Source organism: Callospermophilus lateralis, chromosome 8 (assembly GCF_048772815.1).
Source record: "Callospermophilus lateralis isolate mCalLat2 chromosome 8, mCalLat2.hap1, whole genome shotgun sequence".
Taxonomy (NCBI): domain Eukaryota; kingdom Metazoa; phylum Chordata; class Mammalia; order Rodentia; family Sciuridae; genus Callospermophilus; species Callospermophilus lateralis.
In genome coordinates this window covers 104,056,011-104,200,189 of record NC_135312.1, presented here as the reverse complement: position 1 = coordinate 104,200,189, position 144,179 = coordinate 104,056,011, and the positions used below count along the sequence as shown (strand labels likewise).

Here is a 144,179-nt window from a genome sequence, read left to right as displayed (position 1 = left end):
TTTCCTTTTTCTTTTCTTTTCTTTTGTACAAATTGAGAACAGAAAGTGGGTGTATGATTAAAATAGAGACAGCACAGAGTGTGTCTGTATTGGAATTGGGGTGAGGGTTAAGTGCCCAGATGCTAGGATAGGAACACCTTGGTTCATATACAGCAGATAGTGAACAATTAAGAAATAATTCATTTGAGCTTATTGGGGTGGTGAGGGCCAGTAATCCCAGCTACTGAGGAGGCCAAGGCGGGAGAAGCTCAAACTTAAGGCCATCTAGGTCAAGTTATGAGATCCTGTCTGAAAATTCAAAGTAAAATAAAGTGGGTCTGTTCCTCAGTAATCGAGCATTTTCCTAGGTCTGGCCCTGGGTTTAATCCCTAGAAATGCCAAATAAATAAAAATAATTCATCCAGCTGCAGTCAAGGGTTTCTTGACCTATCTCCAGAATAGGATGTACAGACACTTGCCAGAAATGGGTGGTTGTCTGCCCTCATACCCACCTGTCCGTACTTACTAGGAATCTAGTAACTGAACTCTGAAAACTCATTAAAAGTTGCCCTGGTTTCTAGTTCCAGTCAGATATTTTTCCTGTGCCCAGCAATCTGGGAGCCTTTTTCCTCTCTGATTCTTGACAATCTAGGTGATAGAAGGATCAACTCTCAGTTTTAATTACTCCCCAGTAGCTACTACCATTAGAGTCCTTTTCACTTTTATAGAGGCAACTAATTAAAAAACAAAACAAAACAAAACCAAGAACAGATAAACTCAGTGGAATACCTGTGGCAATTACAAACATAATCCATTCTTGTTAAGATAAAATACATAATAGATCATTCTTATCAAGATGAGAAACATGCTTTGCATCACATTTCATAACTATTTCCTTATCTAGTTCTCATCCGTTTTTAGTCCCCAGTTTAAACAAGCATCCCAAAACTAACTGAGGTCAATTTAATCCTAAGGCTTTTGATGGCAGAGCTGCCTGTCCACAGAGCCTGTGCCATCAGCCCAAGTTTCCTTGGCTATCTTTCCTGGTAACTGTCTGAACTCGGGGATTGCGTGATTTCAGAGCCACAGTGAAAATTGCAGCTAAAAGTGAACAAGTCCTCCGGGTGCCTCACTGTTTAGCTTCTTTCTTCCATATAAAAGGAGAACAATACCTATCTTAGAGGCGTTCTGTGAGGGAGAGATGAGAACTGAATAAGTAAATATCTCTTATTAATGACATCAGATGAAGTAAAACATTGAAAATGATAACCAAATGAAAGGCATGCTGATGCTGTGCAGGACCTAGAAAAAGCATCACAAGAAAGCATAATCACTCTCAATCTGCAACAAATACCATTCATGATTTTCAGTTCCTTTCCTCGCAATTTTCTGATTTTTACTAATTTTGTATCTTATATGGCCTCACATTAAATAAAGTGTACACTTGGGGCTGGGTTTGTTGCTCAGCAGTAGAGCGCTTGCCTAGCATATGCGAGGCCCTGGCTTCGATCCTCAGCACTACATATAAATAAATAAATAAATAAATAAATAAATAAATAAATAAATAAATAAATGTATTATGTCTAACTACAACTAAAAAATAAATAATAAGAAAAATAAAGTGTACACTAAAGATAGAAAAGAATTTGGTCACTGAAAAGCTATTTCCTCACTGTCTGAAAATTCAAAATAAAATGAAGTGGGATGTGGCTGGGTTGGTGGTTCAGTGGAAGAGTGCTTGCCTAGCATGCATGAAGCACTAGGTTTGATCCTCAGCACCACATAATAATAATTAAATTAAATAAAGGTATCATGTCCATCTACAACTAAAAAAAATATATTAAAAAAATGAAGTGGGACTGCAGCTCAGTAAGAGAACAGATCAGACAGGATCTCATTTCCTCCCTTGTACATTAACGAATGTGTGTTCTGAGTGACTGAGTTCTCCAGGAAAGGATCTAGATGACCTGACAGAAGGCGATCTGCCACAGTGACTTCCCAAAGGCAGCGGTCCCAACAGACCCATCCTGAGACAGCCTGAGAGGGTGGTCCATGTCTCTATGGTAATCACAATAATTCTAAAAGTATTTTTTCTAAATACACAAGTTATTGAAGGAATGGGTACCCATGTGCAGAAAAATCTGTAAATATACACATGTATTAATATAAACCTAAAAATCATAAACATGTCTTTGAGAAGGATGGGCTTTAAGCCAGTCAGAAATCTGCCTCTCCAGCTCATACTTACACTTTATCGGGAGGTTCTCTAAAATACTAAAAATAGAATACCTGGATGAACCAGTACTCATCTTACTACTAGGCATATATACAAAGAAAATGAAATCAGAATATTAAAGAGACCTCTTCTTCTTATGCCTATTGTAGCATTATTTACAGTAGCCAAGATATAGAACCAACCAGTGCCCATCAACTGATGCATGGATTAAGAAAACTATATATTATAGTTGACAAGTTCCATCTGTTAGGAACCAATCTTTTAACACATGAGTTTCTGAGGACATTTAAGATCCAAACCATAACAGTAGGTAAAAGGAAGTCAGGCTTTGACTCTTGGTCATGCTCCTTATTGCCTACATCATCTGGCAGGTGGCTTAAACATTCTGATCTTCAGTTTTCTCCCTGTAAGGTGGGATAATTAGCTGCACCATACAATTTGTTGGTGCATAAACAAAAAGAACTAAAATTCATATAGTACAAGGCACTACCAAACACTAATTAATGTCCACTAATGGTGCTTCTTCTTCTATAACTGGGCGACTACAACACATCTACTACAAATTTCAGCACTTTATCAAGTATAGTCTTATTTTGCTGGAATCTAATGATCACAGGTGTAATATGGTGTAATTCCTATAATTAGCTGAAAAAAGCTTCAAGGAGACGAAATATATTTTACACTTCTTTTGACCACAATTCTGAAAACTTAGCAGATTTTTAATATTTACCTGATTCTATAAAAATATTCAAGCATCATGTATTGAATTATTTTTGGTGTTCAACAACTCTAGCAATTAGAGAAGTGCAAATTGAAACAACACTCCAGTCGAACAACTAACTCCAATAAAAATGACAGTTATCAAGAATATAAGTAACAACAAATGTTGGCAAGGATGTGGGGAAAAGTGTACACCCAAACATCGTTGGTGGGATTGCAAATTGGTGCAATTACTCTGGAAAGCAGTATGAAGATTCCTCAAAAAACTAGGGAAGGTAAGGGAGATAGGAAAAGGAAAAACAATGAAATGAATCTGACATAATTTTTCTAGGTACATACATGAATATACCACAGTGAATCTCACTAGCATGTATGTCCACAAAAATAGGGTCATAATTAGAATAAGATATATTCCATGATTGCATAATTACATCAAAGTGGATTCTATAGTCACGTATAACTAAAATAAAACCAATAAAAATTATTTTGGGATTAAATACTAATTATTAAATCTTTCTTTAATATAGTCCTCTTCCCCTTTCAAATACATGGATAATTTTCAAAGCATATGAGCAGGTAACAGTCATCTCAACTTATGTGTTTAGCAGGTTCATCACAAGCAAATAATTAATCAATACATATATACAATATACTCAATATGTAAAATGTATCAGGAGAGGTAAGAACAATTTTCTTTTCCTCTAGTTAGCTTCCCTCACCTATCATCCTATGACCTAATGAAGTTAGGACAAGAACAGTCTTCTTCAACAGTTAATTGGCCTCTCAAACTATATAGTACTTGAGTTCAAGGTTTTGAATTCTAACTCATTCACATTCATTGACCTTGTACTGACCAGGAAGATGAACAAAGGGCCACCTCTTCCTTCAAGAGAGAAATTCATAGTGTCCTCAAGTGATACTGAAAGCTTGGTTCTGATTCAGTAATGAGAAAAGATTTAGAGAAAAAGGAAAAACAAATTTTATTGCTTTGCTGGCAAAGGACTCATGTGACACAGGCTGCCATTCCAGATGCTAAGGGGAACAGAGGGCTTTATAAGGGGGAATATAGGACTGTTTTACAGATATTATCAGTAGATGTACTTAATGTTCAGCTTTATCCTTCAGAGAACTGTTTTCCCAGTTTCGGGTCTGGATTTTTCTTTGCTGTTCAGGTGGGCAGTAAAAGGATGGGAAGCTTAGGATGGGAAGCTTAGGATGGGAAGAATGTAAATCTTGTTTTGCATGCAGTTTGGGAAGGAAAGAGAGAGAAGATGAAAGAAAAAAGGAGCCTGTTAACAAATAAGCTGTCAGTATCCCAGCAGGAAGGTTTACATTCAGAACATAAAGTGAAGTCCTAAGACATGAACGGGACCTCTGTTAAACGCAGGGAGTGTCCTGCCTGCCCTACATGCAGGAACAGCAGAGTGCTGTGTTTCCAGAGTCAATTGTTGAGGCACAGCTGACAGGAAAGGGTAGGGAGTAAAGGCTCCCAAACCCAACTGAGCGATTAAGTTGAATGCTTCTAATTATTGTGAACTAGAATGCACTTTGGAGGGCTGGGGATATAGCTCACTTGGTAGAGTGCTTGCCTTGCATGCTCAAGGCCCTTGGTTTAATCCCCAGCACCACAAACAAGCAAGCAAGCAAGCAAACAAACAACAAAGAATGCACTTTGGATTTAAAATTTTTGGACTTCTAAATATGGCGTAGCTATACATAAATACAAGAACTTTAGCCACTGATGTTTTAAAAAATGTAGTTTCCCATCGTGCTTAAGACCCAATATTGACTTTTGGTTTTGAAATTCTCAGGATCTGTGTTGGCTTCCCTGGCTTCACTCAAAGTGAAGCAACAGCTTCTTGGGGTATGCGTTACCAGCTGCTGCCCAATCAGAAACAATAGCAACTTTTCATCAGCAAACAAGAACTCCGTCATCTCCTTTGCCAGGGCCTGCACTGTCCCAGATGTCTTTAAGTGACAGTTCTGTCACAGAGAGGAGATGTCCCTGGAGAGGGATCTGAGGGGTTCCCATAAGAGAGATAGACCTCAGCTCAGGGCCAGCAGAGTTCTTGGCAAATGTGTCACAAAAGAATTTCAGCATGAACCACACAAAGGCACAGACAGAGGTTTACTTAGGAAGGTAGACACCCATGTAAAGGGGAATATGGGCTATTTCAAGAGTGATAAGCCCCAACTTGGGCTAGAGATCAAATATTTATAAAAGTGCTATATCGAGGGTCAGACTGGAGGAGGATCCAGGGTGGAACTCTACAATTTGCCAGTTTTCCCTGCCCTGGGGTATTTTCCTCATTTTACAAGGGCATGGGCCAAGGGAATGTTGCTCAAGATCTATACCTTTGTTTTGTGCATCTAAATGGCTTGTGGGCATTTCCTATAAGATTCAATATTTTCTTCTCTTTATCCTAAATCCCTAGCTCAGCTCTATATTTTTTCAAGTAGTTAGTCCATGAATCCGTGTAGGCGGCAGCTCAGGTCCCCTAGATTTGGAATCAGATGATTTGCATCAGTGTTCGCTGCATGCTGAATTATGGCCTCTGTGGTTCATGACTGTGGGTCTTGGTGTCTTGGGATCTTGGCTATTAACGTTCCTGAGCTTGAATTCTATTTTTTTTTTAAGAAAATGAGCATAATTTGTGGCTTTTATGAAGCCCAAGTAAAGAAATGAAAGTGAAGACATGTGCACTGTAAAATGTAATGGAAATGTGACTGTTAAATCAGTTTTACATGCTGTGCTGTTCCTCCCTGTTGCAATCATGTATCCACTTTTTTTTTTTTTTTTTTTTTTTCATTTTCCTCTGTAAAAACAGGGAGTTTTTGCGTTGTCCGTGTGTGCTCTGCGACATTCTTCTCCAAGACCCAGGCTCTCAGGCCCCCTTATTGCAACCTGGCAGGCGATGCAATCCCTTCTGATTCCCCTAGCTCGCTTATCAAAGGAAGCCAATCCTCTAGGGAGTGGCCTCCATCCCTCCCTCCGTGCCCTGGCCCCGCAGACTGTGGTGAAGCTGTCCAGCGCCACCTTACTCTCAGTTCGCAGCCCTGAGCCAGCAGCCAGGAGCTTGCCCCAGCGAGTGCCGGGCCCAAGGGCCGCGAATGGTGGGGTCTTCCCGGGAAGGGCTCTGCCACAGCTGCAGGAGTGTCTTGGGTGCGCACAGACCGGTCCCCAGAGCGCAGGAGGGAAGGGAGAAGGTAGGAATGATGCCGGAGACGTTTGTCAATAAAACCGAAAGCGAATCATGTGAGCACTGATGCACAGCAGGCTGTACTGGGGCCTCTGCTGGAGGCAGAAAGGAGAAACAGCTCTGACCCAGAGTGCTGGTCAGACTGGCTCTTGGAACAGGGAAAGAGGCCAGTTTTTAATCACCTGTAGGGGTTGCAGGAATGGGTTCTGTGGAGTCTAGGAATTTACACTGGCTTAGGGCACATTTTCAAAGGACGTTTTCTTGTCCTGTGCAAACAGGCCCTGAGTGAAGAGCATTTGCGGTTTTATTGACCCAGGTCCAGTATAACCAATCTTGCTTGTGGTTAAAATGAGCTGCTGCAGCTACTAAGCGCTTGCCTAGCATGGGTTCAATTCTCAGCACCACATACAAATAAATAAAATGAAGGTCCATCAACAACTTAACAAAAGAGAGAGAGAGAGAGAGAGAGAGAGAGAGAGAGAGAGAGAGAGAGAGAACATAGATGGGGTAGAGGAAAGCAAGTTAAATCAAGTTAAAGGATTTGCGAGTTTGCCTTTAGTCTTTTGCGGGAAGCGCCTGACAGTTTCATTCTTCATTCTTTTATGTAATTTATCCTGAGAGTTATTATGGAGAAGGCTTGAAGGCATCTGGCCTTAATGCTTTTTTTTTTCTTTTTCTTTTCCTTTTTTTTTTTTTTTTTTTTTGGTGATGGTGGTGTTATTGCAGTACTGGGGATTGAACCAAGGACCCCCTACATGCTAAGCAAGTGCTCTGTCTCTAAACTACACTCCCAGCCCTGCCTCTGGGTTTTGATGTCCACAGATGGTTTGAAAAAGTTAGGAGTAGCCAAGAACCTATGTGATATTTTTAGTAGCTGACAGGCTCTTTGAAGATTCTTGGAGTACATTTCCTTTATCTATCTATCTATCTATCTATCCATCTATCCATCTGGATGGGTGCTGAATATCTCATTGTCCCCTTCAGATCTTCCATTCCCATACTCTTAAGGGTGCTGTTTTTCATGGGGGTCCCTGATGGTGTCAGGGACACTCAGGAAGGAGGCAGCCTGGAAAAGAGTCAGGGGTGTTTGGGAAAAGCTCTTCAGGAATGACACAGCACAGATAACTGACATCATGGTCAGAAGAAAGCTGCTTGTTTGAGCTGTGTGGACGGTCCGAGTGACTCCTTTAAACACACTGGTTAAGGAGTGTATTGTTAATGATCTGCCTTTGAGCGCATGTGTCTTGAGACCACAGCCCTTGGTCACCTAAATTGCAATTAAGGCCAGTGAGTAAATTTGTGTGGCAGAAAAGGTGGGTGTGTATTATACGTACATTTTTGTTAGAAAAGAGCACACTACTAAATTCAATGACTTGATTTTGTATTTCTAAAGTCCTAGGCCAGAGGCCATACTCTGGGGGTCCCAACAAAGCATAATCTTGCTCCACCAACCAAGTGCAAAGAGTAAAGGTATAAAGCAGGAAAGGTAGAGTTATACTTGGAAGACACAGGGGACTAATATTTCCAACCCTTTCATTGGGGCTAATGCATGAGCTTGTGGATTATGTAGACATAGGGAAGCATAATCAAACTGTCTTGGTCAAACCGTGGTCAGATCAATCATTAACTCAGGATTGGTAAGATGGCCTTGTCTGAAATAAGAAAGTTGCTGTTGCCCAGGGGTAATTTCCACTTATCACAAGAATTTTATTGATCAGATTTGTTGTTACTGGAATCCAAGGTGACTGACTCAGAGCAAAGAACACAGATGCAAAATGGAGGCAGAGAAGCAAACTTTTTATCCTGCTTTTAGTTGCCCCATTGATCACTTGCAGGCACAAGTGAAGAGTCTAAGTTCTTATTACATTTGTAGCCACTGGCAGTTTCATTTGAAAATGAGTATGAAATACAAACTGACAATTTAGAATATTTTTAGAAAACAATTTGGTGGCGCAAATGATTCCAGTTCTTGTAGTGTGTTATGGGCAGGTTCCTTAAGGTAAACCTGGTGATTATCTCCAATGTGTGAAGATAAACAATAGATATGGTATGGATAAAAACATATTGTGCATGGAGTTACTAAAAGGAGAAGTTTGTTAACAATAGTATTTTAAAGTTATTGACTTTTAAAATAAGAAATATATTCTATTTCTTATTCCCAGGACATAGCATTTGTCTACAAGCCTGGGTGTTTTGTTAAAGAGATATTGAGCACCCTTTTGTAAATTTTCTGTAAGTAATTGAATTTTCATAATTAACTGTGTATTACAATGTATATTAAAAATAACATTGAAAAAGCTCAAATACAAAAAAAATATAAGACCAAAAAATTACATTATAAGTCTTATCAGTTCACACCTCTCTCACCACTGGATAGATCTTCCAAACAAAAGTTGAATAAAGAAACTATAGAACTCAATAATACAATCAATAACTTAGACTTAATTGACATATATAGAATATTTCAACCTGCATCAAGCAGATAAACTTTCTTCTCAGCAGCACATGAATTCTTTCCTAAAATAGACCATACAATATGCAACAAAGCAACTCTTAGCAAATACAAAATAGATAGATGATAGATAGATAGATAGATAGATAGATACTGCCATGCATTTTATCAGATTATAATGGAATGAAATTGGAAATCAATGACAAAATAAAAAGTAAAAATTACTCCAACACCTGGAGACTAAACAATACACTACTGAATGAATAATGGGTTGCAGAAGACATCAAGGAGGAGATTAAAAAAATTTTGAGGTAGATGAGAACATAGATACAACATATCAAAATCTCTGGGACACTATGAAAGCAGTACTAAGAGGAAAGTTCAATGCATGGAGTTCATTCCTTAAAAGAAGAAAAAGTCAATAAATAAATAACCTCACATTACATCTCAAAGCCCTAGAAAAAGAAGAACAAATTAACATCAAAAGCAGTAGAAGGCAAGAAATAATTAAAATTAGAGCTGAAATCAAAGAAATGGAAACAAAAGCAACAATTGAAAAAAATTGATGACACAAAAAGTTGGTTCTTTGAATAAATAAATAAAATTGACAGACTCTTAGCTACACTAATGAAGAGAAGGAGAGAGAGAATTCAAATTACCAGCATACATGATGAAAAAAGGAGACATTACAGAAATACAGAGGATAATTAGAAATTATTTTGAAAACTTATACTCCAATAAAATAGAAGACATTGAAGGCATCAACATATTTCTTAAGTCATACTATTTGCCCAGGTTGAACCAGTAAGATATACACAATTTAAACAGACTAGTATTAAGTGATGAAATAGAAGACATCATCAGAAGCCTACCAACAAAGAAAAGCTCAGGACTGGATGGATACACAGCCAAGTTCTACAAGACTTTTAAAGAAGAATTAATACCAATATTCTTCAATTTATTTCAGGAAATAGAAAAAGAGACAGTACTCCCAAACTCATTCTATGAGGCCAATATCACCCTGATTCCCAAACCAGGCAAAGACACATCAAAAAAAGAAAACGTCAGACCAATATCTCTAATGAACATATATGCAAAAATTCTGGCAAATCGAATGTAAAAACATATCAAAAAGATTGTGCACCATGATCAAGTGGGATTCATCCCAGGGATGCAAGTTTAGTTCAACATACAGAAATCAATACTTGTAATTTATCACATCAATAGACTCAAAGATAAGAATCATATGATCATCTCAGTATATGCATAAAAGCATTTCACAAAATTCAGCACCCCTTCATATTCAAAACACTAAAAAGCCTAGGGATAACAGGAACACATCTCAACATCGTAAAGGCTATCTACACTAAGCCTCAGGCCAACATCATTCTAAATGGAGAAAAATTGAAAGCACTTCCTCTAAAAATGGAAAAAGACAGGGACCCCTCTTTCACCACTTCTATTTAACATAGTTCTTGAAACACTAGCCAAAGCAATTAGATGGACAAAAGAAATTAAAGGGATATGTATAGGAAAAGAAGAGCTTAAATTAGCACTATTTGCTGATGATATGATTCTATACCTAAAAAAAATTTCCACCAGAAAACTTCTAGAACTAGTAAATAAATTTAGCAAAGTAGCTGAATATAAAGTTAACACCCATAAATCAAAAGCATTTCTGTATAACAGTGAAAAATCATCTGAGAGGGAAATGAGGAAAACTAACCCATTTACAATAGCCTCAAAAAAAAATACTGGGGAATCAACAAAAGAGGTGAAAGATCTGTATAATAAAAACTACAGAATCCTAAAGAAAAAAATCAAAGAAGACCTTAGAAGATGGAAAAATCTACCTTGCTCTTGGATAGGCAGAATTAATATTATCAAAATGACCATACTACCAAAAGCACTATACAGACTTAATGCAATTCAATTTAATTTAATCAAAATCCCATGGCAGAAATCAACAATAAAATAAGGAAGAAAAATTTCTGCATTACATGGAGAATGAACAATATGCTACTGAATGAACAATGGATCACAAAAGACATCAAGGAGGAGATTAAAAAATTCTTAGAGGTAAATGAAAACTCAGACACAACATATTGAAATCACTGGGACATTATGAAAGCAGTACTAAGAGAAAAATTCATGGCATGGAGTTCATTCCTTAAAAGAAGAAAAAGCCAACAAATAAATGACCTCACACTACATCTCAAAGCCCTAGAAAAAGAAGAACAAATCAGCTTCAAATGCAGTAGAAGGCAAGAAATAATTAAAATCAGAACTGAAATCAATGAAATTGAAACAAAATAATTAATTGAAAAAATTGACAAAACTAAAAATTGGTTCTTTGAAAAAATAAATAAGATTGACAGACCCTTAGTCATGCTAATGAAGAGAAGAAGAGAGAGAACCCAAATTACTAGGATATGGGATGAAAAAGGCAATATCACAACAGACAATACAGAAATACAGAAGATAATTAGAAATTATTTTGAAACTTTATACTCTAATAAAATAGAAGATAATGAAGGCATCAATAAATTCCTTAAGTCATATGATCTGCCCAGATTGAGTCAGGAAGATATACACAACTTAAACAGATCAATATCAAGCAAGGAAATAGAAGAAGCCATCAAAAGATTACCAACCAAGAAAAGCCCAGGACTGGACAGATATACAGCTAAGTTTTACAAGACCTTTAAAGAAGAACTAATTCCAATACTCTACAATTTATTTCAGGAAATAGAAAAAGAGGGAGTACTTCCAAATTCATTCTACGAGGCCAATATCACCCTGATTCCAAAACCAGACAAAGACACCTCAAAGAAAGAAAACTTCAGACCAATATCTCTAATGAATATAGTTGCAAAAATCCTCAATAAAATTCTGGCAAATCGAATACAAAAACATATCAAAAAGATTGTGCACCATGATCAAGTGGGATTTATCCCCGGGATGCAAGGTTGGTTCAACATATGGAAATCAATAAATGGAATTTATCACATCAATAAGCTTAAAGATAAGAATCATATGATCATTTCGATAGATGCAGAAAAAGCATTTGACAAAATACAGCACCCCTTTATGTTTAAAACTGTAGAAAAACTAGTGATAACAGGAACTTACCTCAACATTGTTATCTATCTATGCTAAGCCTCAGGCCAGCATCATTCTAAAGCTATCTATGCTAGGCCTCAGGCCAGCATCATTCTAAACAGAAAAAAGTGAAGGAATTCCCTCTAAAACCTGGAACAAAACAGGGATGCCCTCTCTCACCACTTCTATTCAACATAGTTCTTGAAACCCTGGCCAGAGCAATTAGACAGATGAAAAAAAATTAAAGGAATAACTATAGGAAAAGAACTTAAACTAGCACTATTTGATGATGATATGATTTTATACCCAGAAGACCCAAAAACTCTACCAAGAAACTTCTAGAACTAGTAAATGAATTCAGCAAAATGGCAGGATAGAAAATCAACACCCATAAATCAAAGGCATTTCTCTATAGCAGTGACAAATCCTCTGAAAAGGAAATGAGGAAAACTATCCCATTCACAATATCCCCCCCAAAAAATAAAATACTTGGGAATCAATCTAACAAAAGAGGTGAAAGATCTTTACAATAAAAACTATAGAACCCTAAGAGAGAAATAGAAGAATACCTTAGAAGATGGAAAGATCTACCTTGCTTATGGATAGGCAGAATTAATATTATTAAAATGACCATACTACCAAAAGCACTATACAGGTTCAATGCAATTCTGATCTAAATCCCAATGACATTCCTCATAGAAATAGAAAAAGAAATCATGAAATTCATCTGGAAAAATAAGAGACCCAGAATAGCTAAAGCAATTCTAAGCAGGAAGAGTGAAACAGGTGGTATCGCTATACGAGACCTTAAACTATACTACAGAGCAATAGTAACAAAAACAGCATGGTACTGGCACCAAAACAGGCGAGTAGACCAATGGTACAGAATAGAGGACATAGAGACTAACCCACAAGATTACAACTACCTTATATTAGACTAAGGTGCCAAAAACATGCACTGGAGAAAGGATAGCATCTTCAACAAATGGTGCTGGGAAAACTGGAAATCCATATGCAATAAAATGAAATTGAATCCCTATCTCTCACCATGCACAAAAGTTAACTCAAAATGGATCAAGGATCTAGGGATTAAACCAGAGATTCTGCATCTAATAGAAGAAAAAGTAGGCCCTTATCTCCATCACGTGGGGCTAGGCCCCAACTTCTTGTGCCTATAGCACAAGAATTAAAACCAAGAATCAACACATGGGACGGATTCAAAAAAATGTTTTTTCTCAGCAAAAGAAATAATATGTGAGGTGAATAGGGAGCCTACATCCTGGGAACAAATTTTTACCCCCCACACATCAGAGAGAACTCTAATCTCTAGGGTATATAAAGAGCTGAACAAGATATGCACCAAAAAAACAATAATCCAATCAATAAATGGGCCAAGGACCTGAACAGACGTTCTCAGAAGAGAATTTACAATCAATCAACAAATATACGAAAAAATGCTCATCATCTGTAGCAATCAGAGAAATGCAAATTGGAACTACTCTAAGATACCATCTCACTCCAGTAAGAGTGGCAGCCATTATGAAGACAAACAACAACAAGTGCTGGCGAGGGTGTAGGGAAAAGGTACACTCATACACTGCTGGTAGGACTGCAAATTGGTGCAGTCAATTTGGAAAGCAGTATGGAGATTCCTTGGAAAACTGAGTATGGAACCACCATTTGACCCAATTATTCCTCTTCTCGGACTATACCCAAAGAACCTAAAAACAGCATACTACAGGGACACAGCCACATCAATGCTTATAGTAGCACAGTTCACAATAGCTAAACTGTGGAACCAATCTAGATGCTCTTCAGCAGATGAATGGATAAAAATATGTGGCATATATACACAATGGAATATTACTCAGCAATAAAAGAGAATAAAATCATGACATTTACAGGTAAATGGATGGCATTGGAGAAGATAATCCTAAGTAAAGTTTAACCAATCCCCAAAAAACAAATGCCAAATGTTTTCTTTGATATAAGGAGGTTGATGCATAGTGAGGTAGAAAGGGGGAGCATTGGAGGAATAGATGAACTCTAGATAGGGCAGAGGGGTGGTAGAGGAAGGGAGTGGGCAGGAAGTTAGTGAGGATGGTGGAATGTGATGGACATCTTGATCCAAAGTACATGTATGAAGACATGGATTGGTGTGAACATACTTTATATATAACCAGAGATATGAAAAATTGTGCTGCATATATGTAATAAGAACTGTAATGCATTCCACTGTCATTTATTTTTAAAAAATAAATTAAAAATTAAAACAACAGTGTCTTATCAATTAAGAAAAAAATATATATACCTATATATCTATAATGTTGCCTCATTTCATTTGCTTTCTTAATAATAGAAATGTAACAGCTTACTCCTTTTTCAGAATAAAAATACAGATTCATAATAACAAATGTTTATTGGGCATCTTGTTCCAGTCCCTGAGCATTATGTATGTACAAGTTCCCTTAGGAAATATTCTTTTATGTAAGGTATATAGAAACACACACACATATATTATTTTTTCTATATCTATTGTCACTAAGCATCCATGAAGCCTTTGAAGTAAGCTGAAGTATGATAAGCAGAAAATGGATTACAACTTGGATTGTAAAGCTGCCATGAGGGAGCACATTGGAATGGACATAAGCAGAAACAAGGTCCCTTTGTACTTTATAAAATTGCATCTTGGTGGTCATAATAAAAAGAAATGATTAGTTGTATAGTTCAATGACCATAAAGGGATAAACACTGTGGCTCTTCAAAGAAGCTTTCCCTGGCATTTACTTGTGTTCTTTTTTATTAGTACATAATAATTGGGTTCATTTTGACAAAATCATACATGCATAAAGTTTGATTTACTCTACTTCTGTCCCTGGTGCCCTCCCCATTTCCTGAACTCCACCCTCCTCCTATCCCCTTTACTCCACTGGTCTTCCTTTCACCCATTTATTTAGTCATTTTTTGATTGGTACATCAGAGGTGGAAATATATAAAGGTAGAATTCACTATGCTATGTTTATACATGCCCATGGCAGAATTTTGTCAGATTCATTCTGCATTTCTTCCCCTTTCCTGTCTGTCCTCCCTTCCTCTCAATCTCCTTGCATGAATCTTCCGTATATTTTCATGGCATTCAATCCCTTCCTTTTTCCCCCTTATTTTGTTCTAGTTTCCCCAAGTGGAAGAAAACATTTGATCTTTGACTTTCTAAATTTGTCTTATTTAATAACTTAGCATGATGTTCTCCAGTTCCATCCATTTACCAGAAAATTCCATAATTTCATTCTCCTTTATGCCTGAGTAATCCGAGTAGTATTCCATTGTATATATACACCATATTTTCTTAATCTATTCATCTATTGATGGGCATCTGGGCTGTTTCCGTAACTTGAATATTGTGAATTGTGATACGATAAACATTGATGTGACTGTATTACTATAGTATTCTGATTTTAGTTCTTTTGAATAAATACCAATGAGTGGGATAGCTGGGTCATATGGTGACTTTATTCCTAGTTTTTTGAGGAATATTTATACTGCTTTCCAGAGTGGTTGTATTAATTTTCAGTCCACCAAAAATGTGTGACTGTATCTCCCCCCTGCAATCCTTGCCAGCATGTACTATTATTTGAATTTTTGCTAATTACTATTTGACTGGAGTAAATTAAATCTTAGTGTGGTTTTGATCTTCATTTTCCTGATTGCTAGATAACAATTGAACATTTTAAAAAAGTATTTGTTGGGTATTTGTGTTTCTTTTTGGAAAAAGTCTATTTAGTTCTTTTGCAGATTTATTGATTGGGTTACTTGGGGGTTTTGGTGTTAAGTGTTTTGAGTTTTTTATATATTTTAGATAGTAATTCCCTATCAGATGAATAGCTGACAAATATTTATCCCACTCTGTCGGCTTTCTCTTCATACTTATAAGCATTTCCTTTGTTGTGCAGACCTTTTTAGTTTAATAGCATTCCATTTATTGATTTTTGGTTTTATTTCTTGAGCTTAAGTGTATTGTTAAGAAAGTTGGTGGGCTGGCATTGTGGCTCAGCTGTAGATCACTCACCTAGCATGTGTGAGGTCCTGGGTTCGAGCCTCAGCGCCACATAAAAATAAATAAATAAAATATTGAAAAAAAAAAAAAAGAAAGTTGGTGCCTACACCTAAATGAAATGCCATGGTAGGTGCCTTCTATACCTAGGTTCCCTAATATTTTTAACATGAATGTCTGCTGAATTTTATCAGAAGCCTTTTCTGCATCTATTAAGATGACCATATAATTCTTGTTCTTAATTTTATGTAAGTGGTGAAATTACATTTATTAATTTGTATATGTTGAACCAGCCTTGTATCCCTGGTATGAAAGCTACTTGATCATAATATAGTATCTTCTGGTGTATTGTGAATTGTGATACTATTTCTGAATGTATTTTGTTAATATTTTATTAAGGATTTTTACATCTACTTCATTAGGGATATTGGTTTATAGTTTTGTTTTCTATTTTTAAATTTGTTCTTTTTAGTTGTACATGACAATAGAATGTATTTTGACATATTGTACATGCATGGAGTTTAATTTCCCATTCTTGTGGTTATACATGATGTGGAGTTACACTAGTCCTGTATTCATATATGAACATAGGAAAATTATGTCTGATTCATTCTACTGTCTTTCCTATTCTCACACCTCAGTCCCCTTCCCTGCCCTTCTTTCCCCTTTGTCTAATCCATTGCCCCTTATACTTAATAAGAAATTCTGAACTGCATTAGGTTGCTCTATCACTGAACATATTTTTAAACTATTACTTCTTGCCACAACTTCATGTGTGCAGGAAAACATGACTCTTACTAGAAGATGATTATCATCAGCAAAATTCTAATTAAATACCTTACTGCCCCATATATCATGTGACATGTCAAAGCCCAATAAGAATTACTGAGTTATTTTCATGATTAGTGTGGTTAATTGAGGGCTTACTGTAAATACCTCTTCAATCTATATCAGAAAACTTCCATCTTTCAAATTAGAAAAAAGTTGTAATACAAGTAGATGTCACAGAAACTGCTGGATTCTCTTTTTGGGAATATCAGGATCCACACTGATCAGAACAGCAGACTGTAATTAATATTCTTTTAGAATAGAGTAGGGAATTTGGTGATGTTCTTCAACCTATTGCAAAGATCAGACTGTGTCAGGAGGGAAACACTGCCTATTGCTGGAAATTCAGTCAATCACCTGAATTGCAATAAGAACCATTAAAACAACAACTACACATGGATGTAGCCAGGACAGGTATCTTTTAGATCCTTACAGTGTACATATAGTAAAACTGCTTTCACAGCTAACTGCTAGCAGTGGCTAATCATTTTTATCCTGGGCAATGACTTCACTATAGAATCTTGCACTGTAAAAGGATCCAGATTTCCCAAGGCCTTCATCCCCCAAAATTCCTTCCTCCTCAGCATTTCCTCCACTCTTCTATTATTTATACTACTCAAAATGCCATAGTGCTTTTACATATGGAATTTTAGTCAACATACAAGTTGAAGACCTCTATTAGATGTGAATTATTTTACTAGGCAACACAGAAAATATAAAACATTATACAGGTATCACATTGATAAATTTAAATGATTCACTTACAGTGTACCATCTTCCAATCAAACTAGAAATAGCATCACTAGCTTCATAATTAGAGTTTTAAATGCCTCAATCAGCTATTGTGTATCATTTCTCTTCTGGTACACAGCGGGAGGCCACACCTAGAACCTGAGCTTCCAGGACCCATGTGAGCTTCAGCAATGACCAAGTCAAGGTGGAATCAGGGCAATGAGGATTCCTTGTCAAATTTCCTGTTTTTTCCTTCCTATTTGATATGCTGGAGAGTAGCTGTGAGAAGTAAGATTTCAGGAGAGCAAAACTGATAGCAGAGTCTGGTATTGGCCTCACAGTGAACTCCCAAGGGAAGGAAGTGGCCTCTGTGTATGGGAACATGTAGCGTATAATTATATAATACAGTCAGACAATGATGATAAAATATAATTATACTATTTATTAATTTTATTTTTTTAAAGAGAGAGAGAGAGATGGAGAGAGAGAGAGAGAGAGAGAGAGAGAGAATTTTTTAATATTTATTTTTTAGTTATCGGCGGGCACAACATCTTTGTTTTTATGTGGTGCTGAGGACCACACGCATTCCAGGCGAGCGCGCTACCGCTTGAGCCACATCCCCAGCCCCTATTTATTAATTTTAGTTAACATAATTGTAAGCAAAAATAATGAACATGAACATGGACGGGCACCATTATGAAAACCCAAATAACCAGGATGGAAGCAGACCTCAAAGGGATCAGCAAGCCTTTCTTTGTTCCGCAGCAGAGTCAATCATTCAGGCACTGGAAGGGCTCATTTTCTGGGTATGACAGAAGGAGTTACAGAAGGAGCCTGCGAGTTTTATAGCTTACAATGAGGGCAAATTAATCACTGGAGACTGAGGCAAGATGTGTTGGTTTAGACAGTCAGGAAAGAAGTCCTAAAAAGCCCAGAACTCATTGTCTCTGGGAGAAGCTTAGAACTTGGTGTTCGCTGCTTCCTGGCTTTTTGTCCCTATAAATTGTAATGCTCCTGGAAGATGGGGGCGCAGATTAACTGTCTTCCCAGTTTGAAACTGAATCTCTCTAAGGAAGATAGGTAGAACCTGAGCAAGGAAATAAGTACCTGCTCAGCAACATGAGTCACAAACTTAATCCAGTCACCGGGAGGGAAACTCTTTACACATGCTTCTGACATTGTTACTGCACTCATATGTTTTAGCTACTGTCCTGTAGGGATGGGTGAACTTATTTGCGAACTTTAGTCTACTTGTTGCCTTTTATTAGTGGAAAATCTTTCCATTTAAGACCTATTCAAAGTCACGTATTGTGTTGTTACATGATTCTCCTAATACGTACGTCTTGGGATAAGGTGAGAAATGTCCTAGGTAGTTGAACATTACAGAGTGGTGACAGTAGAAGTGACTGCTGTTGTTGGAATTTGCATATTTTGGTTTCTGAAGACCTGGGGAGATGGCTTGCAGCGTTTTTAAAGTAAAGGTGTAAAGTTCGATGGTTACAGTTTCCTTATCTTTCACTGTTGGATTACAGTTTCCTTATCTTTCACTGTTTCAGAAGAATAGAATTTTGGCTAATCATTACCATTTGTTGTATTCTAATATAAAACCCAGCTATTCACCTGTAATATCTTAGACATTAATCCTTAAATGGTTTCTTTCTTTCCCAGTTTTCAAGATGAATAGGGTGTTGTAAGTATGAAGTTTGGGTTGTAAAAACAATTATTTTGTTTTTGTCAGTTTTGCCTGCATGTGGTTTTCTTTTCTTTTTTTTTTTTTCCTGCTTCATGGCTCTGCAGGTTGTTCAATCTGTGGCTTAATTCCTTCATCAGTTTTAGAAAATATTTCACTGGTATATATCTTTAAATATATATTCTAATCCATGTATCCTCCTCCCCCAGATTTCCACTTCCATCTATGCCAAAGCTTTTTCAGCATGATCCATTTTTTGTTTGTATATTGTTTTGATACCAGGGCAGGACCGCTTAACCACTGAGCCACATCCCAGCCCTTTATTATTTTTTGTTTTGAAACAAGGTCTTGCTTAGTTGTTTAGGTCCTCACTAAATTGCTGAGGCTAACCTTGAACTTGCAATCCTCCTGCTTCAGCCTTCTGAGCCGCTGGGATTACAGGTGTGGATCATCATGCCTGGCTTCATGTTCCATTTTTCTTTTGCTCTTCCATGTAATACTCTTTTCAAACAGAAGCTCCCCCTATTTTAAATAGTGACTGTTTTTATCATTTCTAATTTTCCTCCTGGATGTTTTCTTGAATTGTCTTTCTTAACCTAATGTGTTTAGCTGTTAAACTCACACTTGCTACCCCCATACTGGAGGTCAAACCCATGTTTTTGAGCATGCGTTTTACTACAGGTCTACACCTCCAGCCTCCTTATTTGTCTTATAAGAAATAGGGTCTTGCTATTTTTCCCAGGCTGGCCTCAAACTCATTACCATTGTGCTTCAGCATTTTGTGTATCTGGGACTATAGATGTACACCACCATATCCAGCTCTAATTCTTAAATTTGATTTTTAAAGATGTTATTCTTCAGAAATTGTCTATTTTTAAATTATTTTATTAAAAATATTCATCAGCTGTTTTAGAGTCAAGGTTTGATAACTCCAGCCTGGATTACCTATGGGTCTACTTCTATGTTCTCATTTTTGGAATTTTAGGTCTTGTTTTCTGGCATGCCTAATAATTTCTTTTATTGATAATATGGTTGATATCACCTTTGAGGGAATATTTAACATTCTTTTTGCAAAGTCTGGACAGATCACCTTCTTAGAGCAGAGGCTGGTCTGTTTCGGTTTCCCTATATTCCCAGGACATCTGGGATCTCAAAACCTAGTAGTTTTCAGGGCTCCTTATCTTTGCTGGCTCATAACTTTTACTTTTGATTCCCTATCTGAAAGTCTGATGAAACATCTGAACTAATAGTGGTTTCAGGAAGACCCCTCTAGCATTTTCCTTCTACCTGAGAGTCCTATGTTGCCCTACACACGTACAGTTTGTGTGTTCAAATACCTGGTGAGGAAAGAGTGGGTGCTGGGTTTGCTCCAGTGCTTTTCCCTTCTTTCCAGGATTTTGGTTCCTCAAGTTGTGGCGGAAGTGTAAGTATTCAAAGTTGTCTTTCCTCCCATTATAGGTTCTAAGGTTGTTCTCTTATCATGGTTATGTGGAATATTCATTGGAAAGGAATCTACTCACTGCAGTGAAGTTTAAAACAGACTTCTGTTATCTAACTGGGCTCAGTGATACATGTCTATAATTTCATCTCCTTGGGGTACGGTGCCATTACATGTTCAAGGTTGGCTTCAACAACTTAGCAAGATTTGCCTCAAAATAAAAAAAGAAAGAAATTTAAAGGTGCTGGGCATGTAGCCAAGTTGTAAAGCACCTCTGAGTTCAATCCTCAATAACAAAAACAAAACAAAACAACACAACTTACTGTTGCTTTTCCCTCTACAGAAAGGTAGAAACTCAGATGTCTTCCAGTCATTACCAGGATTTTATCCCAGAGTCACGAAGACCTAATATTTCCCTAAGATGGCATCCATTGACCTGAAGTCAATTACCCAAGGGACTGTGTTGAGTATTCATAACATCTGCTATCGAGTAAAAGAGAAGAGTGGCTTTCTACTTTGCCGGAGAACATTTGAGAGAGAAGTATTAACAAATATCAAGTATGTGCATGAACTTTTCAAAATCCTACTTTATTGACTGAACTTCACAGATTTTACCTATCACCAATGAGCTGCTGTGAACATTTGTGTTCAATTCCTTGTAAAGATGTATTAATCTATTCTTTCATTTCTTTCTGCTAAACTTAGACTGAAATGATTGGATCACTTAAGTTTATGTTTATCTTTGAAAGTGACTGGCAAATTGTACCATGGGATTGAGCAATTGTATCAATTAGTTTCTGAAGTACAAAATAAATGAGGAGAAAAGAATTCTTGTAGAAGCTACTTAATACCATTATCATTTAGAGAACTTTGTAACTTAGCAAAACAACTTACTTCAACAATATAAGACAACAATCATAATTAATAACATTATACTTTATAACAAATCAAGATTTGAATAAATATTAACTTCTTGTAGAACCTAATTTTAAGCAATTAAAAATGTAATAAAATCTGCAGAAAAGGTAAGACATTATTTTGATAAAATATAAAATCTTTGTTTTTTAAGTCAGTTCTTTTGTGAACTTTGTTAAGAGTGGTTAAATCATTACCAGACTGCTGGATTCATAGTTATTGACTTAAGTGTTGAACAAGGAAGAGTATAGGTTCCCTCATGAATTTCCAAACCTACAAAACAACTAATATTTTAGACAAACCATGAATATCATATATAGATATAAAGCAGTACACAATTATTAAAAGACAACAGAACATTTCTGAGATGTGAAAAGCCTAAGATTTTTAGCTCTGGATTTAAGTTTCCTTATAAAAAAACAAAATTATTTTAAAAGATACATTTTTAATAATTCAAAACAACTCTCATTTATTATATTCATTTTAACAGCTATGTTTAGATTACTCATGGATTGCAAGCATAGTTAATATTTTAATTTTTTTGCCAATCTCATAAGAGATTGTTGTATATAGAAAACAATGAACATGCTCCTCAGATACCAAGACAAATATCCTAATTGGTTAGCAGGCCATAAACACAAGTTACTAGATTTTAAAGATATTCTTATGAACAAGTTCAAATTATTTATTACAGATTTACTAAATTCATATGAAAGGCATTTGGTCCAATTATAAGTCAATTTAGTATTATGCAAACGGACTGTGTATAAGCATATTAACATATAGGAGCATACAAGAAAATTTAAAACTTAGAGTTAACATTTTTTAGTTTGAAAATCCATATTTTAGACCTGATATTGAAAGAAGTCTGTTAAGTCTTAAATTTGTATTTCCAAATTTGAGGCCAAGTAGAGAATTTATATCTAAAGACTAAGGCTAGCAAAACTTGAATTGTGAATTTCCTTTTAAGAGACAAGAAAAACAAACAAACAAAAATACAAACAAAAACAACTTTAGCTAGAAAACATATATATAATATATATTATATATTATATATTATGCATATAATTTAAGCACAAAGAATCAAAAAGAAAGTAAATTCAGTGGGGGAGGGGGAACATGAGCTCAAATTGATTATGGATAAATTTAGTCCATCTTTTCAAAAGAGACTTTTCTGATGACTGAAGCATGGACTATCCTTGGCAAATGTTTTAGATGATCAAACTATGCTGCTTTCAGGAATTCCTTCCCCCTTTTCAGCAGTGGGCCAGAGATTTTATCTTATGTGCTACCAAAAAAGCCCTACACCTCAAGGGGTGAATAAAGTTACTTTAAGGTATGTATTGAACAAACCCTTATAATTTACCTTCTGAAAAAGCTTCCCAAAGTTCTTGCAACCCAGGAACAGAGTATGTTCTTCTGAAATGGAATTACCTACACAAGTGGAATAAATCTGGTACAGAAGCCAGATAAGTACATGGTCTATTGAAGCCAATCGTGAAGTTTAAACACATGAAACAGTTGTACTAAACCAGCATGCACTTCCAGTTATATAGGCTCTGAGGAGCTGAGTCATTGGGAGTATGACTTTAGTATATATTTTGTCCCTGGAGAGTGGAGTCTCTCTTTTTGCTTCCTGGTGCCATATTCCCAACTGCTTTCCTGTGCTACATACTTCCACCATGATGTTCTGCCTCAACTCAGGTCCCAAGGAATAGAAGTCTCAGTCCTCTGAAATTGGCAGCCCCTAAATAAACTTTTCCTTCTCTAATCTAATTGCTCTTGTCAAGTCTTTTTGGTCATAGCAGTGAAAAAACTGTGGCTCACATGTCTTGTGTTTTGTTTTGTTTTGTTTTAGAGGAAAAATAATTACTCCTATACAAAGCAAATAACTTCCTGATTCTGGGAAGTGATTATAAAAGAGTTCTTAGACCCACTGGGGCTGAAGACCTATATAAAATCAGATGTTTGTCTAGTTTTTTTTTTTTTTTTTTGGTGTTTTGTATGTTATTAGGATCTTTTGTGTTGGGAGCAGCCAACTTCCTTCAGAGGATCAAGAAATGGTGAGATAGGATAAAATGCTGTGAGTGTGGGTGTGAAAGAAATGGTTAGTCTATGGATTACAACTCTATCCACACACTGGGTGTGTGGCACATGCCTGTAATCCCAGTTACTCAGGAAGCTGAGGAAGAGGGATCACAAGTTCAAGGCCAGCCTGGGCAACTTAGTGAGACCCCATCTCAAAATAAAATAAAAAGGTTGAGGATGTAGCTGAGTGGGAAAGCACCATGGGTTCAATCCCCAGTACTAAAAAAACAAACAGCAAGCAAGCAAACAAAATTGCTCATACACACAGGACTCTCTCCTGTGTAATCACTAGTTATCTGGCTGCAGCTGTGGGGAAAAGTAGCCTCAGAATGAAGGCAGAAGTCCTGAGGGCTGCCCATCACTGTGCTCCTCATATAGGTTTCTGACCACCACATCATATCTCTTCAGTCTTATCTAATCTGGTACTTTCTAATTCCATCCCATTCCATGTGATGTTAAAATTGATCACCTGGTCATGTTTCTGTCTGCCAAACTTCACCATAATGTCACCATTTTCCTCTTTGTGCTTTATTATTATTATGACAGGAGATTCTCTGACATTATTTCAGAATCTTTCCTCATTAAGTTGAAACTCACCAGCTTCAGATGCTATTTATGATTCTTGCCTGAATCAGCAACTACTATCATAGTGGCTAACTGGTGATTTTCGATTTACATCATCTCATAGTTTGCATTTTAGTAAGAGAAGATAGCTTCATCGATGGTCTTGTCATTCATTTACTGTATTAGCTCATGAATTCTTATTTCATTCAATAATATTCCATAGTAATGCATGATTATTGTTATTTATCTTGATAGTCCTGTTGTCTCTTATTTGCTTAGTGGGAGACCTTTCAAAGTAGTTCCCTTTGTCTCTTATTTTGACTTATCCCCTCATTCTCTAAGGACTTCCTTCCATTGCCAGAAGTTCCAAAGTTTATTGGGCACAGTGACACAGTAATTACATCTGCTAAGGAGGCTTATGCAGGACTCTCTCCTGTGTAATCACTAAGTAGTTGGCAACTTAGTTTGGCAACGTAGGGATATCCTGTCTCCAAATTTTTTTTTAAAGGACTGAGGATGTAGCTCCATGAAAGAATGATTTCTTACAAGGCCTTGGGTTGCATCCCCAGTTTCTCTCCTCCCCCAACCCTCACACACAGAAGAAAAAAAATTTCCAGCTCACTGTGCTTTTTTCCTGCCAGCTCTGAAATCAGTTGACATTCATTCTGGTGGAGGATGGTATTTACAAGCCAACATCTGGGAGTTTTGGATGCTAATTGCTATTGGTGCAACATTGATTCTATAACTTGTCAATGCACATACCTAAGGAATATATGTATGCATGTTCATGTATATGTGGGAATACTCATTCTTCTATATCTTTGTTGAAAAATTGTCTCGCAGGTGCACATGGATCTGGAAGGAGGAATAAGAGGAATGGTGGGTGGCAGGCAGTTACTCCCACAGCATCCTGAGCTTTCCATCTATACTTTTCTGTAGCTACTTGGATTGATTAAAATCTATGATTTCTCAGTGGAGCACAGTTACACACTCCTGTAATTCCAGCAGCTCAGGAAGCTGAGGCCGAAAGATCTCAATTTCAAAACCAGCCTCAGCAGCTTAGCAAGGCCCTAAACAACTAAGTGGACATTGTTTCAAAATTTAAAAAATAAAAAAGGCTGGGATGTGGTTCAGTGGTTAAGTGCCCTGGGTTAAATCCCTGGTACCAAACAAATAAACAAACAAACAAACAAAAACCCTTCTGATTAGTACACGAGTTTCAATCTTAAACCTTGCATTCTTTCCACATTTCCATGTTTGTAAATTCTTGTCAAAAAGTGAAAAACTTGGTCTAGTTATTCTTAATATACTTGTGGATTTGCCCAGTCAGTTTTCTTATTCCCTAATATGAGCATCCTCCCAACCTCCGCCTCCTCTCTTGCTCCCAACCCCATCCTAGCCTGTGTTTGAGGGTGCTGGTTGTTGCTGCCCTCTACTCAGAACTTCCAAGTTCTTTCTACTCAGAAAGGAAGGGGAAGGCAAGTGTAATAGAAATAACCAACACATTATTTAAACATAAAATCACAAGTAAGAATATAACTAAGTTTTCTCTCCAGTCAGAATATACATATATTCAGTAAGGTATATCCCACTTCTTTATTAATTGAATTATTATTATTATTATTATTATTATTATTATTGATACTGGGGGTCAAACCCAATGCCTTGAAGATGCCAAGTGCTCTGCAACTGGGCTACATCCATAGTCCATGTGTGTGTGTGTGTGTGTGTGTGTATTTTGTTTTGTTTTGTTTCTGGAACTTTCTTCCTATGTTGCCCAGGCTAGCCTCAAAATTTCGATCCTGCTGTTTCAGCCTTCAAGCAACTGGGATTATAGATTTGGGCCACCACACATGGTTTAAATTTATTTTATTTTTATTATTTTAATATTTTTTTAAAATTAGAGCTTTATAGTTGTACATGGTAGTTGGATTTTCCTTTCCCTCTCCTTGAATTTATTTTTAAACTATCATATAAAAATGGAAAAAAAAACGTATATCTCAATTGGTTTGTTTCCTACTCCTTGAGTTTTATTTTTTATCAAATAATTATTCTTGTTTAAAGTAATCCCTACATACAAAATGTAATGATTCATTTATTCAACAAATTGTGAATGCCTCCGAGGTGCCTAGCATTGTGCAAAATGGCTAGTTATACAGATTCATTCTCAGTTCTTTGTAATTTTATAGTTTAATGAATTTATGAAAGTAGAGCACTTTCCCTATATCTTTCTGGTTGTGATAGAAGTATTAAAAGATGCAAAGTCAGTGCCCAACCCTAAATTGAAGGTTCTGGGCTCATGGAATTTGAGAAAATGAGTGTGTTGTGTGTGCATGTGTGTAAGGAGGCATGCCTGCTCCAGGAATGGTATTGACATGACTTTCCCTTAAACAAGACCAAAAATTCACCTATACACTAACATGTAGGAGATGAGATGGAAATTCTCTGGGTAAGTTTCATTTCACACTTTAAGTATTCAGTATTCAGTGTGTTGCATAATGTGGGGAAGAGAAGAAGAGGGAAGTGGTACCAGTATGTCATACTTCTTGTTGGCAAGGTTCTACACTATAACAAGGAAAACTAGTGGACACAAATGTAGTAAAGCAATAAATAGGAGTGGGGAATTGTTGTTTGTTTTTCTAATTTGGTACTGAGGGTCAAACCCAGTGCCTTGCAGATGCTAGGCCATTGCTCTACCACCAAGCTACATCCCAACCATATTAATTTTTGTCATTGTTGTTTGGGACAGGGTCTTTCTAAGTTTCCCAGCTGCCCTCAAATTTTGGATCTGCTTACCTCAGCCTCCCTAGTACCTGGGATTACAAGACAGCACCACTGCATCTAGTTGGAAATGGCTTTTTGAGTGATGATAGGTGGGCAAAGAGTGGGGAGACCAGGAAATTGTTGAAAATAGATTAGAACAGAGGAGCAAACTCTTCCCTTGAAGGGTCAGATAGTAAATATTGTCAACACTTTGTGCCATATATCTCTGTTGGAACTAAAGTCTGTAGAATGAAAGCAGTTATAGGCACTATGTAGCCCAATGATCATGACTCTGTCCCAGTCACACAGTTTATGAAGACAGATCTGGTGGCCACTGTGGTGTGCTGACCCTGGACTACAATGCAAACTCCAGGAGGGCTAGGACTTCATTTTTCCATTTGTTTATCTGTTTCTTTGTTCCTACTTCTATCCAATATCCTAGAATAGCGTCTTATATGTACAAAGTAATTTCTTAATAATTGTGTTGAATGGATGGATGTTGAGTTAGCCACTGGCCCACATTGGAACTCTTGCACTTGTGATCATACATTACTTCTGTCTTCTGTAATGATAAAGTTTACTGTCAAAGGAAGCCAAACTTGGGGACCTGTAACATTCTTTGTCTTAACACATTCATGATCCAATTGTGGTTGAACAATTCAGAATTGATGGTCCTTATCTGAGTTGGTATTGAAAAACATGGAAAAGTTCTCTGGTAGTGAAGCCTTAGTAAATGATAAGATTTTTCATGGTCATTTCAGAAGAAGATAGTAGGTATCTATTAATAAAGAAGATACATCGAGCGCTATACAGAAATGCACCTTGAAAGTTTATCTAGTCATTAATATGTTTTACTTTGGGAGGGGAAATTTCACAAAAACAACAAGGGATTTTTGTATTACAGCTTGCTCCAGCTTTATGGAATTCTCATTTCTTTCCTTTGATGATTCGGGGAGACGTTCCTCACTTAAATGAGCAAAAGGAAAAGTGTCTTTCATCTCTGTCCCCAGCAACCCCACTATAATTGTGACAGATCAGGTGTCACAGGCAGTGAATGCCAGGTTCCTCGTGAATGAGGGCACTGTGGGGCAGTTGTGCTGAGACGTTCATCCCTCATGACAGCTGTGACAGAGGATGGACCTCTGTGGATTCATTATCTGAGAAATAATAGCTGTTTCTTTGAACTTGAACTTGGAATAGATACTGTTTGCTCTGTGAAATACATGTTGACCTGCTTCCAAATTCTTAAGAGGAACTGGGCATGCACCCCAGGGTTCTGAACAGGCTAAGTGAGGCCTCTGTTTTACCTGTCCGGGTACCTGTGGTGGTCCTGCTGTAATTTCTTTTCCTCCTTCCTACTTTATCTGAATATTCCGCACTCTCACACACCCACTTAACTCTTTAACTCTTTTGGAAAATATTGGTGTCTATTCTGATGGCTCCCTGTTTTAAACTGACCATTTTCCAGTCCTCTTACTGGGCACGAAGAAGGAAGGAAATGATCTATCTTGAAGGTGTGCATATTTTCTTTCTTTCTTTCTTTCCTTCTTCTGTTTTTTCTTTTCTAATTGGTAAGACTTGTCTTCAGGTTAAGAAATGGTAATGCTTTCTTTATCTGTGGAGTTCTTCATTGTAGCCTTTCATTTCTACTTAAAGAAGTTGATGTTTGCTCTGAGGAGATTTTAGCAGAGAGAACACTTCAACTGTACAACTGTACAAATTAGTGACTAATTGTGTAGAACTTGACTAGGTACCAAGTGAGATGACTTCAAGATATTGATATCACTGCTGTGACTAAAAGATCTGATCAGAACAATTGTAGAGAAGGAAAAGTTTATTTGAGGGCTCACGGTTTCAGAGGACTTAGTTCATAGAGGGCTGGCTCCATTCCTCAGGCTGAACATCATGCCAGGAGAGTGTGGAGGAGGGAAGAAGCTCACACCAGGCTCAGAAAGGAGAAGAAGAATCCACTCTCCAGATACCAAATATATACCCCATAGCCATGCCCCCAATGAATCACTTTCTGCAGCCACACCCACCTGTCTTCAGTTACCACTTAGTTAATCCCACCAGGGATTAATTCACTGATTATGCTAAGGCTATAACCCAATTATGTCTCCACCAAACCTCCTTACATTGTCTCACATATGAACTTTTGGGGGATAATCACATCTAAATGATAAAAATAATCAAACCTTTCTCAGAAACTGTTATGAACTTTCCACTGTGTTAAGAGAAAAAAGTGAAAAGGAGAAGTTTAATGAGAAATTTTTAATTATATCAAGGAACTTTTGTTATTGTTGCTGGTAATGGAACCCAGGGCCTCTAGCATGGTAAGTGCTGATTTTTCCACTAAGCTCTACCACAGGTTCTAGCAACTTTGAATCTTGGATGTGTCATTTTTCAAAAACAGTAAGCAGTTTAAAGAATAAATGAAGAGAATTTAGAGGAACATGAGCCTTCTTTCTTATAAATTCTGACTAATGATCACTTTTATATTAGGCTTGTATTAATGAACAGTTCATTTTTTATCTTTAAAAGTTGGTGTCTGTTTTCTGTCTGCAATTTCATCAGCCTTCCTTGAATGTATTCAGTGCAGACCCCATATTAATAGAATTTTATTTCAAATGGAACAATAAGTCATTATCCTTCTGTTTTTGCAGGGGGACCATGAAACCTGGCCTTAATGCTATCATGGAATGCACAGGTGGAGGCAAATCTTTGTGAGTATGATGGAAAGTATAAGTCAGACTTTGTCGTTTCAGTGTGCTTTTCTTAAAAAAAAATCACTTTGATGGAAGCAGGTGTTGATTGATTGAAACTTTTCTGTGTGTGTCCAATCTGTACCTAGGTGCTGGGGATAACATGCAGTTGGGCTAGCTTGTGGCTTTATTCTAAGGACCAAGAAGTCTTATTAGATCAGCCTTGCTAAGCATGATAGTGTGATTGACATGCATCTGTTACTATATGATGAGCTAATGAGGAGGAAGAAGAGGGGAATGATATTAAAAATGGGGATGAAGCAGAAGGAATAATTGAAGACATGAGTTTAGAGAAAGGAATGTGGGTTGGATCCATCAAGGTCAGATAGCCAGGAAGTTCATTTGGAAGGTCTTTGATGGATAAGCTGATGTTACCTTGCTTGTACATTTTGGAGCTTTCTTTTAGCATAAAATGTAAAAGAAGGTGAAAGTTTAAATATACATAAATGTATATACATATGTATATTTAATGTATGTAAATATACATATGTATACATATTCAGAGAGAGATATTGAGATTTCTACTCAGTCATATAGAATAATGAAATTATGTCATTTGCAAGTAAATGGATGGGTCTGGAGAACATCATGCTAAGTGAACTAAACCAAACTCCAACTAGCAAGGGTTGAATATATCCTCTCATATGCAGAAGCTAGAGAGGAAAAAAAGAAATTTAAAAAAGGATGTCACAAAAATAAAAGGGAGATCAGTAGAGATGGGGGTACAGAGGTAGAGAGGAAGGAAAAGAATGGGGAAGAACTGGGGAATGGAGCTGACCAAATGATGTTATGAGTATGTATGAACTATGATGCACCAACTAAAAATAAATAAATAGGGCCTTGGGATATAGCTCAGTTGGTGGAGTGCTTGCCTAGTATGCACAAGACCCTGGGCTCAATCCCTAGCACCACAAATAAATAAATAGGAAAATGAATACAGCAGAGGAAGGAGATCAGGGTAGGAGGTAGAAGGGAAGTACTCAGGATTGAAATGAAACAAACATACAGTTATGTCAAAATGAATCTCACTATTATATATACCTATAATGCACTAAAAATTTTTTAATATGACTTATGTATATGTACACATATAATTTGTACAATTTTAGTTAAACCATAGACTTTTTTAACTAGTTCACTTTCTACCTGGAGCAATATTTGGATTCAGAATAGCTGAGAGATATGGCCTATGTTAGGGGGAAAACAAAACATATATTTCTTTTTATAGATTGCTGGATATCTTAGCTGCAAGGAAAGATCCAAATGGATTATCTGGAGATGTTTTAATCAATGGAGCCCCTCGACCTGCCAATTTCAAATGTAATTCAGGTTTTGTGGTTCAAGTAAGTATTGGCGAGTCTGCCTTCTAGATTTCCCCTGTTTAGCTTATGGTTTTGTGTGCAACCAGTTGGATTTACATGTTCAAGGAACTGAATTTATTTACATTGGCTTTTCACATTATCTGCTTAGATTGAAGGTGGAATAAAATGGAAAGGTGGAGAGAACTTGTAGGCAGTGGTGTCAATTCTACTTTTGGTATCATTTCCATAAGGGTCTGCTGAGGCCCTATTTGCCTTTCTTTCATTTCTTTCCTTCCCCTTAAAGATACCTTTGTCAAATCTTCATATAAAGCAATCTGGATGTGTCTAGAAGTCATCATAATTACCTGTGCTCTGCCTGGGTTGCAGATGGGGGATAAAATGCCTCCCTCCAGCTCTGCAGCTGTCTGTGGATTACTGAAGTTTATAGAGTTGAAAGTTCAACATTAGCTGGAACTTTATCTTGCTGATATTGTTTTTATGGGTTAAGATAACTACACTAAAGAGATGCTTTTAGAAAAGACTCAGTGTGTCCCATTGAAATCCCATCTTCCCCTCAGGATGATCTCGTACTGGGCACCCTGACGGTGAGAGAAAACTTAGCGTTCTCAGCGGCTCTTCGGCTTCCAACAACTATGACAAAACATGAAAAAGATGAACGGATTAAAGTGGTCATTGAGGAGTTAGGTCTGGATGAAGTGGCTGATTCCAAGGTAACCTGAAAAAACCTGATAGAATCAGACAGGAACAAGGACCTCCCTGTGTGGACCATGTGACCTTAATCAGAAGTTTCCTGGAACATGTGAGGTCAAAAGGGTCTGCTTTCTGTAATGATGAGAAAAGTGACTGGTTACACACTATGAAGGTGGAAATGAAGCTGGAAAAGCAATCTTAACCATGGTGTGATCCTGGTGTGAATAGAGTGTGATCCCTGTGGAGAGTGCTCCTCAGGCCTTTCCCATGCTCCTCCACCCTCACTGTTCAAGTCACAGCTCTTTTGATGTCTTTGCACTGACTTTTCTTCTTTCTCTTCCTCCTTTTGGCTGCTCTTCTGCCTCTCCTCTTCTGGAGGATTTTGTTCAGTTGATTTTTTTTTATATTTCTGGAATTCATAAATGACTAGAATCCAAGGATTCTTGCTGTTTCATACTGATGTAAAATTTGTCTTAAAATCTATCTTTATTTTCATTAAGATTTACATTGAGGGGCTGGGGACATAGCTCAGTTGGTAGAGTGCTTGCCTTGCATGCACAAGGCCCTGGGTTCAATCCCCAGCCCCACCAAAAAAAAAAAAATGATTTACATTGAATTTTTGCAGTGACCAGGTTATTTTTTCATAGCATTTCTTTGGCACCTTTGCTGCTCATCCCCTCCCTCACTGTCTCCCTTCTTCCCTTTTCTCTGCCAATATTTATTTCCAGACTCTCATAGGCCAGGCTCTTTCAGGTTTGAGGAATGCAGTTGTCAGCAAGAGTAACAAAGTGTAAAGAAATGAACTCCTCCTTTTGCAGGTTGTGCAGGATAAGGCAAGAAAAATGAGGTGAAAGAGTCAGTCTTATAGTTGACCATTCCATATGGAAGTTTTGCTGATTAGACGTTTGTAGGTTGGGGTGATAATGAGCCATGTAAAAGTGATGACTCTGGATTAAGCCCCTGTGACTTGCCTCCTAGAGGCAATAAAGAATGGGGGTACCACTGGCTGCTGCTTCCTGTTATATTTGCTGATATTTTTTAAAATGTGAATTGTATTTTGTTTAGAATCTGGTGATGCCATTATTTTACATTTTTTTTTTTTTTACGAGTGATTGAGTTGTCATTACTTTGGCTGTTTATTTTTTTACTTGATTTTTTTTCTTTTTGGGTGGGTACTTTCTTTTTTACCCTCTTTTAAGCATTCATGGCCCTAAGGTGCTTCCTTGGATTTCTAGGAAAAATATACAGAGGCACTATTGGCTTATAATTTATGCAATCTGATTGAAATAGTTTTTAACTTATTAACATTATATTTCATTTTAAACATTAAAGAACTGTAAACAAGATAGTCTGATAACTCTAATGATGTAATTTTTGGATAATTACTATAATAATATAATAAAAAATACTGTTCACCTAGATTTCTCAGTAGTTAATATCTTCTTCCATAATTAGTACAGCTATTTTTTACTGAAACATTTTATATAACATCATGTGATACTTTATCCTTGAGTACTTACAAGGCATCTAGAAAAAAATAAGGATATTTGCCTACCTTACCACTATATAATTAATAACTAACAAAGTGAACAATATTTCATATCATCAGCTATGTTAAGCCCTTCATTCACATTTCCCAAATCCTCTCCAAAGGCATTTTAGAGTTTAGTTATCAATAGACTCAAGCAAGGTCTGTGAGTAGCTTTTGAATACTATCTCTTTGAAGACTCTTAATTTCAATATAATTTCCTACTTTCTGCCTCCCCAAACCTGCCTAGTCCCTTCACTAGACACATGAGCATTTAATGCTTGCAAAGATTGAGCCATTTATCCTGTGAAATATCCCATCTTCTGGATATGTCTGAAAGAGTGAATTTGGAATTCTGCCGTGAGTTAGGGTGTAGAATGTACCATTGTCAAAGCATTATGGTGAATGGAAAAATACTGATATGGTATGTTACAAAGTGAACTTTCCTGTCTGAGTGAATCCTGTTCTTGTAAGTCTACCTGGGGACTTTGGGTGGAAACAGGAGTGTTGATAGAAGACTAATGATTTACTACAAATCCATTTCCTATTCTCCTCCTATCTTTTCTCCTGTTTTAGACTATAATTTTACAGTTAGGGCCATGTCATTTTAGTATTCTAACTTACTATCTTAAAACTAAATATTTGACTTGGTGAGGAATATACAGAAATGTTAAAAGCATGGACTTTATATCGGGTCCAGCCAGTGGGCAGCTCTACCCTGAGCCTCAGTTTGCTTATCTGGTAAAAGAGAAAAATTCCTCCTTCTCCCAGGTTCATTTACTTCCTCTTTCATAATGAGGATAGTGAGAAAAAGTTCTCTAGCAAGACTAGCAGAGCTTAGATCACCAAATGATAATGATCATTGTCATTCTTATTGATAATGCAATAATTTGTGTTTTAGGTTGGATCTGGAGAAGAAAGGAAAAAGACCAGCATAGCAATGGGGCTGATCACTGATCCTTCCATCTTGTTCCTAGATGAGCCCACAACTGGCTTAGACTCGAGCACAGCAAATGCTATCTTTTTGCTTCTTAAAAAGTAAGTGCTATGGGAATATTGGTCTTTCCTTAGTTAATTTATTTATTCTGTGTACCATGTATTCTTGGTGAAGGGGATTAAAAATGAACAGTATAACTTTTTTCTTCTTTCTTGGAAACAATTAACAGTAAGTAGTTTTTTTAAAAAAAAAGTTAAAACAAGAATATATGGAAGGATGGCCATGGTGGCAGTGGGGAGCTGATTTAAATAGCAGGAGGGTCAGGGAAGACCATCATGTGACAGATGAGCTGGGAGCAAGTGAATGAGACCAGCTGTATCAGCACAAGAGAGATCTAATTGGAAGGAGCAGCCCCAATGGGCCTGAGGTGGAGTATGCCTGATGTGTGTGGAGCATCAGAGAAGCCAGAGGGACAGAACCCAGTGACTATGGGGAGTAGAGGTTGGTTTCTGCAGTGTCATACAATACTACAGCCTGGGGGATGAGCAACAGAAATTACTTTTCTTATAGCTCTGGAGGCCAAAAGGTCACAGGCCACTGTAAAAATTATGGCATTTCCTGTCACTAAGGGACATGAGAGCATTTTGAGAATGTCAGAGCAGAGCAATGGCTGTGCAGTCAGTCCACGGTGAGTGAAGGTCACCAGGGCAGAGCTGCTCATGGTGAGGAGAAAAGGGCCTGGACCAGGACAGGGATTGGACCAGGTTGCTCATGGGGAGGTGGAAAGAAGACCTTGGGTTCTGGATCTGTTTTCTAGGCAGATCAACAGGATCAACTCAGGAATTAGATATGGGTTATAAGGATTGAGATAATGACTTCTAAGACTTGAACAAGACTTGGACTTGAACAAATGGAAAAAAATGAAGTAAATGAAATTATATTTCCTTTTATCCAGAAAGCAGTTGTATTAAAAGACAATAAAATTATAGCATTTGCAGGTAAACGGATGGAGTACCATGCTAAGTGAAATAAGCCAATCCTCCAAACCCAAAGGCCAAATGTTTTCTCTGATATGTAGATGCTGATCCATAATGGATGGGTGGGGGGCACAGGGGAAGAATGGAGGAACTTTGGATTGGGCAAAGGGGATTGAAGGGAGGGTAGGGGGCATGCGGTAGGAAGGATGGTGGAATGAGAAGATTATCATTACCCTAGGTACATGTATGATTGCATGAATGGTGTGACCCTACGTTGTGTACAACCAGAGAAACGAAAAGTTGGGTTCCATTTGTATACAATGAATTCAAGTGCATTCTACTGTCATGTAGAACTAATTAGAAAAATATGAAAAAAGAAGAGCTATGTAAAACATTTATAGAAAATATTCAAAAGTTGAGCTTTGTACATTTTCTATAAGATGAACAAAAAATAGTTGAAAACCAACAGAAAAACTCCAAGTACAATGCAAATAAGTCCCACTCCCTGCACCTAGACTCCCTGTATTTTACTTCATTTCTGTCAGATCAGGAGAGGCAGGCAGCGACCAAAGGAGGCAGATTTAAAAAGGCCGCTGAAGGAGGCTTTATTGAGATATCGCTCCCCGGTGGAACTCCATCAGACCCACGGAGTGGACAGGAGAAGAGTCTGAGGAGAAACCCCGTGGAAGCTCGATGGACTGGGATTTTACGGGGCTCACAGCAGGAAGGGAAGGGCTTGGGACAGAAAAGGGAATTTTTAGGGTCCCTTGTCCTGCTGGAGTTGGTCAGGGGAGCTGGCTGAGCTCCAGGATGGCCAGGGGGTCCTGCTGATTGACAGGCATTAGTCAGGAGATCTCGGTGATTGACAGGCGTTTCTGCCTGCATCTAATTGATTGATGTTTCTTTCCTGGGTGCAAACTGCTTTGTTCTAAGTCACCTCCACCGACCTAACAATTTCCTACCCCCTTCTGTCTCTAATCTAATTACATAATTATTTTCTGACATGTATTCAATTCTTAAACACCCGTGTGAACTCCAAGAATCAGCACCTCCCAGTGAGGAACCCAACAATCACATTTTCATCACTGTCCAATCTGAGGACTCCTATCAAATGTCACCAGCTCTCCTGCTATCTCTGTTTTCATTCTGCCTCAGGATCCTTAGCAAAAACATGTACTTTCTAGCTGTTATATATATATATATATTTTTTTTTTTTTTCCTATTCTGGAAAAGTTCCTTAGTCATTCCCTGTCATGCCTGGACATTCTTAGTACATTTCATGGGGTGACCCTGGGCTGGGCCCATCCCTGTGTTTCGTGAGCAAACTCAGACCATGAAATGCTGCTGTGTATTTCTCTGCACTACACTTCTGGGACTGCATGCACCATAGGTGATACTGAGACCAATCATCTGATCCTATTTGTGTCTGCCAAGCTTCTTTGCTGGGAAATTACTATTATGCCTTTAATAGTTGATTAGTATTTTGTTGGTTAAGAAGTTTGACTGGGCTGGGGATGTGGCTCAAGCGGTAGCGTGCTCGCCTGGCATGCGTGTGGTCTGGGTTGGATCCTCAGCACCACATACAAACAAAGATGTTGTGTCTGCCGAAAACTAAAAAATAAATATGAAGAAGATTCTCTCTCTCTCTCTCTCTCTCTCTCTCTCTCTCTCTCTCTCTTTAAAAAAAAGAAGTTTGACTATTATGCTTATATCCTCTTCCTCATCAAATCTTCCCTCACCAGCATTAGCTTACACCAATAACTCCTGCTCTTTTGGTAGCTGCCTAACTTACACTAGTTGGTATCCATGGAAGGAGGAGATTTCTCTCCTTCCCTTTCTCTCCTTCCCTATTAACTTTTCATTTTGTGCAATTGGTTACAATCTGTTATTGACTGTTTTAATAATCAAATTAGCCCTGATTTGATCAGTGGAAGCCATGTCAATGCGAGTTTTGTTTTCTTTTCATATTCCCCTAGTCAAACTTCTAACAATTATTTACTTCATGGTTTCTATGATGTTCTAGGCCCTTATACTACAGTTCCTGTGTGAGCTATTTCTTTCAAGAACCCTGGTTCCTTGGGGTGTAGTTGATATTTAGAAATCAAGAGCTGGTTGCACAGTGTTCTCACTGTTATTGGCGTAGCATTGCTTCTAGACCCTTAGTAGACAGACCTAGGAAACATAAACATATAAATTTTATGTGTATATATAAATAAAATTTAGAAATACATTTATATGTTTTATTTGGAAATATATTGATCACAAATACATTTTACTAATATGGTATATATGTATATACATATACAGTTTATTTTTATGCTGGAGATCCATAGTTCTCAAACACTAATTATCTGTTCTCTCACTAAACTGCAGTCCCAGTCACAATATATACATATATTTTTTTCAATAAAAAGGCACATGTAAATATTGGTGTTTATATATTCAAAAGCTCATGAGTTCATAATAATATTTCTAATTCCAGTTTAACCTCTCTGTGATATTTTGAGTCTTTGCCATTTTCTTATATGTAAGTGACTTCAGAGAGTGAGAGGTTTGGTTCCCATCTTGTCAATACATTCACTTACTTGCTCAGACAAATCATTTGTTTAATGCCATCCGGTCCAGTCACTCCAGCCACTCTCTTTGTGCACCACCTCTGCAAACTGCTCTGCTTTGTATTTTAAGTAATCAGACACACCACTTTCATGGCCTATCCTCTCTATCACTATCTTGCTTCCTCTGAAGCTCATATCCAGGTAAGCAAATCTCTATTCTAGGAGAGAAGATGCAGGAAGATTGAAGGATGTTACAATTGTCCTTGCTTATGAATAAGGAACCCTTAGCTACTTCTTTTACACAGTGTATTGAAATCATTAATCTTATGGTCTGATTCTCTTGGAGGCAGAATACCTTAGGGCATTCTGCCATATCCTGATAGCATACACTAGTTACTTAATCAAATATGTAAATTGAAGTGATTTTTGCCATAAAATATTTTTAATAACATGATTGCCATTTCCCCCCATACACTATCAACTAGACTTACAGACAGGATCCTTGGGAATCAGATTGGCTTAAGTAGAAATTTCTAAATTAAGGGTCTCCCCACAAACAACTTGCCCTTATCACCCTAAAGTTCAGAGTTGACAAAACCATTCATATACTCTGACCTTTCCAACTGGCTTTTCACTTAGTCATATCCCTGCCCCCATTAATCATTAAGTTCAAATTACCAAGCGTTTTCTTTTTTCTATTTTAAAAATTTAAAATTTTTTTATTTGTTCTGTTTAGATAAACTTGACAGTAGAGTGTATTTTGACATATTATACTTATATAGAGTTTAACTTAAAATCCCATCCCATTCTTGTGGTTGTACATGACGTGGAGTTATACTGGTTGTGTATTTATATGTGAACATGGGAAAGTTATGTCTCATTCTACTGTCTTTTCTATTCTCATCCCCCTCTCTTTACTTTATTCCCTTTTGTCTAACCAGATGAAATTCTATTCTTCCCTCCTCACCTCCCCTTATTGTGTGTTAGCATCCACAAATTAATTGGCCCTTTTTTTTCTTTCGGTGGTGCTGAGGATTGAACCCAGGGCCTTATGCATGCAAGGCCATCACTATGCCAACTGAGCTATAATCCCCATCCACATATTAGATAGAACATTTGGTCTTTGTTTTTTGGGAATTGGTTTAGTGTGATAGTCTCAGTTCCCTCCATTTACCAGCAAATGCTATATTTCATTCTTCTTTATGGGTGAGTGATATTTTATTTTGTATATATGCACATGTTCTTTATCCATTCATCTGTTGAAGGGCACCTAAGTTGGTTCCGTAGCTTACTATTGTGAATTGAGCTGCTATAAACATTGATGTGATTGTGTCACTTTAGATGTCTGATTTTATTTCCTTTAGGTATAAAAGGTTCTTAACAAGGAAAATAGATGTAAAACCAAATAAAAGGTGACAAAAACAACATGTATGTACACATATACATATATTTTTAATAACAATATTGAACAGTGATTTTGGCCATTTCTTTTAACCATAAATAATAACTCCTGTGAAACGGCAGTTTAGTACTATTTCTCCCATGGAATTAGAGAAGAGTTTAAATCTCAGCATTGTCCTTTAGTAACATTGTCTCCTTGGTCAGTTACTTGATCTTATTTAAATGATATCTGTAAATAGAAGGAGACAATAATATGGGAACTGTTTAACAACATTGTAAAAATTGAAATAAGGTAGGATGTACTTATTAATTTCAACTATATAACTAGGACATAAAGATCAAACAATCCTAAAGAGCCAGAAGATTTAAATGATCAATGAGAAGTAGGCAAATGACGATTGTTTTAACATGTAATAAATACTTATAGACATACCTGGAATGCTTGTTAAAAATATGGATGCCCTGAATTCACCCTAAGAGATTCTAATTCAACCTCTGGGAAGACTGTCTGAGAATCTGCATTGTCAATGAACATTTTAATGAATTCTAGACTGTTGTGCATCATTATTAAGAGGCTCTAGTGTTTTAGTTTTTTTTTGGGGGGGGGGGTTGTTTGTTTGTTTTTGTGGTGCTGGGGATTGAACCCAGGGCCTTGTGCATGTGAAGCAAGTACTCTGCCAACTGAGCTATATTCCCAGTCCCAGCCCTAATAATAACTCACACCTACTTTAATGAAAACATTTAGTTTAGGTTCCCCAAGTGTCATGTAGATAACAGGAGATGAGAAGTTCATACTTGAAAAATCAAATTAAACTCTGGATAAATGCTCTCACCATACAATAAAGTATTTTATTAAGAAGTGCAACGTTCAGATATCTAATGACTCATTATTTTCCTTCTTTCAACGTAGCATTTCTGAGCAAGGACGAACAATCATCTTCTCCTTTCATCAGCCTCAGAATTCCATCTTCAAGCTGTTTGACAGCCTCACCTTATTGGCCTCAGGAAAGCTAATGTACCATGGTCCTGCCCAGAAGGCTTTGGAGTACTTTGAATCAGCAGGTGTGGTTGACCTTTTCGGCACTAGATCCTTCCATCATAGACTCCTGGGGGAGGACAGTGGGATGGACAGGAGCACTGCTTGGTCTCTGCATAGACCAACTGGGGTGCACCACTCCAAAACATTTTTGGTCAGTTTAGTGTCAGGAGTCTTCTTCATTTTTCAGTGTTTGCTTGTTGTTTAGGTCTCTTTCCTTCTTCTCCCCTCTTTGAATGTGAGTGTGTGTGTGTGTGTGTGTGTGTGTGTGTGTGTGTGTGTTTCTCATGGGCTTACTACCTAGTTATGGTGACCTTTCCCTGAGAGTTCAATAATTAACTGGCTGGACTCACAGCCAGCTACTCAGCTGAACATTTCTAGAAAGACCTAGTGTCATTCATTTTCTTCTAGATCATATAACAGATAGTGATGTTGTTCTACTTTTATGAGGGCTCATGGAGATGCTCATTGTTTTCTAGTAATATTAAATTGGCTTGAGTGGGTGTGAGTTATTATTAGCCACTGGAATGGCTGGTCTTAAGTTTGACCTGGGTAGGCAAACATTTCTGGGCTCCCAGGTTCTCTTTCAGATTGAATTGTGTGATCTTTTTAATGGCTCATGCAATCTGCTTCATTTTAGAGACATTTAGAAATTATTATAGATATTTCTTCATGACCCCAAATACAGTTTTAAATATTCCCTAGCTATCTTAATATTTTAATTTATTCTCAGCCACTTAAAATTAAGCATGTATGGGTTTAGAGAGTTCAGAGGAGATGAACTTAAAGACTCAGGTCTCAGGCCAAGTTCAGATGATTGTGCCAGGAGAAGTTGAGGTGAGAGTTTAGGTGTGCTGTGCTGGTCATGTTCTCTCAAGAATTCAGTTCTGGGAATTTGTTGGCTATTTTGAATTATGGCAGCATGATATGATAATGATAATTTGTATCTCTGAATTTAATAGGTGGAGAAGCAATCTTGTTGACATGCATAGTGCCATTCCAGCATTTGCTTCATGAACTCAGAAAACACAATGAACCCGGGCATTTTTTTTCTTGTATCTAGATTTAAGAAGTCCTGATAAGCATCAGTTGATCTTGATAAAAAGGGATCAGTATATTATGTTCTAAAAAGTCCAAGATTGGTTAACACACACACACAAACACACAAAAACAATAAAATAAAACCACATACACACATATTTATATGTATTATATATGTGTGTGTTTACAAACAAACACACATAGGGTTGGGAGACAAAGCATTGTTGAAATATTTTGTGAATGATTAAGGAAAGTATAAACCAGTGAGGTGAGAAGAAAGCAAGAACATGGCAGAGAAAATGTTAGATTTGTCTTCCCTAGCCTCACTTCCCTCACTCCCTGGAAGTGAGTAGTTTTTACTTTTCAAGCCCATCAGGTTGAGTTCTTTGGTTGCTTTGTTTCATAGGTTACCATTGTGAGCTCCTCAATAACCCTTCAGACTTCTTCGTGGATGTCATCAATGGAGACTCCCCTGCTTCGGTGACAGCAATGCAAGAGGAAGGGGGTGAAGGTATGTGAATAGCTTAGGTTCACAGGTCTTTGCCTGCTTGATTTGGCTGAAATTTAGGATTGTGGTGGCTCATTAAAACTTGGCTTTCTGAATTCCTACTCATATGGTGTTGTGATACCAGTTAACAGATAGACTTTCTTATCCATAAGAGCTATGGATGTTCTTTATTGAGCTTATGAATGACCACTTCTGTTCTATTCTCAGTTGTAAAGGAGTTTTCATTAAAAAGTAAATATGATAATTTTTGTCATTTTTTTAGAAAAAGAAATTGGCACTTCATACTTTTGCACATAGTAGAAAACTAGGACAAAACTTTTAAATTAAGACTTATAATTCTGTATGGTAAGGAGTCTATTTTAACGTTTAAGGTCCACATATTTAGGAAAAGGTCTTTGAGTTTGCTCTAGCCATAAGATCCAGGCAGAAGTCATGTTAATTCCGTGTGTTTTTCTGATGTGTAGAGCAATGACAGTGCTAGTGATTTTTCTATGCTTAGCTTTAAAATTTAGGTGTTATCTATGAAAAGAATCACAGAAAAAATGCTTTAATTGTTTGTCACCTATTAATAATGTTTCTCTTCTATTTGTGCTTTTATTCCAAAGCCAATGAGACTGAACAGCTATTAATGGGAAAACTGCCAGTGATCGAAAGATTAGCTCAGTTTTATAGCAAATCCCCTTTCTATAGAGAAACAGAAACTGAATTAGAGAGACTTTCAGGTGGTCAACATAGCAGGAGCCCAGCCTTCAAGGAGATCACCTATGTCACCACCTTCTGCCATCAGTTCAGATGGATTTTGTGGCGTTCGTTCAGAAACTTGATGGGTCATCCCCAGCCCTGGATAGTTCAGGTAATCTTACAGACTCTTTTAAGTTTGCTGTAGAATATTCATGTGGATGCAATTTGGTTCTGGAAAGGTTTATTTTCAGTGATTCTTGGAATATATAACTCAGAATTGTTTGAACCAGACAAGTTGTAAGGGATCGTCTTAATAAGAAATTTATATTTTTCAATAAATGGAAGCTAACAACATAATCCATATTTGGGGTTTTTAGTATCTGTCCACTTTCATAAATTGATTCATTCCACAACTTGAATACAAGATCTTGAGTTGTATTTTGGGAACTCTAATATGGTAGTAGACAAAGTGAGTAAAAATAACCACCTCTGCTCTCATGGAACTTATTTTCATATGAAGGCAGAGTGATGATGAGTGAAGTAATACAACATATAGCATGTTAGATTGCAGGAGGCACTACACAAAAAGTTCAGGCAAAATAGGGATAGAGAAGAGAAAGAGAGAGGGCAAGAGATAGGGAAAAGAGGGTTGATTTGCTTTTGAAATTAGGTGGTGAGGGAAAGCTAATGGCTTTGAATACATCTGCAAGTACCTTGGACTTTCCCCTCTCTGAGGAAAGAGCCTGTATGCAGAATGTGTTCCTTGTAATTGACCCTCCTCCTTAAGAGATTCTAATGTTTGGAAAGCACTAGCTATCTTGAAAAGTTTTCAGTTTAAACACAGATAGTAACCACACTTAGCAATTAACAATTTTTTTATTAGTTGCTCAAAACATTACAATGATCTTGACATATCATATATCATACATTTGATTCAAATGGGGTATGAATTCTTATTTTTCCCACATGTACAAATTGCAGGATCACATTGATTATACAGCCACGTTTATACATACTGCCATACTAGTGTCTAGTGTCTGTTGTATTCTGCTGCCCTTCCTATCCCAGCAATTAATAATTAACACTGTCACATTAACTCTCTTTACTAAGATGTGATGATAACGTTCTTTTTCTCCTTTTGACTGGCCTTTGGTCATTGTTGATCATTACTCCTTAAAGTTTTTTTTTTCTTCTTTTTTGCTATTCCTAACTTCTGTGTCATAATAAAAAGTTCACATCAGTCCATCATTTATAAGGAAATCAATTTAGCTAGTTATTTGGGGGTTGTTACTTTTATTATTATTGAATTTAAATTGAGAACTGAAAAATGGCCTGTTGTAGGTTCTACTGAACTGACTTCTTAACATGAGAACCACAGTTTTTATTTTTAAGTATTGTCACCTTCCAGATGTATCTGAGAGCCTGTTCCTGTTTCAGTCTTGCTGTCATGTTTGTTATACCACATGTTTCTGAACTTTTCATTTATCATTCTGTAGAACATGGCCACTTTTGTGTTCTGTTAATCAAGGCTAACATTTTATTCTCCGAGAATAGATTTGATGTCTTGTAGAATCATGCCAGGTTCAGGCAAGATATTAACTTGGATCACCCATTGTTCAACAGTGGGGTGATATATAAGGAGTTGATTCTTTACTGTGTTTTCTGTGTTAAGTTTTTTTTTATTTTTTTGTACTGCCTCTAAACATGGTTTATGTCTCATCAAGGACCCATGTATGATAGTTATGGGCAGGGCATGAATAGACCATGGCTACTTGGTATACACCAGGATTGTGCCTATCTGGGGTCTTGGCTTCATTAAGGTGCAAACACCAGGCCCAGAGTCTCCAGGTCACCTGTTCAGCCTCATCAGCAAACTCAATCCCACAAAAGGAATTCCCACAATGTTCAGAGAAGTAGCCATCTCTAAAATAAGGGTAGAACCTTGAAGCTCCTGGAGTTTAGCAGAACAACTCATGTTAAAGTTTGTGAACTCTGAAGTGTCAGTGTAAGAGTAGGCAAACCCTTTTCTGTAAAGGGCCAGATGGTAAATGTCTTAGGCTTTGTAGGCCACATCTAGTCTTTGTCTCAGGTGGTCAACCCATTTTAGCATGAAAATAGCTGTAGCTCAAGCATAAGCAAATGAACATGGCTGAGTTCTCATGAAACGATATTCATGACACTGAAGTTTGAATTTCATATAAATTACATAGTACAAGATAATCTTACCTTTTCCCCTCCAACTATTAAAAAATGCAGTTAAAAAACATTCTTAGCTTATCAACTTAAAAAAAACAACAATCGGTATTTGGCCTCATTTGGCCTGGCGGCCATAGTTTACTTGGCATAGGGTTTGAAATCTTGACTGATTTTTATTTCTCTAAGTTTTGATCATAGAATTGTTAAAATACTTATGACTTCCTACTGATAAATCTTGTATCTCTTGACGTATAGCTGTACTTTGGTTTGAACTAGATATATACATACATGACTCAGACTTTATTTCTAACCAGAGGCTGTATTTGGGAGATATTGAAAAGAATGGATGATCTGAATAAGATTTATTGTTCAATTATTTCCTGATCAAACCAATTTAGAAGACCTGTGGTTAATCTCTTAGAAAGTCATTGTTTTCTATGAGCATATTAAACATTTGACTATGGATTTATTTTGTTAGTAACTACACAAACTTCTCTAAGAACATGTCTTGAGAAATACTCATTCAATACATTTGAACAAAAGCAGAATAAAATATTTGTACGATTTCTTTTTCTAATCCTTCTCTTCAAAACTGAGACTGGCGGCCACTTGCTCAAAGCTCAGTCATTTGATCCATTATGCAATTTCATTTTGCCTGGTGTCTTTTCTTTCTTCATATAAGAAAGAATAGCACAGATATACTTTGAAAACCATGACATGATCATAGGATTCACTGATTTGCCTGTATGGTAGAGAACCGACTGAAAATAAAGAACAGGTGTTGTGTTAGTATAAGATATCAATGTGAATGCTAAAGAAACAAAGAATGCAGAGCCTCTGGATAGCAAGACTGAATATAAGTTATCCTGAGTGAAGTATAGATTGTCATAGACCTGTGTGTCCTTCACATTGGCAGATCCATCTTTTTCTACTGACATGAAGTGAATGTATTCTGAGGGTAGTGAAGCCATGGAACAGAATGAATTTTACCCTAAATTTCTATCTTCTGTTGAATAACATCTTATGAATAAAACATTTAAATAATATTGTTTCCAGCCTGTGGTCTTTACAAACCAGTCTTTTCAGGTTATGATTTAGTTTTTCTATTTTGGCTTGTTGCCTGTCTAAACTGTTCTTCACAAATCACTTCATGTGTGGATACAATTATAATATTGAGTATTTCTTTTAAAGTTTGAAGATTTCAAGATAAATGGTAAGGTATTTTGTTTTCTCTAGACTTCCATTTCCTATACTTTTATATTTAACTCATGAATCATTATATGTGGAATCCCTCAAATAAAACATGATAATTGACCCTTAATCTTTTGTTGATTGAAGCATCCCTGTGAGAATTTTATCCTTAAAAGAAAAGTGGTAGACTGGGGCTGTGGCTCAGTGGTAGCATACTTGCATGGCATGTGGAAGGCACTGGGTTTGATTCTCAGTACCACATATAAATAAATAAAATAAAGGTCTATCAACAACCAGAAAATATATAAAAAATAATTTCAAAAACAAAAAGTGGTACTGGCCCAGTAACCTTGGGAGTTGTACACAGACTGAGTAGGTGAGGATGGTGAGGAACTGTTAGCTCAGGTGGGTACATTGACTGTAGGCTTCACTGGTTGAGGTTGAAGGAGAAGCAGACAAAGGAGACGGTAATGGATGCATTTGGGTATCCTCCGAGAAAACTAGTTAAGTGCTTTGGTGACAGTTACAATGTAATTTCCCATGCAGGCCAGGACTCAAAAGAGGTTGAATAGGTGGGAGCCAACTTACAATTAGTCTTTATCATGAAAAATACCGTTGTCAAAATTTGTGTGTATATGCTTTTTAAATGTTGTTTATTCATTTTGTGGTGCTGGGGTCAAACCCAGTGTCTTGCACATGCTAGGCTAGCATTCTCCTGCTAACCTACACACCCAGCCCTGAAATTTCATACACATTATTTATTTACTTATTCATATTTTTGCAGTGCTACAGCTTAAACCCAGGGCCTTGTGCATGTGAGATAAGCACTTTATCAACTGAGATATATCCCCAACCCATATATATTTTTAATAAGAGTGTAAAGTCATCCTGTTTTCATTTGAACCTCTTGAAGGATGAAACTATGCATGTGCACTGGTGCAAAGGTTGAGAGTTCCATGTAAGTCTGAACTCTTCCCCACTTGGATGTTAGTTTGTTACCCAAGTAATTTTCTGCATCACTCTGCCATACTGTGTATCATTTGCATGTCCAGTATCAGAGCTGGGGCTTGGACTGGCCATTCCTGGTGAACACTGGAAGGGATTTTAGCCTGTCCAGTAGACTGCTCAATTTTCTTGTCAGTTCCCCAAACACTTTTAAGTTGGTTTGGAAAGTTTTCTAATAACACACATGATTTTATATTCTCCCAGGGTCTGACCAAGTCATTTAAAGTGTTTATCTCCAGAGAGGTATCTGGTTATATAGTCATATATAATATCATAATAAATGATGTGAAAGCCAGATGTGGTAACACAAGCCTATAATCCCAAAGACTCTGGAGGACGAGGCAGGAAGATCACAAGTTCAAAGCCAGCCTGAGCAACAATAAGGCATTAAGCAACTCAGTGATTCCCTGTCTCTAAATAAAATACAAAATAGGCCTGGGGATTGGCTCAGTGGTCAAGTAACCTTGAGTTGAATCCCTGGTAAATAAATAAATAAATAAATAAAGTGGAAAAAATTTACCTAAAATTATAACTCTATTTTCATTTTTTTTTTTTTTTGGAAAAGATAACCATCATATTGATACTGGGGCTGATAGTAGGTGGCACTTTCCTTCTACTAAAAAATGATTGTACTGAAATCCAGAATAGGTAAGTAAATCTAAACACTGTTACTTTGTTCAAGCTTATAAAGACCCAGTAAGAATTTGAATTTATAATGAGTATGTGATAAATGTCACTGTTTTATTGGGGGTGGAATGAGCACATTGCAAACTGAATGGAAGAGTTAATTTTCTTTTTCTCAAATGTATGTCTGAGTGGTAAATAATATACAACATAAATTTTGTTCTTTTAACCATTTTTAAGTGTACAGTTCAGTGATATCAGTTGCATTCACATTGTGCAACTATCACCACCATCCAGCTCAAGAAGATGTTTTCATCTTCTCAAATGGAATCTTCATACCCATTAAAGAATAACCCTCCATATCCATCAATCCCAACCCCTTGCTACCACCTTATAATTCTACCTCTGAATCTAGCCACTCTAGATCCTCATACACATGGACTGATACAGTATTAGTCCTTTAGTGCCTTATTTTCTTTAGCATTATGTCCTTAATAATCATGCAAGCTGAAGCATATGTTGGAATTTCTGTCCATTTTAAGGCTGAATAATAGTCTATTGAATATACACTACATTTTATTTATCATTCCTCTGTTTCTGAAAATGTGGGTTGTTTCCACCTTTAAGTTGTTAATAATGTTGCTATGGGTACACAAATATTTGTCTGAATTCCTGATTGCAGCACTTCGATGTAGGTACCTACCCTTGTTGGAACAAATGATAATTTTAATTTTTTCAGGAACTCCTATACTATCTTTCACTGCAGCTACATCATTTTATATGTTTTTAAAAGTTTATTATTTATTCTAAATTTTTATACATGATAGCAGAATGCACTTCAATTCATAGTAAACATTATGGAGCACAATTTTTCATTTCTCTGCTTGTACACAAAGCAAGAGTCACAACATTTATGTCTTAATAATTGTACCTACAGTAATGATCTCATTCCACCATCTTTCCTATTCCCTACGCCACTCCTGTCTCCCCTTTGCCCTATCCAAATTTCCTCTATTCATCTCATGCCCCCCCCCACCACCACCATTATGGATCAGCATCCACTTATCAGAGAAAATATTTGGCCTCCTGATTGGGAGGATTGACTTATTTCACTTAACATGATATTCTACAACTCCATCCATTTACCTGCAAATGCCATGATTTTATTATCTTTTAATGCTGAGTAATATTTAATTGTGTATACATACCACAGTTTCTTTATTCATTCATCTACTGAAGGGCATCTAGGTTGGTTCCAAAATTTAGCTATTGTGAGTTATGCTGCTATAAACATTGATGTGGCTGCATCATTGTAATATGCCATTTTTCATTTCTTTGGCTATAGACCCAGGAGTGGGATAGCTGGTTTAAATGGTGGTTCCATTCCAAATTTTCCAAGGAATCTTCATATTGCTTTCCAGAGTGGTTGCACCAATTTGCAACCAGCAATGTATAAGTGTGCCTTTTCCCCACATCCTCACCAACATTTATTGTTGCTTGTGTTCTTAATAACTGCCATTCTGACTGGAGTGAGATGAAATTTTAAAGTAGTTTTGATTTTCATTTCTCTAATTGCTATAGATATTGAACATTTTTTCATGTATTTGTTGATCAATTGTATATCATCTTCTGAGAAGAACCAGTTCATTTATTGATTGTGTTACTTGCTTTTTTGATATTAAGTTTTTTATATATTTTGCAGATTAGCGCTCTATCTGAAATGTGTGCATTAAAAATTGTGCCCTTTCTGTAGGCTCTCTCCTCACTTCACTGATTGTTTCTTTTGTCAAGAAGAAGCTTTTCAGTTTGAATACATCCCATTTATTGATTCTTTATTTTATTTCTTGAGCTATGGGAGTCTTGTTAAGGGAGTTGGGGTCTGATCTGACATGATGAAGATTTTGGTTCTACTTTTTTTTTTCTATTAGGTGCAGGGACTCTGATCTAATTCCTAGGTCTTTAATCTAGTTTGAGTTGAGAATTATGCCGGGTGAGAGATAGAGGCTTAATTTCATTTTGCTGCATATGATTTTCAGTTTCCCAGCACCATTTACTGAAGAGGCTATCTTTTCTCCAATATATGTTTTTGGCACCTTTGTCTAATATGAGATAACTATATTTATGTGGGTTTGTCTCTGTGTCTTCTATGCTATATCAACCTACAAGTCCATTTTGGTGCCAATACCATGTTGTTTTTGTTATTATTTCTCTGCAGTAAAGTTTAAGGTCTGTTATAGTGAAGCCACCTGCTTTACTCTTCTTGCTAAGAATTTCTTTGGCTATTCTGGGTTTCTTAATTTTCCAGATGAATTTCATGGTTGCTTTCCTTTTCCATGAAGAATATCATTTGGATTTTGATTGGAATAGCATTAAATCTGTATAGTGCTTTTGCCATTTTGACAATATTAATTCTGCCTATCCAAGAACAAGGGAGAGCTTTCTTCCAAGGTCTGCTTTACTTTCTTTCTTTAGCATTCTGCAGTTTTCACTGTAAACATCTTTAACCTCTTTTGTTAGATGGATTCCCAAATAAAATTTATTTGAGGTTATTGTAAATGGGGTTGTTTTCCTAGTTTCACTTTCAGAGGATTCATCACTGATGGACAGAAATGCATTTGATTTATGGGTGTTGATTTTACATCCTACAATTTTGCTAAATTCATTTATTAGTTCTAGAAGTTTTTTGGTGGAATTTTTTGGATCCACTAAGTATAGAATCATGTTGTCAACATATAGTGATAGTTTTAGTTCTTCTTTTCTCATTCATATTCCTTTAATTTCTTTCGTCTCTCTAATTGCTCTGGCTAGAGTTTCAAGGACTATGTTAAATAGAAGTGGTGAAAGAGGGCATCCCTGTCTTGTTCCAGTTTTTTAGAAGAAATGCATTGTATTTTTCTCCATTTAGAATGAAGTTGGCATTGGGCATAGCATAAATATCTTTTACAATATTGAGATATGTTCCTATTATCCCTAGTTCTTCTAGTGTTATGAACACAAAGGGGTGCTGCATTTTGTTGAATGCTTTTTCTGGATCTATTGAGATGATCATGTGATTCCTATCTTTAAGTCCATTGATGTGGTGAATTGCATTTATTGATTTACAAATGTTGAACCAACGTTGTATCACTGGGTTGAACCCCTCTTGGTTGTGGTGCACTATCTTTCAAATATGTTTTTGTATTCAATTTGCCAGAATTTTATTGGGAATTTTTGCATCTATATTCATTAGAGCTACTGGTCTGAAGTTTTCTTTCCTTGATGTGTCTTCGTCTGGTTTTGATGTTAGGGGATATTGGCCCCATAGAATGAGTTTGGAAGGGCTTCCTCTTTTTTCTATTTTGTGGAATAATTTGAGGAGTATTGGTATTAATTCTTCTTTGAAAATTCTGTAGAACTCAGCTAGGAATCCTTCTGGTCCCGAGCTTTTCTTTGTTGACAGGTTTTTGATAACATCTTCTATTTCATTGCTTGGAATTCATCTGATTAACTTGTGTATATTGTCCTGATTCAGTTTGGGTAAATAATATGACTCTAGAAATTTGTTGATGTCTTCAATATTTTCTACTTTATTGGAGTACAAATTTTTAAAATAACTTCTAATTTTTTTCTGTATTTCTGTAGTGTTTGTCGTGATATTTCCTTTATCATCACAAATTTTAGTAATTTGAATTTTCTCCTTTTTTTCATTAGTATGGCTAAGGGTTTATCAATTTTATTTATTTTTTCAAAGAACCAGCTTTTTTTCATCAATTTTTTCAATTGATACTTTTGTTTCGATTTCATTATTTCAAATCTGATTTTAATTATTTTCTGGCTTCTAATACCTTTGGTGTTCATATGTTTTTCTTTTTATAGAGCTTTGTGATGTAATGTTAGGTCGTTTATTTGTTGACTTTTTCTTCGTTTAATGAATGAACTCCCTGCAATGGACTTTCCTCTTAGTATTGCCTTCTTAGTGTCCCAGAGATTTTGATATGTTGTATCTGTGTTTTCATTACCTCTAAGAATTTTCTAATCTCCTCTTTAATGTCTTCTGCTATCCATTCATCATTCAAAAGCATATTATTTAGTCTCCAGGTGTTGGAGTAGCTTCTATTTTTTATTTTATCATTGATTTCTAATTTTATTCCCTTATAATCCAATAGAATACAGATTAATATCTCTACTTTTTTTATTTGCTAAGAGATGCTTTGTGGCATAATATATGGTTTATTTTAGAGAAGGATCCATGTGCTGCTGAGAAGAAAGTGTATTCACTTGTTGATGAACTAAATAATCTATATATGCCTGTTAAGTCTAAGACATTGATTGTACTATTGAGTTCTATAGTTTTTTTGTTTATCTTTTGTTTAGAAGATCTATCCAGTGGTGAAAGAGGTGTGTTAAAGTCACCCAGTATTATTGTGATGTGGTCTATTTGACTCTCAAGGTTGAGAAGAGTTCATTTGATGAACATAGATGCTCCATTGTTTGGTGCATATATATTTATAATTGTTATGTCTTTTTGTTGTATGGTTCCCTTAAACAATATGTAACATCCTTCTTTATCCCTTTTGATTAACTTTGGCTTGAAGTCTACTTTATTTGGTATGAGGATAGAAACCCCCTCTTATTTCCGCAGTACATGTGAATGGTATATTTTTTCCCAACCTTTCACCTTCAGTCTGTGGATGTCTTTTTCTATGAGATGAATCTCTTAAAGGCCACAAATTATTGGGTCCTTTTTTTTGTAATCCAATCTGTCAGTCTGTGTCTTTTGATTAATGTGTTTAGGCCATTAACATTCAGGGTTATTATTGAGACATGATTTGTATTCCTGGTCATTTTTATTTATTTTTGGTATTTAATTTGACTTGATTTCACCTTTGATTGGTTTTTCTTTTAGTGCAATACCTACCTTTGCTGATTTTCATTGTTGTTTTCATTTCCTCCTCATGAGATATTTTGCCAAGGATGTTCTATAGTGCAGGTTTTCTAATTGTAAATTCTTTTAACTTTTATTTATTATGGAAGGTTTTTATATCATCATCAAATCTATGGCTTAATTTTTCTGGATATAAGATTCTTGATTGGCATCCATTTTCTTTCAGAGCTTGGTACATGTTATTCCAGGGTCGTCTAATTATGAAAGTCTGGGTTGAAAAATCTGAAGAGGCCCTAATTCCCCTATATATAATGTGATTCCTTTCTCTTGTGGCTTTTAGAACTCTCTCCTAATTTTGTATGCTAGGCATTTTCATTATAATATGCCTTGGTGTAGATTTGTTGTGATGTTTTATATTTTGTGTCCTGTAAGCCTCTTATATTTCATTTTCAAATTCACTCTTCAGGTTTGGAAATTTTTCTGCTATTATTTCATTGAATAGATTCTTCATTCATTTGGTTTGTAACTCTATGCCTTCCTCTATCTAATTCATTCTTAATTCTTAAATTTGGTCTTTCCATGTTATCCCATAATTCTTAGATGTGGAGCTCATGGATTCTTACCATCTTCACTGTGTGGTCAACTTTATTTTCAAGATTGTATATTTTGTCTTCATTGTCTTAGGTTCTGTCTGCCAAGTGTTCTAGTTTATTGGTAATGCTTTCTATTGAGTTTTTAATTTGGTTTATTGTTGCCTTCATTTCAAGGATTTCTGTTTGTTTATTGATTTTCAGAATCTTTATCTCCTTATTGAAGTAATCTTTTGCTTCCAGTATTTGCTTATGTAGCTCTTTATTGAAATGATCTTTTGCTGCCTGTATTTTCTCTCTTATATCATCCTTTAATCCACAGAGCATTTTAATTATTTACATCCTGAACTTCTTCTGTTATTTCTTCTGCTATTCTGGCCATGGATTCTAATAATGTAGTATCTTGGTCTGTTGGGGCACATTCTCCCCCCCCCTTTTTTTTTCATATTGTTCATGTGTCTTCCCTTCTAGCACTGAGAGTTCAAGGTGTTATAGTTTTACTCTATAGGCTTATAGTGTTCCTGCAAGGTGCCAATACCTCTCCTTGATATTGCTTCTAGGCCTCAGCCAATGTCTCCAGGTGGGAGTTGCCCCAAATAAGGATGGCGAATAATTGTCCCAAGATGGAAGCAGATGCTTTCAGAGATGGGGTGTCAGGTCGGGATGGGAGGTGGTGTTATGCTGTGAGTTCAGATATGGAGCTCTGTGGCATGCAGTGTTGTGGTGGGCAGCTATCTCTAGATCCTGTCTGATGTCCTCAGATGATAGCAGTTGCAGTGTCCCAAGATGAAGGCAATCAGGAAAGCCCCGTGCTGGTAGATAGGGGTCCACACAGGAGTGGTGGCCAGGTGTCCTGCACAGGAGTAGCACCTGGGAGACCTGTGTGGGCGCTGATGCCTGTTGTCCTGCCTGGGCCATCAGATGGGAGTCTTGCATGGGCCATCGGCCAGGATTCTTGCATGGGAGAAGCTGTCAAGAGTCCTCTAATAACTTGCAGAGAAATATTATTCCCACTGCTTAAATCCCAAGTCATGGAGTAACAAGGAATGCAGCCTCCCTCAAGCCTGCCATTTTGGATCCTCCCATCTACATTTTTACCAACAGTACATAGGGTTCCAATTTCTACACCTCCCCACCAGAACATGTAATTTTTTTTCTTTCTTTAAATAATATATTTCCACTGGATCTTTGGAGAAATGTCTATTTAAATTTTTTTGCTAATTAAATTGGATTATTTGGAGAGTTTATTGTTGCTATAGTTGAGTTGTAGTTTTTTTTTCATTCCTGGATTATGAATCCCTAATCAGATACATGATTTGCAAATATTTTCTTTCATTCTATAGGCTGTCTTCACTCTATTGTTAGTGCCTTTGATGTATACAATGTTTTCAATTGTGATGTAATCCAGTTAGCCTATCTTTTTTGTTTGTTTGTGGGCCAGTTTCATTGATATATTTTAATTAGTTTGACTTGAGAATTGTATTCATTTCTGCCCAGCTGTGCTAGGGAAAAGGGGTAGAATGTTTAGAGAGCAAAGAAGTTATAGAGTTTATCGAGAAATACTTGTGGGGGAGGTCCAGTGGCAGTGGGCTGGTGTTCCTCTGCTGCACTCAGTGCTGCTGGGACTTCACCAGAAAGTAATATCTTTTATCTGTCTCCACACTGTTCAGTGGTGGCTGCCTGATGAGCAGCTCACTCCCCCCTGTGCTCTGGTCTGCATCATTACTGCAGGGAGGCAAGTTTGATAGGTGAAGTTATAGAAGCAACGACAGTACCAGCATTAACTTACTTTTCTCCTTGTGTTACTATTGTTACTCGGGGTTATTTTGTATACTCAGCTCAGGTGTTCAACATGGGAATTAACCTCTTAGCTGCTTATCCCTACCACCCATGTCTGTCTACCATCTATCACTTGCAAGACCAGCATCCCAAGGAATCGCTGTCCAGGAACAAGTGTAAGAAAGTAACTTTCAACAGGTAACACTAACTTGCCCTAGTTCCCAGCATAAGTGAGAGAGAGCCAGGGCACCTCAAGATTTTATATATATATATGGAAATTTTGGCCCAGGCAGTTCTCATTGTTCCCCAACTTGTCTAGGATTTTAGAACAAAAAGAAGCATTAAGGATATAGCATTTTACTGCCCTCTTTTTTTCTTTAAGGATAATATAAGAGTGTAGGATAGGTGGGTAGGATTTGGGATTTCCTTTTACTTGAATAGCACTTAGGTTACTGCAATGATTGTTACCTATGAAGTGTTTTATAATGTGCCCTTAAAAATCTCATTTCTTGTTGAGACTTTTTAAGGGCTGTCTCCAAACATAATTGCTCAGCAAAATGTCACATACCTCAAAAACTGTACTACAATATATAGTCACAAAGTCACCCTATGGAGACACAGAAGTGGGCAGAGACTCCTGGGTCTCTATTTTAACATTTTTTTAATAGACATCCCTGTCTATTATAACCTTTATTTTTTTAAAAATCGATTTAATGTTATATCATTACAGATATGAAAAGTTCTATGAGTACAAAATTTCCTTAATCGTATTGAATTAACAGTAGGGCTTTTGTTCCTCCTCTGCAGAGCCTGGTCACTCTATGTGCTAACTGTCTTCCAGTGTGTCACAAGTGTCTCAGCCAGGGAGATCTTCCTGATGGAGAGGAATCTTTTTATGTGAGTAGGTTTCCACTCTGGGAAGTAGCATCAGACCCTCTGGTCAAACTGATAACATTCAGAATTGAGCCAAGGATATAATCTGGGAGATTATTAGTGTTGTTTTATTTCTTAGTTCATTTAATTGACAAATGCAAATTGCATGTACATGTAAAGTGCAACATGAGCTTTTGAAGTCTGTATAGAGATTGCTAATATTAACGGAGAAGAGGCACTCAGGGATGGACTGGAAAATCAAGAGGAAGTGGGGCCTGCTACTGAGGGAAAACAGAGTTTCAGTGTTTGATGTGGTCAGTGAATTCCAGTGTTACAGGGAAAATAAGCAATAAAGGGGCTGAAATTAACTTTTTTGTTTTTAGCAAATAACAGGTCATGGTAGCAGTCATGGGAAAAGTTTAAGAAGCTTGGTAGAGATTTAATGCAATTCAGAGGTGGGAAGTAAAAGTGACAAAGAGTTTAAGGAAGTGTAGTCCTTGGTGGATGAAGGAGTAGAAGTGGCCAGAGGGCAGCCTTCCAGTAAAGAGCTGGCTGGTTGTGTCTCTTCTGTTTTCAAAGATGGAAGAGATTTTCCCATACTTACATGCCAAGGGCAGGAATCATCGGAGGGAAGGAATGAAGACACTGGTGGAAGAGTTTGGAATTACAGGAGAATTTAGGAAGAAGATGAGGATTTGGTAGCTGACAGGGTTGCAGGTTGAGATGTGATCATTGAAGGAAGATGATTTTTTTTTCTTTTGTACCATGAGAAGAGCAGAAGTAAAAGGAGTTTAGGGATGTACACTTACATTGAGGCTTTGGAAAATATCAGTGTCAAATTCTTCACACTCAGGATTGAGGAGAAGAAAAGTCTGTGCTACCACTGGGATTAGCCCCTTGAGTGCTGCTCTTCAGGCAAAGTCATCCTCAGAGTAGAAGCAGGTCTTCTGAGGAGAGTGAGGAGATGAAGACTATGTCTCTGGAGGGGTGATGTAGGCCAGAATGGGTGGTAGCAGGAGGGGTGCTGTCATGAGAGGGTCACAGCAAGAGCCTTGTGGAGCTAATGCCCCAGAGAGGCTGCACCTGAGGTAGAGAGGGGTGTAGGGGTTCAGTCTGGAGCCTGTCGGCAGCTACAGTGTCAGACCTGGTGGCAGCAGGAGTCTGCACAGCAGCATCTCATCTGGGCTGTACCTTCTTGGACTAATCTGGGATGTGTGGTGTGTGTTTTTGTTCTGCAGACACGAGTACCTCAATGGATACTATAGGGTGTCATCTTATTTCCTTGGAAAACTGTTATTTGATTTACTATTTGGGAGGTTTTTTCCAAGTTTTATATTTACTCTTGTGCTATACTTGATGTTAGGTAAGTAACAAGACAAAAAGGATGTTTCTTTAGTCCTTAAATATGAGGTGATGCTAATTTCTAAATTCTCTGTAAACAAGTTCATGTTTCTCCAAATTACAAACCAAGCCAAAAGCTATTGAAACATTGTATCATCTCTAATATAGCTGCTAAATGTGGGCATTGTTCAGACTTTTTTAAAAAACCAAACTTTTGTGTGGTGGTCGGAGGTGGGCAGAGGTGTACTGAGGATTGAACCTAGGTATAAGCTCACTAGGCAAGTGCTGAATCATTCCATTTTATTTTTACTTTAATATGAGACATTTTAATCTTGATAAGTTGTCCAGGCTAGCCTTGAACTTGTGAGCCTACTGCCTCAGTCTTCCAAGTAGCCTCGTTTTCAGTCATGCATACCTGTAAGCAGTCCAACAAACTTTAAAACTCTTTTTTAAAACTACTCTTTTTTTTGAGAAATGCTGTGTGTCATACACAAATATCAAGGGAATTTGTAAAACGATTTGAAGCTATGCTAGAGGAACTGATATTTATTGCCTATATATCTACATTTCTTCTCTGTATCTCTACGTATATCTCTATATGGAGATAAAATATACATAGATAGGTAATATCTCGAGTATCTAAAAGATTAATTGTGAGCCATAAATAATCAACACACACATACATCCTCTCCCTGTCTCCTTCTATGGTGAAAGAAAGATGGCGATTTTTAAAATAGATTGATTTAATAAAACTACTTGTTTGGTGGATATAGAAAGATGCATTTGTGCATTATGCTCAGATTTCCTCCCAGTTTCATTGCATGAGTATTTCCATATCACGCACACACACACACACACACACACACACAAACACAAACACACCAGAAGTATCTATTATTGACAACACACCAAAGTAAGAACCACTGATAGAGCTTAAATCTCCCATTTTACAAAAAAAGAGTGATCATAGGACTAGGGTTGTGACTCAGCAGTAGAGCGCTTGCCTAGCACTTGTGAGGTCCTGGGCTCGATCTTCAGCACCACATAAAAATAAATAAAATAAAGGTATTGTGTCTAATTACAACTAAAAAATAAATATCTTTTTTTTAAAAAAAAGTTGTCATAATGAATTTGTCATGAAATCTAGACCCTCAGACTCTTGTTTGGTGTTCTTGAAGCTGTTTCAAAATCTGCACACTATATGACCCAGAGCATTAGCACATTATTGTTTATAAAGTAGTTACTTAATCTAACCCATTCTCCATCACAGAGCCATGTGATGTTTGTCTAGGGAAGTCTTCCATTATGGAGAAACTCTCCATTTCCCAAGGCACTAAATCCACTTGTGGAATCCCAACCCCAGTTTCTTCACTAATGCAGTTGTAGCAAACAGTGAACAATGTGGAGATGTCTGGGTACATGAATATGCTCCTGAGTCTCCTTAGACAATAGAATTTTAACCATTTGTGTTGCCTGTGTCTCTCCACCTCAGGAACTCAGATATTGATCATAATTACACGTAAAGAAGAGTAGGTGTTACATGGAAAGGTCCTTCATCAGTAAATGTATGAAAGAATACTGTGATAACTTTGTGCAGTTATAGCGAGGAAAAAAATGAAAGCATGAATCATGATAGTTGGGTCATGTGTATCTTTTTTTTCATTTTGATATTAGTTGATTGGGAAATTACACTGTTATTTGCATGTTGAACAGTCTGAAATATAAGGTGACCTAGACAGCTGCACTGACCCCTTCTTTTCTTTCTGAGGGCTGAAACCGGGGATAACAGCTTTCCTCATCACAATGATTACCACTTTGATGGTGGCTTATTCCACCACTGCCATGATCCTGGCTATAGGAATACATGAGAATGCAGCATCTGGAAAAACACTTCTGGTGATGGTCTATTTTGTGTTTATGCTGGTGAGTGGGAACTGTGCTTCTGTGAGGGGAATTTTCACCTTGTTTCTTCATGCACATTCACCTTGATAAATTGGAACTTCATAATCCAGAGGAACTATCATTGGCCCATTTCCTCATAAAAAAGACAGGTTACCTGCCTGCCTTTGACACTGATATTAGAGATTTGCCAGCTGTTTACCCACAGCAGAGATGGTTTGGTTGGACTCACTACTCTCCAAGGTCAGAGTGAATACTGTGATATTCACTGCTTCATGAGTGTGCAGCATAGGGAGTCTGAGTTTTGAAAATAGTGGAAAATGTCCAGACCTATATATTATGTTTGATTTCCCCCAAGTTTCATTGCATGAATATTTCCATCTCTAGCTCTCTCACATGCACACATAAAAACATGAGAAATATTTATTTTGACAACACACCAGAGTAGGAACCACTGATAGAGCTTAAATCTATAGGTCACTTCCTGATGATCATTTATGTCAATACTTCTCTGTTCTTATTTTGTTTCCAATGGTTACTTAGTTCTAATCTTACATGCCCCTAAAGTTTGCACTCACAGTGATGAATCAACAGGTGAATGGAACTACTTACCACTATGACATGAACCTAACAGGAGTGCCTAACCATTAATACATCCTTTCTGCTACAGTAGGAACAGATGCCTTTCAGTGATGCATAATTAGTATAAGTACTTGCCAAAGTTTAATTTTCCATTTCTAAATTTGGCAACTACCAATGTATATCATTGAAAAAGTAATGTCTTATTTATATTTCCTATACATTGAGAAACTAATGTCTTATTTATATTTCCTATACTGTCCTTCAGTAAATGAAGTGTTTGTCAATAAATTAAGGTGTTTTGTTTGCTTTATTTGGTGCTCGGACTGATTGACATATAAGCATTTCTGTGTGGAAGTTTAGAAGCCGATCACAAAACTACATTTTATTTAGGGTTATATACTAAACACATGGCGTCTTCAAGAGTAAATATGTGTAGGCACAGTACAGCACTGGTCATTGTTTTGCATATCACAAGGCACCTTGCACCAGTTGAGTCAAGTGTTATGTAGACCTCAGAGGTGTCTCTTTTTTCATCTTAAGCATTCCCTCGTGTTGTCTTTATTGTGATACTGCTTTCTGTTAGCTTTAGGCGAATGTATTGATCATATTTTCTGCTATACTTCACTATATTTTCTTCTTTATTAATTCTATGCTTTGGGTTACTGTAAGCCTGAATTATGTATCCCAGATTATTCCAAAAGTCACAGATACTCTGCACAGACCCTTGTAAATAACAAATCATATCATGTGGAAGTAGAGAGGGGTGTGTGATGCTCAGGATTGTCTGGCATATGTTCCTAGATGGTCAGGTTTATTAGGGGAAAAGATGTTGGTGGTGCAATTTGAATAGTCAATGTAGTCAGCCTTTCGTGTCTATGGGTGCAGCATCCAAAGATTCAGCCTACCACAGATTGAAACTATAACAGAACAAAAATTGTGTCTGGACTGCATATGTATAGTTATTCTTTTCTTATCTAAGCCATCTGTATAACCCACATAGCATTTACATTGTGTTAGGTGTCATAAGACATGGAAATGATTTAACATAGATAGGATAAGCATATTTACAGCATAAAGAATGTACATGGGTTACATAAAAAAACTATGACATTTTTAAAATAAGGGACTTAAGCATCTGCAAATTTGGGGAGCAATGGATAGGTGAGTTCTGGAAATAATTCCTCGGATACCAAGAGACAACTGTATTCCTTAATCTTCAATTGTGTGCAATTACAGAGAAAGATGATGACATAATCCTGATAATTAAGAATTTTCCAACTATGTGAAACATACTATACAAATTATAGGTATATTTCCCAAAATCTTTGAAATAATTGAAATGTGTAATATAGTTTATATTATCCTTCATTTAATACCATAAACTGCCTCAGTTATGCACAGGTAATAGACATGCAAAGAACAAAGATTATTGTTTAGAGTAAGTTGAAAGAATTTCAAGAAAGAGTAGATCCTAGCAGAAATGTTAAGAAGGTTGTGAAGTTCTTGTAGAGGGCCTTGCCCAGAGTTCCTCATGAAAACACTGAACCAGGTCTGATATTTGGTTTTGCTTTTCATAGGTTTTCTTGGGTATGTCATTGAATTTTGAAACCATGACACCTCAGCTCTCCTGGCTTCAGTACTTCAGTATTCCTCATTATGGCTATATGGTGAGTTGTCTTCATCTGCCATTGTAACTGGGTTCCCAAGCTGGGAACAAACAAAATCAAGCCCAACCCTCTAATTTCCCGTCCATGAACTGTGAGTCTCTCCCATCTAGGAACTGGCTTCCAGGAGAAATGCATGAGTATTTCCTGTTAGCCTTGGTAAGCACCAGGTCAGGGATTCATCTGGGGTTTTCCTTAGTCACATGAGGAAGTCATATCATTGTTTGAGGGAGATGAAGAGTGGGAAGAAATCTCTCAGTAAAGGGGAAAGGTTCACTAATGAACGAAAATCATATTCAGTTCAATAAGGCAATAAATGAAGGATGGGAGACTGGAATATATAGCATATACTAAAAAGGAAATTAGAAGAGAAACAAAGACATTGTAATACTCAGAGCCATACTGGCTTTAGCAAGTTAATTGGCTCCAAAGAAAACTGTGTCTTAGCACAGTACAATCAAATTTTAACTACCAGATTTATAATTGATTTTGGCTGAAGCAAACAAGAAAGTATTATTACCTTAAATCAACAATATTCATTAAGCACCAATGTATTATTTGGATTACATTGTTTGTGGGGTTAAGATATTGGGAAAAAAGAAAATAAATATGGGGCAATAACAACCAGAAGTCTTTCTTCTTGGCCAATTTAAAACATCACAACACTAGGCCTTTTGAGGATTAATCTGGAGGATGTAACTGAGATACTTCTTTGGCACTTTTGTTTTTCTCTTTGCGGTACTAGGGAGTGAACCCAGGCCCTTGCGCATGCTCAGCGTGTGCTCCTACACTTTGGTATATCTCCAGCCCTTTTTCTTTTATCTTGACACAGGATCTGACTAAGTTGAGTTGCCCAAGCTGACCTTGAACTTGCAATTCTTCTACCTCAGCCTTTGAAATTTGAAAGTGTTTACCTTGTCCTGTTCCCCCTTGTATTACAGGCTTTGCAGCATAATGAATTTTTGGAACAAAAGTTCTGTTCAGGACCCAATACAACAATGAGCAACTGCCGTCCTAGCTTTTTGATGTGAGTTTGTGTTCAGTGTCCTAAAGGATTTGCTTACTTTCTACTGTGGTGTGATATTGAAAGTCTCCTGGGCTTAGGAAAAAATCGGAGTCCTTCCAGGGTCAACAAGAGTTTCTGAATCTATGTTTCCTCACTCTTAAAGTAAGCCATTGTGCACTAGTAATGCATGGGAACATGCTGTGCATGTATTTGACTGCAGTCAAAATTGTATTTAATGCAGTGAATTATCTGTTTTGAGCTTTTGAAAGATTGATGTTTTAGTTGTGGTTTTGAATTAACAAGAGAAAAGAGAATGCCAGTTTGTTAAACTCATAGATTTTCCAAATAGTATTAGAATAATTATTAGTAATAACAAATCTATTATTAATTACTGAGAGGAAAAATTCTGTGAAATTTTTCTTTCTTTCCCCCTTAATCCTGGTTTGATCTGGGTGTGAAATCTTTGTTACAGAAAGTCAGTGGCACATTGCTGGTCAGGATGAAGTGTATGTGAAAAGAAGGAGCAGATAAGGAGCCACCATGGGTTTCACACTTATATAAGGCTCATCCTCACAAGGCAAAGGAGGAAGCTTCTCTTCCAGGAAAGAGAGGCCATGGATTTTTTTTTTTAATTTCTAAATTTGAAGAGATGCACAAGAATGGCAGCAGGCAATAATTGTGGCTCCATCGGGTTTCTTTTTAATAATAGCCACTTTTTAACCTGTAGCATAATACTGCATCGGTCTCTGCTCCAGCTGCTACTTAAGATTTGGCTGATTACCGGTCCTGTTGTATCTTTCTGTAGCTCAGTATCTGCAATGCTCATAACAGTCTTGGTGCAAGAGCCTCTAGAGTATAACTCTAACTGGAAGCCCTTGCTCCTCCGTGGTCCTTGTTTTATAATTCTTAGCCTGTTTTCTTTGAATGGCTGTCTTGTGGGTGAGTAGAACTATGGGAATCTTTGATCATCTTAGCAAAGTATACAGACGTCATCAGTTAAAGATGAGGGTTCTCTATCAGGAGTAAGTGAAAAGTTACCTGTACAATATTTTCTTTGAAGAGAGCAGCATTACACATTTGGAAATGAGTATATCTGTGGAAGCTGGAAACTTGGTTCATAGTGTGACTGCAAATTTGGCCAAGGTTGTGAATCCTAATTCTCCTCTTTAAAATATGTATAATATCAATACCCCTTTAGATTGTTTTAGGGTTTAACTAAGCATTTGGGTGCAAATTGCTTGGCATAAATTGTTAATATCCAACCATTTAATGATTGTTAATTATTAGATATGAAGGGATAACACCTGGTTAACTGTAGGCTTCTTGGAAAAAGAAACAGTAAATATATTGAGTAAAATTTGACAGATACTAGGAATGAAATTGTAACTTTATTTGTGTTGAATTTCAGATGTACTGGTGAAGAATTCTTGATAATCCAGGGCCTTGATCTGTCACCTTGGAGCATATGGAAGAACATTCTGAGTTTAGCTTGTATGATGATTATCTTCCTCACAATTGTCTATCTAAAATTGTTATTTCTTAAAAAACATTGTTAAATTCCTCTGTAATTTACTATGAATTACCCTTGATGAACCTAGCCTAATTCCATTTTATGATAGAGAGCCATCTCATCACAAAATTATGAAAAGTTAATTTCTCTTTTACTATAAATTACTGCAATTTCTAAACTTGTTTGCAATTCCTGCCCATGCCTTGAACTCACACAGGCCTGGCTCCCCCTGACCAGATAACAACCCTCTCTGAAATATCAGCAATGCCTCATAAATTCTGATATTGGGATCTAAATTTATTCCCTACCTTGAAATGTTAAGCCATGTAGATCATTAACCTACTAACTGCTTTTGTATTATGCTTGTCAAAATCCTGTTATCTGTAAGTTATCAATAGACCCCCCTTTGCAACTTTTTGTGCTATAAAACCTTGTTCCCAGAGAGCTGGGTTGCTGATCTCTAGCCTGTGTTAGGAGAGACAGCTGCTGATCAGCTCTCTTTACGTACACAAATACAAGCTTGCTTTAATTTGATTTAAAATTGGAGTTGATGGTCTTTTCTTTGTGTCAAGATTCAACACCCTCATATTAAAAAAGATCACCTTGATTTATGTTAAGTATCCAAAAAGATTTTATATTATTTTCTGTTCAGTTATCATCAACAATTATTTTCATTAGAAAAATTTCACAAAATCACAACAAACCATATTTTATGTGACAGAAACCAAGCAAAATACTGATGATATTATGCATTGTATAACAGTTTGTATCATTTGACAAGAATGCAGAAGAAATCCAGTCTAATTTATTGACCTGAAAAATGAGAATTGAATTCTAGAAATTCTTGACAAGTTGCCAACATCTTTGATATCAGTTTACTCACCTTTTAAATAAATAAGGAGTTTAGTATTACTCCAGTTTTAAAAGTCCATGAATTTGTGATTTTCTTAATTGATAACGTATATGTTAACATCTGGAGAGATTCTCATAATGGCATAGAGAATGACTGAATTTCCAGTTGCTTCTTGGCTTGGATACAAGCAGCAACACTGCCTCTCAGCAAGGTAGGTGAAAAGAGGAAATTCACTGAAATTCAGTATTGAAATTAGTGTCATGACTGGTTACTGAGAGTGATGACACCTGTTGCATAGGTAATAACTTATAGATTGAAGAGCTAGCAGTGGAATTTGTGTTTAATACACTATGGTAACTTAAATTTGAATTAGGTTTTCAAAGCTCTGGTGTTATATGATAAAACTGTGGTAATTGTACTTTATTTATTAACTTTGTGCACAGTGTGGCATGCTTATATACACAATGAAGATTTGCTAAAATATAGGCAACTAAGCCAGGCATGGTAGCACTCACTTATAATCCCACTGATTTGGAAGGTTGAAACAAGATGATCACAAGTTCAAGGCCAGCCTCAACAATTTATCTAGGCCCTAAGCAACTTAGAAAGACCCTATCTTGAAATAAAAAGTAAAAATGGCTGGGGATATAGCTCAGTGGTAAAGTATCCCTGGGTTCAATGCCCAGAACAAAAAATTCTTAAATATAGGCAACTATGAGACAGAATTCAGGAAAACAGGAATCTTGTGTTCCATGCAAGGGATTCTGATTTAAGAAGCTGAAGTTTTCACTTACATCATGATTCTCATGCAACATGGCTGGGGGCTTAAATCAATAAAAAGAGTTAAGGGTACATCTTGTGGGCCAACATGATGTTGGGGAAAATCTGAGTATGTTAAAATCTTTATTTGTTTTGTTAAATGTTTATTCTTTACTCAATTAAAAGAAGCCACACTGAGAAGACCACAGCTGCACCCTTTGAGGTCCTGTCTTCTTCATCAGCAATCAAGGACTTGCTGAGCTTTGGAAATGTTCTCAGGCTCCAGGCTGTGGCCTACATCCAGGGACTTTTTTCCATTTACAGCTACCTTGGAAGGTCAAAGATAAATGGCAAATAACTAATGTAAGGTCAGACATCGGAGATGAAAAGGAGGCCGATTTAAAAAGGCTGCTGAATGAGGCTTTATTGAGATCTCACTCCCAGGTGGAACTCATACCAGACGGGCAGAGCAAGAAGAGGGTCTGAGGAGAAACTGCACAGGGGCTCGTCCAGACTGAAATTTTTATGGGGGTTAGGTCAGAAAGGGAGGATTTGGGACAGGAAAAGGGGTTTTTAGAGTCCTTTTTCCCACTGGAGTTGGTCAGGGAAACTGGCTGAGAATCAGGATTGGCCTGGATACCACTCTGATTGACAGGCAGTTCCCTTGGTGCCTGATTGATGGTTGTTTCGCCGGGCGGGTTGCTTGGTCCTTTGTTCCTAAGTCACCTTCATCGACCTGACAATTAAATATTTTTCCACTTAAAGTGGTAATTGAAATAGAAAACCTGGAAACATCTTTATATTATCTTCCCTTTCAGTTGCTGTCTGACTCTGAAACTCAAAGTGAAACCCACTAGAGAAAATGCCTAAACAAATAAGAGCACCAACTTGATAAGAGTCAAAAGGATTATTTGAGAATTGAATTCAGGGCACAAAAGAATTCCCAGAAATTAATTTCAAATTAGCAGCATTTCTATTAAGCCTCCAAAGTAGCAATCATTTAAGTTATTCCTAAAATATGGCAAACTAAACTTCATTTTTAAACAATTTAGTAGACGCATATTAGTTTGGAGGTTTGACTGAAGTTAATTCTCATTTTGCAATGAGGAGGTAAACTCTTTGCTTTTGTCTGCAAATATCTCCTGGGTGGTAAAAAATAGGATGAGTAACTACCTCCAATTTGCATCTGTCTTCTTTACTATGACTTACCTTGGATTCCAAGAATGATAGATCTGATGGATAAACATTTTGTGATGAGACAAATGTACTCACTAGACAACAATGCTTTTTTTTTATTGCCCACAAGAACTTGTCTATTTCTTTTATTTTTAAGAGAGAGATAATTTTAATATTTATTTTTTTTTAGTTTTTGGCAGACACAACATCTTTGTTTGTATGTGGTGCTGAGGATCGAACCCAGGCCGCACACATGTCAGGCGAGCGCGCTACCGCTTGAGCCACATCCCCAGCCCAGAACTTGTCTATTTATGAGAGAAGGATTGCCCAGACTATGTCTGACCAAGATCACCTTTTTTTTGCAGCTACAAAAAACCTCCACCTATGCAAAATCCCAACACTTACCCTAATTTCCTTTCTATAAAACCTTAAAGTCATTATCATCTCCTTAAAGACAAGGTTAAGACAAGGCTACACTGTCTTGTTGGTGCAGCTGGTACCACTGGTTATGGGTGTCAATTCTGTCTTGATGTCCCCTAGGAGAAATTCAGCTGTTTGTTCTATTAATAGCTATAAATCTATGAACAAGATGAAGAAAACTCATATCTGAAAATATACTCTGCTCAATTGTAATTGTTCTACATATTTTGCTTGTTAGTCTGGTGGTTCCTAGTCTGTGTTGATGATGATGATAGATTTAGAAACCAAAATTTGAGATGAAACTGGATTTTCCACTTATGGTGGGGAGGGTCTGTGTAAGTCTCAGGCCTTTGCAGCAGAGAAACCCATTTCAATGTTAGCAGCTAATCATAGCAAGGGAATGCCTGCTGGCATCAGTTCCGATGGTCTAGCTGGCAAAGTCAGATTCTTCTCCACTATGACTGGGCGGCGTGTTGTGGCTTTCAGTGGCAGACCCTAGCAGCTCTCTCCTAATTTCTTTCCTGGTTCTTATAAATGTAAAGAATGAAATCCAAGGACAACAACAGAAGGCAAGTGTGAAGGGAGTCAGATTTATTTATGTGAGAAGAAAAGAGAGAGGATTTCTGTAAAGTGATAGATGATCTGATAGCAGGTTACAATTTAAATGTGCTTGTCTAGTTTTCTCGACCAATCCCCATGAAATGCAGTGTCTGCTCACCCATTCCTGAGTCACCCTGCCAATCAGCACCCATTCCTGAATCACCTTGCCAATCAGCACCCACCACATTGCCAAAGCAACCCTTCTTAAGCTGAAGCTTGCAGGCTCATGCTGCTGCTGCTCACTCTCTTCCTCTCCTTTCTTTCCCTCCGGGGAGCCCCCCTTCCCCAATAAAATCTCTTGGTTGAATTTCTGTCTTGGGCGAGTCACTTGCCTTTCATTGATCATGTCTTAAAGGGCCAGTAATAGATAGATGCAAAACCCACCACAGAGGTAGGCAACTAGAGGGGATACCCCAAAACTAGGGCTGACAAATGGGAACCTTTAAAATAGACAAAGTGAGGGGGGAAATCCGCTAGGTTCCTTATTCTCACTTAACTGTGATTCCTACTCCAATGGTACCACAGATATCCCCATGAAGAGAGACCAGATGTGTAGAATCAAGGATCTCAGCATGCACCCCAGGGAACTTACCAGATGGCCAAGTTGCCATGACTTTCTGCATTCAGTTTCCATTTTCTCAAAGTAGACCAATTGTTGTACCAACCCATACCATTCAAGGGGAGAAGGTGGAAGTTTCTTGAAGCAAAAGAATTCTCAGAAGGTACTGGGATGGTCCCTCAGTCCCTCCCTTTACTTACAGGAATAGTTCCTCTGGTTCAGCCTAAGGCCCTCACCCTGTCTCCTAATTCTCCTGTGTTTGACTCTGAACAAGTGCACTAGCCATCTTGCAACCTCCGTATCAAGGAAAGGAGAAGTTGTTCAAAGTGCCAGACCTCCTCAAGAAGACCAGAGAGTCCTCTCAAGTCCCTTCATGGTCACCAAATTTTATAATAAAATCTTGGTTCTTGTCCCTGATAGAAATCTGATAATGAGGACAAAGTTTTGAAAAGAGAGGGAGAGAAAAAAAAAAGAAGTTTTATTGCTGTATTAACAAAAGAGAAACACAGAGGGACTCCTGTCCCAGAAGCTGTGATTTTGTCAGGAGGAACAGAGGGATTTTAAAGAGGTGATTCAAAGGCTACACTCTAGCTTTTCCCTGTCAGAAGTAATAATTCACTTGTAACCTTGAGACATAGTCATTTCTTCAATCTTGCAGTGTCAGCTCTGAAGTCTGGCTTTCTTCATTTCTGTAGTGCATGAGATGAAGGAAAGATAAGTTGCCCTAAGACAGGAAGAGGTTAATCTTGATTCTTCCATGGCTAGGGAGGGATAGAGACAGAAAAGAAAAAAAAAATCAGTTTTAAAATAAGCCACAGTGAAGAATAGCAAGGGTTACATTCGCAGCATCTCGTGGACCCCTGTTACAGGCAGAGAGCAAACAACCACTGGAGGTGATAAGATAAGATTATGAACCAGTTGAAGAACTTGTTAAGGGCACAGAGCTGTCAAAGTTCAGGAACTTATTCTAGGCATAGGTCCAGAAAGACAACAGTTTCAGATTGTCAGTTTCAGATGTGAGCTTGGTGTGGACTGTTCACGATCATCACAGGCAGAAAAAACTGCACTCTGATGAAACTTGAGGACAAATATATGGAAGTTCATCACAGTGGTGATTTTCTTAGGCAAGGCTTGTAACCAGGTAACTGGGTCAGGGTGCCACAGTGTCTAATCTCAGGGTGCTCCTCCACCCTGAGTGAGAGGGTTGCTTCCTTTCTTTGTCTGGTGTATTCAATAAGCTCATGAGCCTGGATTTTCTGATGTGAATTTGATATGACCAATGCATCCATGTACTTCTGCTTAACGTAGGTGGTAATTTTTATTAGCATGATTAATTTATTTATCAGTTTCTATCTTATGGCTATGGTAAGCAGATGGTAGGGTCATTTACTTGTACAGACAAGGTAGAGACATTATACCTCAGCACTTGTATACAAAATGCAGTAGATCATGCCAACTCTTCTTTTACGAAGTGGAATAACTTGAGTTTAGAGATAATCTGAAAATTGCTGTACTATACATTATAGAGTAACTTTGAGCAGGGCACAGTCTTCTCTCCCCAAGTTATATTTGTTAATAAAAATCTAAGTCAGAAGTTAAAATACTGAAAAATCAATTGATAAATGTAAACACAAGTGTGCTTGAATTCATAAATTCTATAATAAAAATATATGTGCTTGCATTTATTAAATCTTTTTTTATAAATTTTGGTATATGGAGAAAGAAGTTTTAAGATTACTTTGTTTCTGGGTCTCCACTAAAAATCAAGGTTACTAAGACTTAAATTAACCTTCTAATTAACAGATGTTTTAAGTCCATATACAAAAATATGAAGAATTTCAGCTGTGTTCTGATTAGAATACTATAGAAAAGCATAAAGTATTTCATCTTATTGGGAAACAAGAAGTAATTTGTCTAAATTCAAAAATATGACATAATTGTTTCAAAGTTTAAACTTAAGGGGAAAATGAGCAAGGAGGAGAAAGAGACATAAATAGTTATAAGTACACAATTTCTGATCCCAAGTTTTTTCTCCCCATATCCCATACTCATGGAGCTTTGTAAGAGGAAAGAGAACACCCTACACATTTTATTTAGTTCATGTCTTTAGACTTTGACTCTCTTTTGAATTCTGGTTTATAATTTATGATGATACTTCTACTTTTAGGCTTTAACATATGACCCCTTTTGCTTACTTGCTTCAGCCATTATTTGAAGACTAATTATAACTGGGACAAGAAGCCTGCTAAATTAGATTGGCTGGCATCCAGTTACCTCAAGAATCTGAGGAATGAGCAAAAAATGGGGAAATTTTAACAAGGACATAGACTCTTCACTTTTGCCTGCAATTGTCTGTTTGGTGGGTGGTCAAAAGCAAGATTAAACACCTGGCACCCCTGCCTTCATTGGACATCTATCTCTTTCTCTCTGAGTAACCTTTGATTCCAGGGACAAGGTAATTCTGAGCATGTGATCAGTGGAAGCTAGGCCCCAGATAACAACAACTCTGTTATCTGATAAGGCAATACCTGACCAATATTGAGATAATGACAACCCATACTTGGTCAAGATCACTTTCGAGGGCAGTTGTAAAAAGTCTCCAGCCACGCACACCTCCAATCCTTGCCCTCTTTCCTATTCTATAAACCTCAAAGTCATTGTCAGTCCCTTGAAGAAAGGGCTAAAGACATGCCTCCTTTTTTTTCCCAGTGTAGCTATACCCATTAAAGTTTTTTTTTTAATGTTTTTCACACACACACACACACACACACACACACACACACACACACCAAACTCAGAAAAAAAAACAACAAAAAATCTCGATTAACTATAGTAGAATTGTCAATAAATTAATACTGGAATAATACTACATTCCAATTGATTAAATTAATTATAATACTCTTAATTATATAGCTCATTTCAATTTCTCTTGTCTTTCCCCTATTTTTTTCCTGTCCAGGATCCACATTGCAATTAACTCTAACACATTCAGTTTCCTTCAATCTATGATGATTCTCTAACCTTGATTCTTTAACCAAGATCTCATGATCTTGACATGAGCAAAGATACCAGTCAGTTAATTTGTAGAATGCATCTCATTTGTATTTGTTTGATGTTTTCCAATGATTATATTGAGTTTCTGACTTTAAGAAAAAATACCACAGAAGGACTCTGCTCAGTGCATTGTATCAGGGGTATGTGTGTCAATGTGTTTTATTACTGATGATGTTAACCTTAGTGAAAGTTAAGGTTTGAAGTTTGCCAGGATCTCAACATAGTATTACCTTTTTTTAACCTTTATAATTAAGAAACATCTTGGTAGAAAAATTTGGACTATGCAAATATTGTTTCTCTTTGAACTTCTATTCACTAATTTTGGCATCCTCTTGTAGGACATGTTGTAGTTATCAACCTAATGATGGGTTTTGAAAAAGGCTTTCATTTAATAGGGATAATATTGATACTTGAGCACAATAAATGTTTTAATTTTTTTCTGTAAGGAAAATCTATCCATTTTCTCTTGTTTATTCAAATATTTTGTATCAATACCAACTTAGGAATGTCTATTCTATTATGTGGGTTATATTCCAATATTATTTTTACTTAATTTGCTCCTCAAATTGTTCAAGCTTTTACCACCAGTGCCATTTTGACATACCATCTTGCTTTTTGTTGTTGTTAACTTTAAAAGCATTTCCTTATCTTCTCATGCCACAGAGTACTCCCAGTTCATTTTGTATTCCCCATGCCCTGACTCTGGAATGATCCATTTCTTCAAGGCATTCCGGTTACTTAGAATGGTATTAAAAACCAAGATAGATATGGGCACTATGAAACTTGAAGTTATTTTTGAGGTCTTTGTTTATTTTTTGGCATTGAGGATAGAAGGTAGGATCTCATGAATGCTAAACAAGCACTCTACCATAGAGATGCCTACTACCCAGCCCTAGAAGTTTTTATTCAATAGGGTTTGTGATCAAGGAAGCACATCTCTACAAAGACTGGTCTGGCCTTTAATTTCATGTACTAAAGAGAATGTGACTGAAGTGTAGCCGATTTGGATTCAATCTTTTATGAGAAAAAAGTTGAAATTGTCAGGGCTTATTAGTTTTTCAAGGTTCTCAGTTTTTCTCAAATGATGACCTATTCATTCTTATAAAACAGTGTATATAAGCAATTGTTTCCATACATGTACCAGGGTGGCATTAGGTTATATATCTATTTTTCTTTCATTCATTCCTGCTGCTATTATATCCACCCACATCTAATTATAGGAGACTTAGAGGTCCTTCCAGTTTGGGCTGGGTTTTATGAACTCCTATTTTCTACTGCAATTTTTCTGTTTCCCCTAGGTCTGCTACCAGTCATGCTGCCTTCTGGAGGAACTGCCCTACCAATAGGGATAATATTGATACTAGGGCACAATAAATGGTTGTGGGCACTGATAACATTGCAGTCCTTATCCTAGCAGAAAAAGTCACACTGTCTGGTCCTGGGAAAGGCTTCACATAAATAGCATGTTTTATTGCTAGTTCTTATAAAGAGTTCTATAGTGCTTCCATAGAGGCCCCTTTTTCGTTAGTCACCAATGCCCTAATATGGGCTTGGGCTCACAATGTTACCTCAATTTAGCATAATAGCAGTTTATGGCCTGTAGTCAGAAGTCAGTAAGTTTCACATGCCATGACAGCACGTTCTTACTGTCAATCTGTGTAAAATTGACCTCAGTAGTTTTAACTTTTTCTGTCCTCTGAAGAGCTAAGCCTGAATAGCTAAAAACATAATTAGTATCATGAGCCTTTCCTTATTAGAAAGCTTCAAGCTTTTAAATAAGAATAAATATCTTTCATAATAGGGTCTCTTCCCATATCTTATCATGCCATGTCCTACAAATCACTGCTGCAATTTTGGGGTCCTAGAGCACCCAAGTGGACTGACTTCAAAACTACTTTATTCAGGAACCTTGAATACAGAGCCAACTTGAGGCATTTTGAGATAGAAATTTGGGGTTGCAAAAAAAAAAAAAGATATACTCAGTCTTAAAACAGAAGCCCACTTGAGTTTTTGGAATGCAAGAAACATCCATGAACCTTTGCAATGCCATATAAGCAACTCTTGACAAGTCTAGCCAATGTCCTTAACCTATGTTCTTGCCTTCAAAAAGTAATGTGATATGAGGATAAAGAATAAGAGCTAGAAAATCTAGCTCCATTTTGTATAACTCTCCCACGATTCCATGTCTAGTTCAGCACCTAGTGACCGTCTTTCAATAAATATTATTAACATATGCTATAAGGCAAAACAACAACAAAAATGTCCATGAACATTTGAAATGCAAATTAAGCAATTTGTGCACAACCAACCAAGTCCTCAGCCTATACCCTTGGCCATCCTTGCCTTCGAAAAGCAATGATGCAAGAGAATTGTGCAAGCTCTAGAAAAAGAGCATTGTGCCAGCACTAGAAAAACTGGCATGAAATTGTGTAACTCCACCCTGACTCCATCTCTAGTATACCCCCCAGCTACTTTATCTCTATAAATGTTAACACCTCAGACCAAGGCAGTTAGTTTCTCTCATTCTGAAGGTGGCCTTTATTCTCCCTTGAATGGATATTTCTTACTTTACTCACAAAGATGTCTGTGTCTTGAGATAGTCTGCATTCTCCCTTGAACATGTATTTGCTTTCCTAAATCTAAATAAAGCTGTTTGTGTCTTTGGTATGTGCTGAAATTCTTTTTTTTTTTTTTTTTTTGGTAGCAGGGATTGCGCTCTGAGACACTTGACCACTAGCCACATACCCAGCCCTATTTTATTTAGAGACAAGGTCTCACTGAGTTGCTTAGTGCCTCTACGTTGCTGAGGTTGGCTTTGAACTCACACTCCTCCTGTCTCAGCCTCCAGCCACTGGGATTACAGGTGTATGCCACTGTGCCTGACCTGAAATTCTTTTCCATCACATATGACAAGGACCCTACTTGGCCTGGGTAGAGATCACCCTTTTTGGGAACTTCTCTGATGAAAATATTAGAGTGAACTTGCCAAATGAGGGATAGATGACAACCACTGATGAAAAAAACATTTTAAATGCAAGGGCTAATTTGTGGAAATTAAAATTTATGTTTTATGTTCTTGTTCAAATTTGAGCAACTACCAGAAAGTGATTTGAGGCTCCTAACTCCCTGTCAGGTGTCTGATCTCTTGGCAGTAATCTGAGGCAGCAGTTTAAGAAGGTATATGCTTAAGCAGCTGCCTGAATATAGCGATTAGGCTGAAAGCTGCTCTCCATTTATAAGTATTATTCCTAGAGAAAAAATGTAAGGAAAGGCCCTGAGCTCTTTTTTTTTCAATGCCTTCAATATCTTCTATTTTATTGGAGTACAAGTTTTCAAAATAATTTCTAATTATTCTTTGTATTTCAGTAGTGTCTGTTGTACTATTACTTTTTTAGTATTTATTTTATTTTATTTATTTTTAATTTTTATTGTTGGTTGTTCAAAATATTACATAGATCTTCATATATCATATTTCACACTTTGATTCAAGTGGGTTATGAACTCCCATTTTTACCCCTTATACAAACTGCAGAATCACATCAGTTACACATCCATTGATTTACCTATTGCCATACTAGTGTCTGTTGTATTCTGCTGCCTTTCCTATCCTCTACTATCCTCCCTCCCCTCCCTTCCCCTCCCCTCTTCTCTCTCTACCCCATCTTCTGTAATTCATTTCTCACCCTTCTTTTTTTTCCCTTTCCCCTCACTTCCTCTTGTATGTAATTTTGTAAAATCCTGAGGGTCTCCTTCCATTTCCATGCAATTTCCCTTCTCTCTCCCTTTCCCTCCCACCTCTCATCCCTGTTTAATGTTAATCTTCTTCTCATGCTCTTCATCCCTACTCTGTTCTTAGTTACTCTCCTTATATCAAAGAAGACATTTGGCATTTGTTTTTAAGGGATTGGCTAGCTTCACTTAGCATAATCTGCTCTAATGCCATCCATTTCCCTCCAAATTCTATGATTTTGTCATTTTTTAATGCAGAGTAATACTCCATTGTGTATAAATGCCACATTTTTTTAATCCATTCATCTATTGAAGGGCATCTAGGTTGGTTCCATAGTCTTGCTATTGTGAATTGTGCTGCTATGAACATCGATGTAGCAGTGTCCCTGTAGTGTGCTATTTTTAGGTCTTTAGGGAATAGACCAGGAAGGGGAATAGCTGGGTCAAATGGTGGTTCCATTCCAAGCTTTCCAAGAAATCTCCATACTGCTTTCCAAATTGGCCGCACCAATTTTCAGTCCCTCCAGCAATGTACAAGTGTACCCTTTTCCCCACATCTTCGCCAGCACTTGTTGTTTGACTTCGTAATGGCTGCCAATCTTACTGGAGTGAGATGGTATCTTAGGGTGATTTTGATTTGCATTTCTCTGACTGCTAGAGATGGTGAGCATTTTTTCATGTACTTATTGATTGATTGTATGTCCTCCTCTGAGAAGTGCCTGTTCAGGTCCTTGGCCCATTTTTTGATTGGGTTATTTGTTTTCTTATTGTTTAATTTTTTGAGTTCTTTGTATACTCTGGATATTAGGGCTCTGTCTGAAGTGTGAGGAGTAAAGATTTGTTCCCAGGACGTAGGCTCCCTATTTACCTCTCTTATTGTTTCTTTTGCTGAGAAAAAACATTTTAGTTTGAGTAAGTCCCATTTGTTGATTCTAGTTATTAACTCTTGTGTTATGGGTGTCCTATTGAGGAATTTGGAGCCCGACCCCACAGTATATAGATCGTAGCCAACTTTTTCTTCTATCAGACGCTGTGTCTCTGATTTGATATCAAACTCCTTGATCCATTTTGAGTTAACTTTTGTGCATGGTGAGAGAAAGGGATTCAGTTTCATTTTGTTGCATATGGATTTCCAGTTTTCCCAGCGCCATTTGTTGAAGATGCTATCCTTCCTCCATTGCATGCTTTTAGCTCCTTTATCAAATATAAGACAGTTGTAATATTGTGGATTGGTTTCTGTGTTCTCTATTCTGTACCATTGGTCCACCTGCCTGTTTTGGTACCAGTACCATGCTGTTTTTGTTACTATTGCTCTGTAGTATAGTTTGAAGTCTATACATTATGATCAGACAAGATGCATGGTATTATCTCTACTCCTTTATAATGCCTAAGAGTTGCCCTGTGACATAATATATGATCTATTTTTGAGAAGGATCCATGTGCTGCTGAGAAAAAAGTGTAACTGCTTGATGTTGGGTGGTATATTCTATATATGTCAATTAAGTCTAGGTTGTTAATTGTATTATTGAGTTCTATAGTTTCTTTATTCAACTTTTGTTTGGAAGATCTGTCCAGTGGTGAGAGAGGTGTGTTGAAGTCTCCCATGATTATTGTATGGTGGTCTGTTAGACTCTTGAACTTGAGAAGAGTTTGTTTGATGAACATAGCTGCACCATTGTTTGGAGCATATATGTTTATGATTGTTATATCTTATTGGTGTATGGTTCCCTTGAGCAGTATGTAGTGTCCCTCTTTATCCCTTTTGATTAACTTTGGCTTGAAATCTATTTTATTTGATATGAGTATGAACACTCCTGCTTGTTTTTGAAGTCCATATGAGTGATATGATCTTTCCCAACCTTTCACCTTCAGTCTATGTATGTCTTTTCCTATCAAATGCGTCTCCTGTAGGCAGCATATTGTTGGGTCTTTTTTTTTTTGATCCATTCAACTAGCCTGTGTCTCTTAATTGGTGAGTTTAAGCCATTAACACTTAGGGTTATTATTGAGATATGGATTGTTCTTCCAGCCATATTTGTTTATTTATGATACTTAACATGGTTTGTTTTCCTCTTTGATTATTTTTTCCCTTTACTGTACTACCTCCTGCTGTTGGTTTTAATTGTTATTTTCCATTTCCTCTTCCTGTAATGTTTTTCTGAGGATGTTTTGAAGAGATGATTTTCTAGCTGCAAATTCTTTTAGCTTTTGTTTATCGTGGAAGGTTTTAATTTCATCTTCCATCCTGAAGCTTAATTTCACTGGATACACAATTATTGGTTGGAACCCATTTTATTTCAGCGTTTGAAATATGTTGTTGCAGGATCTTCTAGCTTTCAGAGTCTGTGTTGAAAGTTTAGCTGTTATCCTGATTGGTTTACTCCTAAATGTAATCTGCTTCCTTTCTCTTGAAGCTTTTAAAATTCTCTCCTTATTCTGTATGTTGGGCATCTTCATTATAATGTGTCTAGGTGTGGGTCTCTTATGATTTTGCACATTCGGCGTCCTGTAGGCTTCTAGGATTTGGAATTCTGTCTCATTCTTCAAGTCTGGGAAGTTTTCTCATATTATTTCATTGAACAGATTGCTCATTCCTTTGGTTTGGACCTCTATACCTTCCTGTATCCCAATGACTCTTAATTTGGTCTCTTTATGTTATCCCATATTTCTTGAGTGTTCTGCTCATGGTTTCTTAAGAGTCTCGCTGAGCTGTCTCTTTTCTTTTCAAGTTGAAATACTTTGTCTTCATTGTCTGATGTTCTATCTTCTAAGTGTTCTACTCTGCTGGTAGTATTCTTATTTGTGTTTTTAAGTTGGTTTATTGCTTTCTGCATTTCTAGGATTTCTGTTTGTTTGTTTTTTATAACCTCTATCTCCCTGTTTACTTGATCTTTTGCTTCTTGGATTTGTTTATGTAATTCATTTTCGAAGTGATCTTTCATTGTCTGATTTTGCTGTCTAATGTCTTCCTTGAGACTCCAGATCATCTGAAGCATGTAAATCCTGAATTCTTTATCTGACATTCCATCTGCTGCAGCTATTACCTATTCTAAAGTTGATTTGACCTGCATTGCTTTTGGTCCTTTCTTTCCTTGTCTTTTCATACTGATCGCGTTTTTTTCTGCTTGGTGAAACTGTTGTGTTATTGAATTTTCCCCCTATATACTTACATTGCTCTTGTATAGTTGCAAAGTCTCCCTTGCAGGGGTGGGTGGCGGCTGTGCCCCTCCTCCTATTGGGGTGATCTTTCAACTAGGCTGGCGGGCCGCTGGGCCCCTTCTCTGGGACGCGCAGTCTGCCTACCTTGCGGGCGGCAGCTGGGCCCTTCCTCCAATTGGGCTGATGTGTCTACCACACCGGCGGGCCACTGGGTCTGTTCTCCATGTCGATTGCAAGTCTGCCTACCTTGCCGGCACATGCGGCGGCTCTTCCCCTCCTCCAATTGGGGTGGTGTGTCTACCATGCCAGTGGGCCTCTGGGCCTGTTCTGCCGGTCGGTCACAGGTCTGCCTACCTTGTGGGCACGTGCAGCGGCTCTGCTCTACTCCTACTCCAATTGGGGTGACGTGTCTACCACGCCGTCAGGCTGCTGGGTCTGTTCCGGGCGCCAGCGGAGGCTCTGCTTTGCCCCTCCTCCAATTGGGGTGACGTGTCTACCACGCCGGCAACCGCTGGGACTGTTCTGGGCGCGGGCTGTGGCTCTGCTCTGCCCCTCCTCCAATTTGGGTGAAGTGTCTACCATGCCAGTGGGCCGCTGGGCCTGTTCTGGTTGGTTGCAGGTCTGCCTACCTTACGGGCGCGGGCAGCGGCTCTGCTCTGCCCCTACTCCAATTGGGGTGACATGTCTACCCTGCCAGCAGGCCGCTGGGCCTGTTCTGGCCCTGAGCTCTTGGTCTGAGTCTGCCTTCCCTTCTACCAACATGTGCAGTAGTTATAACTGGGTGGATGTCTGGCAGAAGATGTAGACTCTACCTGCATCCTTTTCTCTCCTATGTGCAGTTTTAATTGTGTAAAAACTAATTTTACACTTTGGTTTTAGAGCATTGTAATACATAAAAATCAGAGAAAACTGTTTTGTTTTGCAGTACTGAGAATTGAGCCCCGGGCCTCATGCATGCTAAAGAAGACTCCACCACTGAGCTAGATTCCAAACATTTTTAATTTTATTTTGAGACAGTGTCTTGTTAAATTGTAAAGACTGGGCACAAAATTGTGATACTCCTGCCTCAGCCTCCCAAGTTGCTGGGATTACAGAAGTGTACCACTTACCCAGATATATTTCCTTTGTTTTCTAAATCCTTACTGCATTTTTCATTTCATCTTAGGAAAATGCACTGTTCCATATCAGTTTTAGAAATACATTTTGATTTCCTTCTCTTTATTTCCCTCTCCTTTTCTTTTTGCTACAATGTATTTCAGTTGAATGGCTTGGGTCAGACCTGTCTGACCACTGGGCTTGTTACCTATGAATTACTAGGGGGCTGCTTCTCTCTGAGTAGGATTGTTACAACCCTAGCGAGCAACTAAGAAGCTGCTCAGCAATATGAATAGTGGAACTAATTCATTCACAGGGATTGAAAGTCTATATACATGCCTAACATTAGTTATGAATTTTAGCCTATTGATTTTATGGGTATGGGTGATCTTTCTTGGGTACTTTAGTTCCAGTTGTTGCCTCATATTAGTGCAAAACTCACAAAAGTCTCATTTCCATCTTGAGTCAATGAGCTATTTAAAGTCAAGCAATATGTTATCTGGTTCTTTTAATACATCTTTGGAGGTTAGAAATGTCCTCAGTGGCTGAACATCACATGGGTTGGCAGTAGGGGAAGAGATCCCTGGTGTTAGAATTGGCATATGTTGGTTTCTGAAGACCTGGGGATATGGCTTATGCGTTTTGAAAGTAAAAGTGTAAAAGTTCCTACATTACTTGTTTCTTTTTTCTTAGTACTTCAGGAGAATAGAATTATGTCTGATTATTACCATTAACTGTGTTCACATACAAACCAGCTGTTTATTTTTAATATCTTGGGTGCCAGTCTTTAAATAGCTTTCTGCTTTTTAGTTTCCAGAATGAATGAGTGTTGTAAATGCTATGTTTTAGAGTGTAGAAACAATTATTTGAACACTGCTTCCTTTTTGGTCAGTTTTTCTATATCAGGATTGTGTGTGGTTTTCTTGTGTTTATCCTTTTGGTACAACTAGAGCTTCTTCAGTCTCTGACTTAAAACATTTGTGTTTTGGAAAATAGTTGGCCAGTATTCCTTTAAATATTGATTCTCCCAGGCTTCTAAGTTTATGAACTTAAAAGCCTGTGAACTTTATCATCATATTCTATTGTTCTTAGACTCTTTTATGTGGTTCTTTCTCTTTTTCCAATCAAAAGCTTTTTTTATGGTATTGAATTTCATTATTTACAATTTTCATCTTGAATATTTTCTAGATACCAGTGCTCTGGTTCACTAATTATTATTCCTGATCTGTGTTTAAAATGCTGTTGAATTTATGCATTGGATTCTTGCATTTCTTTCCCCTTCTGGTGCTGGTGATGTAAGCCATAGCTTTGTATGTGCTCTACAACTGAGCTACATTCCTAGTCCCCTTAATTTTCTTATAAGAGAAAGGGAAGGTCTCACTATGTTTCCTAGGCTGGAAACTTGCACTCATTCTGCCTCAGCCTCTGGAATAGCTGGGAGTACTATTATGTACCAGTACATTCACTTGAATTTTCAATTTTGACTTTTAAAAATAGATTCCTAGGCTGGGACAGTGGCTCAGTGGTAGAGTGCTTGCCTGTAACTTGTGAGGCACTGGGATTGAAACTCAGCACCACACAAAAATAAAGATAAGGTATTGTGTCCACCTATAACAAAAAAAATACACATTTTTTAAAAATTAAGTATTTAAAAAATAGATTCTTTTTCTTTAGTATTACTCTAACTTTTCAATTATTTTCTTGAACATATTAATCAGTGGCTTTAATGTCAATATTTGATAACTACAGCCTGGATTTCCTTTGGGTCTACTTCTGTGTTTTCATTTTTGGAACTTGAGCTCCTATTTTCTGGCATGGCTGGTAATTTTGGATTGAAAATTTTGCTGAAATGATTGTTTCTTTGAGAGTAGGTTGAACTTTCTCCTAGCAAAGTCTAAGAAGATCATCTTGATCAAGCTAAATCTGTTCTTGTTTTGGTTTATCTGTATTCCTAGTTTATAATGATTCTGAGATCTTGAAATCTTGGGGTTTCCAGGGTTTCTAATGTTTGCTGACCCAGAAGTAAAAATTTTGTCTCCCTTGCTGAGAGACTGCTAAAATATGTGCTTAGATCATTAGGGGCTTCACAACGATGCCTCTAACAGTTTATTTCTGCAAGGATTTCCTGAGTGTTACCCTGTGACTATGCAGTCTGTGTGTGCAAATACTCAAGAGGAAAATGCATAAGATGCTAGGTTTGCCCAGAGCTCTTTTCTCCTTGCTGGGATTTTGGTTCTTCTGGTCTCTGTGGCTTTCTTGCTCTCAACAAGGGACTCTCCACACATCCTTCTCATGTTCTGACTGCTTGTATGGCTGTTCTCAAGAGGATGATTAGTTTGAAGCAGCTGTCCTCTATAGGCAAAGAGAAAGTTCTTCATGGATGACTTTGGCTTTTAAAAGTGAAAATTAGGTTTATTGCAGTTGATATTGTCAAACTTCTTTCACAATTTCTGTTCACCTTAATTTCTTAGCCTAAATCTTTCTAAGGGGACTTTTGAAATTTATTCCATGAAATACTTAAATTTTATTTATACATTTAATATTCAGTTTTTCTTCTAAAGTCTTGAGCTTTTAACTGTTGTTGATTTATTTAATCAAACTTAATTTTAAATCATCCTAGAATTTAAATATGTTTGCTCCTTAAGTAAATGAGTATATCTTTGCAATGTGTGGTGGGGTGTACCTCTTTAGGTGATTGAAGGTGCACAACTACCAGAGATATAGAGTTTGGAGCTACAAAGTCTGAGGAAGCTCTTCTGTCTCTGACTGCTAGGCTATGTCCCTTTTGGTGATAACAATGCCATAAACTCAAAAATTACAAAGAAATATAGGTGATATGATGAAGATCACGTAGGCTATCCCTGAACTGAAGTTGTATCATAATATGCTTTTCAAGCTGGTCAACCATAACCCTCGTCAGCTTTGAGTAATTTTCATACTCTTACCCATTTACTTATGAGGAATTTATTTGACATCTATTTGGAGTGCAGGGATTTAAAGTTCTGTCTGCCTCCTGTAGTAGCACCCCCTTGCTCCACAGAAAATCTTAACTAAGCTTCTCCAGAAATCTTCACCATAATTGATTTTAGGACTCAGCAAAAGAGTCTCTACAAAACAGTTCATCTGTTGCTCTATTTTACTTGGCCGCTGGCCTGGAAGAAATCAGCACTCCACGTGCTGAAAGCCCCTTTACTTGTTCTTCACAAACACTTATCCAATATACTAGTTTGTAAAATGTGTTTAAAAATGCAAAATGTGACAATAAGAAGACAAATTGTTTAGCAAGTCCTCTGGCCTTGAGCTGGAGCTACACAGACATGGTAACATTTCTCTAAGGTAAGAGAAGTTACTAATTGAGTTCCATGATAACAGCTGGCAGAGGGAGGAAAGGAAGGGGAAAAGAAGATATCCCCTTCTCGGGTGTTGTCCTTGAAAGGTTAACTTACCCAGAACATTGGAAGAAAAGCTGCTTTTATGTAAACTGTTGCAGACTGTGAACATCTGAGCCCCTCCCCTTACATGCTGGGTATAAAGTTCTACCTGAACTTGGGGTTCAGAGGATTAATTTATTACAGCAAAATCTGTACCCTCTGAACCTGGCTACAACCAAATAGAACTGTTTCCTGCTGTCTTTGGTGCCCTGCCTTGTCTGACCTCTACAACACCTCCTATTATAGGTTCTTGAGTTATTCTTTTATTTATTTATTTATTTATTTTATTTTTTAATTTTTATTGTTGGTTGTTCAAAACATTACATAGTTCTTGATATATCATATTTCACACTTTGATTCAAGTGGGGTATGAACTCCCATTTTTACCCCATATACAGATTGCAGAATCACATCAGTTACACATCCATTGATTTACATATTGCCATACTAGTGTCTGATGTATTCTGCTGCCTTTCTTATCCTCTACTATCCCCCCTCCCCCCCTCTTCTCTCTCTACCCCCTCTACTGTAATTCATTTCTTCCCCTTGTATTTTTTTTCCCTTTCCCCTCACTTCCTCTTGTATGTAATTTTGTATATCCCTGAGGGTCTCCTTCCATTTCCATGCAATTTCCCTTCTCTCTCCCTTTCCCTCCCACCCCTCATCTCTGTTTAATGTTAATCTTCTTCTCATGCTTTTCGTCCCTACTCTGTTCTTAGTTACTCTCCTTATATCAAAGAAGACATTTGGCATTTGTTTTTAAGGGATTGGCTAGCTTCACTTAGCATAATCTGCTCTAATGCCATCCATTTCCCTCCAAATTCTATGATTTTGTCATTTTTTAATGCAGAGTAATACTCCATTGTGTATAAATGCCACATTTTTTTTTTATCCATTCGTCTATTGAAGGGCATCTAGGTTGGTTCCACAGTCTTGCTATTGTGAATTGTGCTGCTATGAACATGGATGTAGCAGTGTCCTTGTAGTATGCTCTTTTTAAGTCTTTAGGGAATAGACCGAGAAGGGGAATAGCTGGGTCAAATGGCGGTTCCATTCCCAGCTTTCCAAGAAATCTCCATACTGCTTTCCAAATTGGCCACACCAATTTGCAGTCCCACCAGCAATGTACAAGTGAACCCTTTTCCCCACATCCTCGCCAGCACTTGTTGTTGTTTGACTTCCTAATGGCTGCCAATCTTACTGGAGTGAGATGGTATCTTAGGGTGGTTTTGATTTGCATTTCTCTGACTGCTAGAGATGGTGAGCATTTTTTCATGTACTTGTTGATTGATTGTATGTCCTCCTCTGAGAAATGTCTGTTCAGGTCCTTGACCCATTTGTTGATTGGGTTATTTGTTATCTTATTGTCTAATTTTTTTAGTTCTTTGTATACTCTGGATATTAGGGCTCTGTCTGAAGTGTGAGGAGTAAAGATTTGTTCCCAGGACGTAGGCTCCCTATTTACCTCTCTTATTGTTTCTTTTGCTGAAAAAAACTTTTTAGTTTGAGTAAGTCCCATTTGTTGATTCTAGTTATTAACTCTTGTGCTATGGGTGTCCTATTGAGGAATTTGGAGCCCGACCCCACAGTATGTAGATCGTAGCCAACTTTTTCTTCTATCAGACGCCGTGTCTCTGATTTGATATCATGTTCCTTGATCCATTTTCAGTTAACTTTTGTGCATGGCGAGAGAAAGGGATTCAGTTTCATTTTGTTGCATATGGATTTCCAGTTTTCCCAGCACCATTTGTTGAAGATGCTATCCTTCCTCCATTGCATGCTTTTAGCCCCTTTATCAAATATAAGATAGTTGTAATTTTGTGGATTGGTTTCTGTGTCCTCTATTCTGTACCATTGGTCCACCTGCCTGTTTTGGTACCAGTACCATGCTGTTTTTGTTACTATTGCTCTGTAGTATAGTTTGAAGTCTGGTATCGCTATACCGCCTGATTCACACTTCCTGCTTAGCATTGTTTTTGCTATTCTGGGTCTTTTATTTTTCCATATGAATTTCATGATTGCTTTCTCTATTTCAACAAGAAATGCCGTTGGGATTTTGATTAGCATTGCATTAAACCTATAGAGAACTTTTGGTAATATCGCCATTTTGATGATGTTAGTTCTGCCTATCCATGAACAGGGTATGTTTTTCCATCTTCTAAGATCTTCTTCTATTTCTCTCTTTAGGGTTCTGTAGTTTTCATTGTATAAGTCTTTCACCTCTTTTGTTAGGTTGATTCCCAAGTATTTTTTTTTTTTTTGAGGATATTGTGAATGGAGTGGTTGTCCTCATTTCCATTTCAGAGGATTTGTCGCTGATATACAGGAATACCTTTGATTTATGCGTGTTGATTTTATATCCTGCCACTTTGTAAATTCATTTATTAGCTCTAATAGTTTTTTTGTAGACCCTTTTGGGTCTGCTAGGTATAGAATTATGTCATCTGCAAATAGTAATAATTTGAGTTCTTCTTTTCCTATTTTTATGCCTTTAATTTCTTTCATCTGTCTAATTGCTCTGGCCAGTGATTTGAGAACTATGTTGAACAGAAGTGGTGAGACAGGGCATCCCTGTCTTGTTCCAGATTTTAGAGGGAAGGCCTTCAGTTTTTCTCCATTCGAAATGATGCTAGCCTGAGGCTTATTATAGATTGCTTTTACAATATTGAGGTATGTTCCTGTTATCCCTAGTTTTTCTAGAGTTTTGAACATAAAAGGATGCTGTACTTTGTTGAATGCTTTTTCTGCATCTGTCGAGATGATCATATGGCTCTTATTTTTAAGCCTATTGATGTGGTGAATAACATTTATTGATTTCCGTATATTAAACCAGCCTTGCATCCCAGGGATAAATCCTACCTGATCATGATGCACAATTTTTTTGATATGTTTTTGTATCTGATTCGCCAGAATTTTATTGAGGATTTTTGCATCTAGGTTCATTAGAGATATTGGTCTGTAGTTTTCTTTCTTTGAAGTGTCTTTGTCTGGTTTAGGAATCAGGGTGATGTTGGCCTCGTAGAATGAATTTGGAAGTTCTCCCTCTTTTTCTATTTCCTGAAATAGCTTGAAAAGTATTGGTATTAGTTCCTCTTTAAAGGTTTTGTAAAACTCTGCTGTATACCCATCCGGTCCTGGGCTTTTCTTAGTTGGTAGATTATCTTAGTTGTAGAGTATCTTCTGTATTTCTGAAGTGTCTGTTGTGATATTGCCTTTTTCATCCCATATGCTAGTAATTTGAGTTCTCTCTCTTCTTCTCTTCATTAGCATGGCTAAGGGTCTGTCGATTTTATTTATTTTTTCAAAGAACCAACTTTTAGTTTTGTCAATTTTTTCAATTATTTCTTTTGTTTCGATTTTATTAATTTCAGCTCTGATTTTAATTATTTCTTGCCTTGTATTTCTTTTGCTGTTGTTTTGTTTTGCTCTTCTTTTTCTAGGATTTTGAGATGAAGTATTAGATCATTTATTTGTTGTTTTTTTCTTTTTTTAAGGAATGAACTCCAAGCAATGAATTTTCCTCTTAGAACTGCTTTCAATGTGTCCCATAGATTCGGATATGTTGTGTCTGTTTTCATTTATCTCTAAGAATTTTTTAATTTCCTCCTTGATGTCTTCTATAACCCATTGATCATTCAGTAACCTATTGTTCATTCTCCAAGTGATGCATGATTTTTCCTTACTTCTTTTATCATTAATTTTCAGTTTCATTCCATTATGATCAGACAAGATGCATGGTATTATCTCTACTCCTTTATATTGTCTAAGAGTTGCCCTGTGATATAATATATTATCTATTTTTGAGAAGGATCCATGTGCTGCTGAGAAAAAAGTGTAACTGTTTGATGTTGGGTGGTATATTCTATATATGTCAATTAAGTCTAAGTTATTAATTGTGCTATTGAGTTCTATAGTTTCCTTATTCAACCTTTGTTTGGAAGATCTGTCCAGTGGTGAGAGAGGTGTGTTGAAGTCTCCCATGATTATTGTATGGTGGTCTGTTAGACTCTTGAACTTGAGAAGAGTTTGTTTGATGAACATAGCTGCACCATTGTTTGGGGCATATATATTTATGATTGTTATGTCTTGTTGGTGTATGGTTCCCTTGAGCAGTATGTAGTGTCCCTCTTTATCCCTTTTGATTAACTTTGGCTTGAAATCTATTTTATTTGATATGAGTATGAACACTCCTGCTTGTTTTTGAAGTCCATATGAGTGATATGATCTTTCCCAACCTTTCACCTTCAGTCTATGTATGTCTTTTCCTATCAAATGCGTCTCCTGTAGGCAGCATATTGTTGGGTCTTGTTTTGTGATCCATTCTACTAGCCTGTGTCTCTTAATTGGTGAGTTTAAGCCATTAACATTTAGGGTTATTATTGAGATATGGGTTGTTCTTCCAGCCATATTTGTTTATTTATGTTACTAAACATGGTTTGTTTTCCTCTTTGATTATCCCGCCCCCTTTACTGTACTACCTCCTGCTGTTGGTTTTAATTGTTATTTTCCATTTCCTCTTCCTGTAATATTTTGCCGAGGATGTTTTGAAGAGATGGTTTTCTAGCTGCAAATTCTTTTAACTTTTGTTTATCATGGAAGGTTTTAATTTCATCTTCCATCCTGAAGCTTAATTTCGCTGGATATACAATTCTTGGTTGGAACCCATTTTCTTTCAGTGTTTGAAATATGTTATTCCAGGATCTTCTAGCTTTCAGAGTCTGTGTTGAAAGAGCAGCTGTTATCCTGATTGGTTTACCCCTAAATGTAATCTGCTTCCTTTCTCTTGTAGCTTTTAAAATTCTCTCCTTATTCTGTATGTTGGGCATCTTCATTATAATGTGTCTAGGTGTGGATCTCTTATGATTTTGCACATTCGGCGTCCTGTAGGCTTCTAGGATTTGGGATTCTTTTGAGATTCTTCAAGTCTGGGAATTTTTCTCGTATTATTTCATTGAATAGATTGCTCATTCCTTTGGTTTGGACCTCTATACCTTCCTGTATCCCAATGACTCTTAAGTTTGGTCTCTTTATGTTATCCCATGTTTCTTGGATGTTCTGCTTATAGTTTCTTAACAGTCTTGCTGAGCTGTCTATGTTCTTTTCAAGTTGAAATACTTTGTCTGCATTGTCTGATGTTCTATCTTCTAAGTGTTCTACTCTGCTGGTAGTATTCTCAATTGAGTTTTTACGTTGGTTTATTGCTTCCTGCATTTCTAGGATTTCTGTTTGTTTGTTTTTTATAACCTCTATCTCCCTGTATAATTGATCTTTTGCTTTTTGGATTTGTTTATGTAATTCATTGTCAAAGTGGTCGAAGTGGTCTTTCATTGTCTGATTTTGCTGTCTAATGTCTTCCTTGAGACTCCAGATCATCTGAAGCATGTATATCCTAAATTCTTTATTTGACATTTCATCTGCTGCAGATATTACCTCTTCTAAAGTTGAGTTGACCTGCATTGCTTGAGGTCCTTTCTTTCCTTGTCTTTTCATACTGTTCGCGTTTCTTTCTGCTTGGTGAAATTGTTGTGTTTTTGATTTTTCCCCCTATATATTTATATTGCTCTTGTATAGTTGCAAAGTCTCCCTCGCAGGCACGGGCAGTGGCTCTGCCCCTCCTCCAACTGGGGCAATGTGCCTACCATGCCAGCAGGCCACTGGGCCTGTTCTTTCGGTGGTCGCAGGTCCGCCTACCTTGCAGGCCCGGGCGGTGTCTCTGCCCCTTTGCAGGCCGCTGGGCCTGTTCTGCCAGTGGGTTGCTAGTCCGCCTACCTTGCAGGCTCAGGCATCGGCTCTGCCCTTCCGCGGGCCACTGGGCCTGTTCTGTCTGTCAGTTGCAGATCTGTCTAGGGCAGGCGCTGGTGGCGGCTCTGCCCCTCCCCCAACTGGGGCGTTGGTGGGCCACTGGGCCTGTTCTGCCGGTGGGTCGCAGGGCCGCCTACTTTGAAGGTGCTTGGGGTGGCTCTGCCCCTCCACGGGTTGCTGGGCCTGACCTGCTGGTGGGTCTCAGGTCCGCCTACCTTGCTGGCACGTGGGGCGGCTCTGCCCCTCCGCGGATTGCTGGGCCTGTTCTGCTGGTGGGTCGCCGTTCCACCTAACTTGCAGGTGCAGGGGGCAGCTCTACCCCTCTGCGGGCCCCTGGGCCTGACCTGCCTGTGGGTTGCAGATCAGCCTACCTTGCAGGTGCGTGGGGCAGCTCTGCCCCTCCACGGTTTGCTGGGCCTGCCCTGCCGGTGGGTCTCAGTTCCACCTACCCTGTAGGCACGTGGGGTGGCTCTGCCGCTCCGCGGGTTTCTGGGCCTGTTGTGCTGGTGGGTTGCAGGTCTGTCTACCTTGCAGGCGCGAGGCGGCTCTGCCCCTCCCCCAACCGGGGCGATGTGTCTGGAGGGCCTCTGGACCTGTTCTGTCGGTGGTCACGGTTCTGCCTACCTTGCAGGCGCATGGGGCAGTTGTGCACCTCCATGGGTTCCTGAGCCTGACCTGCCAGTGGGTCGCAGGTCCACCTACCTTGCAGGCACAGGGGTGGCTCTGCCCCTCCACGGGTTCCTGGCCCTGTTCTGCCAGTGGGTCGCAGGTCCGCCTACCTTGGAGGTGCGGGGGTGGCTCTGCCCCTCTGCGGGTTGCTGGGCCTGCTCTATTGAGTTATTCTTATCACATTAATGTAGACTGTTCAGTGGAAAGGAAATCTACTCACTGTTGCATAGTTTAAAACAGATTTGTCATGTACATGATATCAAGATTGACAGATGGAAAATGAACACTCATAAATCAAAAATGCGTTCAATACCTTTAATTCATGTGATTCTAAAAGTTTCAATTGAAACTGGGTAAACAGATAAAAGTAAAAATGTCTTTTTTTTAAATTAATTTTTATTGTAGGTTGTTCAAAACATTACATAGTTCTTGATATATCATATTTCACACTTTGATTCAAGTAGTAAAAATGTCTTTAAAATTAAACTTACAAGTCTCTCTTTTATTTTATTTTATTTATTTTTTGTTTTTTGTTTTTTCAATTATTGGCAGATGCAACATCTTTGTTTTTGTATGTGGTGCTGAGGATCGAACCCCGGGCCGCACGCCTGCCAGACAAGCGCGCTACCACTTGAGCCACATCCCCAGCCCCACAAGTCTCTCTAGGTGATAAAAAAAATAATAAAATATTGTGTCTATAAAATGTCTAATATCCATTGTTTCTAAGACTTTTCTTCAACAAGGAAGAAATGGCCAATACTGTTTAATACATTTATCCGGTATCTTGATAAAAATAAATAGATTTGACATGAAATTACTCATAAGTGTGTTTGTTAGACATCTGATTAATTTACAAGGTTAAAATGCTAACTATTAAATATACCATCTAGTACTCTTAACTCCTTGAATTCCATTGGGTAACATTGTTGATGTTTTTATAAATTGGTAAATTAAAAAAAAAAAGGTTAAATGACTGTAAGGTTATAGATATAAAGGTTAAAGCCCTGTACTCTTAATTTAAGACTGGTAAGACTTATTTGCTATATGGTTAAGATCAAAACTTAAAAATTAAAGTTAAATTTAAAAGGACCAAGAAAACCAATATTTGGATCTTGTCTTCTGAGTCAGTCTGAATCCAGGGAACAGGGAACTTCTCTAAAGAGCTTTGCAACTCTTGGCCACATAACCTCCCTATCAGGGAGATTCATGAGACCACTAGAGAACAGAAAGTCAAATGTACACTTGCTATGAAGAGTAGGATCATTGGAAAAGACAGACATCCCTGATGCTCCAAGGGAAGCCACATGGCCAGCAAGTCCTGGACACTCCTAGCACAAATGGTACTAGCAGAACTAAGAAGCTGCTCTCAAGTTCTCCAAGAGTGACTCCCATGGGAACTCAGCTAATTCTTAAGAGCAGATAGGCACAAAGTCAATATTCAGCAGCTTGATCTTAAATACCTAGCAAAAACAGTTAAAACCAAAGCACAGCTATTCCTAGGCATTAAAAAATATATGTAATAGTTAAATGTAACTTAAGATATACACTTGTGTTAGCTCTCCAAATTCTTAGGAAGGAATGCCTAATAACTATCAAGTGAAACTGCCAAGTCAAAAGTTTTAGTTAAAGACCTATAGATCTTCCTAAACTCCTACACAGGTAAGATTAATATCTGATAGCATGATTATCTAGCCCTAAGTAACAGAAATAAAAGGATCTCTACTAGACACAGAGGTTATACCAGTAGAAAAATTTTACAAGATCAGATGACATTAATTAACTACATCTTACAGGGATGGACATCTGCAATATATTAAAGATTTACATTCCCAAATAAAGGCCTTGCCTACTCTGGCTTTATTATGGGGTCAACTTCTCAGCACTCACACCTCCTGGTGAGAAAATAATGACTTCTGTCATCTTCATGGTATTCATTGACATGTTCCAGAGACTGCAATATTTGTTTAGTACTCGTGTTTTTGTTTGTTTGTTTATTTCTCTCTCATAGAAACATACATCCCCAGAGGACTTTACAATCTGTTCTTCTACCAGATTTCAATCTGACCTGACTTCTAAAAGAAACAATCTGTGAGGTGAATAGAGAGCCTACATCTTGGGAGCAAATTTTTACCCCTCACACATCAAATAGAGGACTAATCTCTAGGCTCAAAAAGTTAAACACCAAAAAACAAACAAACAAACAAAAAAAAAAAACAAATAACCCAATCAATAAATGGGCCAAGGATCTGAACAGACACTTCTCAGATGATGATATACAATCAATCAACAAATATATGAAAAAATGTTCATCATCACTAGCAATTAGAGAAATCAAAAGCACTATAGGATTTCATCTCACACCAGTCAGAATGGCAGCTATTATGCATACAAACAACAATAAGTGTTGGCGAGGATGTGGGGAAAAAGTTACATTCATACATTGCTGGTGGGACTGCAAACTGGTGCAGCCAATATGGAAATCAGTACGGAGATTTCTTGGAAAATTGGGAATGGAAGTCACCATTTGATCCAGCTATTCCTCTCCTCGGTCTATACCCAAAGGACTTGAAAACAGCATACTACAGGGACACAGCCACATCAATATTTATAGCAGCACAATTCACAATAGCTAAATTGTGGAACCAACCTAGATGCCCTTTAATAGATGAACGGGGGTGGGGTGGGGCTAGGGATGTGGCTCAAGTGGTAGCTTGCTCACCTGGCATGCATGAAGCCCCGGTTCGACCCTCAGCACCACATACAAACAAAGATGTTGTGTCCACCGAAAACTAAAAAGATAAATATTAAAAAAATTCTCTCTCTCTCTTTAAAAAAAATAGATGAATGGATAAAAAGAAATGTGGCATAGAGACACAGTGGAACATTACTCAGCAATAACAGAGAATAAAATCATGGCATTTGCAGGTAAATGGATGGAGTTAGAGAAGATAATGCTAAGTTAGCCAATCCCCAAAAAAACAAATGCTGAGTGTTTTCTGTGATACAAGGAGGCTGATTCATGGTGGGACAGGGAGCCGGGAGCATGGGAGGAATAGACGAACTCTAAATGGGGCAGAGAGGTTGGAGGGGAAGGGAAGGGGCATGGGATAGGTAATTCATGATGGTTGAATGTGATGATAATTATGATCCAAAGTACATGTATGAAGACACAAATTGGTGTGAATATACTTTGTATACAACCAGAGATATGAAAAACAGTGCTCTATATGAGTAATAAGGATTTTAATGCATTCTGCTGTCATATATAAATAAAAAATAAATTAATTAATTAAAAAGTAAAATTCTACAGTGGGCAAACAAATGGTCTTCCAAGTCATATTAAAGAGAATGAACTTTTTAAATACCAAAAAGAAAAAAAGGAAGGGGAACTCCAAAGCTGCTTGCCCACCTCATATCACCCCCTCTTGAAGAAGCCAGAGTTGTCATCAACCCTTTTTCTTACAGGAGGATTAGGAGGGGGAAATAAAGCCAGGATTAGATAGGCAGTCAGTATAGACAGGTAAATTGAGTCAGGTCAGATCAAGGAGGCCAATTTTGATTTAGTCCAGAAAGTTGGAGACTGTCCTCTGAGGGAGGACAGAGTCCTTCCTCCACCCTAAGATTTGAAAGGGACACATAAGACAAGTGGGAATAATGAACCCAGTCTAATTCCATTTTAAGATTGGGAGTCATCTCGTCACAAAGTCATGAAAAGTGCATTTGTGTTTTACTGTAAAATACTAGAATTTCTATTTGGCCTAACCATAATTTGATGTTTTAAGAACTTGCTTGGGATTCTTGCCCAAACTTTGAACTTTCCAGTGCCCTGCTCTCCTTGACCAGATAACAACCCTCCCTGAAATACCAGCTGCTCCTCATTAATTACTTCAGGGAGTTACTTCTGAGTTTGCTCCCTATCTTTAGATGTAAAACAATGTAGATCATAAACCTGCTCTCTGCCCTTGTATCATGCTTGCCATAACCCTGTTAACTGTAAGTTCCCAAGACCCACCCCACTCCTCTAACTTTTTGTGCTATAAAAACTTCCCTGTAATCAGACCAGCCTTTGTTCTCTGACCCTGTTTTTCCAGGTGAGAAAACTGCTGGCCAGCTCTTGTGTACACAAGCTTGCTTTAATTTGGTTTAAATTGGAGTTGGTGATCTTTTCTTTGTGGCATGGTTCAATAGTATTTTTGTCTAGGATTTACAATTTTTTTTTTCCCTTTCAACCTACCATTGCTTTTCCCTCCACAGAAAGGCATAAACTCTCCATATGGCTTCCAGTGATGATCAGATTTGTATCCCCATGTTACAAAGAAACACTGATGACTTGCCTGGGATGACTTCTAGTGCCCTGAAGACATCTACTGAGGAGGCTGTGTTGAGTTTTCATGACATCTGCTATCGAGTAAAAGTGAAGCATGGCTTTCTACCTGGTCAGAGTAAAGAAGAGTTAGAAATTCTATCAGATATCAAGTACGTTCATGGGCTTTTAAATTGGCCCCTTTATTGATCTACAATGAACTTCCAGGTTTTTTTCCTGTTACATATAAACTGTTATGAACTTTTGTGTATACATTTTGTAGATACGTTGACATATGCCTTTATTTCTTTTGACTAACCTAGGACATAAATGATTAGATCACTTGTTTATGTATATGTTTAGCTTTGAAAAGACTTTACATGCTATTTTTAAAAATTATTTTGCCATGTGCATTGAGTTTTCTTTGAGAGTTGGATAATTAATGTGTTATTTATTTTTCCCCACATAATGTGTCATTTAGTTTTCCCTGTGTATTAGATTAAGTGGATGTGGCTGTGTGATTTATTGCTTTTTGATTGTAACGGTATAATTGTAAGCCTTGAGCTTTAGTTTTCTAACTATTAAACAGAGGATTTGCTGGTGTACCTTTTGAGTCAGACACTTTTTAGGTACTTGTGCATTTTATGCCCTTTATATTCTAATAATAAGGAGGTTGAAATTACATATGTTGTGATAGTATTTTGCTTTGCAAATAGAACTGTCTTTTTAACTTTTTTGATGGGGGAGTTACTGAGGATTGAATCCAGAGGCAGTTTACCACTCAATTACATCCCCAGTTCTTTTTGATTTTTGAGAAAGGATCTCACTAAGTTGCTAAGGTTGGGCTCAAACTGACAATCCTGCTGCCTCAGACTCCTGCAACACAGGTGTGTGTGGTCACCCCAATGACAAATAGACTTGCTTTAAATGAATAACTTATTTATACAACTTCACAGGCTATAGCAATTTAATTAATGCTTTCTCTCCATAAGAATATCTGGTAGAAAACATTTAAACATAAAAGAACTATTATGCAGTTGTTATGCAGTTGAAGTGTAAAGTGATGATACTCTGGGATACAAAAATGCAGTTAATTCTATTTTAAAGTCACCCAGTAATTACAGTTTTCATTCTTTTTATCCAGCAACAAATTTAGAATTTAGAACATGATATTGAAGTGTGAGCTAGAGTGGGAGGGAAATAAGTGTTTCTATAGAATCTACTCACTACCAGGTACCTCTGTGACTTCACAGATGCTGCCTATTAGGAGTGTCAGCATTTTTCTGATTTCTTTTTCTTTCTTTCTTTTTCTTTCTTTCTTCTTTCTTTCTTTCTTTCTTTCTTTCTTTCTTTCTTTTTATTCTAATTTGTTATATATGACAGCATAGTGCATTATAATTCATATTACACATATAAAACACAATTTATCTCTGGTTGAACACAAAGTAGAGTCACACCATTCGTGTCTTCATACATGTACTTAGGGTAATGATGTCTCTCTCATTACACCATCTTTTCTACTCCTATGTTCCCTCCCTTCTCCTCCCACCCCTTTGCTCTATCTAGAGTTCATCTAATTCTCCCATGCTCCCCCCTACCCCAACCCCATTGTGAATCAGCATCCTTATATCACAGAAAACATTCGGCATTTGGTTTTTTGGAATTGGCTAACTTCACCTACCATTATATTCTCCAACTCCATCGATTTACCTGCAAATGCCATGATTTTATTCTCTTTTAATGCTGACTAATATTTCATTGTGTATATATACCACAGTTTCTTTATCCATTAATCTACTGAAGGGTATCTAGGTTGGTTCCACAGTTGAGCTATTATGAATTGTGCTGCTACAAACATTGATGTAGCTGTGTCCCTATAGTATGCTGTTTTTAAGACTGAACCTGTGTTTTCTTTCTCTGGTGACAGGAAATGAATTTGGGTTTGTTTAGACAGTATAGATCATGTGGTTTTGTTTGTTTGTTCATTTATTGTTTAGTGGGGAAAATAATTGCTCTTAGTCAAAGCAAGCATCTTTTTGAATTTTCCTGACTTTCCAAGGCTGGGGAGTGCTTATAAAGGAATCCTTTGACCTGGTGTGGCTGAAGACATATGTGAAATCAGATGTTTATCTTGTTTTCTTGGATATTTTGTGTAACACTATGGTCTTTTCTGTTAATAGCAACCAACTTCCTTCAGAGTATAAGGGAGTAACAAAATAAGGTAGAATTTTTGTGAGAGTGTGATGGGAAGAAAGGTGATCAGAATATAAGAGTTGAATGGATTGAAGCCAGGGGTTCTATGCTCAAAATTTGGAATAATTTTAATTCTTTCTCTATGCAGTACATCTGCTATCTTGCTTCTTTCTTGGCATTTCTTTCTTGTGTTGGTTAAGCAATCCTGAATAGGAGAATAAGGAGAGGAATGGTGGATGGCAGGCTTTAATCTTTTGCTACACGATTAGATAGAATTGACTTAGGGAAAGCTGGTGAGCTTTTTGTGAAACATAACGATCAAGAAAATGTTGGCTCTTTCAGACTTTGTACTGAAATAGGTAGAAGGTAATATGATTTTAATATGTGCAGGTTAAATAGATGTAAAATGTAAACTGTGCTCTTTTTGCCTATTTCTTTATATTTTCTGTTTCTTTCTTTTTTTCTTTTTTCTTTTTTCTTTTTTTTTTTTTTTTTTTTTTTTTGTGCTAGGGATTGAACTCAATGCAAGAGCTGTACCACTGAACCATACTCCCTGTCCCTCTGGCTTGTTATTTCTGGCTAATGTCTCTTCTGCTCAAAGCTTCACATATTTATGGCTGAATGGTGTGCCTCTCAGCAAAGGTTTTATGCTTTACTAGCCTCATATAAGTGCACTCAACTTTTTAAAATATATTTTTTAGTGTTGATAGGCCTTTATTTTATTCATTCATTTATATATGGTGCTGAGAATTGAACCCAGTGCCTCACACATGTGAGGCAAGCACTCTTCCACTGAGCCACAACCCCAGCCCCTCAACTTTTGAGATTCTTTCAATTTTCATAGTTCAAATAACATCTAGGATTGGCGTTCATGCTTGCTCACATTTCTCATTAAGGTATCCATGAGATGGGATATCCAGTTTGGGGCTGCTATGTTTTAAATCTTTCTCCTCTGTGCTGGCTTCAGATAAATAGAAAGGTTGTGGGAAATGCTGCTCTTATATTGTATTTTTGATAATGTTTGATAGTCCCATTAGCATACAAAGTGGTTCCAAAAAGGTTGTTGAGCATCTTGATGTTCCTTTGTATTTTTGTTTTTCCTAACCTCTTTCTTTTTCTTTTTCTTTTTTTTTTTTTTTACTGGTCTTTATATTTTATTATGTACTTGAAATTTTCATAATGATAAACTGTTACAACTTCTCAAGTGATTATGTTTATGGCACATTATAACTGGTACACTGAAGAGTTGAAATAAAAAAGAAGAAAGGAAGGTAAGAATCCTAAAATGATGAGCAAGATCTAAAAAGCTTGCTATAGTAAGATTAACATCAGCAGTTGACTGGGGGTGAAGAGGCAGTCAGACCGTGGTATAATTCCAGGGCTTGCTGGAGGAAGCACTGAATACGAAGGGCTCCAGGTTTGCACTCAACCATCTGTAAAACTGGGCTCATCGAGATGTTTTGTTATATATTGATCTAATCAACAAGGAACATACTGTAGGTATGTAAACACATGTACACACACCCACATTGACACATATGGACCGAAGATTGGCAGTTAATTATATTTTTAACTGATACTCTATGGTCTTACATACCTACCAAGGACTATGTTACCTATTTATTTGTAAACCTTCTTATATCTCCCCTCACCACCCTTCCCTCATCCTACCATTGATACAGTACCCCCATTTCAATAACTACTTGAGAGACTTGGTGGGCTTAATTAATTTAGATTTGATTGGAGATAAATGAAGACATATAGGAAAGAAAAGAACAGGGACCTGAAACTTGGGTCCATAGGAAAAATGGGAAGATACAGTTGGAATCCAGGAACTTTTTTTCCTAACCTCTTGAAAAAAAAGAAGATAAACAAAATTTGACCAGGAGAAATGATAAGTAATTTTACTGTCTTATGAAAAAATTTTCCCTTATGCTCAGTTTGTCTCTAATTCACCACTTGAGCTTTCCCTCACCAAGATGTATGAAATAGTTATCCGTTTTAGTAGATATGTACGTATCCTATAATTTTGAGGGAAATTAATTATGTTCTTTGGAATATTTTCAAATTAATAATTAAAAATAGACATAATTTTGAACATAAACCTGCATAAGAATAAACCTTTTACACAGATTTGCTTTGCACGTTGCACTCCAATCACTAATTTCTATCTATCGTTATTACCGATCTTTGAAACTCTTTTAGTGTACTTATCTCCCCAATGTGATGCTTTGTTATCCTCAACTCCTTCAGCATTACTTTCCAGAAAGGATCCTTTCCTGAATAATCACCCAGTTGTGGTCTGGCCGCAACAGAGGACATATGTAGCCTCAGAATGAAGGCAGGAATGGTTCTAAGTGATTCTCACATAGGTGACTGACCACCACATCATTTCTCTTCTGTCTTGTCCAATGTAGTATTTTCTAGTCCTAACCGACTACAGGTGATGTCCAAATTGGTCTCCAGATCATGTTGCCATCTGCCAAACTTCACCATAATGTCACTACTTTCTTCTTCGTTCTTGATTATTATGAAGGGAGATGCTCTGACATTATTCCAGAATATTGTTTTTTTTTTTAAATTCTACTCACCAGCTTCAGCCCCCATTGATAACTCCTGTCTAAATCAGCAATAATTATTGTTGCTAAAGCATGAGTTTTTTAAAATTTTAATCATTTCATAGTTTGGATTTTTCCAATGGGAAAAACTTCATTAATCATCTCTTCTTTCATTTCCTGTATTGACTCATGGGTTTGTATTTCATTCAAAAACATTCAGTGTAATACTTCATGATTGTCACTTTTTTTGATACCATATTGTTCCAGATTTTTTTCAGGAAAGGTCCGTGGGAGACTTTTGATGGTGGATTCCTAAATTCCTCATTATTTTCAGTTGTTCTGGCACTCTTCAGTATTTCTTGGCACAGAAAGGAGTACATGTACACATACATCTGTTACTTTGTACACATACATCTGTTACTTTGTTCAAAAATGCCTCCTGTATAGACATGTACATATTCTGTACAGGAGGGGCAAGAGGAGCAGTGTGTGGGGGACAGTCACTTCCACTGTACCCTGGTGGTTTATTGATCTATATTTTTCTCTAGCTATCAGTGTAAATGAAAATCCATAACTTTTTCTTAATACACTAATTCTATTCTAACACTCAAATTCTTTCACATTTTCATGTTGGTAAAAACAAAGTGAAAATTTGCTCTCTTTATTTTTAATATGTTTACTGATTTGTTCAATTTTCTTTTTTAAATATTATTTTTGTTGTAGTTGGACACAATTCCCTTTTATTATTAATTTATTTTTATGTGGTGCAGAGGATTGAACCTAAGGCCTCACAAGTGCTAGGCGAGCACTCGAGCCACAACCCCAGCCCCATTGTTCAATTTTCTTAATCCCTAATATAAGCATCTGCCCAGCCTCCAATGGTCTCATCACTTCCTCCCACCTTTGCTGTGCTCCTGGGTCCTGGCAGTTGTTGCACCTCTATCCAGAACATCTATCTTCTTTCTACTAAGGAAGGAAAGAAAAAGGGAAGTCCAATAGAAAATATTGACATATTATTTAAACATGAAATAACAAAGAGGAATGTAACTAAGTTTTCTTTTCAGGCAGAATATGCCTATATTCTTCTCTCCCTGCCCCTCCTTCTCCTCTTCCTTCCCCTCCTCCTCCTTTCCTTCTCCTCTCTTTCTCCTTCTCCTCTTCATCTCCTTCTCCTTCTCCTCTTCTTTCACAGTGGATAGAATCCAGAGTCACTGTATTATTGAACTACATACTCAGTTCTTTTTATTTTTTATTTTGAGACAGAGTCTTGCTAAGTTGGTGCAGCTGGGATCCTCCTGCCTCAGCTTCCTGAGTCACTGGGATTTAGATGTGCACAACACCCAGCTCAGAATATTTCTATTTCAATCTACTCATCGATTTTTGTTTTCTATTGACAATATTTTTTTTTGTTTCTTTAAAGTAGTTCTCTTTATAAAAATGTAGGTTTCTTTATTTGACAAAATTTGCCTACTATTTGCCTGGCATGGGGCAAAATGGTCAGTGCTCCAAGTAGATCCTCTATTCTCAGACACCTTGTTTTCTAAAGGCGGATTCAGAATGTTGGATTATTCTCAGTTTGTTGTTTGGCTGTGATGGAAGGATTGAAAGGCACAACGGAATCCCTAAACCCGAATTAGAGGGCTGGGCACATGGAGCTTAAGAGAGTAAAGACGTGCATGTGTATGTAAGGAGACTGGCCATACTCCAAGAATGGCATTGACAACTTTTGTCCATAAGCAAAGAAATGACCATTATCCACTAAAACTTAATAGATGTGATAGGAATCCCTCAATAAAGTTTCATTTCATATATTCAGTGTGCAGCACATAATGTGGGAGGGAAAGAAATGGAACTGGTAACAGAATGGCACAGTTCTCGTTGGCAAGGTTTTATGGTGTAAGGAGAAGGAGGATCACAGCACACAAATGCTGTAAAGCAATAAATTAGAGAGCAGAATGGCTTGTAGGGGTGATGGACAGGCGGCAGGGAAAGAGAGACTAGGTAATAGTGGACCATAGACTAAAACGTGGGCCAACACTCTCCTCCTGTAAAGGGCCACATGGTAAATACTTTCATTTTTATGGTCACACAACAGCATTGAAAATAAACTGTGTTGGTAGTATGAAAGCAGCTTTAGACAGTACTCAAAGCAATGAGGATGGCTCTGTCCCAACCTACTCTTTGTGAAATTACAGAAGTGGTGGTCAGCTATAGTGTGCTGATCCCTAGACAAGGATGTGAAATTCAGGACAGCTAAGGCTTTGGTTTTGCATTTGTTTATCTGGTTTGTTTGGAATTTTGCTGTGTTGTTGTTTGTTTGTTTTTTGTTCTCTTCTCCAATGTCCTAAATGTGTATTGTCTGTACATAGTAGAATGTAAATATTATGTTGAATGAATGGGGGTTGAATTAGACCCTGCTCCATATTGCAATTCATTGAGGATTGTAAATTTTTTCACCTATAAAATCCTAGCATTTATTATCAAAGCAACCAAACTTAGGAGCGTGTAAGTTCATTTTTTTAACATATTCATGTTCAATTTCTGGTTAAGTCATTCAGAATTTCTTTGTCTTTATCTGAGTAAGTATCTTAAAAACCTGGAAAGATTTTCTGACAGTGAAGACTTAGTGAATAACATTTTTTTATTGTTATTTTATAAGCAATTAGTAGGTAGCTATTATTAAAGAAGATGCATTAAGAGATATAGGTAAATGGACTTGGAGAGGTTATATAATTATTGGAATTTTTTGAGAGGGGTGGTTGAAATTTAATCCCAGACCTCATGCATGCTGAGCACTCATTCTTCCACTGATCTAAACCCACAGACCTACCCAATTATTAGTGTATCTGTATAGTAGATGAAAATGTCAACAAAATAACAACAATTTTCTGTGTTAAGGCTGGCTCTGGGTTAACCCAATTCACACTTTTCTTCATATTTCAGTGAGAGATACATCAGTTAATGAGCAAAGTGAAAAGTACATTTTGCCTTAATTAACCCCTGGCAGCCATAGTATAATTGTGTAAGGTCAGGTAGCAAAGGCAGTGAATGTTGAGGTCCTCTTGGGTGTAAGCACTCTGAGACAGTTGTGCTGGGAAGTTCTTCAATGTTACAATTGTGTAATTGTAAGATTGATCTCTGTGAGAATCATTATGTGAGAACAATTGCAGTCAGCTGTGACCATACACTTGGAATAGATACCATTTTCTCCGGGAATACATCTTGACCTCCTTACCAATGTTATAGAAAGACTGTGTAGACATTGAGGTTCTGAAAGGACTCTGTTTCATAATCTCTGTATCCTTTGGAAGCTCAGCCCTTAAACTTCCTTTCTGCAGTTCATTCTATTTAGCACTGTACATCTTACCTTTAAGATAAAATTCAAGCTATTTGCCTTCTGGGCTCTCAGCAGAGTCATACCTTTTCCACCTTCCTACTCTAGCCAAATGTTCTACCCTCACACGTGCTCTTATTTGTGAAACAACTGGTGTCTCTTCCAACTTGTACATCCTTAAAAATGTTCCCTACTGGAGGGATGTCTCCTAATTCTAAACTGAGCATTTTCCAGTCCACTTCTGGACCCATAACAAGGAAGGAAGTGGTCTTGAGGATGTGTTTCCTTTCCTAGTTTGTACTCCATTTTTCCTTGAGTGTATGAACAGGTGATGGCTTCTTATCCTCTGGAGTGCTTCATTCTACCCTTTGTATTTCTACTTCAGATGTCTATTTGATTTTGTTAGCAAGACCACTTCTACTGGTGGTGGTAAGTTAACTGAATCCATGGTTAGTTAACTGTTTCTACAGTGACTAGGTAGGCAAGAGGGTGATTGGAAGATACAGTGAAGCATTTCTCAGGCTGTTACGTACCTGACCCTGTGTTAAGAGTAACAAGAGTAAGAGATGGGTCAAAAGAATCTTACTTGAGCTGGGGTTGTGACTCAGTGGTAGAGTGATTGGAGTGATTGCCTAGCATGTGTAAGGCCCTGGGTTCGATTCTCAGCACCACATATAAATAAATGAATAAAATAAAGTCCATCAACATCTAAAAAATATTTTTAAAAAAATTTTAAAAGAATCTTACTTATTTCAAGGAATCTGGACATTGTAGATATAATTTTCAAAAAGGAATAAATGAAAGGAAGTTAGAGGGGCCTGAGCCATTCTCCTGGGTTCTGACTAGTGGTTCATATCCTATGTATACTAGACTTATATTACTCAATTATTTTTTTCTCTTTAAGAGTTGGTGGCCGGGTGCGGTGGTACATGCCTATAATCCCAGGGACTCAGGAGTTTAAGGCAGGAGGATTGCGAGTTCAAAGCCAGCCTCAGTAATAGTGAGGCACTAAGCAACTCAGTGAGACCCTGTATCTAAATAAAATGCAAAAAAGGCGGGGCCTGGGGATATAACCCAATGGTCGAATGCCCCTGAGTTGAATTCCCGGTATCCCCCCACCAAAAAAAAAAAAAAAGAAAGAAAGAAAAGAAAGAGTTGTGCTTCTTTTCTGTCCACAGTTTCATTAACTTTCATTGAAAATATTCAATGCAGAGTCTAATTGAATATAACTTCTTTTAAAGTAGAACAATAAATTTGTAATTTTTTTTTTTACAGTGGAATCATGAAACCTGGCCTCAATGCTATCATGGGACCTACAGGTGGAGGCAAATCTTCGTGAGTATAACAGAAAATAAAAGTCAGCCATTTTTATGCAGGTTCAGTGTGCTTTTTAAATTTTATGTTTAGTGCCTTATAGTTGTACATAATAGTGGGATTCATTTTGACATATTCATACAGGTGTATGCCATAGTATTCTCCATTTCAATCTCTTAGTACTTTCCCCTTCCCTCACCTCCTTTCTCCCCATCTTCTTCCTCTACACTATTGATCTTCCTTCTTCCTTCTATTTATTTAATTATTTTAACTAAATGGAGTATAGTTGTATATGAAATTGGAATGTATTTTGATGTATTCATACATACACCTGGCATAATTTATTAAACTTCATTTCCCAGTTCTTCCACTTTCCTTTCCCTCCTCCATCTTCATTGGTCTCCTAATTCTACTCTACTAATCTCCCTTCTATTTTCATGAGATCTCTTTTTAAAAATTATTATTTTTTCCTTTCTAGGCTTTGCATATGAGAGAAAACATTTGACCCTTGACTTTCTGAATTTGGCTTAGTTCACTTAGCATGAAGTCTGGTTCATTTACCAGAGTTGAGTAGAACTCCCTCCATTTATCTATTGATGAGCACCTAGGCTGGTTTCATAACAGGTTAATGTGAATTGTATATGGCTATCATATACCTGTGTTTGCTTGTATCAGTGTAGTATGCTGGTTTTAGTTTTTTTGAATAAATACCACTGAGTGGGATAGCTAGGTCATATGGTAGTTCCTTTTCAGTCTTTGAGGAATTTTCATACAGCTTTCCAAAGTGTTTGTAATAGTTTTTAGTCCCACAAATAATGTGTAAGTACCTCTTTCTCCACAACCTTTCCAGCAATTATCATCATTTGTATTCTTAATGATTGCCATATTAACTGGGATGAGATGAAATCTCAGTGTTTTGATTTGTATCTCCCTGATTGTTCAGGGTGTTGAATGTTTTTGTGTGTGTTTGTTGGTCATTTGTATTTTTTTCTTCTGAGAGATGTCTCTTTAGATCTTTCACCCATTTATTGAGAGGTTGATTAGTTTTTTGTGTGGCAAGATTTTTATAGATTTTTTTGTATTATTAATTTTCTATCAAAGAGTGGTTGGCAATGATTTTCTCCCACTCAGTAGGATCTCTCTTTACACACTAGATTATTTTGTTTACTGTGCAGAGCTTTTTAATTTAACACTATCCCACTTACTGATTCTTGGTCTCATTTCTTGAGCTTTAGGAGACTGGTTAAGGAAGTAAGTGTCTGAATCAATGGGTTGGAGTGTGGCCACCATATTTTCTTCTTGCTCTTGTTGTTTAGGATTTCTTCAGCTGTTTTGGGTCTTTTGTTCTTTCATATAAAATTTAAGACAGTTTTTTCCCAGTTTTGTGAAGAATGTTATTGGTATTCTGATGAAGATTGCACTGAATCTGTAGATTACTTTTGGTAATATAGCCATTTTTTTCCTGTTTTAAAATTTGTTCTAATTAGTTATACATGACAGTAGAATGCATTTTGACCCATCATACATAAATGAGGTATAACTTCTCATTCTTTTGGTTGTATAATATAGAGTTATACTGGTTGTGTAATCATATATGCACATAGGGTAATAATTTCCAATTCATTTCTACTATCATTCCTACAGTATGGCCATTTTGAGGATATTGATTCTACCTACCCATGAATATGGTAGGTTGTTTCATCTTCTAGTATCTTCTTCATTCTCTTTCTCCAATATTTTATAATTTTCACTATAGAAGTCTTTCACCAGTTTAGTTTGATTTTTTTCTTAAGTTTTTATTTGTTTGTTTGTTTTGGGGTTATTTTGAATGGAGTGGTTTTCTTGATTTATTTATCTGAAAATTCATTATTGAGTATAAAAAAGCTATCTTTTAAGGTTGATCTTGTATCCCACTACTTTGCTGAGTTAATTTATCAGATCTAGAAATCTTCTGATAGTGTTTTTTGGATCCTATAGGGTTAGAATCATGTCATCAGCAAACGGAAAAAGTTTGAGTTCTTTTCCTATTTGTAGCCCTTGAATTATATTCTCTTGCCTGATTGCTCTGGTCAGTTTCAAGAACTTTGTTGAGTAGGAATGGTGAGAATGGACATCCTTGTCTTGTTCCTGATTTTAGAGGAAATGCTTTGTTTTCTTCTGTTTAGTATGATGTTGGCTTTGGGTTTGTCATAGAAAGCCTTTATGATGTTTAGATAAGTTCCTTCTGTTCCTAGTTTCTCTGTGTTTTTAATACAAATGGATGATGGGTAATGGATTTTGTCTGACTTTTTTTTTCTGCACTTATTTTTGTATTTGATTCTATTTGTGTGCTGAATTACATTTTTGGCTTATGTATATTCAATCAACCTTGAATTCCTAGGATGAAACCAACTTGATCATGGTGTACAATCTTCTTAATCTGTTTTTGAATGTGGTTTGTTAACATTTTATTAATAGTTTTTGCATCTGTGGTATTGGTCTCTAGTTTTCTTTCCTTGATGAGTCTTTATCTGTTTTGACATCAAGGTGATACTGGCTTTACAGAATAAATTTAGCAGTGTTCCCTTCCTTTTTATTTCATGGGATAATTTAAGGGGTATTACTGTTAGTTCTTCTTTGAAGATCTGGTGAAACTCAGCTGAGAATATATCTGCTCCTGGGCTTTTCTTTTTGGAGGGCTTTTTATTATGGCTTTAACCTCATTGCTGTTTGCAATCTCATTGCTATATTGTTCTTTTGAGGTTTTCTATATCCTCTTGGTTCAATTTGAGTAGGTCATATGGGTCTAGAAAGTTGTCAATATCTTTTAGATTTTATAATTTATTGTTAAATGTGATTTCAATTGTCCCTAATGATTTTCTGGATTTCATCAATTTCTGTGATGAATCTCCTTTTTCGTGTCAAATTTTGTTGTTTTCTGTCTTCTCTCTCATTTTTTTTTTTTTGGTTAGTTTGATTAGGGATTTATTGCTATTATTTATATTTTCAAGGCACCAACTCTATGTTGCTTTGATCCTTTGTAGTTTTTTATCTGCCATTTTAATTTCAGCTCTGATGATAATTATTTTTTGTCTTCTTCTCTTCTTGGGATTAGTTTGTTTCTGCTTTTCTATGGTCTTGAGATGCAGCATTTGCTGTTTATTTGGAATCTTTCTTTTTTTAAAAAATGTGGTCACTTATAGCTATAAACTTTCCTCTTAGTATCACCTTCATGATGTCTGATTTTCGGTATTGTATTGATGTTTTCATTTGATTCTAGGAATTTATAAATGTTTCCTTTCATTTTTTTTGTCCATTCCTTGTTAAAAAGAGTATCGGTCAATTTTCATGTGTTTATGTTGTTTTCATAAATTTTCTTATTGTTGATTTCTAATATCAATTCATTATGATCTGATAACATGCATAGGGTAGTTTGTATGTCTTTGTTGTTGTTGTTTGTGTTTGCTAAGACTTGCTTTAGCTTCTAAATTACATTCTATTTTGGAAAATATTCCATGAGATATTGAAAAGAAATTGTATTCAGTCTTGTTGAGTGAAATATTCTATAGATGACTATTAGGTCCAATTGGTTTATACAATCATTTAGGACAGAATTGTCTTTATTGATTTTACATCTGCATGACCTGTTGCATGTTGAGAGGTATGTGTTGAAATACCAAGTATTATTATTATTTTTTTTTTTTAAAGAGGAGAAAGAGGGTCATTAGGCGCCATGTTGGGGTTTTTCTCTGGGGTGCTGCTGCCGTTATATGTTCTCCCAATATCAGTAAATGTAACAGAAACTGGAAATACGATCATGTCCTCTTGGTCCATAGAATGTCAAAAGAACCCTAAGAATAATTTTTTTTAAGAAATTATCTTTTTTTTTTTTTTAGAGAGAGAGAGAGAGAGAAAGAGAGAATTTTAATATTTATTTATTTTTTAGTTTTCGGCGGACACAACATCTTGGTTTGTATGTGGTGCTGAGGATCGAACCTGGGCTGCACGCATGCCAGGCGAGCGCGTTACCGCTTGAGCCACATCCCCAGCCCACCAAGTATTATTTTTAAAAAATATTTATTTTTTAGTTGTAGTTGGACACAATATCTTTATTTTATTTATTTATATGTGATGCTGAGCTCAAACCCAGGGCCTCACACATGCTAGAGGAGCACTTTACTGCTGAGCCACAACCCCAGTCCCAAAATACCAAGTATTATTACACTGGTGTCTATCTGGTATTTAAAGTCATAAGTGTTTCTTTTTTTATGTAATTAAGTACACCAACATTTGGGGCATGAATATTACTATCATATCTTCTTGTTGGATTGTTCTCTTTAGTTATATATAGTGGATTTCTGCGTAGGTTCACTCTCATCCAGCAAGGAGGTCCATGAAACAGGGTACAGGAGAGTGTGGCTGCAGAGTTGCTCTTCAAGACCTCTGGAGACCTAGCAGGAAGCAGGTCTGATTTTATTGCACAGTTACCATGTACATATACTCAGGCAGTAGCTAAGCAGAGTACAGGCAGCCACCAATACAATTTCTTGCCTGTCCTTACAGCAATCAATCCAGGAGTGGGCTGTGGAGCAAGCATAGTGACTCATGCCCAGGGCTGTGCCTATGGGATAAGCGGTTTGCCGCTCATGCGCCTAGCCCAAGGGGAGTGCTTTGCCACTCAGATACCCTTAGTGTATGCCATGCATGCAGTACTCCATGCACATGTCCCCAAATATTTTCATATCTTATGATTTTTTTTATTTTTTAGTACATTATACTTATAGTAATAGCCAGGTTCATTCTGACATATTCATAAATGCACATACTAAAGTTTTCTTCGTTCCAATCTCTAGTACTACTTCTTCCTTCCCCACCTGCCTTCCTCTGATCCCCTTTCTCTCCTCTCTTGATCTCCCTTCTGTTTATTTTATTTGTAAATTTATGCCTAATAATCATAAATAAAGTTATAAATCATTGTGGCCTCACCATAAATTCGCCTAGTACAATTTGGTCAACTTCATTCCCCATTCCCCTTTCCCTTTCCTCCTCCCTCCCCTTTGGTCTCCTGCTTCTACTCTCCTGATCTCCCTTCTATTTTCATGAGATCTCCTTTTTAAATTTATTTTTCTTCTCTAGCTTCTGCACATGAGAGAAAGCATTTCATCTTTGTCTTTCTGAGTTTCACTTATTTTGTTAAGGATGGGCTCACTCCATTTACCAGCAAACGATATGATTTCTTCTGATTAATTTTTGCTTGAAGTATGATTTGTCAGATACAAGAATAGTTATTCCTGCTTGTTTTCAGACTCTACTTGCATCAGATATCTTTTTCCACTCTTTCACTTTCAGTCTATAGATACCTTTGCCTATAAAAAAATCTCTTGGAAACAGTGTATGATTGGGTCTTGTTTTTAAAATACAGTCTGCCCACATGTGTCTTTTAATTGGAGAATTGAAACCATTTATAGTCAGAGTTATTATGGAGAGATGTTAATTCTAGTAATTTTGTTTGTTTAATAGATCAAATTTGTTCTTTCTTTTCATTTGCTTAATTGCTTTTCTGGAGAGCTACAACTATTTGAGAGCCCTGGGGTTTGTTTTTGAGATTCTTTTTGTGTAGTATTTAACTATTTTCTGTAATTCAGATTTAGTGATCATAAATTATTTTACTTTATCATTATCAAAGAAAGTTTTAATTTCTGCTTCAATTCTTCATGATAGCATTGCTGGGTATAGCAATCTTAGCTGACAATTATTTTCTTTTATAAAAATTTTATTTTTTTTTTAAACTGGAGATTGAACCCAGGGCCTCACCCATGCCAGGCAAGTACTCTATCACTAAGCCACATTCCCTACCCTCCTTACTTTTAAAGTTTGAATTGAGAAGGTTGAAGTGAGTGAAGTTTTTTGAGTCTTCTTTTTGGAATTTTTTCTTTTTTTTTTTTTTCTGTAGGAAAAATGTCCAAGTATGGAATCTGATGTCTCCTTCTAGTCATTCTTACTTAGTCATTTGTTTGATGTTTTTGTCTCCTCTATTCTATGTGTCAAATTATTTTTGAAGCTTGAGTGGTGTTGATTTGTGCATGAGGGAAGGTACACTGTCACTTTGCTGAGGTGTGGGTGTTATTCAACTGCAGAGTGTCTACCTTTCAACTTGTAGTATACTCATCACTTCCCAGCCCCTCTCTGAAAAAATGGAAAACAAGCAGCAGCAATCTTAGTGATCAATATACAGCATTAGAATAATTTCCTGGTGCCTGCCATGGTATTAATATACCATTAATTCCCACAAAAAGAGGAGTGACAGAGTCAGCATTTAATAACACCAATAACAATAAGCAGTCATGTATTACAACTAGTATATGAGTATACAACAGGTGCCAGCTGTGCCCCTCCCAGTGATGAAAACTGCAGAAATATGAATGATGGGGGCAGTAATTATGTAAATTAATCATTCATTTTTATTAATTTTATTTTTTTACACAAATGGAGCACAACTTTTCATTTCTCTGGTTTGCATGATGTAGAGTCACACCACTTGTGCAATCATACCAAGACATAGGAGTAATAATGTCTATCTCATCTCACCATCTCCCACACACACACCCTTTCCCCTCTGCTTCCTCTCCTCTACTCAATCCAAAGTTCCTACATTCTTCCCTTGCCTCATCATGATGGAGCAACATCCACTTATCAGAAAACATTTGGCCTTTTAGTTTTTGGGGACTGGGTTATTTCATGTCGCATGATATTCTCTAACGCTATCTATTTACCAGCAAATGCTATGATTTTATTCTCTTTTAATGCTGAATAGTATTCCGTTGTATATATATACCACCATTTTTTATCCATTCATCTACTGAAGGGTATCTAGGTTGTTTCCACAGTTTAGCTATTGTGAATTGACCTGCTACAAGCATTGAGGTGGCTGTATTACTATAATATGCTGATTTTAAGTCCTTTGAGTATAGACCCAGGAGTGAGATAGCTGGGTCAAATTGTGATTCCATTCCAAATTTTCTAAAGATTCTCCATACTGCTTTCCAAAGTGGTTGTACAATTTTGCAATCCCACCAGCAATGAATCAGTGTACTTTTTTTCCCCACATCCTTATATTGCTTGAATTATTGATAACTGCCATTCTGACTGAAGTGAGAAATCTTAGAGTGATTTTGATTTGCATTTCTCAAATTGCTAGAGATGTTGAACATTTTTCATACATTTGTTGATAAATTGTACATCTTATTCTGTGAAGTGTCTACTCATTTCCTTAGCCCATTTATTAATTGACTTATTTGTGATTTTGGTGTTAAGTTTTTTGAGTTCTTTATATATCCTAAAGATTAGTGCTTTATCTGGATGTGTGTAGAGTAAAATTTGCTCCCACTCTGCAGGCTCTCTATTCGCTTTATTGTTTACCTTGCTGAGAAGAAGCTTTTTAGTTTGAGTCCATCCAATTTATTGATTCTTAATTTTATGTCTTGTGCTTTAAGAGTCTTATTAAGGAAATCACGTTCTAAGCCACCATGGTGAAAATTTGTGACTGCTTTTTCTTCTATTAGGTGCAGAGTCTCTGGTCTAATTCCTAGGTCATTAATACACATTGAGTTGAGTTTTGAGCAGGGTGAGATATAGAGGTTTAACTTCATTGTGCTGCATATGGATTTCCAATTTTCAAAGCACCATTTGTTGAAGAGGCTATCATTTCTCCAATATATGTTTTTGGCACCTTTGTCTAGTATGAGATAACTGATTTATGTGGGCTTGTCTCCATGTCCTCTATTCTGTATCATTAGTCTACATTCCTGTTTTGGTGCCAATACCATGCCATTTTGTTACTATAGCTCTGTATTATAGTTTGATATTGTTATGCCCCCCACTTCACTTTTTTTGCTAAGGATTGCTTTGGCTATTCTGGGTCTCTAATTTTTCCAAATGAATTTTATGATTGCTTTTTCTATTTTTAGGAGGAATGTCATTGGGATTTTGATTGGAATTACATTAAATCTGTATAATGCTTTTGGTACAATGGTCACTTTGACAATATTAATTCTGCTTATCCAAGAACATAACAGATCTTTGCATCTTCTAAGGTCTTCTTTACTTTCTTTCTTTAGTGTTCTGTAGTTTTTATTATAGAGATTTTCACCTCATTGTTAGATTGATTCACTTCTATTTTTTTGAGGCTATTGTAAATGGGGTAGTTTTTCTAATATCTCTTTCAGAGCATTTGTCACTGATGGACAGAAATGCATTTGATTTATGGGTGTTATTTTATTATTTTTATTATTTTTATTTTATTTTTTTAAAGAAAGAGTGAGAGAGAGAGAATGAGAGAGAGAATTTTTTAATATTTTTTTTTTTTTTAGTTCTCGGCGGACACAACATCTTTGTTTGTATGTGGTGCTGAGGATCCAACCTGGGCCGCACTCATGCCAGGCGAGCGCGCTACCACTTGAGCCACATCCCCAGCCCGGGTGTTGATTTTATATCCTGCTACTTTGCTGAATTTATTTATTAGTTCTAGAAGTTTACTGGTGGAATTTTTGAATCTACTAAGTATAGAATCATGTCATCAACATAAAATGGTGATAGTTTTAGTTCTTCTTTTTGCTTTCATATTCCTTTAATTTTTTTTCATCTGTCTAATTACCCTCGCTAGAGTTTCAAGGATTATGTTAAATAGAAGTGGTGAAAGAGGGCATCCCTGTCTTGTTCCAGTTTTTAGAAAAAATGCATTCTGGTTTTCTCCATTTAGAATGAAGTTGGCATTGGGCTTAGCATAAATAGCTTTTACAATATTGAGACATGTTCCTATTATCCCTAGTTCTTCTAGTGTTTTGAACATAAAGGGGTGCTGCATTTTGTTGAATGCTTTTTCTGGATCTATTGAGATGATCATGTGATTTTATCTTTAAGTCTATTGATATGGTGAATTGCATTTATTGATTTCTGAATGTTGAACCAACCTTGCATCGCTGGGTTGAGCCCCTCTTGATTGTGGTGTCCTATCTTTCAAATATGTTATTATATTCAATTTGCTAGAATTTTATTGAGAATTTTTGCATCTATGTTCATTAGAGTTATTGGTCTAAAGTTTTCTTTCCTTGATGTTTCTTTGTCTGGTTTTAGTGTTAGGGTGATATTGGCCTCACAGAATGAGTTTGGAAGGGATCCCTCTTTTTCTAGTTTATGGAATAATTTGAGGAGTATTGGTATTTATTCTTCTTTGAAAATCTTGTAGAACTCAACTGTGAATCCTGATCCTGGGATTTTCTTTGTTGATAGGCTTTTAATGGCATCTTCTTAGAATTTATCTGATTAGCTTGTGTATATCATCCTGATTCAGTTTGCATAGATCATATGATGCTAAAAATTTGCCAATGTCTTCAATATTTTCTATTTTATTGGGTTACAAATTTTCAAAATAATTTCTTCTGTATTTCTATAGTTTCCAGTGTGATATTTCCTTTTTCATCACAGATATTAGTAATTTTTCTCTCTCCTTCTCTTCATTAGCATGGCTAAGGATTTATCGATTTTATTTATTTTTTCAAAGAACAAACTTTTCATTTTGTCAAATTTTTTAATTGTTTCTTTTGTTTTAATTTCATTCATTTCAGCTCTGATTTTTTTTTAATATTTTTTTTATTGGTTGTTCAAAACATTACAAAGCTCATGGCATATCATCTTCCATACATTTGATTCAAATGGGTTATCAGCTCCCATTTTTACCCCAAATACAAGTTGCAGAATCACATCGGTTACACATCCACATTTTTACATAATACCATATTAATGACTGTTGTATTCTGCTACCTTTCCTATCCCCTACTATCCCCCCTCCCCTTCCCTCTCCTCTTCCCTCTCTATCCCATCTGCTGTGGTTTAATTCTCTCCCTTTTTTTTCCCTTTCCCCTCACAAACTCTTATATGTAGTTTTATGTAACAATGAGGGTCTCCTTCCATTTCCATACAGTTTCCCTTCTCTCTCCCTCTCTCCCACCCCACTCGTCTCTGTTAAATGTTAATCTTTTCCTCATGCTCTTCTTCCCTGTTCTGATCTTGGTTGCTCTCTTTATATCAAAGGAGACATTTGGCATTTGTTTTTTAAGGATTGGCTAGCTTCACTTATTCAGCTCTGATTTTTATTATTCCCTGTCTTCTGCTACTTTTGGTGTTGATTATTCTTCTTTTCCAATACTTTTAGATGTAATGTTAGGTCATTTATTTGTTGACTTCTTCTTCTTTTAAGGAACGAATTCAATGCAATGAACTTTCCTCTTAAAACTGCTCTTACGGTGTCCCAGAGATTTTGATATGTCATATCAGTGTTCTCATTTACCTCTAAGAATTTTTAAATCTCCACTCTGATGTCTTCTGCTATCCATTGTTCATTCAATAGCATTTTATGTAATCTCCAAGTGTTGGAGTAGCTTGTATTATTTATTTTAGCATTGACTTCCAATTTCATTCCATTATTATGTGATAGAATGCAGGGTTGTACCTCTATTTTTTGTATTTGCTGAGAGTCACTTTGTGGCATATGTGCTGTATTTTAGAGAAGGATCCATGTACTGCTGAGAAGAAAATGTATTCACTCATTGATGGATGAAATATTCTATATATTTCTGTTAATTCTAAATTATTGATTGTATTATTGAGTTCTATAGTTTCTTTGTTTAGTTTTTGTTTAGAAGATCTATCCAGTGGTGAAAGAGGTGGTGTAAAGTCACTCAGTATTATTGTATTGTTTTCTATTTGATTCTTGAAATTGAGAGGGGTTTGTTTGATGAATGTAGATGCTTCATTGTTTGGGGCATATATGTTAACAATTGTTAGTTCTTGTTGATGTATGGTTCCCTTAAGCTGTATGAAATGTCCTTTATCCCTTCAGACTAACTTTGGCCTAAAGTCTCCTTTAGCTGATATGAGGATGGAAACCCCTATTTGTTTCCACAGTGCTTGTGAGTGTTGTGTTTTTCCCCAACCTTTCACCTTCGGTCCATGGATGTCTTTTCCTATGAGATGAGTCTCTTGAAGGCAGTATATTGTTGGGTCTTTTGTAAAACCCAATCTGCCAGTCTGTATATTTTCATTGATGAATTTAGGCCATTAACATTCAGAGTTATTATTGAGACATGTATTTCTGGTCATTTTGGTTTATTTTTGGTTTTTAACTTGATGTGGTTCATACTTTAATTGGTTTTTCCTTTAGTGTAGTTGCTCCCTTTGCTGATTTTCATTGTTATTTTTCATTTCCTCCTCCTGGAATATTTTGCTGAGGTTGTTTTATAATGCAGGCTTCCTAGTTAGAAATTCTTTAAACTTTTGTTCAACATGGAAGATTTTTATTTTGTCATCAAATCTAAAGCTTAATTTTTTCTGTATATAAGATTTTTGGTTGGCATCTATTTTCTTTCAGAGCTTGGTATATGTGGTTCCAGGATCTCCTAGCTTTAATGGTCTGTATTGAAAAATTTACTGAGATCTGAATTGGTCTCCCTCTATGTGGATTCTGATTCCTTTCTCTTGCAGCCTTTAAAATTCTCTCCTTATTCTGTATGCTAGGCATTTTCATTATAATGTGCCTTGGTGTGGCTCTGTTTTGTTTTGTACATTTGTTGTCCTGTAAGCCTCTTGTGTTTGATTTTCCAATTCATTCTTCAGGTTTGGTAAATTTTCTGATATTATTTCATTGAATAGATTGTCATTCCTTTGGTGTTTATCTCTAGGCTTTCCTCTATCTCAGTAATTTTAAAATTTGGTCTTTTGAAGTTATCCCATAATTTTCTGGATGTTCTCCTCATCGTTTCTTACTGTCTTTACTGTTTGATCAACTTTATTTTCAAGATTATATATTTTATCTTCATTGTCTGAGGTTTTGTCTTCAAGTGATCTAGCCTTTGGAGATGCTTTCTATTTAAATGCTTTCTATTTTAATTTAGTTCATTGTTTCCTTCATTTCAAGGATTTCTTTGTTTTGTTTTGTTTTTCAGAATCTCTATCTCTTTTTTGAAGTAATATTTTGCTTCCTGTATTTGTTGATGTAGCTCTTTTTCAAAGTGATCTTTTGTTTCCTGTGTTTGATTTCTTTTTATCATCTTTTAGTTCACAAAACATTTTAATCACGTACATCCTAAACTCCTTCTCTGACATGCTTGCCGTGGATTCTAATAATGTGTTATCTTGGCTTGTTTGGTGTACTTCCTTCCCTTATTTTTTAATGTTGTTCTTGTGTCTTTCCTTCTAACAATGTGCACCTGAGATTTTACAGTTTCTACCGTATAGACTTATAGTGTCCCTTCAAGTTTCCAATACCTTTGCTTTAAGGGGCAGATCAATATTAAGAAGTCTTAATGCAAACAATATGCAGCCTTAAACCAAATAGTTCCTATTAAGATGTTTACAGTTTTGTCAGAATAGACAGAAATGATGTGTTCAATTATTATCAATATTAACAGTAGGTTTATAAAAGGTTCTATAGTCTCTAATAGTGGACAAAGAGAGAATAGGGGTGGTATAGAATGAGATGTTAAGGAGATAGGAGGTGTGGATATTAAGGTATTAGATCTTAGGAAGTGTGTATGAGGAATCAAAAGAAGTTGACTTGTAGCAGGAGAAAAGAGAGAAAGAGATTCTGGGGAGACAGATAGTGGGAAGAGAATACAGAGGTTTTTTTGTACAAAAAAACATACAAACCAAAAATAAGAAAAAGAAAAAATATAACAATAAAAGATAAAAGAACATACAAGAAAATTATAATATACTATCCAGACATTCCAGTCCTCAATAGTCTAATGCATGGAAAGTACTTGGTTTCCTAAATGTTGGGGATATGAAGGTGGGAAAAGAGAGAGAAAAAAAAAGAAAAGAAAAGAAAGGAAAAATATCTCAAAGAAAAATCGTACAATTCTTTCTTCTCGAGTTCAATGTCTTCCATGCTTTCTTTCTCATCAGATATTCAGGGTTTTCAGGTGTTTGCTGGTATCTCCACCCACAGGCTGGTGAAGGCTAGTAGTGTGGTAGGACTGGTCTTGAAGACCACATTGGAAGACTGCACCCTAAGGATATTCTGGGCCCACTCATGTGATGTGAGCACTAGGCCTTAGCCCCTTAGACCCCACAATTTCTGATCTCTAATTTACTCTCTAAACTGTATCTCTCATGTCCTCCTCCCTTTCTTCTTCTCAATCAGGAATCTCTATCCCCGGAAAGAGGTTTAAAAAAGCCAAAACAAACAACGAGAAGAAAAGTCAAACCAAACACATAAAACCTTGCCCCTCTAAAGTCAAAAGAAGATGAAATAATAAGTGGGTTGAGCTCTGAGGTCTATGTGCCTGTGTGGAGAGCTGTTCTATGTGGGGCAGATCAGAACCAGGCTTTGAGAGCTATGGGTCAGCCATGTATCTGCATCTGGTGTACCAGATTAGTGGCTCTTGAGGGGGGAACAGTTAGGGGACTATAAGTACCTTGATATTGCTTCTAGGCCCCAGGAAGTATCCCAAGATGGGAGTTGCCCCACTAAAGATGACGATGGTGGTGACAGAGGTAATCCAAGATGACGACAAAGGTGTCCCAAGATGGAGGTGACCACTTTCAGAGATGGGGTGGTGAAGGCAGGCCATTTGATGATATTGTGTGACATGTATGGAGATATAGCACTGTGGTGTGGGGTGCTGCAGTGGGCAATTATCTCCAGACCTTGTCCAGTGTCTCCAAGTGCAGGCTACCAAGTGGAGGAGACGATGACAATAGTAGCAGTGTCCCAAGATGGAGGCAGCCAGGGAAGTCCTGTGTTGATTGATGGGGAGCCCCATGTTGGTTGATGGAGAGCCAGCACACTGCGGGATCCACACAGGCACAGGCAGGATCTGGCACACAGCAACAGGGTCCTGAATTGTTCTTAAAGATAGTAAACCTGCAGTTCGTTAAGAGAAAAGAAAATGGGGTAGCAAAGTAAAAGGAAGTTTAAAATGTTCAAAAGGTGAACTGAAGCACAGCAGGGGAGAGGTCACAAGTGATGGCTATAAAGAAAAAGGAGTAAAAAAAATACCCACCCACCCCTAATAAAATAAGTAATAAAAAAGAGAGAGAATAAGTGAATTAAGCTATTGAAGGAGGAAGAGAGGAGAGGAGTAATAAGAGAAAAAATAAACAAGTTTTTAAAAAGAGCCAAAAGAAACAATGAGAAGAAAAGTCAAACGAAATACATAAGCACAAAACCTTACCCCTCTAATGTCACAAGAAGGTGAAATAACAAGTGGCTAAGGAAAGCAAAAAGTTTAAAGTAAAACAGAGGGGGAAAAAAGTGATAAAAATAAAGATCCACAAGGCAACAGAAACAGAATACACACACCCCACACATACACACATTCACAAACACTTGATGAAAAATAGAGAAATAAGGGGAAAAAATAAAAATGAAGGGAAAGAAAAAAATTTAATTACACATGAAGGGCTGCTCTGCTGAGATGGGCCACACTGTTGGCAAGTATGGATGTCCACTGCCTATGCCTTCCTGTCCTTTCAGTTTCTTCTTGGGCTGTGTACCCCTTAGAGCAAGGGCTAGGAGTTGTGAAGTCCATCTTCTTTGAGTTCCTCACTCAGCTGTCAGCTAGAGTGGCCTGGAACTGAAGCTGCCTGTATTGACTCTCAGTTTCCCTTCTTGCCAGTTTAAGGACAGAATAGGAAGTAGTGACAATTGGAGTTTTGTCCATGCAAACTCGGTGAGTGCACTCCCCTGGCGGGGCTGATGTAGACTTCTAAATGTTAAGTTCAGGCAACTGGCAAACTTAGCTCTGACCAAACTTGTGAGCTTTGCCATGAGTTTTCCACTCTAGGGAAAATGGCTCCATCCACCCTATTGCCAGGCAGAAGCCAATCTTCACTGGGTGTCTGGGTATGTGGAGGGGGCTCCTGAGAACTCCGTTGTTGGGGGTAAAGTGATGAAGTCTCTGTTTTTCTAGCACACTTCACTGTCCATGAATGTGGTTGTCCCAGGAACAGACCCCAAGTGTAAATGTATCCATCTGTCCAGTTTCTGATTTCACTTTGACTACTCCTGCAAGCCACCAAAGAGCACAATCCTCTTTGTACCTTCCTCAGTCATGCCCCCACCAGGAGGTCTCTAGCTCTCACAGCAGAACTATGCAGGGACACTTGGCCAGTGCTTGTTATGAACTCCCTGGCTCCTGCAGCAGAAATTCACCTCATAGTCACTCTAAGATGGCATTCCACATCAGCTCTCCACCCTCCAGCCAGGAAGCACAGAACATCCCTCACACAGCAGCTTGCCATGGCACTGCCTCAGAGTCACTGTAGTTCAGACCTCACCTCTGTTTCACCAGTTCCCCTGTGCCAAATTTCCTTCAGATTCAAACTCTTCTTTCTGCCTGGGTCTCCCCTCTCCTCTACAGCAGACTGACCTGCAGCATTATAGGTTGGATTTCTAAGGTATTCTTTCCTGTCCTATGTTCAGAGTTCCTGAATTTCTGTCTTTATGATTTCAGTATTAGGATTCAGTGTGTTGCCTATCATGTACTTTACAAGGAAGCAGTATTGCAGCAGTATCCTTCTGCTTGAACCTGAAGCTCATGCAACAAGTAAAATTTGCACCCATCTTCTACTCTACCCCATCTTTTCCAGAGTCTTTAGTGTGTTCTTAACAATCATTTTTCATGTGAGTAGGTATTGGCTGAGCATTTGCTGTGCATGTTCTATCTGTTCCTAGGTACTGTGGATAGGCAGTTGGGCTAGCTTGTTTTTTCCCCCAGGAACCAGGAAGTTTTATAGGTCAGCTTTACTAATAGAACTTGATAAAGTGATTGGCATACACAGGGTAGGGAGCATGCTATGAGCATTGGGGTGGGAAATAAGGTGATACTATTAAAAATGTGTAGGTAGAGCAGAAGGTCTTTGTGAGGGCATAGATAAAGGAGCACATTTCCTGTGTTGGATCCACCAAGGTAAGACAGCCATGTGGGTCATTTGGGATACCTGTTCTGGGTAAGCCAATGATACCTTGCATTTCCTATAGCCTATGATGAAAAGAAAGGTGAGGATTTAAGTATAAACACACACACACACACACACACACACACACACACACACACATTTTAAAAACTTTCTAACTAGTTAATTTTCTGACTTGAGAAAAATTTCTGTTCAGAGTAGCTGAGAGACATGGTCTGTGTAGGAGGGAAATAACCCTATAACGTATGTACCCTTTTATAGTTTGTTAGATATCTTAGCTGCAAGGAAGGATCCACGTGGATTATCTGGAGAAGTTTTAGTAAATGGAGCACCTCAGAATGCCAATTTTCCATGTGAGTCTGGTTATGTGGCACAAGTAAGTATTAGTGAATTTTCCCTGTAAATTTTTTTTCTGTTCTGTCTGGGGAAAAACCTTGGCTTATAGTTTAGCATGGTTCCAGTTGATTATTTCACATGCTCATGAAACAAAGCTTATCTACACCCACTTTTCATAATTTCCCATAAGAGTGAGGTTAGAGTTAAATAGAAAGGAAAGGAGGATCTGGACTATGACCCCTGTCAGGCAGTGGTGTTGATTCTAGTTGTTGTATCATTTACATAAAAGCCAATTCCTATCCTTTTTTTGCCCTTCCTTTACTTTCCTACTTTCTCTACATGATGCCTTTGGTGAATCCTTATACAAAGCAGTCTGGAAGTGCCTGTTGGAGTCATCATGATTACCAGTGCTCCATCTGGGTGTGCGCTGGTGGATGAACTGCCTCTCTTGGACTCTGTAGCTCTCTGTATGTGGAATCACTAAAATTTGTGGAGCTGAAACTTTACGTTTAGTTTGTTATTTTTATAGATTAAGTTACATTCACTGGAGGGATAGTCTTAGAAAAGACTCAGTTTGTCTCATTAAAATACTGTTTGCCTTCAGGATGGTGTTGGGATGGGCACCCTGACAGTGAGAGAAAATTTACGGTTCGCAGCGGCTCTTCGGCTTCCAACAACTATGACAAATCAAGAAAAAGATGAGAGGATCAACAAACTCATTCAAGATTTAGGTCTGAGTAAAGTGACTGATACTAAGGTAATGTGACAAAGCCTGATAGAATCAGCCAGCAAAGAGGACCTCCCTATGTGGACAATGTGACCTTAATCAGAAGTTTCCTAAGGTGTGTGAGGTCAAAAGTGGCTGCTTTCCATAATGATGAGAAAAGTCAAGTTACATAATATGAAGGTGGAAATGAAGCTGGAGAAGCAATCTTAATGGTGGTTGAATCCCAGGATTAGACGTGTGGTCTAGTTTGAAGAGTGCCTCTCCCACGGCTTTTTCCATGTGGTCTTCTCACCCTCATTGATGGACTCATTTGATGTCTTTCCTCTAACATTTTAGGGCTCATTTGATGTCTTTCCTCTAACTTTTCTTCTTCCCTTTTTCTACTACCCTTTAGTAGTTCTTCTCCCTCTTGCTCTGGGGTGACTTTGTCCCAAAGCTTTTTTTATGGTGTATTTCTGGAATTGATAAATGTCAGGAATCCAAGGATTCTAGTTCTGTGTAGTTCATTTTGGGATAATTTGGCTTTGAAAATTATATTTGGTCACATTAGGATTTAGTTATAATTTGTGTAGTGACCAAGTTATGTTTCTATAGCCCTTTTTCCCTTTGGCACCCCCTGTTATCACCTCTCCTTAGAGGCAATGAAGAATTGAGGGGCTGTTCTTGCTGCTACTTCCCCTGGTACCTGTTGACAGTATTTTATGTGAAGTATACTTTGTTTGGAAGAATAATCCTGGGATGCTACCATTTAGCACTTATTTTTGTTTTATGAGTCATCGAGTTTTCTTTCCTTTGGCTCTTTATTTATTTGATTTTGCCTTCCCAGTAAGGTAGTCTTTTGCTATATTCTTTAACTTTAAGGAGGCACTGCTCAAAGTCACTTATTTGGATTTTTAAAGGAAAATATGTGAAGGCAGTTATTGACTTTTTATAGTTTATGTAATTTAATTGAAATAATTTTAAATTGTTATGAATTTTTTTAAAATAACAGAATGTAGAGAAAATAGTCAATATGACAATGATATGATTGTCAGATCATATGGTAGTATAATTACTCATACTATTCACCTTGCTTTATCAGTTATAAATATCACCTGCCATAATTATTTCAACAATTTTATTCTGAATATTTTAAAGAAAGTTATACAGTGTTTCTTCCCTGAATACTTATTTTATATCTATTAAATGACATTTCCTTACTTTACCGCAATACCATTACTAACTAACAAAATGGACTGTATGTTCATATCATCACCTATGTCAAGCCCATATTCATTCACATTCTCCACATTGTCTACAAATATCTTTCATAGTTCTGTTAACAGGACCCAGTCATGGGCCTTGGGTAGCATTTGATTATTATCCCTTTGGAGACTCTGAATTTCAGAATTGTTTTCTTCTTCCTGTCTCCCCAAAACCTTCCTACTCCCCTCGACACACACAATTATATTGACTGGTTGAAGAGACTGAGCCAGTGACCCTGTGGAATATCCCACCTTCTAAATTTGTCTAAAAGAATAAATAAGGTATTGTTCAATGAGTTGGGGTGGACACTGTCAATTTAGAAAGACTTGCAGATGATTGAGAAGTTGCTGGTGTGCTGTGGTAGAAAACACGCTTTCTTGATTGCAAGTCTATTCTTTGTAAATTCACTTGGAGACTTTTGGTGGTCTCCAAGAGTCCACAGTGTTTGGGATGTTGTTAGAAGACTAATAAGTCACTAGAAAGACTTTCTATGTTCCTCTCCTATCTTTATTTCTTGTTTTATTGTGTGGTTCAACTATATGGGACACATTGGTTAGTGTTCCAACTTATTTATGCTAAACTTAAATATTTGACTTGATAAGAAAAATATGTATGTTTCTTACCATATGCTGGGGACTTAGCTGTTAAAAGCACAGCTTTCATATCTGGTGCAGTCATCTAGAAGCTATGCCCTGAGCCACATTTTACTCATTTGGTCAAAGATAAACCCCCTTATTTCAGATGTCTATTTATTTGCGTTCAGAATAATAAGGACAACAAAATAAAGTGTCTCTAATAGGACTGGCACAGATTAATCTACCAAATGATAGTGAATATTGTTGTTTCTGTAGATAATAACAATAACTTTGTGTTTTAGGTTGGAACCCAGTTTGTATCTAGAGGAGAAAGAAAAAGGACCAGCATAGCAATGGAGCTGATCACTGATCCTCCCATCTTGTTCCTGGATGAGCCCACAGCTGGTTTAGACTCAAGCACAGCAAGTGCTGTCCTTTTGTTCCTGAAAAGGTAAATGCTCTGGGAATATTGTTCTCTCATTTATTTTATATTTGATAATTTCTGTGTACCACATATTTCTAGAGCAGGGTATTTGGAAGTGAACAGCAGAATTTCTTCCTTCCTTGTTAGAGGGAAATAGTCAATGAACAAAGTAGTGTTAGCAAGAATAATAAGCAATAGAAGAGGGAGGGATGGCAGTGGTGGTGTGGGGAGCCTTTTTAAAGGGCAGGGAAGACCACAGCATGTGATGCATGAGCTGGGAGTGAGTGAGTGAGACCTGCTGCGGCTGCAGAGGAGAGCTGTAGCTGGAAGGAGCAGCCAGTGGCCCTGAAGAGAGCATGTCTAATGGATGTGGAGCATTAGAGATTTCAGAGGGACACAACAGGAGTGGAGGCTGGCTGAGGTACTGCCATAACAGTATCACATGCTGGGGACTTAAGAGAAATTCCTTTTTTCAGTTCTGGGGGCTGGCAGTTGAGATCAAGCTGTCCACAGGGTTGTCTGCTCAGAGGCCTTTCTCATTGGCTTGCAGATGGCCATCTTCTCCCTCTGTGTCTGTGAACTTATCCCTTAAATTGTCCCAGTCAGATGAGGATCCCCTTAATGACCTCATTTAAGGTTAGTGACTGTGTCTCCAGATGTAGCCACATTCTGAGGTACTGGAGGTTAGGACCTCAACATATGAATTTTGGGGAGACCACAGCTCAACTCATCCCAGTTAGAATCCATGAGAGTTGGAGTTGGGCTGGTGGCAGGTTGCATAGGTCTCCTGGGCCATTGTAAGAAGCGTGGCTTTTCCTGTCCTTAGAGGAGGTGGGAAGCTTTGTGAGAGTTTTAGAGAAGAGCAGTGACCGCTGTGCAGAACATTTGGAGAACACTTGGGCAAGGATGAGTGAGAGGACACTAGAAGGAGCTGCTAAAGTAGGACAGCTTTGATTAGGAAGAGTGTGGTTTTTGGATCTGTTCTGAAAATGGAACCAACAGGATGCACTCAGAAAGAGTGCATAGAAAGAGGACATAGAGTGTGAGGATTGAGACAATAACTCCTAAGATTTGGGGCCTGAACAAATGGAAGAAATTAAAGAGATGCTTTTACTTTATCAAGGAAGAGAACATTGGAATTGAACAGTGTTTCATGCCAATATCCAGTTTCTCCTCCAACGTCTCCCCACGCACCACAACTCCTGTTCTTGTGGTAGCAGCCAAACATGCCGTTGTTGACATTCTACAGAAGGAAGAAGTTTCTCTCCTTTCCTTTTTTTTTGAAATGGGTAAAATCTAATGTTTTACACTATTTTAATGTTGAAATTAACCCAAATTTGAACAGTGGAAGTCACTTCAATGTGGCTTATGTGTTCTTTTAATATCTCCCTAATCATCCTTCAAGCATTTCTATTCTTCTCTTTCTCTTCTTTCTTCTTCCTTCCTCCTCCTCCTCCTCCTTCCTCCTCCTCCTTTCCTTTTTCTCCTATTCCTCCTCCTCCTTCCACTTCTTCTTTTATTCTTCTCTTCTTCTTTTTCTTCTCCCCTTCTTCCTCTTCTTCCTTCTTTTTTGTAATGGGGATTAAACCTTGAGGTATTTTATTACTGAGCCACATCCCCAGTCCTTTTTATTTTTTTGTTATGAGACAGTCTTGCTAAAATACTTAGGATCTCACTAAATTGTTGAGGCCATCCTTGAACTTAAAATCCTTCTGCCTCAGCTTCCTGAGTTGTTGGGGTTATAGGCATGTACCACCATGCCCAGCTAAACATTCCTATTCTTTGAGGTCATTTTGATGTTTCTGTCTTGTCTTGTACTTTTCTTGTGTCTGCCATTTCTGCAAGGATAATGGTTCCTTTTTGTGTATTTAAAAAACCAAGGTCTGTTTTTACAAACCAAGGTCTGTTCCTTTACTGTTACTGCTACTGGCATTGCCAACAGACTCTTATAGGTAAACGTCGTAAACATGTATAAGTGTGTATGTTTATATTTGTATACCATGTAGAAAAGTACTTCTATATTTTACTTAGAAATATGTGGAATATAAATATTTTATGTGCATGTGCCTATATGTGTATACACACATGCACATCTATATTTGAAAAGAAAGAACCCTGTAAAAATACATCTGTCACTGTTGCTGTTTCTGTTAGTGTGTACATATTAAAAATTTCACAATAATATTTGAATTCCAGTCTAAAATCTCCTCGTCATTTTGAGTCTTTGCCATCTTCATATTTATAGGTGATATCAGATAGGAGAGAGTGACTCCCATTTTCTCAATATATTCCTTTATTTACTCAAACAAGTAATTTAACAACCAGACCTCCAATTGCTCTGCTGATTACTTTGTCCTCCACCCACTTTGTAAACATTTTTCACAATAAGTGTTTACTTCAGAATTAAAGGGAAACAAAAACATCAAGCATTGGAATATATTGACTGAAATACAAGTATCTCATTTGGTCTGAAATCTTGAAAAGTTACTCTGACTGTGGCTGAGTGCCCCTTAGTTCAATCCCTACTACCTAAAAAAAAATTAAAATTAAAAAGAAACCTTAGTGTTTCAATAAATGTACTGAATTTATGTTATTTATGTTCCCTAAGTATCAAGTAGAAAATAGGAAATGAAAGGGGAAGTTCATAAGTGAAAATTAAGAAAAACTGGATAACAGCAGAAATAAAATATTTTACTAAGTGCAAGAATCAGATATTTAATGATTTATAGTTTTCCTTTTTTAACTTAGCATTTCTGAGCAGGGAAGAACAGTCATCTTCACCATTCATCAGCCTCACTACTCCATCTTCAAGCTGTTTGACAGCCTCACCTTATTGGCCTCAGGAAAACTCATGTACCATGGTCCTGCCCAGAAGGCTCTGGAGTACTTCCAATCAGCAGGTGTGGTTGACATTTTCATGCACTAAATCTTTCATTCATTGACTCCTGGGAGAGTAGAGGTGTTGACAGGAGTGTTATTTGATCTCTGTGCAGATATAGCTCGGGTTCCACCACTGTGAAGCATCTTCAGTTTGGTGATAAATTTTGCTTCATTGTGCAGCACTTGCTTGTTCTTTAGGCCTTTTTCTTTTTCATATTTGAGTGAGTGTGTGTGTGTGTTTCCACTGGGCCTTTGTTCTGCTTCACATGATGATCTTTTCCAGAAAGGTCTATGATTAACTGGTTGGGCTGACAACAGTTATTCCATCAATTGAATATTTATGGAAAGGCCCAACATTATCTTCTTCTTGACCATATAGCAGATTCTGGTTTTTCAGCTTTCCTTCTGACATGTGATTGTGCTCTGCCTTCATGAGGCTCAGGGACATGCTACTTTATTTTCTAGTAAGATTAGATTGCAGATTTAGGCCCTGAATATATTTGAGTGACCTGTTAATCATTAGAGTGGCTGGTTATAAATCTGACTTTGATGCACCAAAATTTCTGGGCTACCTGGATCTTTGTATTTCAGGTTGAATTATGTGATTTTTTTTAATGGCTTATGTGATCTACTTTATTTTAGAGATTTGAATATGATTATAGATGCTTCTCTATGATCCCAAATGCAATTTAAATATTCACTAGCTATCTTTCTTTATTTTTATTTAATGTCTGTCATTTAAAAATGTTCAAGCACTCATGAGTCTGTGGAATCCAGAGTAGAACTTTAAGAGTCAGACCTCAGGCCAAGTTCAGATGATTGTGCCACAAGAAGTTGAGTCAGAGCCCAGGTGGCTATGCTGGTCACCTTCTCTTGATAATGGTGCCTTGGAGATTTGTCATCTATGTGGAATTATGGCAGCTTGAGAGGTGATCATTTGGACCTCTGTATTTAAATGGCAGAGAAACAGTCATTGCCGACATGTGTATTGCCATTACAGAATTTTCCAGGTGAACTTAAGCCCAGTGCACCCAGGCATTTAACACTTTTTTCCTTGGACCTAGCTTTAGATTTATGAAGAAGTCCTGATTAGCACCAGAGGATTTTAATAATTCTTTGCATTTCTTGATTTATGATAAGGAACTAATATAAAATGTTCTGAAGAGAGAAACTAGGGTTAAAAAAGAACAAGAGGATAAAGGAGAATTTGTTAGATTCTCTTTTCCTTAGCCTTACCTCCATCACCCTCTGGAGGTGATCTACTTTTCTTTCTGAGACCATCAGGTTGAGTTCTTTGGTTTTCTTTCATAGGTTACCAGTGTGAGCCCTACAACAATCCTGCATACTTCTTTCTGGATGTCATTAATAGAGACTCCTCTGCTATAGTGTTAAATAGAAAGGAAGAGGACTGTGAAGGTATGTGAGTCTCAGATTCACATGTTTTTGCCTGAATTATTTGGCTAAAGTTTAGATATGTGCTGGTTCATTAAAACATTGCTTTTGAATTTACATTAATGTTGTGTTCTAATGCCAACCAACAGATAGACTTTGTTGTCCATGAGTGCTGTATTTTCTATTAAACTTATTAATGTATATTTATGTGGTACTGTGAGGTATAAAGTGAGTTTCCATTAAAGATAAATATGTTTGTGGATTGTATTACTTTCAAAATAAGAAACTTGGCCCTTTATGCATTTGTACATAGAAGAAAGCAAGGATTTTATATTATGAATTTTATATTAAGATTTTATATTAAGAATTGTAACTGCGGTTAAATGTCTGTTTTAAGAACAAGAGTCCCAATGGTTAGACAATGTCAGTTTTCTGTATCCATAAGATTATGGCAGAACTCAGATCAATTAGCTGTGCTTACTAATGTGTAAAGCAATGACCACCCTTGAGACTTTTGTATATTCAAGCTTTAAAATTAAGGTGTTATCCAAGAAATGAGTCACAGAAAAACAGGTTATATCAGCTGTTATCCGTTAATAATGTTTTCCTTCTTTATCCGTTTTATTCCAAAGCCAATGGGGCCGAACAGTTTTCCAAGAGAGAAAAGCCAGTCGTAGACACATTAGCTGAATTTTATGCCAACTCCTCCTTCTACAGAAACACAAAAGCTAGATTACAGGAGCTCTCCAATGGTCAGAAGAGGAGCTCAGGCTTTAAGGAGATCACTCATGTCACCTCCTTCTGCCATCAGTTCAGATGGATTCTCTGGCGAGCATTCAGAAACTATATAGGTTTCCCCTCGGTCACTATTCCTCAGGTAACCTACAGATCTTTGTGCTCTTTTATAGTAATGTGGGAACAATTTGGTTCTGATGTACTCTCCATCCGGATTATGTGTGTCTTCTACCCACCATTCTATTTACTAGTCATCTGCACTGCACTTTGGATATAGAAACTGTCAATAGAAAAAGCAAAACATTAGTTTTTACATATGGAAAGCTGTTTTTTGTTGTTTTGTTTGTTTTTGTTTTTGCACGACTGAGGATTGGACCTGTGGGTGCTCTACCACTGAGCTGTCTTTCCAGCCCTTTTTAAAAACTTTTTATTTCAATACAGAATCTCACTAAGATACCAAGTCTGGCGTTGAACTTGTGATCTTCCAGGCTCAACTTCCCTAGTTGCTGGGATTACAGGTGTGCACCACCAGACTTAACAAGCCTATTTACTGGCTCATTACTTCTCTAAACTTCTTTTGGTTGGCTCTGGGTGATTGTTAATTATCATTCTTTAAGGTTTTGTTTTTGTCGTTGTTATTCTTAATCCCTATGTCACACAAAACACTAGCTCTTCAAGTGAAGAGAGAAATTAGGGTAAAAAAGAACAAGAGAATAAGAGAGAATTTGTTAAATTCTCTTTTTCTGGCCTTGAACTTGAGATCCTCCTGCCTTTGTCTCCTTGGTCCATCATTTATATAAGGAAATCAATTTTACTCATTGTTTTGGGGTTACTGTTTTTATTATTAGTCACTGAGTCTCTGCTGAGTGCTGCGGTTTGTTCTAATGAAAGACTGCTAGCTACTTGTGTACTGTAATTTTCATGCATTAGTATTATTACCTTCCAAATATATTTGAGCATCTACATGCCTTTTGAATTATACTATGAATTTTCCCAAATATTTTGATCCTTGGGATTTGGCATTTCTGTCCAAACGTGAACACTTTTGTGTCCTGTCAGTCAAGGGTCAAGTTTTCTTCTTTGAGAATAGATTTGATGTCATTTGGAGCATGTTAGGTGTGTTAGATCGATCAACCTGAGTTAACCATTTCCAAACAGGGATGCAATATAGTGAGTTGACTCTTCTTTATGATTTTGGCTTTACTTTGAATTATTTGCTATAAATTGGTTTATAAATGTCTTATGAATCAAAGTGTGAAATATGATATATAAAGAACTATGTAATGTTTTGAACAACCTACAATAAAAATTAATTAAAAAAAAATAAATAAATAAAAAATAAATGTCTTATCCAAAACACATATGCATATATGGTAGTTAGTTGTGGGCAGGCCTGATCAGAGCATAGCTATTTGCAGTGTACCTGAATTGTGTGAGTTGTGCTTTGTTTTGGTTCTAGGCTTTTGTTGTTGTTTCTGTTGATGCTGAGCCACATCCCTAGCCCTTTTTATTTTTAAAATTTTGAGAAAGGGTCTCACTAAGTTGCTTAGGGCCTCATTAAGTTGCTAAGTCTGGCCTTGAACTTGTGATCCTCCTTCCTCTGTCTCCTGAGTCACTGGGATTACAGGCATGCACCACCATGCCCTGGTCCTGGGTGCAAACAGCAGGCACAGAGGTTCCAGGTTGCATGGTAGCTTATTTGCCTCATCAGTGAACTTAGTTCCACAAAAGCAATTCTAGTAATATTCAGAGAATAATAAAGGTAGAAGCTTGTAGCTCTCTGAGCTCAGCAGGACAACTATTGTTATGGTTCTTAAATACTGGAGTGTTAGTGTAGGAATAGGCAAATGCTTTTTGTTCAAGAGCCAGATGGTAAATATTCTAGACTTTTCAGGCCAACATGGTCTTTGTCTCAGATAGTCAAACTTATCATTTTAATATGAGAGCAGCCATAGCAAATAAACATGGCTGTGTTCTGATAAAACTATATTCATGAACATTGAATGTCTAGTAAATTTCATTATCAGAAAAACATTATTCTTTACCTTTTTTTTGTCAACTCTTTAAAAACATAAATACCATTCTAACTTTTGAGTAGAGCAAGAATAGGTGGCTGGCCCTATTATGGCCCCGATGCTTCAGTTTACTGACACTTGGCCTGATGTTTAAAACCTTCTATGGTTTTTTCCTTCTCTAAATTTTGAACATGGAATTGTGAAAATGTTTTCTGACTCTTCTTGAGATATTCTTTTTAGCTCTGAAGTTTTGAAGATACATAGTAGGATATTATGTTATCTTCAAACTTATATTTTTATAATTTCCCCAGGAATAGTTGTAATTGAAATTACTTTAACAAATTATATTATAATGTAACTTTTCATCCCTGTGACCAAAATACCTGATAACAACAACTTAGAGAAGAAAAATTATTGTGGGCTTACAAAGTTTCAGAGGTTCAGTACATTTTCAGCCAATTCCATTACTTTGGGCCCAAGATGATACAGCAATCATAGTGGGAGGGCATGGGTGAGGAAAGCTACTCAGCTGTTGGTGGCTGGGAAGTGGGGGGCAGGGGTGGAGCCAGGGACAAGAAATAATCCCAAGGGCATGCCTCTAGTGTCCTACTTCCTCCAGTCATTCTTACCTGCTTATAAGTTATTAATTCATCAATTTGATCAAGCCACCAATGAAGTCCCAGCTCTTATAAACTAATCATTTTACCTGTCACTATTCCTACATTGAGTGATATATGAACCTTTGAGAAAACAGCACATATCCAAATTATAACAGTTACCCTTAAGCCTTTGCTAAGTGAGGCATCCTTTTGAAACTTTCTATACTAAAAACAAAGGGGATGTTTGTCAAGTCTCCTTGGGAGCCATTCACACTGACTGAGTAGGTGAAGGTAGGTGAGGCTGGACGGGGGGCTTGGGGTCGGGGGGAGGCTCAGGTGGGACATTGTAGGCCTCAGTGGCTGAGGTTGAAGGACAAGCAGTGATGGAGGAGGTGAAGGAGGTGGTAATGGAAGCACTTGGGTGCCCCCAGAGAGAGCTGGCTGAGTGCTTCGGTGACAGTGACAACACACTTTCTCATATGAATGTTGTCTTACCAGAGGTAAAGTGAAATGATCCTGCTCACCCTTCTTCCTTTTTTATACAAAATGTTAGAAATTGTGTGTATAGTTTTTAAATTTTATTACTTGTTAATTTTGTGGTGCTGGGGATGGAATCCATTGTCTTATGCAGGCTGGTCAAGCACTGTACTCCTGAGCTACATTCCCAGCTGTGAATCCTCTTAAAGGATGAAACTATGCATGTTCATGGACACAAAAGTGGAGAGTTCAGTTAAGTCGAAAATTTTAACCACTTGGACTTTATTTTTTGCCTAAAAATGACTTCCCTAGCACATGCTTGACTTTACCCTGTATGACATTATGGGTATAGAACCTCAACTGGCCCTAAACCAGGAGAGCCTTTTGGACCAAATCTTAGTTTGTCCAATCATCTGCTCTTGTCTTGTCAGTCCTCCCAAAACAACAAATACCTTAATTTTCAATTTAAGTTAGAAAGCAGTCTAATAAGTACAGTGTTTTATATTCTCCCAGGGATTTTGTCCATGCCATTTAAAGTGTTGCTCACAATAGAGAGATTTGATTATGTAACCACAATCTTGTGATAATAAATTATGTACAAAAGTTTTACCTTTAATTGAAATTCTTTCCTTTTTATTTTTATTTTTCTTTTTGGTAAGATGTTTGGCATAGCCATTCTGGGATTGATTGTAGGTGCCACATTCCTTGTGCTAAAAAATGATTGTACTGAAATCCAGAATAGGTAAGTAAATTTGAATCTCAATTTGAAAAAAATGCTGTTACTTTTTTCAAGCTTATGAATATACTTTAAATATTTGAATTTATGGTAAATAAATGTCATTGTTTTATTGTGGGTAGAAGGAGTTAGTGCATTGAAGAATGAATGGAAAAGTTCATTTTTTTACAGATATATGTAATAGTAAACTGTACAACTCAAATTTATCCTTTTCACAATTCTTAAGTGGACTGTTGGGTAGTATCAAATATATTTACATTGTGGGAGTACCATGACCACCTGACTCTAGACCATTGTTTTCATCCTCCAAAATGGAATCCCGATGAATCAGCTACTACCAAAACTCACTTCTCTGCAGACTGTCTAACACCATTCTACATTTCTGATTTTGACTACTATAGGAATCCTACATGCATGGACTCTTGCAGTATTTGTCTTTTGGTGATGATTGGCCTATTCCCTTAGCATCTCCAAGTTGTACCATGTGTTGGAATTTCTTTCCTTTTTAAGTCTAAATGATTGTCTATTATATCTATATATTCCATTTTGTTTATCTATTCATTGGTTCATGTAAATTTGGGTTACTTCTACCTTTTAGCTATAATGAATAATGTTGCTATAGGTTTATAAATATATCTGAGTCCTTACTTTTAGTTCTTTGGGGGTAAATATTCAGAAGTAGAATGGCTGGGCCATATAGTAATTCTGTTATACTTTTGAGGATCTGCATCCTGTCTTCCACTGGAGCTGCACCATTTTACATTCTAACCAGTAGTTAATAGGGGTTGCAGTTTCTCCATGTCCTTACCAAAAGTTGTTACTTTTTCCTTTGCTGAATAATAGGCATCTACGGGATCTCTGTTATAATGTCCTATATTCATTTTAAAATTGAATTAATTACTTTTGGGATATGGGATTTGTAAATATTTTCTCCCATTGTGTAGGCTGTCTTTTACTTTCTTGATAGTGCATTTGGTCCAGTGTTTATTTTTCTGTTACCTGTGAGCCTTTCCTTTATGGTTTTTGATTCATTTAATTTCGGGGTATAAATAGGGTTGGCTGATAAGAGTCAGTGTTTCCTGTTTTATGGATAACATTTATCTTAGTATTGTGATCATTACCTAGTTTAATCATAATATGTCCTTAAAAATCTCATTTTAGGATGAGACATTTTATGTTCATAGCATAGGTGCTTAGCAACAAGGTTCTCATCATAATACATGTATGAGAACCACTCCTTGCTAGACATTGGATCTCATGCTTGACATCCACAGCCTCAGGTACCTCCCAACATCCAGAGGGGTACATGGTCCTATCCCCATTTTAATATTGAGGACAGTTGAGGAAGGTTATAGAAAATCTGTTTTGATGTCTATTAAAGGCTGATTATTTTTAAAAGAAAGAATAAGTGTCAAAGTCAATTTTCTTTTTTCTTTTCTCTCTTTCCTCTCTTACCTCTTCTCTTTATTTCTCCCCTCCCCTCTCCTCTCTTCTCCTCTCCTCTCCTTTCTTTTTCTTCTTCTTCTTCTTCTTCTTCTTCTTCTTCTTCTTCTTCTTCTTCTTCTTCTTCTTCTTCTTCTTCCTCCTCCTCCTCCTCCTCCTCCTCCTCCTCCTCCTCCTCCTCCTCCTCCTCCTCCTCCTCCCTCTCTATCCCTCCCGCTTCCTCCCTGGCACTAGCACTAGGGCCTAAGTCCTCAGGCACTCTACTATTGAGCTACATCCCAGGCACTTTTTATTTTTATTTATTTATTTTTTAATTTTGAGAAAGTTTCACTGTGTTGGCCAGGCTGGCCTCAAACTTGTGATCCTCCAGCCTTGGCCTCCACAGTAGCTGGGATTACAGAAGTATGCCACTGCACCTGGCTAAACATGGATTCCTCACGTAAGAAACATTTTTCATCTGTGTAGAATCAGATAATGTTATACTATAATATGATCATACAGAGATTTTCCTGAGTTATGCCATACTTCTACCATCCCTAGAGGCTTAGATCTCTGGGTTATTTCCAAACATGCTAATATTTGGTGTGTAGATTCCACTTCTTAATCCAACAGGACCTAGAGACTGTGCCCATATTATGTGTCTGGAAGCATTTGAGTAAAATATTAAGAAAGCTATCCTTAACTGAAAATAAAGACAAACTAAAAAGCCAAGCATTAAAGGTCTTAGGAGAAAACTCCAGAGAATATAAGAGAGCTTTAGTAATTTCTTCAGATGTTTTCTGGAGAAATTGGACATTTTCCTTGTTTTAATTTGTATTTTTGCCTATATTAACTACCATTTTTTAAATAAAAAGTTGAATTATGTGAAAATGGCCTCTGTGTGTAGCTTTTCTAATCTGTCCTGGGGTGATCATTCGTTGCTTCTTTTGATTAGAAAACGATGTTTCAATTTCATTTCTGGAATCAAGTTTTTAAAGCTTCCCTCAGGGGTGAATATCAGTGCCTCATCTTTTGAAATTGCTGGAGAGGCCAACCCTTTAATTCTTCTTTGGGATCAAGCACTGTCTTTGCATTTTCTCTCACCTGTGTAGCTGAGGAAATGGGTTTCAATCCTTTATGGAGTGTGAACTCCTTTAACTCCATAGCCTTATAGGCTTATGATAACAGATAAACAAATTAGAAAAAAAATTAAGGTATTTTAAAATAATTGGATCCAGTTGTCTCACTTCTGGGTATTAACATGAAATATTTAAAATCAGTTTGTTGAAGAGATATCTGCACTTCTATGTTCACTGAAGTACACTTCACAATAGCCAAGTTGTTAATTCCATCTAAGTGTCCATCCTCAGATAAATGAATAGGGAAAGTGAGATGTGTATACACAGTAGAGTACTGTTCAGCTCTACACAGTAGAGTACTGTTCATCTCTAAGAAAGAAATTTTGTCATATTTGACAATAGAGATAGAAGTGGATAACATTATGGTAAATAAATTTAACTCTTAGAAGCAGAGAGTAGAAAGAATGGTGGTTGCCAGAGGCTGAGGGGAAGGCAAAAAGGGAGAAGGTGGTCAAGTATACAAAGTCTCAGGAGGAATAAGGGTTTTTCTTCCTTTGAGATTTTATTATACAATGTGATGAATATAGTAAATACTAATATATATCTCAAAACTGCTGAGAATTAATTTCAAAGGTTCTTTATTGATCTTCCAAATATATATTAGAATGATACTGGTCATTTTCTTTTTTAATTGAAGGTGATACTATTTCTGTGACCTATGAATTAGCTCAGGTTGCCATAACTAAATGCTATAGATATGGTGGCTTAAACAATAGAAGTTTATTTTCCCTTAATTCTAGAGTGTAGAAATCTGAGCTCAGGGTTCCATTCCAGGAGGGTCAGTCTCTTCCTGGCTTTCAGATAGCAGCCTCACTCTGTACCCTCACAGTAGAGTATACTATGATGTTTCTTCTTTTTTTATTTTCTTTTTTAAATTATTTTCTTTTTTTATTGTTCAAGACAATACAATGATCTTGACATATCATACATTTGATTCAAATAGGGTATGAATTCTCATTTTTCCACGTGTACAGATTGCAGGATCATTCTTCTTCTTATAAAGACTCTAATCACATCTTGGGATCTGTACTCTGATGACCTCATCTAACCTAAATATTTCCTAAGTCACCTACTTCTAAATACTCACATATTGGAGATTATTGCCTCCATATATCAATTTCAAAATGCAGTCATAAGAAGGTAAAAAATCAAGGGTATAAGAAGTGTGCCACAAAAGGAAAGAGAGTTTTGTGGTGGCGTCAGCAGCAAATTGGAGGTGGGAAATAAAATGGGCAAAGAATGTGACATAGTTTAGCCCTCAGCAGATAGAGGAGTGGAAAGAGCCAGAGGGCAGCCTTATAGCAAAAGGCTGGTTGGTTTTGTCTCTTCTGCTTTTCGAAGATTCTGTTTATAGTCAGATAAGACTATGAGTTTCAAATAGGGCTATAATATGGAATTACAGGGGCACTATTGTGGAGATAGAGATGCGGAGAAACCTTAAGTGTTCATGCTTCCCTTTTAGTTTTAACCAGAATAGTTCTGCAACTTGAAAGGAAAAAAAAATCTATTTAATGTTATGTCTTTTATGGAAAGAGTTTGTGGGTAGAAAACTGAGCTAATGGCATTAACTTGACTGCAATACTTTTGTTCCTGTTCTGTCCTGGCAGAGCCTGGGCACTCTACGTGCTGGTTGTCATCCAGTGTTTAAGCAGTGTGACAGCTGGGGAGATCTTTGAGCTCCAGAAGAAAATTTTCAAGTGAGTTGGTCTCTGTTTCAGAAAGGGGCATCAGTATCTATTGGTCATACAGGTCACTTCTAGGATTGGGACAAGGATGTGATCTAGGAGATTTGCCAAAAAATGTATAGACTTACCATTCACAGTGTGAACTTTTGAGATATAGCTAGGGATTACCAATATTGACTGAGAAAATGCAGTCATGGGAGGGTAAAAAATCAAGGATGTGTAGAGTGTGCCACTAAAGGAAAGAGAGTTTTGTGGTTAGCTATGACCAGCCAATCCCAGTGCTACAAGAAAGCAAGCAATAATCGAGGTGGAAAGTATTTTTATGTTTTCAGGAAATAACAGCTCATTGTGACCCTTGCAAGAAAAGTTTGGTAGAGAGTAAGTGGTGGCATCAGCAGCAAATTGGAGATGGGAAATAAAATTGGCAAAGAATGTGACTTAGTTTAGCCCTCTGTGGCTGGAGGAGTGGAAAGAGCCAGAGGAGAGCCTTACAGTAAAAGGCAGGCTGGTTTTGTCGCTTCTGCTTTTCGAAGATGCAAGAGTTAGCCCATACATACATGCCAAGGACAGGAATCTTCAGAGAACAAAGGAATGAGGACACTAGTGGACGAATTTGAAATTATGGGAGAGAGACATCAGGAAGAGGAAAGATGAGGATTTGGTATCTGAAAGGGTGTATTGTTGAAAGACATGATCATTGAAGGAAGTCTTTTTAAAATTATTTTTGAAACAAGAGCAGCAGAAGTAAAAAGAATTTGGGAAATTGCACCTGCATTTGGGGGCCTTGGAAAATAATAAAGTCACCTTTTTCACAATCGGAAGTGGAGAGAAGAAAAGCCTCTTACTATTGAGTTTAGCCTCTCAAGTGCTGCTCTTTAGGCAAAGCCAGCCTCAGAGGAGAAGCAGGGTCTCTGAGGAGAGTGAGGAGACACAGACTCTCTCCTTGGAGGGGTGATGTGGGCCAGAGTGGGCAGCAGCAGGAGAAGTGCTAACATGAGAGAGGGTCACAGTAAGAGCCTCATGGAGCTGATACCCTGGGGAAGCTGCCCTGAGATAAAGAAGGGCATGAGGGGTCAGTCTGGAGCCTGTGGGCAGCTACAGTGTCAGACCTGGTGGCAGCAGGAGTCTGCACAGCAGCCTCTCATCTGGGCTGTGTGGTGTGTGTTTTTGTTCTGCAGACACGAGTACCTCAGTGGATACTACAGAGTGTTGCCTTATTTCCTTGGGGAACTGTTATCTGAATTAATACCCCGGAGGTTGTTTCCAACTATCATATTTACTTCTATATTATACTTCATGTTAGGTAAGTAGCAAGATGAAGAAGTTGTGTCTTTAGTCTTGAATATGAGGTGATGCTCATTTCTCTCTCGAGCATGTTCATGGTTATTAAAACTACAAACCAAGCTGTATATAAGCTATGGAAGTACATATACCCTCCATGCACTCTGGTAAAATAAGTGTTCACTGACGGCATTGTTGTCAAGATTTTTCCCACCAATTTTTTTTTTTTTTTTACAAAAACTAGGAATTGAAACCAGAGTGTGAGCATGGTAGGCAAGTGCTATAACCACTCTGCTATATCACCAGAAATTTTATTTTTTGTTTTGTTTTGAGATGAGTCTTAATAAATTGGCCTGGCCTACTTTGAACTTGGGATCCTCCTGCATCAGCTTCCCAGACACCAGGGATTGCCAGTATGCACCCCTGTGATTGGGCCAACCAAACTTCAAAACTATTTATAAAACTTCAATTTACTGCTCCCAGTATATATATAGAGAGAGAATAGATAAGCCAAGAATATCAACTAGTTTATAATTTCTTCCATGTTTGTGTATGACACACAGAGATGCTATGTGTCTTAAAATCCTGATCCCTGACACACAGAGTTGCTGTGTGTCATACACAAACATGAAAGAAATTATAAACTAGTTGATATTTTTGCCTTATTTATTCTCTATATCTATGTATGTCTCTATGTAGAGATAAAATACAGAGAGGTAATATCTCTACTGTGTATAGAAATGCATTGAGAGGGATAAAAATACCAATATGCACATATATTCTCTCCTTCTCCTCTCTAATCAGAGAAAGAAAGATGATAACTTTGGTGTTCATTTATGTAATAAAAATACTTATTTGGGCTGGGGATGTGGCTCAAGTGGTAGCGTGTTCACCTGGCATGTGCAGGGGGCTGGGTTTGATCCTCAGCACCACATAAAAATAAAATAAAGATGTTGTGTCCACTGAAAACTAATAAATAAATATTAAAAATTTCTCTCTCTCTCAAAAAATATTATTTGATGGGTGTAGATGGATTCCTTTGTGCATTAGACTCAGTTTTCACTTCAGATACTGCATCAGAATTTCTCTGTCTCTCTCTCTCTCTCTCTCTCTCTCTCTCTCTCTCTCACACACACACACACACACACACACACACACACAAAATATCTGTTTTTGACAACATACTGCAGGATAACAACCACTGATAAATCTTAAGCGCTCCATTTTACAAATCAGGTTTGTCAGAAAGAATTAATCATGGAATCGAAACCCCTAGACTTCTGTTAAGTGCTCTTACAACTCTTCCCAAACCCTCAGGTGATATGACACAGAACATTAGCTCATTATAGTATATAAACTACTTTAGGAAACTTAATTAGCCCCTTTCAATCAGAACTATGTGGTGGTTTGTTTAGAGGGTCTTAGGTAATGAGGATACCTTTCCTTCCCCCGGGTATTTTTAAAATGTTTTATTAGTGTATTATAGTTATACATAATATTGGGGTTAATGCAGACATGATTATGCAAGCACGGAATTTAATTTGCTACAGTTCAGTCCCGAGTAGTCCCCTTTTCCTCCCACTGTGGGATCTTAAAATCCTGATCCCTGTTCTTCACTAATCATTTACAGAAAACAATGAACAATGTGGAGATGTCTGGGTACGTGAATGTGCTGTTGAGTTTCCTGTGACAATAGAATTGTGACCATTTTTGTTGCCCATATCCCTCCATCTCAGCCACTTAGAACAAGTTGTTCATCATTACACATAGAGGAACATAGATGTTACATGGAAAAGTGCTTTTGCAGTAAATGTAAAAAAGAAAACTATATGATAACTTTATGTGGTTACATGGAAGGAAACAATAATGAAAGTTGAATAGTGGGTGACTTTTTTATTCTGATATTAGTTTATCAGAAAGAATGTTGTAGTGTTATTGGCAAAATAAATAATTTCAAATACAAGGTGACCTAGGAATCTGGACTAACTCTTTCTTTTCCTTCTAAGGGTTGAAACCAGATGTGGGGGCTTTCTTCACGTTGATGATTATTGTTTTGCTGGTGGCTTATGCCACTGGAACCATGGCAATGATCCTGGGAGCAGGGGAGAAGACGATGGAAATAAAGACATTTCTTGTGACTGTCTATTTTGTGTTTATGATGGTAAGTGTGAACTGTACTGCTTTGAGAGGGAATCTCTTCCCTTGTTCTTTCCTGATTCTTCACTTGTCCTTAAAACTTGCTTTTAGGATCCTGTGTGGGACTCCAATGCTTTCAGAGGACACACAGTGGCTATTAGAGAATGTACCACTTTCCTCCTGGTCCTTATGCAATCTTTTTGCTTGAGTCCTAATTTTGTTATTCTAACTTTTAACCAATCCTCACTAATGAGCTTTCAAAAATACTTCTGGGTGATGTATCATGAAATCTTGATAAATTGGAAACTCAAATCCCGGAAGAATTATGATTAGCCAATTCTCTCATAAAAAAACAGGTTCTGTGTCTGACCTTCATGCTGGTGTTAGAGAATTACCAGGTCTGTAATCAGCAGAGATGGTTTGGTTTTTGGATTATGTAGGCTTCAAGGCAAAAGTGAAGATCCATGAGGAGTTTGACATTGTGTGGCATGGGAAGTCTAACTGGAGCGCCTCTTGTATTTTGAAAAGAAGTATTGAAAGCACTAGAAATTCCAAAGTCCACAGTGCTGGGTTCCCTCCCTTGTGGGATCCTGAGGTTCTCTTATATCAATGTATTTCTACACCTTTTGGGATTTTTTAATGTTTACTTAGTTCTAATCTTACATGCTTTAAATTTTGCACTCAAAATGATGAATCAGCAGATAATTGCTACCAACCTTCTCCCTGTGACATGAACTAAACAGGAGTGCTCAGCCTGTTAATACACATGTCCGTTCTGCTTCAGTAGGAGTTGTTTTTCAATGATACATATTTAGCATAAGCTCTTGCTAAAGTTTAATTTATGAATTTGGCAACTACAATGTATATCATTGAGAAAAGGATCTTGTTATAGTTCCTATGCTGTTGTACAACAAACAAAATATCTTTCAATAAATGAGATTTTCTTTGATGTGGTGCTTTGATTAATTATTATATAAAGAATTTCATATGGAATTTAGAAAACCAATCATAAAACAATATTTTGCTCACAGTTGCTATTGTTTACTAAGCACTTAGTTAGGTCCAGTCTAAACATATGCACACACACCCCAACATTGTCATTGTTCTGCATATCTCAGTATACCTCATATCAGTTAGGACAAGTGTTATGTGAACCTCGTAGCTGTCTCTTGTTAGTCTGTAGCAGTCCTACCTGGCATCTCCACTATACTGTTTTCTGATAGCTTAAAATAGAGATATTGACTGTGTTCTGCTGAATTCACCATGTTATTATTATTATTTTTTTAGTTTTAGGTTTAGGGGTATTTAAGCTGACATTCTGAATCCCAAATTTTTCCTACAGGCATGGGTACAAAAAGCAAATTCTTATAATGACAACTCTTATTATTGTGTAGAAGTAGAGAGGAGCATATGATGCTCAGGATTCTTCTGGTGTATATTTAAGATGTCCAAGTTTATGAGTGGGACAGATAGTGGAGGTATAATTTGAGTAGTCAGTACCATCAGCCCTTCATGTCCATGGATTCCACATCCAAAGATTCAACCAACCGTGGTGTTGGGGCGGGGGGCGGCGGGTGTTAAAACAAAATTTGCATCTCTACTGAAAATGGACACTTTTTCTTTTCTTGTCATTTGTCCCCAAACCATACAGTATAAATTTTTACTTGGTGGTTGACTTGTATTGTGTTTCAAAAGAAATATGGAAATGATTTTTTAAAAAATACAGAATTTGCGTATTTAAAGCATAAAGGATATACATAATTGTATCAAATATTATGACATTTTCAATATTAGAGATATAAGATTGTCAGATATTGGTATCTGTGGGTGGGAGCTGCTGGAGGCTCCTATAACTAATCCCTGTCAGATACCAAGAGATGACCTTAGTTCTTAATCTTTATTGTATACAGTTGCAGAGCAATTTAAGGACAGAGTCTTGATAATAAAAATCTCCCAAAATAAGTGGAGTATACTATATAGATTACAGGTACATTGTTCTTACTTTAACACCATAAACTGCCTTAAGCATGCAGAGGTATATACATGCAAAGGACTAAAATCAGTATTTAGAAGTAAGTGGAAGAGATTTCAAGAAAGAGTAGGTCCTAGTAGAAATGTTTAGAAGGTTGCAAAGTTCTTATATAGGGTCTTGTCTAGAGTCCTCATGACACTTGGTTTTGCCTTTTTTAGGTCATCTTGGGTATGACTCTGAATTTTGGCACCACAACACCTTGGCTCTCATGGATTGAGTACTTGAGTATTCCTCATTATGGCTATATGGTAAGATGTCCACGTCTGCCATTGTGACAGAGCTTCCAAAGTGGGAACAATCAAAATAAATCCTAATCATCTAATTTCCATGGGCATGAACTGTGAACCTCTTTCACCAAGGAATTGTCTTTTAGGGAGGTATCTGGATTTTCCCAATCACATCATTGTTTGAGGAAGAAAAAATCTGGGGGAAAATCTAGTTAAAGAAAATGTTAACTAATTAATGAAAAACATATTTTGTGTTAGTTCAATAAGGGAATCAATAAGAGGAGGGGAGACTGAAACACATTGTTTATACTGAAAGTGAAATTAAAAGAGAATCAGAAGACCATCTAATACCCAGAGCCATACTGGCAAGTTAATCAACTCCAAAGGAAGTTGTATCTTAATACAGTATAGCCAAATTTCTAACTCCCATAATTTCAACTTGTTTTGATGAAAACAAACAAGAAAACATTGTTATTATAAGTTGACAATGTTCACTAAACACTATTATATCATTTTAATTATAGTTTTTATTAGGGTTGTAAAATTGAGAGAGAAAAAAGAAGTTTGGGCTATCTAGCCATAGGTCTCTCTTTTTTGCCAATGAGAAGCAACGTCCCAAACTTAGGCCTCTTGGTTACCAGGAAAAATGTGTCAGCTGCTGTGCTGTGACAAAGGCTGTGAATATAAGACTTGGTTTATTTTTAGAAACAATAATGAAGATTAAACTTGTGGGCCTAATTGTGATAATCTTTGGCAACTTTTAATTTTTGCAGTAATAGGGATTTAACCTAGGGACCTGTGTATGCTGAGCAAGCACTCTGTCATTGAGCTATTTTCTCAGCCGCTTTTATTTTTTGAGACAGGGTCTCCTTACCTTGTGTTGCCCAGGATGACCTTGAACTTGCTATCCTCCTGCATTAGTCTCCCCACCAGGAGGGATTACAGTGTGCAGTTCTGTACTTGTCATCTGGAAACTTCTTGAAATGTAAAACTATTTATCTTGCCTTTCCTCTGCCCCTTATGACATAGGCTTTGCAACATAATGAATTTTTGGGACAAAACTTCTGTCCAGGACTCAGTACAACCGAAAGCAGTGGCTGTATCAGCTATGTGATGTAAGTTTCCATTCAATGTCATATGAGATTTCTTACCACTGCGATAAGATATAGAAAGTCCCCTGGGTTTAGAGCCCAAACTCAATGAATCTTTCTAAACGTAAGTCTTCTCACTCACAAAGTGAGACCTTGTACACTAGTGCATGTGAGCATGCTGTACTTGTATTCCACTACAATCAGGGTTGTATTAAATGTGGACATGTTTGGTTTCTCCCTATGGAAAATTTATTTTGATGTTTTGATTGTGAGTTTGAGTTCTTATTTTTCAGAAAATTTGACTTTGAAATGGGTGTTTTAATAGTTTATCAAGGGTTTGTAGTCTCTGAACTGACCAGATTATATGTTGTCTGTGAGCCCAGCCCATGGACAGTAGTAGGAATTAACGAGGCAGTAATGGCATCAAGGGAGGGAACAGTCGCCCCAAGTCCAGGCTCTTCCCTTTGCTCACACATGTGGGAGACATCACGAAATCAAAGGCTGCTCAGTTATGCATGTGTGTGTATAAACTGACTTGGAAAACTTCCTCTCATAGGACATATCCTTTAAAGAAAAAAAAGAAATATTACAGTAAATTGAGAAGGAAGTTTTATTTTCACACACTGTCATTAAAACAGAAATGCAGATTTTAATAAAATTTAAGGATCTTACTTTAAAATTTTGATGATGCCTACCTGTTCAATGATAGTTGTTTGTTAATGGCTTGACTTTGATGCTTAAGTTAATAAGAAAAAGAGAATGCTGGAATACGAATACTCTCCTGGATTTTTCAAATAGTATAGAATTAATTCTACACCGACCAGAAAATCTGTGAAGAGGTGTTTTCTTTACTTGCCTGCTCTCTTTTATTTGATCAGGGTGTGGCACAAAATCAGTGCCAAGCTGCTGGTGAGAACAAAGTGGATGGGGAAAAATGGGACCAGATTAGGAGGAGCCACCAGAGGCTTCAGGATCACATGGGCTCATCCTCACAAGAGGAAAGACAGAGCTCCTCCTACAACAAAGAGAAGCCATAGATATTTTTGTAACTGCTAAATTCTAAGAGATGGAACAATAGGCACGAGAATGGCAGCAGGCAATTATTGTGGCTGCAGCAGGTGTTTTTAGTATCCGGTGCTTTTCTACCTGTGGCAGAAATGCTGCATCCTGCTCTGCTCCAGCTGGAGTTCAGTTCTGATTCCTGGGTCTGCAGGTGGCATCCTGGAGCTGAATATCTGTGATGCTCTCCACAGTCTTGATGCAACAGCTGACAGACATGACTTGCTGGAAAGTCTTGCTCCCCTTTGGTCCTTGTTTTAGAATTCTTAGCCTGTAAAGTTTGCTGTCTTGTGGGTGAGCAGAACTGTGGGGAGCTTTGATCATCTTAGCAAGGGCCATAGGTGTCATCAGTTAAAGCTGAGGGTGACCCATAGAAGTTAGCTCTAATGGGGAAACTCTCAGTGAAAGTTTACCCTACAGAATATATTCATGAAGAGAGTAGCATTATAAATTTGTAAATGAAAGAATCAAAAGGCTAGAAACTTGCTTTACAGCATGTTTCTGTAGGCTTGGCCAAGTTTGTTAAGTCTACTCCCTTCCTCTTTCAAATGTGTATATCTATATTCAGTTGAATTGTTTTAAGATATAACTAAACTATTAGATCCAAGATGCTTAGCACAGTATCTAGCAAAATTGTAAGCACTCAATGACTTTTAGCTATTATATAAGAAAGACTAACTCCTAATAATTTGGATAACCTATCAGTTTCTTTAGCAAAAGAAGAGTGAATAAATTTGACAGATACTAGAAATTTAGATATATATATTTTTTAATTGAATTTCAGATGTACCGGTGAAGAATTCTTGACACTCCAAGGCATCGATCTCTCACCTTGGGGCTTGTGGAACAAACTCCTGAGTTTGACTTGTCTGATTTTTATTTTCCTCATAATTACCTACCTAAAACTGGTATTTCTCAAAAAATATTCTTAAATTCCCCTTTAATTTATTATGAATTACCATTATATTCAAAAGGAGCACCTGGATTTATTTTAAATACCCGATGAAGACTTTCTGTAGTTTTTGATCAGCTGCCATCACAATGTTGTATAGCAACAATTTTCCATAGAAACATTCAGAAAAACCACAGCAAACTGTCTTATACAAGAGAGAACCCAAGCTAAAAGCTAATGATATGCATTACATATTAGCTCACCTCTACAGACAGTAACCAAGAAGAAGAAAATATAGGCTATTTTATTGATATCAAAAAGGAGAATTGAATTCTAGAAATGCTTGTCAAGCTACTAATATTTTTAGTATCAGTATTCTCATCTTCAAAGTTAATAAGCCAGTTGGTAGTCCTCCATTTTTAATAGCTATGAATCTCTGATCTACCATTGTTAAATGAGTAATACATATATGAATGCATTGTGGAAAGTATTAAATCTAAAATATATTAGAAAAACCAGGATTATTTCTAGAATAAGAAAAGTCACAATGACTGAAAAACATGTCTTAGATTAGATTATTGAGGTTGATGGAATTTACTTATACTTACCTAGTGGACTTGTTAGAGCTTAGGTGTCTTGATGGGGCACTTTGGGCTACAGGTGGGTAAAGGGCTAGGGGTCTGCAGATATGGCTTTTAAGTCATTTCTAGGACATTGTGCTCTGAAGTCACTTCACTTCCTGGCATGGTTCAGTGGTATAAAACCTGGTTGCACCCAAATCTCCTGCAGAGT

General features: G+C 37.2%; 2 protein-coding genes and 1 non-coding gene across 6 annotated transcripts; all 3 read left to right on the top strand.

Annotated features, from left to right (window-relative positions):
* The first annotated feature begins 20,787 nt into the window (after window positions 1–20,787).
* On the top strand, window positions 20,788–63,366 carry LOC143405769 (broad substrate specificity ATP-binding cassette transporter ABCG2-like). Its single transcript, XM_076864077.2, is given in 16 exon segments — window positions 20,788–20,836; window positions 20,839–20,986; window positions 29,422–29,481; window positions 30,749–30,863; window positions 31,400–31,552; window positions 33,962–34,098; window positions 39,841–39,992; window positions 41,414–41,518; window positions 42,121–42,368; window positions 47,154–47,236; window positions 55,253–55,342; window positions 56,557–56,681; window positions 58,428–58,582; window positions 60,718–60,807; window positions 61,746–61,831; window positions 63,219–63,366. Coding segments are annotated over 16 exon segments (1,944 nt in total).
* Trnaa-ugc (transfer RNA alanine (anticodon UGC)) lies at window positions 32,046–32,122 on the top strand. Its single transcript has one exon. It is a non-coding gene; the product is annotated as a tRNA-Ala (tRNA).
* Window positions 63,367–92,899: 29,533 nt separating the features above from the next.
* LOC143405833 (broad substrate specificity ATP-binding cassette transporter ABCG2-like) lies at window positions 92,900–143,427 on the top strand. 4 transcript variants are annotated; one of them, XM_076864149.2, is made up of 15 exons: window positions 92,900–93,102; window positions 102,290–102,349; window positions 118,544–118,658; window positions 119,223–119,375; window positions 121,468–121,616; window positions 124,338–124,489; window positions 125,814–125,885; window positions 126,494–126,738; window positions 130,347–130,429; window positions 134,592–134,681; window positions 135,848–135,972; window positions 137,957–138,111; window positions 140,277–140,366; window positions 141,375–141,460; window positions 143,280–143,427. In XM_076864149.2, exons 1-15 carry the CDS (start codon window positions 92,900–92,902, stop codon window positions 143,425–143,427), a joined length of 1,926 nt encoding a protein of 641 aa, XP_076720264.2. The 4 variants fall into 4 exon arrangements, with proteins under 4 accessions (XP_076720264.2, XP_076720263.2, XP_076720266.2 ...); XM_076864148.2 differs by having other exon boundaries at window positions 125,781–125,885; XM_076864151.2 differs by lacking the exon at window positions 119,223–119,375 and having other exon boundaries at window positions 125,781–125,885.
* The last annotated feature ends 752 nt before the right edge of the window (window positions 143,428–144,179 follow it).

Excerpts from the sequence above, each read along its gene's own strand:
- LOC143405833 (XM_076864148.2), top strand. The coding sequence starts at position 92,900 with ATGGCTTCCAGTGATGATCAGATTTGTATCCCCATGTTACAAAGAAAC. Across the intron at positions 119,376-121,467 it reads GTAAAGTGACTGATACTAAG|GTTGGAACCCAGTTTGTATC; the intron begins GTAATGTGACAA and ends TTTGTGTTTTAG. Across the intron at positions 135,973-137,956 it reads TATATTATACTTCATGTTAG|GGTTGAAACCAGATGTGGGG; the intron begins GTAAGTAGCAAG and ends TTTCCTTCTAAG.